This window comes from Cnephaeus nilssonii, assembly GCF_951640355.1.
Source record: "Cnephaeus nilssonii genome assembly, chromosome: 16".
In the NCBI taxonomy this organism is placed as follows: domain Eukaryota; kingdom Metazoa; phylum Chordata; class Mammalia; order Chiroptera; family Vespertilionidae; genus Cnephaeus; species Cnephaeus nilssonii.
The window spans coordinates 48,071,501-48,215,679 of NC_137087.1; positions in this window are offsets into that span (position 1 = coordinate 48,071,501).

A 144,179-nucleotide genomic window follows, 5' to 3' on the forward strand; every position below is an offset into this window, starting at 1 on the left:
CTCCATGCCAAAAAGATAATTTATTATGCAAATTAAGGCCCCATGGTATCTGCATGCTAGGTTACTCTTGCAAAAATGTGTCTTCTCTAACAGAGAAGATTAAAAAAAAATAGGAGAGAAGTGCAAATCCTCTTTTCTACTTGGTCTCTTAGACGGAGTTTATATTTGAAGGACAGGAGTTACTTGGATGCTTTCATGAAAGGCTTTGTAAGCTCTGGGCCTCAGCTCACCTGCCCTGGAGAGAGAGCAGAGGACCATCCTTCCCCCTGCACTTGGATCCTAGCTCTGCTCCAACACTCAGGATTAGTACTTATGGTGAATAATACATTGTTCTCTTTTATATTTAATGGGATTTTTTATGGCATATAGCAATGCTACTATGATTTTTACATTTATTTGTATCTGGGTGTCATAGTGTATTTATTTCTTCTTAGAGCATCTAGTAGGTAGGGACCGAAAATAATCATTTCCGTTTGTCATCTTTTCAGTAGTTAACCCATGCAACTCTCCTTGCCTCATCATGTTGGTTTCAAGATGCATTTTAGCTAATTGTAAAGGAAGCAGTGTTGGGATTACTGAATATTGAGGGGAATGATGGCTTTGGGTTCAGAAATACTAGAGGCAGAATAACAGCTATGTAAATACAGCAGCAACAGTTTAAGTGCTATAAATTATGCTAGGCTAGGTTGCAGGTGACAGAGAAAAATATTAGAGGTCAGAGATATTTTACACAGATAATTAACTATATTTGATTATATAAATATAAAACAAATAAAATACATAGGCATCAGACCAGAAGCATGTGATCGAACTCAGAGGTTCCAAAATCTGACAAGTCATTGAATTCAATTCTGAAACTTTTTCAGAACAGATTTCTGGGACTTACTAATTCAGATTTCATAACTTCTTAAAATAGATTCTAGGATTCTGTATATAAAAGTCCCTGGATAATTTGAATGCTAATCCAAACATAGGAAGCACTGTTCAAAAGAACAATGACTAAAAAAATTTGCCTTGGTTTAATAGTTACTAAAATGTTTTTATAAGTGAACAATTTAGTGGAAGAAAATTCATTTAAGATCCAAGTTGAAACATTGCTTCGAAGAGTTTATTTTGAGAGAAATTAGCAGATATTTTAATATTCTTCTGTGCTATACTATCTGGCATTGTAGCTGCAGCTAGAACATCTTACAGGAATTTATATCTCTGTTTTATTAATTGTTAATGCAGCTTTACAAATGCTGTTTAATTTGCAGTTCAGAGCCTGGAAATTACTAGCCAAAGTGTACTAGCATTTATACATAAGCACGTACTATGCTGAGCACTTTGCATGCACCGCCACATTCAATTCTTACAACTCAATAAACAGGTGTAATCAAGGTCCCCATTTCAGACCTATAGATTCTATCCCCGAGGCTTACAGAGACCAACAAATTGCCCAAGTTGACAAAATTAACAAGTGGTGGAGACTAGATGCACACTCATAGAATCTTTAACAAACCCAGGCTGTGACCATTACACCAGCTATATATCCATGCTCTTCAACTGGAGACACACCCAATGTGTCCCTTGTGCTGCAGTGTGAGGCCATTGGGAGCAGTAAGTAAAGCAATGCAAGTACGATTCCTATTCTTTCATTTCCTTACTATCCACTTGCTAGCTAATCCCATCGACGTAAAGTTACAGAAAACCAATGTGCTTCTCATACTTCCACATTGTCAAATATTTACTTTTCCCTCCACCCAAAATCTGCTCTTGCCATGTGAATATGATGAAACTCGAATCCTGCTTCAGACTTTCTCAAAGCAGGGCATGGGGTTCAGTGCTTTGCAGACAGGATGATGACAATCTGGGTGCATAATAAGCAGCTCTCTCCAAGAGAGTGAAGAGCCTGCAATTGCCCTAGTAGGACCCCATTTCAAGGCCAAGGGAGTGAGGCTGACAGTGAATATAAGGGACATGTTTGGTAAGTGCTCCTTGTGGGAGACTAGATGGCAGCACTACCCATGGGTTTGAGGCCTCAACTGTCTATAATATGTGGATAAGCTTTCTGGCATTATGGAGAGAAATACTCACAGGCCTCCTAGCCCCAGCCCTTCTTCTGAAATGTTTGGATTTGTCTCAGCCAAGCCTATTCCAGATCACAGAGAAACGGAGAAGCCTTTGGATTATTATCTATCTGTTACTAAGATCTATCTGAGCTCTAGTGCCACCTCTTGTTAGTGGGTGGTCCTTGTGATTTTTTTCTGATTTTCACATACCCATTTGGACAAAGAGTTCTGCCTTCCCATAAATGACTTAAAAAGCAGGAAAAACAGGGTGTCACTTAGTCACCAAAAATATATTAGTGAGGTTACTGAGCTATAGTACTAAATAACACGTACGGGGTACTCTCTCTCTCTTTGCCAGGCACTCTGTCTTATAAGCTTTCTGCTTGTACTATGTCATTTAAGTCTCACTGCAACCCTGTGAGATTAACACTCCTTGTGTTCTCATTGCACAAATAGAGGAAAAGGTCCAGAGTTAGTAGACAGCACTGGATCCAATCTCCTTAACCATTCCTCTATGCTCTCATACACCGCAAACTGTAGGCTGTGTTTCAACGCACTTTACCAGGCAGCCAGCATCAGAGGTGTAAATATATTGAGCCTTTGAAGGGGACTGCACTCTGCCAAGTGCTGTCTAGAGAAGTTTCCAGGCTTCTCTAAAGCAAAATGGATTAATACAGGTAAGGACATGAAGAGTATATAATCAATCTCTATCAACTTTACATATGAATCCTAAATGAGGTTTCTTCCTAGAACATCCCTGCTCTTTGTACACCTTCAAAATGCCCATTTATTATTAATGGTCCGATCTGCCTCCATTTGCTTCCCCAATCCCATCTAATCCTAATCACCACTGTTAAAAGGACACAGAGGCAGATCAATAAAAGCACTAGAACAAAATCACCATTCCCAAATGCTATAGAAGAGGACTTCATATTCGATTTTATTGGAAGCAATTATCAAATAACAAGTCTTCTTTAATGTACTAAAAGTCGGCCTGTGTATGTATGTGCAATTCCCAACTGTGTCTGGCTTTGCTTCTTAACACAAGTAGGTGATGAGAAATCAAGGCCAGTCTGACATATACCTAATAACTGCTTTTTCTATCATCTCCACCTTTATGAAGACAGGAAGTTCCATGTGGGACAGGACACAGACAAATGAACATTCTTTTTAAAATAAAATATGGTTTTAACTATTTCTAAAGATTTTTGAAGATAAAATATATGGTGTGCTACTATAAGCATAGAATTATATTTTAATTTTCTTCCCTAGATTGAGAAATCTTCATGGGTTATGACCTAAATTTATTTGTTTGTATATTATCAGTGCAAAGGCTCATAGTAGGCAGTCAACACATTTTTTAAAGGAACTTAATATACTTTAGTGTCCAGGTACCCTCCTACAGTATCATCTGTTAGATACATTGAACACTTACTGTTTGTTGGGAATTAATGTCAGACATGTTTATTGTTGAAGCTCCCTATGTATCCACATAAGAGCTAATGACATAACTTCCAAAAACTCAGTGAGATGTGGGTCTAAAACCAGGCAATTTTCATTAAGCCTATTGTGGCAGCACAAAGAAGCAAGAAGGATGTCTTGGAGCTCAAGAAATGTACAGAGAGACTGGGGTTCAAGGAAAACATCTCAAAATCAGAGGTTCATGGTGTTCAGTATCCAAGGAAGCAGTAACCTAAGTGGAAAGCACAGGCTGCAAGATCAGGAGATGGCAGAGTCAGCACTGAGCCAGCCTTTGCCTTCATTCTAGCTGTGGTAGCCTCTGCCTGCATCCTAGCTGTGGTACCCTGCATAACATCCAGTCTCCTTCAGCCTCATTCTTCTTACCCGAAAGTGGAGATGATAACACCTTCTCACAGAGTTGCTGGGAAAACTAAGTGAGCAAAGGAATGGAAATGTTAATACTTTTTGAGCTTTTTCTAGTAGCTCCTATTAGTACAAAACTGTTTATTTCCAAATTGGGTTCAAAAGACCTCTTCTGTCTAGAATCTGGCATTCCTTTCTAATATAGAAGTAATGATTATGATATTGATGAGGGTTATACAGAAGCATCATTCTGAGCAATTCTTTATGTTACTACCAAACACTTTTGTTTGTGTTTTGGTCCTAAATCTATGATACCATGTTCAGAATGTGTTTGCCCCCTGTGATACCACCCAGAGAAGGAAGACTCCAGGATCAAATTGTTTGCAAGTCTAGGAGTAGATATGGGAGGCAATGTGGTACAAGATCTGAATTCAGATCTTGGCTCTATAATCTACTAGCTCTGTGTACTTGGGTTAGTCTTCCAGCTGTCATGAGCTTCAGCTTCCTCATCAATATAATATGTAAAAGCACATGTCACAGTGCTTCTCATGTGGACCTTGACCCTTCAGTCAGTATGATGATGGTACCTTAGGGCTGCCATAGATACTCTGGTCCTCTCTCAGTCTGGGCACACAAAGCATTGCAGTTGACTCCTTTTAGTACATGAAATATAAACAGAAGAGCCCCATCACTTTTGAGTGGAAGCTTCAAGGGCCAGAGTGAGCTGAACTCTGTTCTCTTTCTTCCTTTGCCACAATAATCAGCACATTATTAGAAGATGGAGACACCTAGAACCCAACATGAGAATGACTTGGAGCAGCACTCCCAGCTGACTCTCAAAACATGGGCCTTCCCTGTTTCATCCCATAGATATTTTCTTTCTTATTTTTATTGACTTCAGAGATGAAGGGAGAGGGAGAGAAAGAAACATCAATGATGATTTAGAACCATTGAATCATTTATCAGCTGCCTTCTGTATGCCTCCCTTCTGGGGATTGAGATCAGAACCAGGGCATGTGCCCTTACTGGGAATTGAGCCATGACCTCATGATTCATAGGTTGACACTCAACCACTGAACCACTCTGGCCAGGAATACCATGGAGTTTTAAGCTTTGTTTGTTACTGCTGCCTAACTAACTAACTAACACTTTCTGATATTAATAACTAGAGGCCCAGTGCACAAATTAGTGCATGGATGGGGTTCCTCGGCCTGGCCAGTGATGAAGGCCTATTGGGGGGGCCGGCTGGCACGGGGGAGGGGCTGTGGGAGGTTGGCCAGCAGTGGGAGGTTGGGTGTAGGAGTGCACTGACCACCAGGGGGAAGCTCCTGCATTGAGCATTTGCTCTCTGGTGGTCAGTGCATGTCATAGTGACCAGTTGTTCTGGTCGTTCTGCCATAAAGGTCACTGGGCTTTTATATATTAGATAGTAAGTTCTTTTGAATGTTATCCTATATAATAAAAGCCTAATATGCTAAGTGTCCAACTGTTCAACTGTTCAACTAGTTGCTATGACACGCACTGACCACCAAGGATAGATGCTCCAACTGGTAGATTAGCTTGCTGCTGGGGTCCAGCCAATTGGGACTGGGCGAGATGGGCTGGACACACCCTGGAGCCCTCCCAGGTCCCTCCCTGGCCCCAATTGACCCCGATCGGGACTGGGCAAGATGGCTCTGATTGGCCCAATCTGCCCCGATCGGCCTGATTGGGACTGGGCAAGATGAGCTGGACATGCCCTGGAGCCCTCCTGTGGTCCCTCCCCAGCCCCAATCGTGCACAGGGGGTAGGGGTGTCCCTCGGCCTGGCCTCCACCCTCTCACAATCCAGGACCCCTCAGGAGATGTCAGGGAGCCTGTTTCAGCCTGATCCCTGCAGACCAGGCCAAGGGACTCCACCGGTGCACGAATCTGTGCACCGAGCCTCTAGTTATAAGATTTGATTGTCACAATGGTCGTATAAAATGAGTAACTACTGTACCGTTTTGCACTTGAGGAAACTAAGATTGAGACTTTGAGTTTGAATCTTGACAATCCTACCTAATGATTTACCTGTGTGATCTAGTCCAAGTTACTTAAAATTTCTGGCCTGATACACAGAATTTCTTCTTTGGCCTGATACAAAGAATTTCTTCTTTGGGCTTATGATAGAATCCAGCATTATGGCATGGCTTGAATATGAGGTCAAAGAAAATAAGGAAACATACAACTATTTAGAAATTTATATTTAGTTTGTTCTTTGTTGTTCATAAAGTTTAAACCAACTCATTTGCTTTTAACTACTGTTTTGCTCTTATTTACTTTTGTGCTTTTATTTTGTTTGATTTGATTTGGTTTGAAGAGTTCCTTCTTTGTCGGGGACAGCAAATAAATCTTGCTTTTGGCCTGTACTGTCTAAAGTGGAGCAAGGTGCTTACAAGTGGAAGATGGTTCATATTGATTTTTCTATTATCTGCCTCTTCCTATCTATGCTTCTTTGATTTTGGACCTTTTTCTACCCAAAAGGTGGTAATTTAGAAGAAATAATGGCAGAACTTTCTTCTATCTTACCTACCTCACCAGGAATATTAAAAACAAAAAAGTGTCATTGTCATTTTCTAGACAGACTCTGCTATCCTCAACTTTCTACTTACAAAGATGTACATTCCTACAAGCCTAGATCATGGTCTGCCTTTGATCTGGGCTGAGTGAGGCTCAGTGCTACTCAAAGGGATGAGAGAACATCCATGTCCCTAGTGGATGGGTGGGGGAGGTTACAGGGAGGAAAACCTGTCATGGTGAACTGGAGACTTCTCCAATTCCAGAACTAAAACCAGACCATGCAAGGTGAGGCACATTAGATGAATAGTTTAATTTGCTCAAGTTTAATATGTTCATGAGAGACATTTCTAGGAAACAGCAGTGTATCATCCTTGTCATTATAGATAGCCTTCAGCCCCTCTTTAGTCACCCTCACCAAGACCATATGTCCTCCCCCTTCTACAGCTTCAATTTTACCCCTGAAACTTCTTTCCCAAGTCTTTAAACTAGACTAGACTCTCCCACCTTAAAATAATGACATATTTAGTTGATGGTGAAGGAAAGTGTAAAGGAATGAGATGGGCCTGAATAACACATATAGGGCTTGAATGAAGAATTTAATAATATCTGTTGTTAAAAAAAGAAAGAAAGAAAGAAACCCAATTATGTATAGACTAGAGGCCTGGTGCACGAAATTTGTGCACAGGTACGGTCCCTAGGCCTGGCTGGTTATTGAAGTGCGAGCGTCTGGTGTGGAAGGGCAGGTTCCAACTGACCTCTGGGCCCTGGGCAGCACCTGGGCCCCTGGGCCCCCGCACCTCCCTCCACCTGAGTCATAGGGCCCACACCCGGCTTCCTCAGCTCCTGGGAGCCGGTTGGCGGCCCCACCCCCTGCTGCCACCACTAGTTGCCATCGGCAGGATGATCAGGCCCCCACTCCCACCAGCCTTGGCCTGGAGCTGCCCACTCACCTGCTCCACCATCCCGTCATGGTCCTGCTCTCGTTGGGGCCCATCAGGGCCGGCAGAGCCTCCACTGCTGCCCTCTGCCAGCACTGTGTCGCCAACACCCTCCATGTTCTGCACCGCCCCCTGGTGGTCAGCGCACGTCATAGTGAGCGGTCAAACTCCCGGTCGAACTCCCGGTTGAGGGGGAAATTTGCATATTAATTAGGCTTTTATTATATAGGATGTCCTAAACCACTGCTCTCCTAAAGATATAAAAATATGCCCTAGCTGGTTTGGCTCAGTGGATAGAGCGTTGGCCTTCGGATTGAAGGGTTCCGGGTTTGATTCCAGTCAAGGGCACATGTCGGGGTTACAAACTACTCCCAGCCTGGGCCCTGGTCAGGGCTCCTTCAGGAGGCAACCAATCGATGTGTTTCTTTCACATCAATATTTCTCTCTGTCTTTCTCTTTTCTACTCTCCATAAAAATCAATGGAAGAATATCCTCAGATGAGGATTAAGAACAACAACAAAAAGATATAAAAATACATCTATTTAAATTTGAGCAACTTTAAAAATTCTGAAATGAAAAATTGCTCCTATGTTTTGAGGGAGTCAGAACATACACACACACAGGACACTCCACCCCCTGATTTTTCTAAGAATGTCAACCACAGGCAGACACCTCAAACACAACCTCATAGGAACATTTGAAATCTCCCTGAGACAAATGAGGCAGCTATGATCTTGACACATCCTTTTCCTTTCCTCCCTGAGGACAGTTGTCTTCCACCTGCAGAAAGGCAGGGTTGTTTTCCGAATGGTTACTTTCTAAAAGCTAAGCTCAAAAAGGGGAGCTCAGAACAGTATGGAGTTTCCTCAAAAAACTGAAAATGGAACTCCCATTTGACCCAGTAATCCCACTCCTGGGAATATATCCGAAGAAACTAGAAACACCAATTAGAAAGGATATATGCACCCCTATGTTCATTGCAGCACAATTCACCATAGCTAAGATTTGGAAAGAGCCTAGGTGCCCGTCAGCAGATGACTGGATCAGAAAACTGTGGTACATCTACACAATGGAATACTATGCTGCCATAAAAAAGAAGGAATTCTCATCATTTGCAGCAACCTGGGAGGAATTGGAGAACATTATGTTAAGTGAAATAAGTCAGTCAATGAAAGAAAAATACCACATGATCTCACTCATTTATGGATGATAAAGAACATTATAAACTTGAACAAAAAGATAGATACAGAGACAGTAAAGCATCAAACAGACTGTCAAATTACAGGGGGAAGGTTAGGGAGAGGTGGGGGAGATAAGAAATCAATCAAAGGACTTGTATGCATGCATATAAGCATAACCAATGGATGCAAAACTCTGGGGGGTGGGGGCATATATGGGAGTGGGGTGTGGGGAGGGCAATGGTAAGATATGTACACATATAATACCTTAATAAAAAAAATTGGAAAAAAAAAAAAGGGGAGCTCAGCAAAGCCCCACAGATTGTGCCCTTGCCCCCCTTTTATGGGCTGTAACCTTGATCTTCCTCAGCCATGAACCTTCTTCTGTGGGACAAGCAAGAGTATAAAGCCATGGAAACCCAAGAGGGGGATGTCAGGAGCTGGTCAATACGTGGCTCATGGGGACTCTGTAATGATCACTTTGTCCTTCTCTGTTTTTCCCTTATAATAGAATTAACAGATCTATCACGCTACGTGCACCAGAGAGAGAATATTCTCTGGATGCAAACTTTATGCACAATGCTATTACAGTAATTTCAGTGAGTGAGGTTGTACAGAAAATTAAATGCCTTTCCATCCTCAAATTTCTGAATAAGCAAAATAGCAGAGGTTTTTGAAATAATTTGAGCTTTAAGAACTCTCTAGGCATTTTTACTGCATGACTGCATTTAGGAACAAGTGATTTAATCCACATTTCTAGCATAACCTTGGATTTCCTCCATCATTTCCTTAAAAGTGGTCACCTCAGTGCTGTTTAAATTTCCTATGACAGAGAATGCAATAAAATCTGACCTGGTGCATTTTATTTTTGGATGGATGCACTTGACAAAAGGTTCTCATATACATGACTGGGTAGTACTGCTGAAGTGGCAGCTCTTGAAGGAAGCATTAGAGTTAACTGAATGAGTTGTCAGATGCAAGAAAGACAACCCAGAAGTTCCACAGCTTTGGGATAGCTTCAGAGACATCCAGATGTTTTTGTGCCCTAAGGAAGGGTTCAAAGATGAGCTGAGAGCAGATAAATCCAAAATGGATATCCCATAGATGAAAAGCTACCTGGCTCATAAAACTGAGCCCCAGGTGGAGATTTGGACATTCTGTTGGACATACCCATTAAGTGACCAAAGACTAGTACAGACAAGTTACATCTCAGCAGATACCTGCCCAAAGCAGAGGAAAGGCCACAGAACAGATGTCTTCCCCTAAAACCAGGACTTTACACAAGCCAGGTAAAACCTAGCTGTGGGCATACGAAAAAGAGGAGAGTGAGGAAAAATTCTGACTTCACTAAACTTTAAACCTGAAATAACTGAGAAAACACTGAAGCACCAGAGTTTACTCAGAAATGACTAAGATTATAGGTTCTGACATCAGGTAAAATGGAAGTTCAATAGAGAGGTTAGGTTCAGTTTCAGAAAGATAAGATAAAGGTAGTTACTTTTTTCCCCCTTTTTGCACATCAGAGACTACGTCTTGAAAAATGTTATACCTGCTATATATTGAATTGAAATTGACCTGTCTTAAATTTCTCTTTATTGTACCTTCTGGAGTCATTAAAAATATCCCTTTTCATATGATAGCTCTACAGAAATTGAGAGATAACTCTGATGTTTTTCCTAAGTCACATCTTTTTCAGGATAGGCATGGTCAGAATAATCCAGGTGATAATTCAGTTTCTTGATTCTCAAAATTTTCAGCCTCTTCTCTTTTGCTTATATACTGGTTTTATACAACCCTCTTAGAGAAGTGGATGACAAACATTTCTAGAGGAATTTTAATAACTGAACCAAGGCTTGGCCCCCATCTCCAAGATTTTTTTAATTCAGTTGGTCTGAGACAAAGCTAAGACTTCAGTGCTTTCTAAAACTTTATGACAGTAATTAACAAATGGCTTGAGAGATTATAACCCAGACTTGAACACAATAAACACGATGTGAGTGGTTTAGGCCTACCCTAGATATTAATTCTTCATTATGGATGCCCAATATAGTATTTTTTCCTGGCAATCAACTAGCTAATTGTACCAACCAGTCAGTCACCTAGTCTCTCTCCCTTCCACTGCCACCTCCTCCCAATTTTTTTCCTGATAAAGTTACTGGTTCAATTGAAACAATACCTATTAAGAGTACTCTTTGTAGTTTCCAAACTCTAGCACATTTTGTCACTGTTAGTATCCTACACAAAAATGATATAGGTATAAGCTATATCATGGAGTAATTTGTGATCTGGTAGGAGAGATTGATAAACAGGTAACTTCAGTCAGTGAGCTAAGTGCTATGACAGATAAAACTTTCCCAGTGATTCTGGAGGAACACAAAGAAAGGGGCATTTACCATATCAGGGCCAGAAGATAATGTAGGGATATTAAAGAAATAGCATGAGTCAAAGAAGAAGAGTAGGCTACATATCTGAAGCTGGGAAAATTCTGGCCTGGAGTCTGAAAAACATAAGCTAGGCACTGACCATCCCTAGAAAAAGTGAACACCAAAGTAGCATCCTTTCAGAACAAGAGAAGAAAACATGGTCTCATGATAATTCAACTGAGTGTAGCAATATAAAACTCCTAGCCTATTTCACTAACACTCTCACTAATGACTAACAATTAGTATAGTAATCATCTGGAGATCTTGGTGAAGTATAGATCCTGATTCCATAGGTCTGGGACTCTCCATGTATAACAGTCTCCTTCATGATACTAACATCGCTGAATAGAATTGAATAGCGAAGTACTATGGAAACACCATGTGAGAAGGAAAGGCTCTGTGTTCTGAATCTGGGGAACAAAAAAGGCAACTCATTCTAGGAAGATAAGTCAACAGAGCACAGTGTTAGACGCCTCATCGGCACAGTAAGAATGAAAATTTTCACTAATTGATTCTAATTTGCCACCAAATCATCATCAACACAAATTATTAGAGGGACTCATTGCATAAAAGGCTGCTCATTGGTGTGGTAATGGAGCCTGTGTGGGTTTCTGTATTACCCATCCATTAACCCCCTTCTCTCATCATCCTTTCTAAGGTACAGTTTACTAATAGGCCCCCATTTATCCCATTTCACACTCGAGTCCATATCTATGAGGAAAGCAACAAATAGGTAGTGTAAATATGGATCTGGTATGTGATTCTAAAAGACTGCCTGCCAGTCCTGCTCACTCAGCTCCTATTCTCTCCGGCTAATTTATCCTACGTGGGGATTCATGGGCATGTCAGGGAATATTGGAACAGATTGAAACAAAGCCTTTCATCCAATTTTACTACAGATTTCAAGTTGCCGTATAAGATGGCTCGAGAAAAACACTCCCACAAGTCTGCATCCATTCACATTGTGAAAACTACTCAATTTCAGATTTAGCCAATGTTTCACAACATGTCACCGTGTGAAACAGAAAGACTGCTTCTGGGGTTTCACAGGCTCCTTCTGGTACTCAACTCCCTTTTGGAAGTTAAATGTTTTCCTATCGTCCTGCTTTTCAGCCAGACATGCCCTATGCCAGGCGGTAGGATTTTGCTCAAATGTCTTTATGTGACCTAGGTTCTGAGTATCATAAGGTTGGTTTAATGAGCAATCTCTTGTGGGTAGTGAGCCCCAGAAACACTGATGGGATGATTGGAAGCATAAAACTTTGGTCCTCATCCTGAAAATGCTGCATCAGAATCTCTTGTCAATTAAATAATAAAACAATTAAAAAACCTTCACAGGCCCTACCCTGTTTGGCTCAGTGGATAAAGCATCGGCCTGTGGACTGAAGGGTCCTGGGTTTGATTCTGGTCAAGGGCACGTACCTTTGTTGCTGGTGCCCTGGCCCTGGTCAGGGTGCATGCAGGAGGCAAACACTCAATGTGTCTCTCTCACATGGATGTTTCTCTCTGTCTCTCCCTCTCCCTTCCACTCTCTCTAAAAATCAATGGAAAAATATCCTCGGGTAAGTGTAAAAAACAACAACAACGAACCAATAGAGACCCTTGGGTGAGAATCCTTGGATGAGATAAAATACAAATTTCTTAGGAGTTGGGTTGTTGGATACTGAAATAGAGGGCGGGATTTTCTTTTCTCAAGAACTATATGCTCTCATCAGATCTGGACAGGGATTTATATGCAAGTCTAGGGCTGAGAGTATAAGATCAGGATTTTCGATTGGCAACTGACAGATATTTTACCCTGATTTCTAGAAAACGTTCAAGCCAAAAGTGATGCAATTGCAAAACACATTAATAAAGAGACGCTACCCAGTCTTTTACCTGCAGGAAAGTGCAAAGGGCAATAAGCAAATAAAGACCATTACTGGTTGACTAAATTAAACCTCCTTTACAATGGCCTTCTAGTGGTTTTGTGCCAATTAAATGAGTGATGTGGGTGAAAATTCCTTGCACAGAGCAAAGCATGTAGCAATAGCATAAATGCTATTTTCCTTCGGGGCATGTAAAGCTAAAACATAAAAGGTAAGTAAAACTGAAACTAGGTTCAGAATTTTCAACTGCAGCAACCTGACCAACCAGGAGTGAAGTACACAGCATGTTGTTTTATGTTTAAGACCAAAGTGAGCACAGAGACTAAGGCTCTGACCCCAATCAAGTTTTGCTTCATCTCCGTTGCCTTGTGCAGAAATGGCTGATCAAATTAGGTTGCAGTATTTTGACAGAAAAATAATGACTTCTTTGCAAAGATTACTAAGATGTGCAGGCAAATGGAAATCCCGCAGTGGAAGTCTGGTGGAACTCGGAGCGCGTTTCATCTCCTTGGCTGTGGTTCATCACACATAATACGTGCTCCAAAAGAGTAAAAAGCTTGGGTAAAAGGGAGTTGATTCTGAAGTAACCCCATTAAAGGTTTCCTTTCTCCTCCTCCTTTCTCTTTATGAACTTTATTCTCACTTCTAATATTGGACTGTTTTGCTTCTGTTTAATGCCTAAACAATACTTAGGCATCATGACCATTCTTGAGTTATTGAGAATTTCAGTTACTCAAGAATTTACATATATACATATATACATATACATATATAGTGTCCCAAAAATGTACACACACTTTGAATAATTATTAATTCTAGTGGGTTAAATCTGAAAAAAAACAACAACACATCAATTAAACTATCAGCTGTTAAAGTGTGTATACATTTTTTGGGGACACCCTATATTTCTTCTAATTAATGTCCTCTATTTAGAATATTAGGTCAGCATTTTCTAATGTGCTGGGATTTGGTCTCAAGATATTCCATGAAACCCTGGCTCCTTTGTCTTTTATATATAGGATTGGTTTCCCCTTTGGGGCTTCACAAAGCAGGAATAGTTAGCTTGCCTTTATTTCACCCATCATATTCCAAATTATTTGACCACATCATCTTTTCTTTGCAAAGTATCTACTGATGTATTATGATGTGCTTTGCAGAGCATGCTTTTGGAAATGCTTGTTTAGGTATCAGATAAAGATGGATTAGATAAGCAATTCTTCTGTAGGTTATGAGATCTGCATGAATAAGGATATTCACCATAATATTTTTACAACCTCCAAATAGAGAAGAGCATAACAAAAGTTAAAAGATATTATTCTATTTTCATTAAACTTTCAGTATTGATCTGGAACGCCCAATGGAATTTCCCCGTATTATAAACTTTGCTCACTGCGCTTTACTCTGGGTATTTTTAAATTTATTTTGTTGAGTATTCACTTGGTGGAACTGTTTTTAAAATAAAATTTTAATTTCTTACAAGTTTTAGACTTATAGAATGATTATAAACCATACAGAAAGTTCTTGTACATTCTACAGCTAGTTTTCCCTACTATTGGCATAATATATTAGTATGCTACTTTTGTCACAATTAAAGAATCAATATGGAAACATTATTATTACTAACGTTCATACTTTATTCAGATGACCCAAGTTTTCCACAAATGTCCTTTTGCTGATCCAGGATCCCATCTAGAATTCCACATTACATTTAGGAATCATAACTCCCTAGAATTCTCTCAGGTGTGACAATTTCTTACACTTTTCTTTTTTGTGTGTGACCTTGAAAGTGATGAGGAACACTGAAAAAAATCTTTCATAGGATGACCTATTTTTTGGAGCTTGCCTGTTGTTTTTCTTATGGTTAGACTGAGGTCTTATTTTTTAAAGACTACAGAGGTAAATTACTATTTCCATAATGTCATATCATCATATTATATCATATGTCATATCATATCATATCATCATATCATATCATATCATATCATATCGATTTATACTATGAGCCTGACTCATCATTGTTGATGTTAATCTTGATCATCTAGCTTGATTTTAGTGTTTAAAAGGTTTCTCCACTGTAAAATCACTCTATTTTTTCTCCTTTTCCATACTGTACTCTTTGGAATAAAGGCACTATGCTCAGCCCACACTTAAGGACTGGGAAGTTATGCTCTACCTCCTTAAGGGTGAGTCCCTACATACATTAATATTATTAATTCTTCTGCATGGAAGATTTGTCCATTCTCCCACATTTATTTACTCAATATTTATAGATAGATATGAATTCATAGATGTTTATTTTATATTTTGGGTTATAACACAACATTCTTTTTTGTTCTTCAAGATGTTTGACCATTGGGAGCTATTTCAGGTGGTTCTTGCATCCCTTTTACACACCCTCATCATTGTGTGTATGTGTGTGTGTGTGTGTGTGTGTGTGTGTGTGTGCATATGTGATATGGCCTGACCTTCTGGCATTGCATGAGGCCACAGGCTCATCTATAATACCGTATTTTCCAGTGTATAAGATGACTGGGCGTATAAGATTTTCCTGGGTTAAAAAGTTGTCTTATACGCCAGAAAATATGGTAATAAATGTGTAATATGCTAATTAGACCTGACAGCTGAAGAACCTTTTGGACATCCCCCAAGGGGTCCCGGATTGTGAGAGGGTGCAGGCCGGGCTGAGGGACCCCCTCCACCTCCCATGCACAAATTTCGTGCACTGGGCCTCTAGTCTTATATATTTCCGGCCCAAGTCCTAGGATCATCTTTGTCTAAGGATTCTTGGTTCCTTTTATTCATACTGAATTCCTTAACTTAGCAATATGCATTTAAGATTCATCCACATCTCTTCATGGATGACAGCTCATCTGTATTTTTTTTAATTACTGAAAAAAAAGTGCTTCATTGTATGAATGTGTGACATTTTGTGTATCTATTTGCCTCTTAAGGACATCATGGTTGCTTCTGTTTTGAGCCATTATGAATAAAGCTGCAATAAACATTCACAAGAAGGTTTTTATGTGGACATACATCTTCAAATCATCTGGGTAAACCTAGGCACAGAATTGTGGATCATATGGTAAGACTATGTTTAATTTTGTAAGAAAGTGACAAACTGTCTAAGTGACTATACCATCTGCATTTTTACAAAAAATGAACAAGAGTTTCTGTTGTTACAAGTCTTGCCAGCATTTGGTGGTGTTAGTGTTTTGGATTTTTTATATTCTAATAGATGTTTGGTGGTATCTCATTATTGTTTTAATTTGCCATTCCCTGATGACAAATGATGCTGAGCAATTTTTCTTGTTTATTTGGCATATGTAAATCTTCTGTGAGGCGACTTTTCAGCTCTCGTGCTCATTTTTCCATTGGCTTATGTATTTCATTATTGTTCAGTTATAACATTTTTATATATTTTGGATATAAATTCTTCATTAGATATATATTTTGCAAATATTTCTAGAAGTCAGTGATTTGCCTTTTCATTCTATTAATTGTGTCTTTCACAGAACAGAAGTTTTTAATTTTAGTAAAATTCCATTTGTAAGATTTTCTTTCATGGATTGTGCTGTTGGTATTATGTTTAAAATCTCATTACCAAACCCAAGGTCATAGGAATTCTCTCCTATTTTACATTAGGTCTATTTTTAGTTAATTTTTGTAAGATGTAAGTTCTATGTTTAGGTTTTTGTTTTGTTTTGTTTTTCAAAACCTAGCACTTTAATTAAAAAGGCTATCTTTTCTCCATTGAATTGACATTGCTTTGATGTCAGAGAACAGTTGACTGTATTTCTGTGAGTCTATTTCTGGACTCTACACTGTTCCATATCCATAGATATGTAGATTGAGATGATAGATGAAAGATAGATGATAGATAGATAGATTATAGATAGATTCACCAGAACCACACAGTCTTGATTACTGCATTATAATAAATATTGAAATTAGGTAGTGTGAGTCCTTCAACTTTATTCTTCTTCCGTATTGTGTTAGCTTTAATATAGATTTTCCCTTCTCTATATGAACTTTAGAATCATTTTGTCTATATCTGTGAAATAGTTTGCTGGGTACATTGTATTTAATATTTAGATCAAGTTAGGAAAAATTGACATCATAAAATATTGAGTCTTACTATCTATTAACAAAGAACAGTTCTCCATTTACTTAGATCTTCTTTAATTTTATTAGAGTTTCATAGTTTTTTACGTATAGATTTTGTTATACTTAAGCCTATATTTTACCCATTTAATACATCTAAATATATCATAGTTTTGGTGCCATTATAAATGTAATTGTGTTTTTTGTTGTTGTTTTTTTTAATATTAAAGATTCTGTCTTTTTTTTTAAGTAAATCTTTATTGTTCAGATTATCACAGGTGTTCCTCTTCCCCCTGCCCCCGCATAGCTCCCCTCCACCTGATTCCCCACCCCACCCCATGCCCTTACCCCCCGCCACTGTCTTCATCCATAGGTGTAAGATTTTTGTCCAATCTCTTCCCACACCCCTCAGACCCCCTTCCCCCTGATAATTGTCCATCCCCTCCCTTTCTATGTCCCTGATTCTATTATATTCACCAGTCCATTCTGTTCTTCAGATTTTTTATTCACTTGATTTTTAGATTCACTTGTTGGTAGGTATGTATTTGATGTCTTTTTGTTGTTCATAATTTTTTACCTTTACCTTTTTTTTCTTCTTTCTCTTCTTAAAGAATACCCTTTAGCATTTCATGTAATCCTGGTTTGGTGGTGATGAACTCCTTTAGCTTTTTCTTGTCTCTGAAGCTCTTCGTCTGACCTTCAATTCTGAATGATAGCTTTGCTGGGTAGAGTAATCTTGGTTGTAGGTTCTTGCTGTTCATCACTTTGAATATTTCTTGCCACTCCCGTCTGGCCTGCATAGTTTCTGTTGAGAAATCAGCTGACAGTCGTATGGGTACTCCCTTGTAGGTAACTAACTGTTTTTCTCTTGCTGCTTTCAAGATTCTCTCTTTGTCTTTTGCCCTTGGCATTTTAATTATGATGTGTCTTGGTGTGGTCCTCTTTGGATTCCTGTTGTTTGGGGTTCTGTGTGCTTCTTGAACTTGTAAGTCTATTTCTTTCACCAGGTGGGGGAAGTTTTCTGTCATTATTTCTTCAAATAGGTTTTCAGTATCTTGCTCTCTCTCTTCTGGCACCCCAGAAATTCGGATGTTGGTACGCTTGAAGCCGTCCCAGAGGCTCCTTACGCTATCTTCACACTTTTGGATTCTTCTTTCTTTCTGCCTCTCTGGTTGGGTGTTTTTTGGTTCCTCATATTCCAGATCTTTGGTTTGACTCTTTGTTTTTAAATTTAAAATTCCCACAATACATTACTAGTAATTTTAAAAAGCAACCTGCTTTTGTATATTAATCTCATATTCTGTGATCTTGTTATATTTACTTTTTAATTTCTTGGGTAGTTTTTGTCAATTCTTTGGAGTATTTTACATCTGAAAAGAGAGATTGTTTTCTCTTTTTCTTTCCAATATTGGTACACTTTATTTCATTTTCTTGTCTTATCACAATACGTAGAACTTCCAGTATAATATTGACTAAAAGAGATGAGAGAGGATATCATTTCCTTGTTCTAAATCTTAGGCAGATAGTGTCCATTGTCTTACCATGAAGTAAGAGGTAAGATGTAGGTTTTATGTAGATATTCATAGTCGAGTAGAAGTCCCTCTATCTTCCTACTTTGAATTTTTATTATAAGAGTTTTATTATAAGAGTTTTTATTATAAATGTGTATTTTTTTCTGCATCCATTGATATAATCATGTAATTTTTATTCTTTAATCTGTTGATGTGGAGGATTGCATTGATTAATTTTCTAATATTGAACCATTCTGTGTATATAGAAAAAAATCAGTTGGTTGTAGTGTATAATTCTTATTCTTCATTGTTGGATTAAATTTGCTAATATTTTGTTCAGGATATTTTTGTTTATGTTCATCAGATATGTTACTTTGTGTTTATTTTTTTCCTTGTGGTTTTGGTCTTAGAGAAAGGTTAACCTCATAGAATAAGTCAGAAAAATGTATCTTTTGCTTCTATTTTCTGGAAGAGATTGTGGATCATTGGTATTATTTCTTCCTTAAATGTTTGTAGATTTCAACAAACATTCCTTAAATATTTGACCTTGTGTTTTCTCTTTTGGGAGGTTCATCATTATTGATTCAATTTTAATATATAAAGGGTTATTCAGACTATTTGTTTCTCCTTGTGTGATTTTTAGTAGTTTGTCTTTTAAGGAATTAGTCCAGTTTATATAAATTATCAAATTCGCTGTTGTTTGCAGTATTTATTATCATTTTAATATTTAAAGAATTAGTAGTAATGACTCCTTTTTTCTTTCTAAAACTGAAAAGTTGTCCATTTATTATATTTTTCATTAGTCTGTAACAGGTTTACTAGTTTTATTGACAATAAAAGACCTAGCTTTTGTTTTAGTTTATTTCCTCAACAGTTTTATTCTTTTTGATATCACTAATCTTTGCTCTGATTTTCATTAGTTCTCTTCTGCTTGCCATAGGTAACCTAGCCAATGAAAGGTGGCCTTAATATTTAAATGCAGGCAGTTATACATTAAAGCATGTAGGAAAAATAAAAGGAAAAAGATTAGGAGAATGGATGCGAATCATGGAAAACCTCCTGAACATTAAGCCCCAGATGACAGATTTTTGAGGTAAAAGTGGAATGTCTTATTGAGTCCAGTTTTGTGTAGATCTCTGAAGAGACATCATAAAACCATCAACAGTGACACCAGAGTTTTCACTTAGAAATGAATGAGTTGAAAAACTAAGAATCTATATAGCTGGACATTCATGACTTCAAGAAAAATATGTATAACTTCAAGATAATATTACAATAATTTGAGAGGAGTTATCTAGCTAAAGAAGTTATTGTCTCCCCTTCATAGAAATTTTTTATTTTAACTAAGAATTTAAGAGTCACAAGAATTCTAAAATTATAGAATCTGTTCTTCTTTGTCTGGCCATTCCTGGAAAGGTGTGATTCTGCAGCACAGATGTTTTCTTCATTGATAGAATGACTTGAGAACAAAATACAAGTTTCTTGGCTTTGTTTTTCTGTGTTAGATTTTTATTTATTTATTTATTTATTTATTTTAGGTAGAATTGAGCAACGAGAGTATTGCTGCCAGATTTCCTCCCGATGAGCATTTTATCTGGTAATAAAAGAAATCTTAGTCCCTGATGTGCTTTGTGACATTAAACTTGGCATTTCCATTTCTAGAGGCTTTTATTACAGAGATTCAAACTTAAACATTTTGTTAAGATTTCAAGCATGCAAGGAAGAAAGAAACAAAATCAACCTGCTCTGAAATAAATTTGTATGAATAACAAATTAGTAATACAGTATAAAATTAGACGACAAAAGATATCCCCAGTATCCCAACACAAAATGTCTAAACCAGGTGAAAGAGGATTATAAAATCCATAGGCTGTGTAGGATTATGTTGGAGAACAAAACTACACCCAGGGTTCAGCCCTCAGGATATTTCACTCTTCATCCAAATTCTTGGTATACAACATGGGTACAGTGGCTCATGCCCAAATTCATGAATTTTTTGACACCTCTTTTTCACATATCCACATTAATTCATTGGTATATCCTGTTGGCTCTAACTAAAAATATATTCAGTCTTTGAGCACTTCTTACCAGCTCCATTCCCCTCTTGCATCAAATCCCATCACTGCTCTATTCACAACCCTTCAATGACTGTGCCTCAGCCTAACAGCAGAAGTTCTCATGACCTGCAGGGTCCTATGTGATTTACCCCTTGGCTCTCTCTCTGACCTCATCTCTTACTTTCTCCCTACCTCACTACTCTCCAGTTATTTTGATTCAAATCTTTGCTTTTCCTAAATACTCCAAGTGTGGTCCTTCTCCTAGGGCCTTTGTACTTGCTGTTTCCTCTGCTCACTCATTTAACTAATCTCGGCTCAGATTTTCTGATTTGAGGAAGCCCTTCCAGATAAGCCACTAAAACTATCACAAACACAGCCTTGGCTCCTCTTTCTCTCCCTGTATGTGATTTTACATTTCTCCATGGTACTCATTGCTACTCAACATATAGTCATGTCATTATTTTTATACCCCACCTACTGGAATACAGACATCCCAAAATGGGGCTTATTTGTCCACTGCTCTAGTTTAAGACTTTGGGAGTGCACATAAAACAGCTGTTGAAGAAAGGAAAGATAGGAAAATGAAGGGGAGGGGGAAATGAACAGGACTTCGAAATTTCTATTTTGACAGAAGAAAGAACATTTATCAGTTCCCAGTGATAAATTTATCAACTGCTTTTCTCCAGTCTTAAAAATGATATTTATGCTTTTTGCATAGGAATATTTGGCTTCAAATCTTGCTTTCTATCTATTAGTTACACAGTCACAATTAAATAATTTTATTTTACTAAGGCATATTTGCCATTTTGTAAAAAGATTAATAACATTTTATAAGACACCCTTTGGATTTTAGGGATTAGAGTATGTGAGGGTGCTTAGAAAAGTGCAGGCATTCTAAAGGTTATTAATACCATCTTTTTAAAATGTGACACTTGTCTTCCCATTTTAAATAATATGGGAAGTGGTCACCTGTTTCTCAAACTTTCAGGTTTACTTGGCAAGACTAAAAACACTGTATTTACAAAGGCAGGAACTAGAATAAAGAAAACAAAAGGTAAAGAAAAAGTAATCTCTATCTTCCCTTCCACTTTTAATAAAGCCGGTCTTTATCAAATAAATGGATCAAATTTCTTGAGGACCTTTCTGATTTCTATCCCCACTTGCATGATCTGCTACTGCCATCATAGGACAATCGCTTGGGTATTCTTCTTCTATGCAATACTTACCTTCCAACAGAAGACTCTTGAACTTAGCAATGAATATGTTTCCAAACTCCAAAAGGAAGGGCCTAAAATGTTTCAGCATTGTGTTGTCTTATGCTATTTGGGTCACCATCAGGCATTGTCTGGGAGCAGAACATCTATCCTTCAATTTCTATCATAGAGATGCTTACCCAGAAAAAAAATCAATTTTTTCCTCTATAAGACAAATATTTCATTTTTGTTTGTGCCCTTGAATGAGCATCTGTTTTCATTATAATAAGCAGTTCACCCTGGAATGATGAGGGGGCAGGCAGATTTGTAGCATTGGTGTCACATGATCAGAAAGGAGACACATTGTCAGGAGGTTTTTTTTGTCTTTGCTTTTGTTTTTCCCATATCTGGTCACCAATTGGGGTGGCTCTACTTGCCTTCCCTAGCTGTCGTTGCTCTGGGGCATCTGAAGCCATGTCAGCTACACACATGTGCCCCTAAATGTAAATCTCACACATGCTAAACTAAGTCTTTCAGAGATTCTCTCCTGTTCTTTGTTTCATGTTTGACTATTTCATAGAGAATGAGGCTTGGAACATCTGAGAGATGTGCCATAAATAATTAAAGTTCCCCAAACCTCCTTTCCCCTCCTTGGTGTTTGTGTGTGTGTGTGTGTGTGTGTGTGTGTGTGTGTGTGTGTGTGTGTGTGTGTGTATTTCTTGTTCCTAAAACGTGTAGGATCTAACTTGCCACCGAATGCCTTCAAACTTAATGGTGTTTTTTTCCTTGCCATTGGATGATTTCCTTATAATTATTACTTTGGAAAGTAGGTAATCTTCCTTTGTAAGAAAAGAAAGAAAGGAAGCCAAATCAAATCAAACATAAACCTCTGGGCTCTATTATGGCATTAGGCTTTATGTCCCAGAGCAGGTCAGAGCATACCTTTGATATATGAAAATTTGTCAATCCCGAGTACATTTCATTTACTGAAATGCTGTTTGAGAGCAACTTTATTAAAAATGCAAGACCTTGGTACAATGCCACTTTATTTTGTGTCACTGCTTTCATATAAAATCCTTTCTCCAAACACTTTGGAGAATTAAATAATACAAGACAGGAGAAAGTGTTCCGTCTAAATTATACAACACTATGCCATAAGGAATAATTTAAAGAATCAGAAAGCCAATAGCTAAGGCTCAGAGAAATTGAAAAGAAATAGGAGATATTTTTCAGAGTTTTTTTTTTTCTAAAGGAGAGTTTTTGTTATGGAGCGTGGGTGAAGTAGTGAGGCAAAAGGAAATTTATGATGGAATATGGGGTCAGTATTTTATGATTCAAAAAGGCAACCTTCTTACTGCTTCTCTTCTATGTCACTTTCTAAGTTGTCCCCTGTCATTTTATTTTGTGAAGAATCTATGACTAATACTAATAGGTATTACTTACCTATTTTAATTTAATATTTTTGAAAATGCTAAAGTTCAAGGTTATGATCACATGTAAAGGTGAGACTCACAGAGGTCTAAAATGACCTGTACACATGGCCATACAGCTGCCAAATAGTAAATCTTTGAGTCAAACCCAGGTCTAATTGGATTCAAGCCCTGATGCTTGCTACCACCCCAGTGAATTTAGCAAGAACTGAAATTAATGAGCCATATCTCTCACTGAACATATTCCTAGTTTTCTCATAATGCTTTGCAGCCAACCACTCTCAATCTTTGTTCTAATATGAATCAAGAGCCGTGATTCATAGAAAACAAAAGTAGCAAGAATGGCATGAACCTCTAGGAAAGGGTCCTATAAACAATTTTCATTGTCCTAAAGAGTTTTCTGTTTCCATGTTCTTATATCAACAGTTGTGGAGATTTTGGCAATACACCATTCATCTGGTATACTGAGGTGACATCATCTTTTATCTTACGACCTAAAGTAAATGGAAAGAGATAGTGTGACAAATATTATACTTATTCTCTTCTTCCTTGCTAGCAAAAACTCTGATTTTTCCTCTGGGAGAGAATATGCTTAAGTTCAAGAGATGGATTGGTCTAAGCCAATCATGAAAACCTTGCTCACAGTTTCCCAGCATCCTTAGCCCTGAGGAATGGACATAAGTCATAATCGTGACCAGTGAGACTGAAGGGAACTCTGCTGTTCTCCTCTATCCCTCCCTTCTTCATCCTCTAAATGGGGCTGTGGTGACTGGAGCTGCAGATTCCATTTTACAACCACGGTGCATCAAGGATAACATGAAGGAGAACATGATTAGAACTGAGGAGAGAAATGACCTAGATTTCAAAAACATCATCAAGTAGCTGCCAACCTCCAAATAGTTGATCTGTTGGGTAAAAAGTCCTCTTATTGGATTAAGCCGCTCTCATTTTATTGGTGGTTGTTATTTCCAATTGGACTTAATCCTAACAGGTAAATATATGCAGTCTCAGAAGATGCATAGATTAATTGGGGAGGGAGATTAGGGTTGAGTCATAGAGAGATAAATGCAAGGCAAAAGAGCAACAGGATAATTTCATTTAGGATCATAATTTTGGACAAGGTTACACTTCTCCATGACATTTAAATTGTAGATGTGACTACCAAGGTTATGCAAGATTTCAAAGGCCAAATAACTAATCAGCCATATACATATTATTCATCTAGCACATGTAATTACTGCCATATTTCCTTGACCACATGTGATGGGACACACGTGCTGATAAGCATGTTTACATGCAACTTTATATTGTTGGCTAAGAACTAGGCTACAAGTAAGTGTTTGGATTCTGCCTCTGGAATTTCACTTAGATGAACATATCAATCAGTATAGGCTAGAGTGTACTTGTACTTCAATTAAAAACCAATACACAATAAAATAAATAATTCTTGAGTTTAAGTGGCTTAGAAGCATAAAAGGCTTATTATTTTCTGACTCCCCTTTGTCCATCACAGGCCAGCTACAAGGCTTTGTTCTATGTTGTTCTCACTCCGGGTCTTAACCAGAGAGAAGCTCATCTCCCTGCTTCCATATTGTCCCTGATGGGAAAGTTGAGAAGTCAATTTACACATGACTCTTAAAGCTTCTAACAGAAAGTCGCACGGGTTACTTTGCTCAATTTTCACTATACAAAACAAGTTACACAACCATACCCATTATCCTGAAAGCAGAGAAATAGAATCCCAACATGAAGCCTTGAGAAGAACAGACAACATATTGCAAAGGTGCTAAACACTTCCTCACACAGTGCCGATGTCATTTCCCATCTCCAGACTTATTTCCTTCACCCTTAGCAAAAAATGTATTTCAAATCTTTCCTTGACTGCTCTAAACATCCAAAACCCTGAAAGTGGATTTGTTTGAATTTTTCATTCCTTATTCACTAAGCTTGGGTTAAATTAAGCAGCTGTCTGCCATCAGGGAGGCAAAACCTGAGTTATCCTCTTCACTCTCAGGTCTCAGTAATGTCAAAGAGCTTGGGCAGTTTGGGCAGCAACCAGAAGTTCATGAGAGATGAACACCTGTGTCCTCTCTGCCTCAACAAAGTGGTGAAATGCAATATTTCTGATTTAACTCAGTGTCTATGGTTTCCAATTATGTGAAGGCAAAAAAAGCAATGATTTCTTTGGGTTCATAGTGCACCCTATGCACAACAGTAGTTGGCAAATTGGGCTCTTTAACCATCCTGGGTAAATAGCATGGTGGGATTGACATGAGCAAGGAAGAGTGCCAGTGCTCGAAATTCAGTGAGAGGGCCAGATTTGTCCTGGAGGTACAGACTTCATGGGTAAATGTCCTATGATGCTCAGTAAGAATTCTCTTTCCTAATGACCACCTGTAACTGCCATCATCTTTGCTAAACTCCTTCATTTAGTAAGGAGATAAAGGCCATGTCCCATGTGGAACTAGCTTATCACCATCACATAACCTAAGAATAATTTCTATGTTTTTCAATACTTGTGGCTGGTTCTTCAAAAGCTTCTATGGACTTCTCAACTGCTCTTCCAGCTCAAATGCTACTTGCCTAAAATGAGTGTACAAGTCACTTTATTGCTAAAGTTTGCGTTGAGGAGACATGTCACAGATTTTAGACCAACTTTTCTTTTAATTTTTTGAGTTTGCATTAGTTAATCTGATTTAATAAGTGACTGATTTACAAATGTTTACAAAATACTTTTAAGAATATGTACTAAATAGAAATAGGCACAAACTATTTTGCCTTAAGGATTTTTCTTTTTCTTTTTTACTTCTTTATTGTTTAAAGTATTACATATGTCTCCTTTTTCCCCCATTTACCTTTCCCCAGCCACTTCCACCCCCAAAAAACTGTGGTACATCTACACAATGGAATACTATGCTACTATAAAAAGGAAATAACGCTTACCATTCTCAACAGCATGGATGGACATGGAGAGCATTATGCTAAGTGAAATAAGCCAATTGGAGAAAGACAAATATCACATGATCTCACTCATTTGTGGAATATAATGAACAGCATAAACTGATGAACAAAAATAGATCCAGAGACAGAGAAGCATCGAAAAGACCATCAAACCTCAGAGGGAAGACAGAGGAGGATGGGGCTTGGGAGTGTAAGAGATCAACCAAAGGACTTGTATGCATGCATATAAGCATAACCAATGGACACAGACACTAGGGGAGTAAGGGCATGGGCTAGACCAACTTTTCAATTGCCAATATTGAGGCAAGAGTTCTGAAGCTGCAACTTTATAAGCAGTATGACCGGCTATATTCTATTTTTTGCCTCAGGGAAAATAAAATCATTATCCTTACAGGGCATGAGATAACAACTTGGCCTTGACAATTTTTAAGTCACAATTATTCAATTGCTCTGTTTTATTTTATTTGAGAGGTTAAGCAAAGCCCAGAATGATTCTACCTTCACACCTTTATTTTTAAGAGTTCATCCTTGCCTTTTCTCCTCATTTAAACATAAGGGATGATTCTAAGTTTGAGTGACAAAGCTGCCAAAATAGTGATGAATTTTCCTTTCAAAGCTGATAAAACAATCTCTCCATATCATCATTCAACGAATCACTGAGCACTTTGAGTGTAATTTGTATTATGTAGAATTTTATTTGTTTCAATTTACAATGAATTGAGTCTTTCGGGTGGAAAAATAAAAGCAAGAATTGATTTATTCTGAGAGCACCATGTCGGGAATGAGAAGGAAAACAGTCTCACCTAATCTTTGGCCTTTGCTGTGTGCTCCTTGGAGAATGACAGTTCTTTCTTCACTTGTTAATAAGCAGATCAGTGTTATAGATTAAGAATGGAAGGGATGAACTTTGATGAGTAAGATCCCAGGAGAGAGATGTAGATAAAGGAGGACAAACTTATAAGCTAATGTAAGCAAACAATGTCTGTTACTGTGCTCTTTGTGTTATTTCCCATTGAATAGTTCTCCTTTATTTTTCCCTTGTTCATCACATAGCATTCTTGTTCATAGGGTTCTGTTTTAAGCCTCCTTATTTGCCATGTGATATGCTATTCCTGGATGAAATTATGTTCCCTTCTATTTTGAGATTCCTAAGGGGTATATACATAAAGAATTCAACTTTAATATGTTCAAAAATGAATGGACCTTATTTTGTCTGTCCCTACTCTAGTTCCTGTTTCAGAGAATATTACAATCATCTTTTCAAAAGTTCAAGCCATAAACCCAAGGAAATATATGTGATTAAATATAGAGTGAGGAAAAATGTAGACTCAGACTATCAATCTCTATATGCTTTATCCTTAAACTCTTTTTTTATCTCTCTCTTCCCATCTTCTTATTCGCACTTCACAGACCTTAGTTCAATCCATTTATTTACTCTCCTATTAAGAAAAGTAACTATGAGATGGTTTCATTCTATTTTACTAGAATAATCTCCCAACTCTTCTTACCTCCAGTCATCACCATTAAAAATCCATGGTCCACTGGTCCACATAATAGCATGCATGAACACTTGGAAACACAAATCTGTTCAAATCACTTCCCTACACTTCCCTACAAGTGTTTTTTATCTACCCAATACATTCAGGATCAAGTTTTAAATTTATTAGCTTATTGTTTAAGAGGAATTTATAATATATAAAAACAGAACCCATTCCTTCATGGGGAGTAAGAGGAAAAATCGTCTAATAAATCAACTGATACATCCCAGTGTGATGAATATGCTGATAAAGACACGCATTCATGCTATGGGAGCATAGCAAAGGAACTGCTAAAGCAGACTGCAGGTTAGGAAGGGACACTAGAGGAGGGAATGCTTGAGTTTAGTTTCATAAAATAAGTAGGAACTACCTAGAATAGGCAAAAGGCATTCAGTACTTGGCATATGGTAAATATTTGCCAAAAAACAATAATAAAATTTAAAAAAACTATTTAGGCTAAAATGTGTTTGTATTATGTATGAATGAATAATTTCACACCGTATTATGGGCATTTATCTGGGTAGATTAGGTCATTTTCCAAACACTTACGAGACATCTTTAAAAGGCAAGAGTTAGGTTCAATTATCATTCTGTCATTGAAATGTTGAAATCCAAAAAGAGTAAATATTAATAAGGACAAGGCATTTATATGCAGGTAGAGATGGGCAAAGTACACATGAATAATGGAAACAATTAGTAAGGATTCTAATAATGTAATTGTTCCCTCATAAGCAATGGAAGTCTGGAATCATATTTGTTCCAAGCCATATATCAACTCCCTGTCATTCTGTAGGAAGTAAGTTCAGAGTTCTCCAGCCTGTGTCTCATTATTTATCAAACATAGTCCAATGTGACAACCTCCTCTTTCGCTGTCTTAGAATATATGCCATTGTTCTTCTATTACATGTGTGTTACCCATGGCATTCTGAATATTTGATTTCTCAACCAGAATATTCAGTGTTTATGAGCAGAGTGTGAAGAATATAAGAGGCCAAGAATTTATATGGATTTCACATAAGTAAAAGTGGATTTTGTATAAAATATTAAATACACAGACCTGATAATGTTTTATTAATCTCACCACATCTGCCACCTAGGGCCTTTATGTGAGGTAAAGGTAGATGTTGTTGGTTTACTCTTTATTTGTTTGTTTGTTTATGTGTTTTTTTTTTGTAAGAGACTGAAATGAGAGGAAACAGAAATGTTGAACAGGGAGAAGAGATTTCTTGTGAGCGCTATAAATATTGGACAAAAGCAAGCCCCTGTGAGACTATTTTATGTCTCCTAGGTAGCTGATTATACTGTATAAATTACCCTAGGACTCTTATAGGCCAGGCTACTCAAACGGGAGCCAGTAATATAAGATTTCACTTGTTCTGTTATAAGGATATTTTGCTTTTTTATTAATATATCTGCCTCCTTTTAGGGGTCCTATAGAACTAATTGGCAGGCAATAGTTTATTCAGCCTGGTCTTCCCTGGTGCAGGTGAACTCCCCCAGATTTCCCAAATTGGTTATTTCTTCCAAATGCATATGGAATGATCACATGACTTGTGAAGTGTGCTCCATACCAGTGGTCGGTAAACTACAGCTTGTGAGCCAAATGCAGATCTTTGGCCCCTTGAGTGTGGCTCTTCCACAAAATACCACGGCCGGGGCGAGTCTATTTTGGAGAAGTGGCATTAGGAGAAGTTTAAGTTTAAAAAATTTGGCTCTAAAAAAAAATGTTTCAATCGTTGTACTGTTGATATTTGGCTCTGTTGACGAATGAGTTTGCCGACCACTGCTCCATACTGAAGCAAACCCTAGGAAACAGATTTCAATTATCTGCATTTCCTCTTCTCTTTTGCCTGGTGACTGGTGACATTGTCTTGGTTTCTCACTCTACTTGTCAATTCCCAGAACCACTCTCTCTAGACAATAAGGTTTACTAGCTAGCATTTGTAAAGGCATTAAAGAAAAAAAAGAAGAAAACTTACTATTCTAAATTTTGGTGAAGAAGAATAGGCACAAAGAGAAAATTCATTCTATATCTATTCACTATTAAAGATATTGACTGCCATAAATAACCAAATGTTGAGTAATATTTCCCAGTCATATACCTCTTTCCTCCCAAAAGAAACCAAAGGACTTCAAAAGTATACCAAAATGAAATATTGCATATATGGGAGAGAAGGTGAAAAAAAATAAAAAAAAAAAGAACCCTAGTGATATTGACTGGCTTTATCTTTTTTGTTTTCCTTTTATAATCCAGGAAAATGTCATTTTTCATTAAAATGCTGTTTTTCATTTTGTTAGACATAATGTGAACTAAATCCTTCTAGTATAATTTTTTTTTATGAAAACAAATAAGAATTTAAGATTTAATGCCAACTTGCTTTGATTTTTCAATCATTCAAGATATATCCTTAATGTTATTTACTTTACCACAGTTAGAAATACAGCTCTATGCTTCCCTTAGAAAGATGGAACTAGCTAAGAAAACACATCACCCTTTCTATTGAAGTCTTGAAGTGGATTTCAAATCAATTCCACATGTTTCTTTTCTTTTCTATTTAATATTCCTTGCCATTGATAGAACTAGCAGATTCATAAAGCAAAAGGCCATGCGATGTACATCATTATCCTCTGTAACTGAACTAATGTTGTTTGTTGATAAAAGAGAGTCTGTGTCCTATACAGGCACAGGCCCTCTCAGGGCATTATGATCTGACACAAATGTGATGAGTAGCCATCTGCCACGTGCTACCCTCCTCACTCAGTGAAAAGCCCAAATTCTGTCACCTTCAAAGGGGTACATACCGTGTGTGGCCCCCTTTTATTTGTCTTATCTTTTCTTCCACTACTCTCCCTTTTTTGTGGCATGAAAAGTAAAAGGGTGATGTTTATTCTATTGTTAAAAGTTCAAGTAACAGGCATAGTACATGAAAAACACAGTTAGGAAAATGTGAGAGTTTCTGAATCTCTGAAAATAAGGAGCACAAATAAATGCTAGAACCAAAAGGCTACTTTCTCTGGCACCAACTCCACTTTTCCCTGCATCTCTGGTTTCTGTTCTTTTAATACTGTTTGTCAACAAGTCACTTTTGATCTTGCTTACCATGTGAATGTTGCAATGGGTCTGTGGAGTGAATTTTCCATGGACATATTAGAGTGAACTTAATTGAAGTGTCTCTATAAAGAAAAATGATGTAAGCACCATACTCAGTAATCCTTCGCCTATTTCTCTCATATCACTTATCAAGAGTCATCGGAAATTTTTTACATGTGATAATGGACCATTTATACTGCCAACCTCATGGGGTTTCTATGAGGATTACATGATATATTAAATGTAAAAATGCACAAAGTAATGCTGGGTGTGTTATACAATAGATGTTAGTTATCAATATTCTTACTAGTATTAATGTGATCACTGATGTAATTGGCCTAACTCCATTAGATTCTGAACTCCTAGAGAGCAGAATGCATGTTCATTGCTTGGCACACCAAAAGCACTTTATGATTCTACTGAACAAATGGTTGCTTTTTAAATTCAGTGAGATACAAATTCATTCATCAGGGTTTTGTTTTACTTTTTACATTTGTACAAAAGAAAGGATAGTGCTCTTTGATTCTTAAGAGGTGGCATGCTGTACAGACAAGATTTAGAATTATCCATTTGACAACTCATTAACTATAAAGCCCTCTTCAAAGACAGCTTAGAGAACATTCATGGTACCTATGAGTGGGAGCCCATTTGTTCTTTGAAGAGGGTATATGGTACACAAGTCATCCTCGGGGTTACCAATGCATCCATGGCTGTATCTGAGCATATAAATGATAGCAATAACAACAATAATAATATATATCTTCTCCTTGTATTTATATAATCCTATGTAATAAAAGGCTAATATGCAAATTATCTCCCGGGGGGGGGGGGTTTTTGACCTACCGGGAGTTTGACCACTCGCTATGATGTGTGCTGACCACCAGGGGGTGGTGCAGAATGAAGGAAGTCTCTGGCCAGCAGCTGGCAGCAGGCAGCTGGGGGAAGGAAGGCCCCAGCTGGCAGCCCAAAGGCCCCGATCGGCCCTGATCGCTGGCCAGGCCTAGGGACCCTACCCATGCATGAATTTCGTGCACCAGACCTCTAGTACTTTATAACATCAAATGTTATTTACATTATTAATCTTATAAGTTTGAGGGGAGATTTTTTTAAAATATATTTTTATTTATTTCAGAGAGGAAGAGAGCGGGAGAGAGAGATAGAAACATCAATGGTGAGAGAGAATCATTGATTGGCTGCCTCCTGCACACCCAACACTGGGGATTGAGCCCTCAATCGGGCATGTGCCCTAACTAGAATTGAACCGTTCCTCCTGGTTCATAGGTCAATGCTCAACCACTGAGCTATGCCAGCTGGTGGGAAGATTTAATTTAACAATTAAATATTTCTTAGAGAACCTGTTCTATGTTAACACAACATATCACTTTTGTTTTTCTTATTTGAACCTCATTAAAACTATAGGAAGGATAAAGTGTCAAATGTAGGTACTGTTTTCTCCCTCACCTCCACTGATACCACCCTAGTCCCAGCCAGCATCACAGCTCCCCTGGACCATATAGTTGCTTCCTGTTTTATCTTTCTGCTTCCTTTTTGGCCACCCTAAAAGGCAGTAGTCTATTAAACACAAATAAAGATGAGATGTTTTTGCCTGGAACCAGTTAATGCCTACCCATCGAACTTAGAAAAGAAGCTAAGTCCTTTGCAATGCCTTCCAAGGCCCGACATGATGCTCTTGACTTCTCAGGTCTCTTCTCATAATCCGTCTCCCTACTGCTTAGTCTGCTCTAGTTTCTTTTGGCTTCTTTCTGACCCTTGACACAGTAAATCCAATCCAACCTTATGGTCTTTCCAGTTGCTTAACCCCTCTGCCTAGAAGGCTCTTCACCCAGATTGTTACTTGCCTACATCTTTTGCAACATACCAGTTGCAGCTGAAATGTCACATCCTCAGGGAACCTTAACCACATCATTTAAAATAGCCCACTGCACTCCATTGCTATCAAAGCACCATGTTTACATGGTGAACTCTCAGTAAATATTTGATTTTTTCTTTTGTACACATAAGAAAAAAAATTGTCCAGAGAGATTGAATTGCTTAGCCAAGCTTCTCAGGGTGTGTTGTATAGAAGGCAGGTCTCAAGAGCCCTGGTAAGGAGTTCTTTTCTACACTCATGTCATAATATATTATCTTTCCTGCTAATACACTTTCAAGTGACTAATATATCTGAAAAAAAATTCAGTGCAACTATCCAATGATGCACATTTTTATTTTATTGTTCAGGGACTTCCTTTAAAATTGATATAAGAATAACAGTGGCCACAACTCTGGCCAGTGAGGAATCCCCATCAGAATTGGTACAAGCACAACCAAAAGATAACCTGACTTACTTTGTATTAGAAAGATTTTTTAAAGTTTGGAAAAGTTAAAAGAAAATATACAGAATCAAACAGTGTTCATTATGGCACAATCTGTGAATAGACTACAAAGCACTGAATTATATCCTTTAAAGAAATGATTTTTTTTTGGTATGTGTGTTAGATCTCAAAAAAGCTGTTATTGAAAGTAATCATGAAAGGTGTTATCCTTCTAATCCTATCCTTTAAATTAAATTAGATAATATATTTAATTTATCAGGGATACTGAAAAACCATTAAGGTGCATCTCCTTTATAAATTTGACTCTATTAATTAGATCTCATGGCTGGGAAAACTTCCCCTCATGGCTGTGTTTGTTTGTTGGATAGTTCTTACTGGATTTTCTCATTATAATCCACTATAGCACACATTCTACCCTTTGGGGAAACTTTACATAGTTTGTATATGTATTGTCTATTGCTATGTTGCTTTGTTAGGCAGCTGCAAAAATAGAATTGAATTTTCAGATCCCCAAAGGGAGAAGAAGATACTTATTTACCAAGCAACAGTGATAAGCTTGGGGCTATTTGAGGACAAGAACTCATTAATAGTCTTAAACAAGCAGCTTATTCTCACCTGCGGGGTGCCGTCCTGGGTAGCATTCAGAATGCCAGATTCTGGGTTGTAGTGGTGACTCTGTGGTCAAGTCCAGATCCTTATCCCTTCTTGTCTCTGAGGTCCATGCATCTCCCCTGTTTTGTGTGCCAGTCTTTGTCTGCCAAGGAAGAAACTGAGACCTTCCTGAGTACTAAGCTTGGTCTGAGAAATCCACAATGACCTGGGTGTCTTTTTTAAATAGCCATGACTCAAATGAGAGCTCTACAGAGCCACTGGACCTTCACTTCCTGCAAGACCATTGCTCTGGCTCCTCAACATCTGTTTAGCTATAAACACTTTATTCCCTTCCTTACTTATCAGCTAGGAGATGGAATCATCACATCGTTGGCCAAGAGACTGAAACACTTCCTTTCTAAAAAGATCAGATTGACTCTGGTTTATTAATCACTTTCAAAAACAACAGCTACAGTAACTAGAAATCAAGTCCTAATTTTAAAGGAGGCTTTGGTTGCCAAAGAGAAAGCTAAACTATAATGGTACAGCCGTCTCCCTATACTTAATGACATTCTCAGTACTAAGCAAACCCTCCAACATCACCCACAAACACAGAACAGGGCATACTTTACCACAGGCTATAACTTTTGTATCTTACGTCTGGATTGTGATTCCATACCTCGGCCAACCAGAATCCCTGTTGTCTTCTAGATGCACGTTTCAGAATGTAAAACATACCACACCATCACTTTTTATGTGTGGGTGTGATGGCAAGAATATGGAAACTGCCTTTGAACATGCCATTGCTTAGCATTATGTCCTTTGGAAAGTCACTCACTGTCTTTAACTTCATAGTTTACATTAGTCTCTTAGGTGAGGGCTCTTCCTCCCAAGAACTGCATGGTTCAGTTATTACCAGTTACCAATTAGTCTCCAATGATGACCCCAGTTCTGTAACACCAGAGCCATCTTATATTCAAATCAGCGCCCCATAAAACTGATTCCCAAAGTTTTGGATTTTAGATGGAAACCTTCAGAAATAGAAGGTTACTTGAATATTCAAGTAACATCAAATAGGGAAAGAAATCCATTCATGTTGTAAGTTTTGCAGTAAATATCATTTTACTCAAAATGAAATTATTTTGTTAAGCATTTAGTTAAGATGAAATGTCTGTTGGGAAGGGAATGAATCAACTGCTGACCTTTCTGAAACAAAAAGCAATGACTCATCTGCCTGGGCCATAGGCAGTCCAGGAGCTGGGTTTCTTCTCAATAAGACAGGACTGGTACCTTTGCTTTTCCCATGCTATCTTTTGCAGTCTCTCAGTTCACCTACCAATAAATTTCTCTCATCTCATTCATCGATGTAATCACTTGCAAAATCAACGTTTTCTATTTAAGTGTCCCCTTCCTGCTCTTCTACCCTGTTCTTAGCTGCAGCCCACCTGGGGTTTCAAAAATAACATGCACCATATTAACCCTTCTCTGCTCAGATTTTAATAAAAGACACCTGTGCAGTCTAAGTAGCTCTTGACGTATTCTTTCAGACTGCGTTAATCATTGTGGCCAATTTTTTTTTCCTCCAGAAGTGAATTTAAAGTGCCTCCAGGACGAATTTCAGTGAAAACTGGGAAGCAGATTAAGATGCTCCCTGTCCTTCACTCTCCAACACTATTTGCCATCTTTCAAGTGCAGCGCAGAGCAGGTCCATCAATCGGAGAGCTGCTGGGTGCCCAGGGAGGAAAGCGAAAGGGGCAAGCTGTACCACACACACCTTAAAGTGCAACCTCACCCAACTGCTCCTGTCCATAAACATTCTGCTACTTAATCAGCAACCACTGCCACATGCAAATATAACTGTCAATTTACTCAAGTATTCAAATTGGTCCCCAAAGTAGGTGTCAAAAAATAACAAGGCAGCACCAATAATCCACGCTGCCATTTTCATCCTGTAGAGACAAATTTTAATCAACATTTGTGGCCTTACCAATGTTTATCTTTCTTTGTGTTAATACTGAAAATAGCTAGTCAATCTGAGAGGCCTTGAAGCTGTCATTAAAATAAGTTACTCTCTGTATTTTTGAAATTTCTGTGATGCAGCCCACCCCTAACCACTAGGTTTGGTTCTCCATTACACATTTTTTTTAAGGGTATTTTTTATTGTTCGGAAGTAGCTTTGCATTGTTCTATCCACTTGAGAACAGAGTTCCTTTTGTGGGGTAGCTCACAGCCAGACCTTCTATAGGGTCTAAAAGCTCATAAGGGAAGAAATAAAGAAACAGCTGGGTACTTAAATCAAGACTATTCTTTTTTGGTTGTGCTGTTCAACCAGCTTCAAGAACTGCTTTCCTCCTCCATTTATCTATTTACTAATATGTATCTCCTCTCACCTTCCCATAAAACACACACGTGTGCGCGCACACACACACACACACGCATGATCCCCTACATATTAAAACACTGTACAGAGTGATATGGACTGAAAACTAAGCCAAATAATACTGTTAGTCACTGGAGGAGTCAGTTACTAGTATAACAGCGATAATAATAGATTAAAAAGAGAATGGATTGCTTTCTTTTTTTTAAGGTCTTTACCCCTTTTAGTGCAGCAGGGTTCCATTTAGCAAAGGAAACAAAGGAAAAACAATGTCCAGGGCCTAGAAGGATAAAGTATGTCTTTCACTCAAGAAATGCTAAGAATTCAGTTTGCCTTGGGGCTGTACGTACAAGAAAAATGGATGTTTGGCCTTAAATCTTTACTGCCATCTTTATGGCCATGACAGCATAGTGGTTTTTATAATTTGCTCTTCCATTCTCACCCTGGGCAAGAAGGGTTCTGAGCTCCAGAAGATAACCCTCTGCTCTCACTTATAGCTGCTCAGTTCAGAAAAGGATCTTCATTAATGTAACTATCGCATGTTGCATTGCCCAGGTTTTCTGCAGAGCTGACTATTGAAAGAATGCCCTAGCTCCGTGGTCGGCAAACTGTGGCTCGCGAGCCACATGTGGCTCTTCGAGTGTGGCTCTTCCACAAAATACCACGGCCTGGGTGAGTCTATTTTGAAGAAGTGGCGTTAGAAGAAGTTTAAGTTTAAACAATTTAGTTCTCAAAAGAAATTTCAATCGTTATACTGTTGACTAGAAGCCCAGTGCATGATTTAATCATGCACTGGGCTTCTAGTGTAAGCTGTCTGTCCGCTGGTCTGCAGCTCCGAAGTCCCTGGGCCCCTAGGGCGAGGCGGGGCGGGGGCGTGGTCCTCCTGCGGCCAGAGCCCAGGCCTGGGTCTTGCCTTTGCCTCCCGCCCAGGAAGGCTGGGGCCGCCGCCAAGTGCTCCTGCGGCCCAACTGCCGCCAGACTCCTCCCCAGGGAGCCGCGCCGCCCGCCCCCCCCTCCCAAACCTCCAAACCTCCAAAACGCCGGCTGGCTGCCCCAGAGGCCTGTCTGTGCAGCAGCACAGCCATGGCACAGACGCTGAGCTCCTCGCTGGCAAAGCGAGCTCAGCGTCCTGCCGGACCAATCACCACCCAGCCACCCCGAGTCCCGCCCCCTGTGTCTCCCGCTGGCCCAATCGTGGGCGTAGCGGAGTGATGGTAATTTAAATATTACCTTTTTATTATGTAAGATATTTGGCTCTATTGACTAATGAGTTTGCCGACCACTGCCCTAGCTGGTTTGGCTCATTGGATAGAGTGTTGGCCTGCAGACTGAAGGGTCCCAGCTTCGATTCCAGTCAATGGCACATGCCAGGTTGTGGGCTCGATCCCCATTAGTGGGTGTGCAGGAGGCAGCTTATCAATGATTCGTTCTCATCATTGATGTTTCTATCTCTCTCCTCCCTTTCTCTCTGAAATCAATAAAAATATATTTTTAAAAAAGAAAGAAAATAGTTTCCCCATGAATAAGAAGCATCCTCTGATAAAGACTATCACCTGCATTCATGCATATAAACATAACCAATGGACGCAAAACTCTGGGGGGTGAGGGCATATATGGTAGTGGGGTGGGGGGGCAATGGTAAGATATGTACACATATAATACCTTAATAAAAAAAATTGAAAAAAAAAGACTATCACCTGCATTTATGAAAACTGCTTGAAAAGAATTCTTAAGGTGATGAGGGTCAAATTGATTTCATGACAAACTGTTTAATGGTACTAAGGGCAGAATTGAGTATAGGATTAGTATTAGTTGAGTTTTTAAAATACCTTTGTCCTGTTAAAACACTTGTACTCAGCCCTTTTGGAAACTTGGGCCATACCTCCTGGACCATAGTCATCTCTTAGGAATGACTTGAAAGAACAGCCTCCCCACCGGGCCCCTTTAATGCAGCCTTAACCCTCTCCAATCCCATCTGCATACTGCAGGCAGGGAAATACTGTCATGACACTCAGCTGATCATGTCAATCTTGGGATAAATTCCACCAAAGATTCACAAAGAGCTGAGGTTACCATTCAAATTCTGCATCCTATTACACCAGTGGCTTCCCAACCTATTTTCTATTTCACCCTTTACTAGGGACCACCTTATTCCTAACACCCAACCAGACTGAATTTTGAGAAAGAATAAAAAAGACCAAATGTTGAAGTATTCAATGGACTGATACATCATCCCCTATATGTTTGATCTGGTGGTTATCCATTCATCCTGCAGGCCTCATTTTAACAATCAGAACTTACAGGAGGGTTGTCCTGATGCTCTTACATCTGACTGGGTTTGTCTTAGAGATGTGCCCCAGCCCATTATACACCTATGATTGTTTCTTTGGCATTTAGCCTTATTGTTTATTTTTATTTGTTTGCCTTCTTCCCTGACTATAAGTTCCCTTGGGGCAAGGATTGTATCTGTTTTGTTTAATGATTATATTGTACCAGTATTGTTTTGTATTTCCTCAATGCCTGGAACAGATGATAACTGAACAAATGAATGAATGAATAAGTGAACCTAGTGGTGAAAAAAAATGAGAAAAAGTAGATGAAGATACACCGGATAGTTCCAACCTGGAAGGGTTGAGTTAGCAGAAAGATTAATATCTCCCTAGATGGAGTAAGTTCAGGCATCACAGATGGCATCTTATCCAAAAATGTCCTTATTTTCCGCCTTTGAGTGACTTTTCTATAAGATTTCTGACATCTAAAGTCCTACAATTAGAGATTCATTGTAGGATGTAAGGTTCTGTCTTCTGTGAAATGTCCTTAGGAATGAACACTCCATATAGTCTAAATATAATCAGGCATTCCTGGGAGCAGTTTCCAGAAATCAGGGAGAATTATTTTAATTCATCTGTGAGGATAGCAGGAAGACTGAGAGGGTCCTGTTTTAGTTGACGACAAGAGAAAATTAGCCCAAACTCTTGAAAAATGTTTATTTCTCTGCATGCCTTGGGCTTCATAAAGCTCTAAAAAGAGCCGACATTTCCTAATCTTTTTCTGACTTCCTCTTTCATTACATCTTTAACTATTCCAAGATTCATATCCCATTCAAAGAGACTTCAGGAAGTTTTACTATCAATCACTCAATTTCACCAATATTCTATGATATGAAAAGTCTAGCACCCTTGCTTAGATGCTCAATTCATCCCTTCAACAAATACTTAGTGAAGAACTGCTATGTGTCTGAAACTCTTCTAGTCTGGGAATTGAAGGGTAAGATTTTTTGCTTCTCCTAGCTCATGGTGCTTACATTCTACCAGAATACTTCCTGGATATAAAGTAGAAACTAGTCGAAAGCTTATTGAATAAATGCCTTACAATATGATTGAACAAATAAGCTGCTATTATTAAGGATTATAAAATGGAATCTACTTCTTTTTTGCTCCTGGATTTTTATAAAAAAATAATGTATAGGATCATGGTTAAGCATTTGGTCCTGGAGTCAGAGATAAACCTGGATTTCAATTCTAGTTCTATCATTAACTATTGGGTGGACTTGGGCAAGTTACTTTTTTTCTCTTAGACCTCAGTTTTGCCACTGTAACATGGGGTGATTTTAAAAAACTTTGACCTTATCCAATTGTGGTGGGAATTAAAGGAGAAGGAATAAGAAATGAGCTGGTAAATGGAATGTCAGCACAATATCTGGCAATCAGAAGATAATTCAACAATGTAACTAGCATTTCTTCTCTAAGTATCTGACCTGTGTAAGTAAGAGGAACATTGATTATTATTGGTGCCTTTTGATTTTTAGAAAAAGAAATTTACATAGTAGTAAGGAGTGCAATTTTCTTGTTCCCAATTGTTAAATCTGATTCTCAAGGCAAAGCACACTAACTCCTCCTGCCTTCCTGTCGACAGCCATTCTGTTAAACAAAAAAAGTTCACTTTAGGGAATATGGGACAAATCATCCCAATTTCTGAAGGATGCCACTTTCCCAGCATGCCTGGCTGGGAGGCAGAATGCTCTAGAAATAGCAATCAATGCATAAATACCCTTGGAAAATGACTGCATACACAGCAGTACCATGCATTAAGTGAGAATTACCCCTGTACCAGGAAAGCAGAAAGGCATGTCTGAAACAAACATCTAATTAAGTGTGAATTCATATTAAACCATATTTACCCCTTCTTTAAAATGTTATTTGTTTTTATTTATTAATTTTATACCTGGGAAACTCACCCATGCACACACAAATACACACGTATATAAACATTTTTCCCCTTAAAAAAATGGTCTCGAAAGAGAGAAAAACTTTATTCCTCAGAACAAGTGATGCATGAAATTTGAATTTAGAATAGCTCTATGATCCTGACCAAGACTTTTCATAAATTTCCTTCTTCCTAGAATCACTTGTCTTTCTCAAAAAATGCAAAGGCCAGTGGAAAAATCTCCTCTTTTATGTGTGATTTACTTGTGGTTCCTATTGGACTTTTATATTCATTTTATTGATTCTAATTAAAATAGCTTGTTGAGAGAGACGGAGAGAGAGAGAGAGAGAGAGAGAGAGAGAGAGAGAGAGAGAGAAGAGGAGAATAGAGAGAATGTTACTGAATGCAACAACCCAAAGTTCTGTACTGCTTTCAGCCAAGAGCCAAGAATTTTTCCTGGAAAAGTTGTATAAAACTCTGCAGTTATAATTTAATCTTTTAAGGAAGAGGCACAAAGACCACTTTTCCTTAGCAGATGAGATGAAAGATGAGATGGGAGATATAAGTAAATTTCTTTGATGCATTGATTTTAATAAAATAAATGAGTAGTGAGTCCATGATTGTTCTTTCTCTAATCCTGCCTCATGGAAAGTTGGGTATTTTATGGAATTTAACTTGTTGGTAGAACAAGTTAAATACTATTTCAGTTCTAATTCTCCAACATTTTAGCAGAATGCTTCTTACCAAAGCTTATTTTCCAATGGGTTTATATAGGGATCTCTCTTCATGAGGACATCCTAGAATTTCTCTATTTTGCCCTACCAGGCAAGCCAACTCATTCCCAATTTGTCCTACATGAGCAGAAAGTGATGGATGGTCAACTTTTAAGTTTGCTTCCAGCTATTAAAATCCAACAGCTTAAAAGTTTCCTCCTGAGGCTTCCTGGATATTATTCTATAGTTTTTCATTTGTTCACAGAGAAACATTAACATTAATCATATTCATTTTTTCCTCTCCACAAAATAAGCATAAATGAAAGAAATGATACTTGGCAAAGAGGGTACTATTAAGAGATTTATAATTAACTCTGTTGTATTCTTAAGACCATTCCAAAATACTCAAGGGTAATAAGATAAACCCAGGAGTCTGAGTAGGTTAGAAATACTACCAGGAGTGATTAAAAGGCAAAAATAAAACTAAACATTACACTCAGAATTTTGTTTTGCATAGAAAGATTCTTACATATTTTATTTGTACTAAATTCTAAAACATGTAACCAAGCTTTTGAACCAGAATTGGGATGAAATAGAATTGATTTACTAGTATATTAATAAGTATGATCATTTTATAGCTCAATTTATTGGGCTGAATCCCAGGAAGATAAAGATTTATATCTTTTCTAGTACATTATCTCTAGTACTTGCAGGACTTTGCTTTTTTCTGTCTTCCAAACTAGTATTGTACAGAATACTCTTTTGAATGATGTTAATGAAGCCACCCAGAGAAAAATATTTTTAAATGCTCCAAGGTCAAATATATTTTAGAAACATGGTGCACTCTACTTCCCTTGGAGACATAATTCCTATTAACATAGTAAATGCCCTGAGTAGCCCTGAAGTAAGGAAACTTGCTCAGAATGTTGAATCTTGTGTTTTATAAATTATTTGATCCCTAAACATGCTTTCCCTTGCCATACTTATGAATTTACTGGAATAATTTAAAAAACAGTTGAGTATACCAGAGGAAGATATGGCTAAGAATGTTCATAATTTTTACATGGGAATAGTCTTTCTTAACATGGCACATAAAATGACAAACTACCTAATTTTTACTTCATGTAAAGAAATCAAGTTGGGAGACACATGATGAATTTGAAAAGACATCTGCAATGCTGTGGCAGATAAAAAGTTAATATCACTAAACCACAAAGAAGTCTAATGAGTCAATTAAAAATTAAACAATGAACACATTCATAGACCCCATAGCCAAACATATAAAAGAAAATAGAAAAATTATAACAACCAGTGACCATATGAAAAAGGTGTCTACTCTCACAAATAAGGCTATACAATATCTAATATTAACATGACAGAGCTTGCTGTTGCTGAGGATGATGTGAATGGGCACATTTATTCACTTTGGTGACTATATAAATTGTTAAAACATTTCTGTTGAATGACAGAATATTTATTTTACAATGTGCATATACACTGATCCAGCAACTTAAGCTAAGAAAATTGCAAAAAAAAGTGTACAAAAATATGTCCTGGCCCTAATATCTATAATAATAAAAAACCTGGAAGCAACTGAAGTGTCCATCAATAGGAGACTCCAACAAATTAATTATAACACATACATAATAGAACATTATGTGCTGCTTAAAGTTACAGATATTTTTCTATTCAAATGGATGAGTAAGACATCCATTTTGAGTGAACAAATACAAATATATCCTAGAAAAACATGGTCTAATGCATTTATTAATACAAGATTGGAAATTTACTAGGATTTTGACTGTGGTATTCTATGAATGGTGGTATAAGGATCTTAGCAGGTTCTGCCAATGATACTACCATACTCCCTAGCTTTCATGTTCCCTGTGTAAGTGTGACAGTGTCCTGCAAATTTCTGGAACTCTGCCTTTGGCCATTCACTAACCCTATCTATGGAGCCATCTGGAAGTAAGGAAAACCGAAGGCTTGGAGGGGAGCCCTCAGACAATGATAAATGTTACTTAGAAAATGAATGCTTTGTCCTCTTCCGCCTAGGGTAGAGGGGTTACAAGTCTGAGGCATGTTCTCACTCTCTCCCAGAGGTGTCCAGCAAGTGGAGGTCTAATTGTTCTCAGCAGTAACCTACTCACCAAGGCTCCCTCACTGGATTATCTTCCATGTGTCAATTCTAAACTCCACTAATTGTCCTTCTGGGATCACTTTCCACATATACCATTTGCACTCAAATCCTTGCTATAGCTGCTGCGTGGATAAGCCTATGAAATGAGCTATTTTAACTTTTATTCTTCATATTTCTACTTTTAATATACTTTTCTTTAGGTGTGTTTACTTATACAGATATAAATATTTTATGGTCCTCAAAATGAGTTGCTCTCATAGGCCTACAATAGACATTCTTGACTGCTATTTATGAATGAACTGTTGATACCACACTACCCTGAAATTCTTCTGGGCCCTCAACTACTGCTTCCTAGGAACCGCCTCTTCTCTCCACTGATGGGCTGAAAACATATCTGGCAGCTGTGAACACATCTCCTTTCCCAAGACTGTAATCAGCCTTAGCACAGTGCATGGCACATAGACAGTCCTAAATAGTATTTTATAAGTATATGGATGGAAGGAAGGAAGGAAGGAAGGAAGGAAGGAAGGAAGGAAGGAAGGAAGGAAGGAAGGAAGGAAGGAAGGAAGATGCCAAAGCTAGATACCACCACCTCTTATCATCTGCTGGAATCTCCTGAATCCTGGGAGTAATGGAATTATACTATGGGTAATATATCTTTCATCAAGATATCGCTCATCACATATCTACCTGAGCAGATGGTTGGTTGTTATATGTTGATTGGTGTGTGACCTGGGAATGCTAATTTAAACTCTACAAGACTCAGTTTCTTCTCCTTTACAATGACGTAGTATTGACATGAGGATTAAAGGAGATCATTTATGTAAAGTACTTACAGTGCATAGTGAGAGTTTGAACAGTGGTAGCTGGAGGAGAGAGATTTATAAATAGGTCCAATTCTCCAGAAGCTTTTCAGGACATGTTCATCCTTTGAAAATTGTCCAGCTCTACATTGTACTGTGGTGTAGTCCTGCATTGGGGAAGTCTGCTGACAAGACAGTAGGTTGGAATTTATAATCATTGATAATCTGAGGGCTGCCTCTTTATTCTTGGTCCTAACCTACAAATATAAAGACTCTAGTTCTCTGTTAATGCTACAAAGTGAATTCCCCATATTTACAGGTTCGAAACTCTCTATTTTATTTCTGTGGGCTTCTTATTGTCCTGACCCTTGGTTTTAAAAAGCTAAGTTTTTAAGGGATGTTGGAAAGTCTTCTTTGCATCAGACCACAAGAAATCAAACTTTTAATTATTTTGCATCATAAGATCCTCTTAAGGAGCTATAAATATATATAGGTATTATATATAAGCATATATATAATAAATATGCCATATAATTTCAAGAAGCTTCTGATACCATGATTATCCACATTAGAAATGGCAGAAGCATCTTTCTTCAAATATATAAAAAGACCATTAAATAAGTTCTTAATTGCTGCCTTTCTCCCTATAGTGTATGTAAATTGCCAGATATGTTCTTTATGAACAATATGTGATGAACAACTAGCTTATCTGGAGACTTACATTATGTAAGAAACCCCACTGTTAGAAAGAGGTCCAGGTACATAAAGAGAAGTCCCAGCTTTTCACCTTTCTCTTTGGAAATGAAAACATCACCTTTGTCACTAACAGATGTGTGACCTTTAGAGTTAGTGTACTTGTTTTTGTTTTGTTTTGTTTGCACGCCACTCTAACGGCATATCCAAGATCCTTCTTCATTGTCTCAATTTCTTTTGAGTACGCACATATGTATGCATACCTGAAAATGTCATATTCATTTCAGGGAATATTGATTAAACATAGACTTGAGGATTCTTCAAAGCAGAGCAAAAAAGTAAAATCATGTGGAAGAGAAAAAGCTAGCATACACCTTATTTATAAAGCACAATCACACAGGTCTATGTGCTGATGAAAGACTTTTTATTTTAGGCTTGCAAAATATTTCCCTACTTCATAATCTATTCTGTATCAGTGTCCCAGCAATATGGAGGGACACAACAGGTTTGGAAAGCATTCAGAGGAGATTATTAAGATGAGCTGAATTTGCAGAAAAGAAACCAGATGGCTAATCTAATATTGGCAGTGGGTATATAGAGCGTGGCGAGTGAGGGGGAACAGGGTCACCTCACATCCACTCTCCCTTTTCACACAATGAAGACATTTTTAGGAAATGAGGGGAAACGACCAAAGTTATTATATTGGTAATTCAAAATCCTCAAATCCCTTCGTTTTAGAATTGTAAAGTTTATTTTATTAGCAGGGTAGTATATTTAGGCTTGCTGAAAGGCAGAGGGGTGGTTAGTTCACACCTTAGCAAGTATATCAGGTTTTTAATTTGCAGCTGCTTTATTAAAGCCCTGAGACAGTAGAAATATAAGTAAACTGGTGGGAAATATACAGGAAAGCCACAAGGCCTGAGATATGTTATCTTTTGCATTTTTTGGTGAGTAAATAAATATTTTCTCTTTATCTTCTCTGTTTAATCCAACTTACAAAAAGATACAATTAATGAATATAATGCTATTTCATGAGCCTTAAATGCAAAAGAAATGTCTGTGTGCATGTCACCAAGCTAAAGACAGGCTCATATGATCTGAAAGTTATATTCAAAACTCACCTGGGATGATTTTGCCTCTATCTGTAATGGAGACAAATTAAACAGCAGTTGTATAAGACAGTCTTTTGTCTTCATGAAGAACTCAGACATCCTTTATACATAAACTGATGTTTCATTATCTTGTGTTCTTGCACTTTAATTTAATGGCCTAGCTAATTATGGTTCAGTTCAAGTCAAACATTCTATATAATTGCTAGTGAGTGGTATCCATATTAACACCAAAGAGTTCATCAGGATTTGTGTTCTTAGAGTAAATACCAAGAAAATTAACTATGATTGGACCATTATCTTAAAGTATCTAATTCAACATTTTTCTCTTCTACACAGTTGTGTTTTTTAAGAATTAGGTAATTTGGCCATATTAGATAGGATCTTGCAATCATGAATTAATAAAGTAAAGAAAGGACATGAAGATTTCCAAGTTGGAATATAACCCAAGATATGTGTTTTAAGAATAGTTGAGATGTGAAGAACATTAGACCACTTTAGTTGAAATGCTCATGGATTAAAAACATTCTTGAATGGAATTCTGTCTTACCCTATTGGTATTAGTGTTGGTTGTGGCAAAGACAATGGGCATGTGGAAGAGAATTTAAAACACATGGTGGGGGTGGATGGTAAGAAATCAACCAAAGAACTTGTATGCATTCATATAAGCATAACCAATAGACACAGACCCTAGGGGGGTGAGGGCTTGTGCTGAGGGGTGGGGGTGGCCAGTGGGGAAAAAAAGGAGACATGTGTAATACTATATGTAATACTTCAAACAATAAAGAATTAAAAAATAAATAAAACACAGTGTGATTGTTACAAGTCCCCCAGGACTACTTGGAATCAGGTCGCTAATCTTGGACTTTTCTCCATAGAAGACATGGAGGTACCACCCTTTACTGTAGTTTGAGAAGAAGTTAAGCACTGATGCCTTCGGTGATATTATTAGGGAGACTGCTTGGGAGCACCCATCGGTCAGGTGGGCATTCGGAGTTCAGTTTATATGCATAAGCAACACTAGGGATATGTGAATTCAGCTTTCAGTCATGAGGGTCATTTCTCAATGCCCTTTACCACTACACACTTTCCTTATACTCTTCCCCCTGTGGAAAACAGACACTACAAGGCATGGCCACACTGGGAGAGGAGGTGAGAAGGAAGCCAAGGTCGTAAGGCTCTGGGCCTCATTCCCCACTGTAAACAGAACAGTACAGAGCATAGAACAATACTTATCTATTTGATGCTCCACCATTCTGTATAAAATTGCATTTAGAAAAAAAAATTCCACTGTCAAATATAATGGTATTTCATGTATAATGTATAGTATCATTATGTTAGCAATAATAATAATGTAATATATTCTAAATATAAGACATATTGATATATTTTAAATAAAATATAGCATTACATCCTATCATATAAAATACATTACATATAACTATATATTATTTGATCATTTCAAGTTAAATATATTTTTATTGAGATGCATGTTGTCAGACTTAGCACGTATGGTTTCATTTCCCCAATTCACTCTACTTAAGGTAGCAGAAAGAAATTGTTTTTTGTTTGTTTGCTCTTTGCTAATCCTTACCCAAGGATATTTTTCCATTTTTAGGGACAGTGGGAGAGAGGGGGAAAGACAGAGAGAAACATCAATGTGAGAGGAACACATCAATTGTTTGCCTCCTGCATGAGCTCAGACTAGGCCCAGGCGGGGGAGGAACCTGCAACCAAGGTATGGGCCCTTGATTGGAATAGAACCCGGAACTCTTTGGTCCACAGGCTGATGCTCTATCTACTGAGCCAAACCGGCTGGGTCTAGAAAGAAATTATTTAGAAATAATTCAGACATAACACCATGGTTGGGAGGGGCATCAGCCTAGCATCAGCAGAACAGAAAGTATGAGCAATTTTTATAAGACAGAAGGCAAATCAGTAAATTTATCCTACCAATATTTTATTTAAATTCTTACTACTCTAATGCATTTTTGTCTTTTGTTTTTTTTTGTTTGTTTTTGGCTCAACTAATTAAAAATACATATTTTTTTACTGCTAGTTAATGTGAACATTTTTTTCTAATAGCTTCTCATTTGAATTTCATCATGATAAATGTCTATTAATTCCTGTGTTCCTTTTAAAAATCAAAATCTTTGGATTTCTTTTATGAATGCAGCATAAGAGTCTGAATTATTTGTCCATCGGTGATATTTGACTTTTGATCTTTGTGTTTCTTGTTTGTTTATATGTATGGCTTTTGGTATTTTTTTGCAGCTATTCCCACGTTTTCAGTTTCTTTTTAAATTTATTTATGGAATTTGTTTTCAATCCGTAAAATGGGAGAAAAAGTTTGGACATATAATCTACCTATTGCTTGTGATTTTTAAAACACCTAAAAAGATAAAGGTAGTAAAAAGCATTCAGAACTTCATGGTGGGAAGGTCCATTCTAAGTTCATAGTGTACATAGATATTATATTAATAACTTAAGTGAATTTCAAGAATACTTATTATGATTGATTTCTAAATTGTATAGAAAGATTAGATTGATCATCCTCTCAACAGTTTTAATAACATGTTATTATTCAAATTTTGAATATCTCATATGTTATGAAAAAAGTAGATTTATCACTTTAGATTTTCCAACACTTGAATTTGACAGTATCTTTTATTTTTTTAATGAATGTAATTATCTTTGGCTATGAAGTGTGATAATTCACTCATACTGTACTTTAAAATTAAAGACATTTTAAGATAGTTGTGGGAAGCTCATTGGTTAAAAGAGGGATGTTGATCTGAGAAGTAACTTAATTTAATCACTATTGTTTGAATTACTGCACATAGATAGTATTATTTTTTTCTGTGATTGAGTTGTAAAATGCTTTCAGTTTTTAAGGAAGTTCTGAGTCAACTGTGAAAAGCACATTTTTATGTTAAGAGACACTTTCTACATTTTTAGAAATGGTATATAGTCTTACTGAGCTTTTCAGTTATGGCCCAAATTAATGACCAATAATTTGGATTGCATCTATGCTAGAATCCACCCTACATCTATCATCATCATCATAATCATCATCATTTGCAGATTTTGAAGAACTGCAAATAAGTGAGTGCTATTCTTGACCATAATATTAGCTATTATGAGCCTTTCGATAAATCAATTAAGCACATGTTACTTCAAATCTTTATTTTTAAGTGAGATTGGATAATGCCATGCATGTTTTATATTTTATAAGATTCTAATTTAATTGGAAATTATTTTTTCTTTACATCTATCTTTTTTCTTTAACGATATTAGTTGAATTAGGTGTTTTCTACTTGTAGCTAAAATAACCTGGGCTACCTTACACTGAAAATGGATTAATTGGTTTACAAGTTACATTCAGATTCTCATTCAATATCATCACATGGTGGTCTTTTTCTGTTGCTTCACTGTGTTCTTCTGTGTGTTCTGGCTCTCTTCTCAGACAAGCAAGGTGGCTAAAATAGCTCCAGACTTCTAGCTAACCTTCTAAGCAACCCAGTGGAAAGAGAGCACCTGTCTGTCCTTTTGAGAAAACATCAGAGTGGCGGCTTTGAGCCACATGCTGTCCATAGAACAGTCACTGTGGCTAAGAAGATGTGGTGCCTTGGCCAAACCTATGTCTTTGTCCATTCCTGAAACTAAGGAATGACTTTACATTAAGAGACAGGGAGTTCACTTAAGGAAAATCGAGGTGCTGATATCAGAAGGGTAATAGATACTGAGCGGGCAAAAGCATCAAATATTCTCAGTAATTAATCAGGAGACTCCTGCCAGGTTCCACAGGATCGGCCTTGACTACATAAAATAAATAAAAACTCTAACTAAATAAATTTACTATATATTCATTTATATGTAGATGATAGATGACAGATATAGATATAGCAAAGAGTTATACTTTACACCACAGCTTTTTAATATAGATATTTTATAGGTGATATTCTTTTCATTGGATAATGTTAAAGTTCTATTAATGTACAATTTTAAAGGCTTCAAGAAAATATTTTAAATCTTAATGTTTCTAGTTAGCAATATCATACTTATTAAAGCTGTCCACTGTAATAAAATTCAATCAGAAAGACAGCTAAGTCAGAAGGAATCATTCTAGTGTGATGGTTTATAATATTCACTATATGCTCATGAAGAAAATAAAAAACAACTTGCCCACCTCCTTCTGAATTCTATGCCTGAGAACCACTGCAGCAAGACACTCCTGAAGGCCTCTCTCCATCAGGGTCTGGCTTCCAAATGAATGACTAAAATTTTCTGGAACAAGACAGTGCTGATGGTTACACAACATTATGAATGTACTTAATGGCACTGAGTTGTACACTTTAAAATGGTTAAGATGTGCCGAAACCTGTTTGGCTCAGTGGATAGAGCGTCGGTCTGTGGACTAAAGGGTCCCAGGTTTGAGTCCGATCAAGGGCATGTACATTGGTTGCGGGCACATCCCCGGTGGGGGGTGTGCAGGAGGCAGCTGGTCGATGTTTCTCTCTCACCGATGTTTCTAGCTCTCTATCCCTCTCCCTTCCTCTCTGTAAAAAATCAATAAAATATATTTTTAAAAAATAAAAAATAAATAAAATGGTTAAGATGGTAAATTTTATGTTGTATATATTTTATCACAACTTTAACAAATGGGCCCTCGCTGGTTTGGCTCAGTGAATAGAGCATTGGCATGTGGACTGAAAGGTCCCGGGTTTGATTCCAGTCAAGGGCACATGCCTGGGTTGTGGGCTTGATCCCCAGTAATGGGCGTGTAGGAGGCAGCCAATCAATGATTCTCTTTCATCATTGATGTTTCTATCACTCTCTCCCTCTCCTTTCCTCTCTGAAATCAATACAAATATATAGAAAAAGTAAAAAATAAAGAATGGTATCAATAGGAGGTCATTTGCTTTCTGGGTTCCACAAAAGCCACAGAAGAAACGGAGAGGTTCGGGTAGCCTGGAAGTCACTGTAAAGAGGTTTCCTACTCTGACGAAGAGGTGGCTTAGATGGTTTCTCAGGGTCTCTGTTTCTATGATAGTCCAACTCATGTTGACTTAGAGTCACATTTTTGTTTTTAATGAGAGAAAATTTCTTTTAATTCTACTTAACTAATTTTTGCAAAAGAACTGTTAAAACATGGACTTAGTTCTCAAAAAGGCCATGGTCTTTTAGGACTGAGAATGTATTTTCTTATTATGAGTAAAGTTTAAGTAAAAAAAAAAACACAAAAAACAAAAACAAAAACAAAAAAACAGAGCCCATGAGGAGTGAGGCATTTGCTCAGCCAAGACTTGAGGGAGTTATCTTTAAACTGGCTTCTGACTGGGGATAAAGGAGTTTCCATACTGGGTCTCAAACTCCTGACAGCCTAATCAGAAGTCACCACACGTTGCTGAAAGACTCTTTATTCAGATGTTCAAAACACTTGGAATATTTCTCTACAGCCAGTTAAGGAGGACACTTTTTTTTTCTCCTCACACTTTAATCATCTGCTTTCTTCTGCTCTCTCTTGCCAGGATGTATTACAGGCCACCCAATTCTCAACCTGTAATCAGCTTTCTCTGGAATAAAAGAAAAAATCTTGCCATAAGGTATGGAATTCAACATGTGCTCTTATATTTAATTTCCCTCATTGATAGGATTTCTTCCTTTAATGATGTAAAGCCCTTGGGGCAACTCCTCTGTGGCATGTTGGAAATGTTTAATTTTTTAGTTGTGTAGCCATCTGTGCCCTGCTCCTATGGTGAGGTCTGTTCACGTGCACAGCAGGACTCACTCCTGGAGTGCTCTCTCCATCAGGGTCAAGAGAATGGCTCCTGGTTCTTAGTCTCACCTGTGACTTTAACTGTGGGAAATGGGCCAGGATGAATTAGACAGAAGCCGATTGGTTTAACTGTATTTATTTTGCAATCTGTTTAACCCACAGGCTTTCCTTTAACACTTCTCATAGAAAAGTATTGCTATTTTGCATATTGTGTGTTTAGAGTACAATATCAACCTAATGGTGCATAATATTAGAAATCGTTGCAATCCCCAATAAGGAAAGCCAATTTGTTAGTTTATTAGAAAAGAGCCAAAGAGCATACCTATAAGGGAAAATATTCAAATCCATCCTTGGTATCTCAACCACGTGTGCCAATCAATGTTTATTTCTTAGAATGCATGGGTGTTGAGGTACTCAGCAACAGATGGAGTCTCCCCATGAACTTCAGGTTGCTGGCTAGGTTTCCAATAGCACTCCCAGTTCAACTGACACTCTCAACCTGGTTAAGGCAAACATTGGGATCTCCTTATGCAATGGCGCAATCGGAATTCAGCCCTAGGCCCAGAGCCTCATTAGCCATGTGAAACTGCCTTTCTTCTTCCCACACATTTAGTTACAGCCTTTCCACTTGATTACATCACAGGAGAGAAGAGGAGTGAGTGGATAATAAATCCTGATAAACTTACTGATGAACTAACCAACCTGAGCAAAATAGGAATAGAAAGATTTGAAGTGGAAAGATGATAGACACACCTAATGTAAGGCTGGTGATTGTGTTCGGAGCCACATCACAGTATCATATACTGGCTAGCATTTATTCTGATTTGATAGTATCTTTGCCATAGGATTGGCTAAGTCATTTTTCTAATTATTTAATTCCCCATTTTTTTTCAGTTTTATTGAGATATAATTGACCTTTTGATCACACTTATCCACTTATCTACCCCAACTCATCCTCTTGCCTCTGGTAACCACAAATATATTTCTGTTATCTTCTATGAGTTTGATTTTTGTTTCTTTTGTTGTTGTTTTTAGATTCTGCAGGTAAGTGAGATTACACAGCCTTGGTCTTTCTCCATCTGACTTACTTCACTTATAGTGCCCTCAAGGTTAATCCACATTGTTGCAAATAGCAGAATTTCCTTGGTTATTTTTAATGGGTTAATGATATTCCAGTGTTTGTGTGTGTGTGTGTGTGTGTGCGCGCGCGCGCGCGTGTGCAGTGATTTCATTTCCTTCAGATATACATATTGCCACATATAAGGTTTACATAGGTTTATTCAGTGTGTTTGAGAAAATAAGGTTTTATACATCTGAATATAATAAGACACTTGTTCATTTGCAAGGTGCTTTCATTACTTGTCTCTTCCTCTTGGGAAGAATTATCCATTAGTTCTTATAAACTGGTTATGTTGATTAGCAGGGATAAGTTAAATACATTTCTGATTTATGGTTTATTAATATTTCTTCCCTGATTAATTTGAGCAGATTTTAAAACTCTTATTTTTAAGAGCAAGGGAAAAACAGGAGAAGGAATGCTGACTGTGTGTAAGCAGGCAGTAGGAGCAGGTAGAAAGGAGGATGAGATTGAATCTATAATGAACAGATACTCCTCTTCACTGAACATTAACCAGACAGCTTTATTGTTTCATAGAATAAGTTGCCCATGTTCATCTTTCTCTTCTGGTATTTAATAACTGAACTGTTCACTGCTTCAGTGGTAAACTGTATTAAAAAAATGGATGTCCCAACATGTCAAGAGCCCATGATTGAAAGGGTTGGTATAATTCAAAATAGGGACCCATGTTCTAGCCCATGTCTCAGCAGTGATCTCTCCTTAGTCAATATAATGAGCACCATCAGGGGAATGTTGGACCAGAAGAGAAGAAAAAACAAACAAAAATTTGGTGTTCAACACCTAGAAATTTATGGTTGGGAAAGAGAGACAGACAGACAAGCTGACAGACTATCTAATGGTCAAAAATAAATTAAAATAATAGCAATACACCCTGGATTCTATAGAAGGCCATTTTTTTTATTTTGTTGTGGTAAGAACAATTTAATAGGAAATATAACTTCTTCACAAATTTTAAAATATATTATTTTTTACTGAAGTTACAATGTTGTATAGTAAACCTCTAAGGTTGTTCATCTTTTTTAACCCAAACACTATGCCTATTGACTAGTAACTCCTTTTTCCCTTCCCCAACTCCCAGCAATCAGCATCCCATTCTTTGTGTTTATAAATTTGACTATTTGAGATACCTCATATAAGTGGAATCATACAGTATTTGTCTTCCTGTGCCTGACTTATTTCACTTAGCATATTGCCCTCAAGGGTCATCTATGTTGTTGCATATTACAGAATTCACTTTGCTTTTAAGACTGAATAATATTCCATTGTGTCTGTATACCAAATTTTCCTTTTACATTCATCTTGATAGACAATTGTGTTGTCTACAAAACTTGCCGATTGTGAATAGTGCAGCAATAAATATAGGAGTGCTAATATCACTTCAGGATTCTTAATTGTGGCTGAATACCCAGAACTGAGATGGCCAGATGATGTGATAGCACTCTATGTTTTTTGAGGAACTTTCATACTGTTTTCTATTGCAACTATAATATTTTGCATTTCTACCAGCAGTGTGCAAGGGTTCCGATTTCTCCACATCATTGCCAACACTTCTTGTCGTTTGTGTGTGGTGTTTTCTAGTCATTTGGATTTTCATTTTCCTGATAATTAGTGATATTTTTCATATACTTGTTGACCATTTGTATGTCTTCTCTGGATAAATGACTTTTCAAGTTCTTAGACTATTTTAAAATGTTTAATTGTGTTATCAGTTATTTTTACTTAAGTGTAGTAATTCCTTATATACTTTAGAAATTAATTCATCAGATATATGGTTTTCAAATATTTTCTCTGACTCTGTGGGTTGCCTTTTCATTCTGTTGGCTGTATTGTTTATGGGTGTACAAGCTGTTTAATTTGATATAGTTCCATTTGTTTATTTTTGTTTGTCTGTGCTTTTGTCATATCCATGAAATCACTGCCAACCCCAATATCATGAAGATTTTCCCTTTGTTTTCTTCTAGGACTTTTATGATTTCAGGCCTTACATTTAAATCTTTAATCAATGTTGAGTTGATAATTATATATAGTATAATATAGGCATTCAGTTTCGTTTTTTGTATGTTCATAATTGGTTTTCCAAGCATCATTTTGTAAAGAGACTATCCTTTCCTTGTTGTGTGTTATTGACATCCTTGTGAAAGATCAACTTATAAGTTTATTTCTATTTTTTATTAATCTTCATGTCTGTTTTTATGCCATTCTGTTTTGATTCTATAGCTTTGTGATATTAATAGAAGTGACATTAGTGAAGACCAATTACAGAAGTTCCATCTTGTCAAATTAGCTGGTAGTCATTAATCAAAGAGTATAAATTTATCTGATAGTCTAGAACTACCATTCTATAGGGGAATTCCAAGCCACAAGTTATAAATAAGGATGCTTGTTCTGGGTTCTAAGAGGAGTGGAAAAATTGTGGGAAATGAACAAACTGGGCAACCAGGGTGGGTATTGGAAATCAAAAGGAAAGTATTGAATATTATATAATAAATGGAAGCAAAACATATATATTTCTGGAGTCAGATAGGCTTGTTTGTGAATCCTGAGTCAGATTCTTAGATGTTATCTTAATTGACATAATCTTATAAAGCAACTCTTTCTTATGAAGTGTTAAAGGAGCATAATTGTCCTGCCTAAGTTGTAGTTTGTTGTGAGAACTAAATAACACACAGTATTTAAAGTTTAGCACAGTGCATGGTACAAAGTGAAAATAAATGTTTATTGGCTATTGGAAGTATTACTAAGCAAGGTAATTGACTTGGGCAAGTAATGTCAGTGATGATGATAATAAGTAATAGAGCACCTCATCAAGAACTATTAGCCTAACCTTGGTCCTCAAGGAATTACCTTCTATATCATCTAGTGCTTAAAATGTCTGTCTAGACTTACTGATAAAAGTTCAGTCAAATTCTGTACTTGAAACACAGAAGAAAGGTAATGGTACATTGTTTTAGTTGTGAAAAGATGTTTTAATAATTTGCCTTTTAGACAATCATTTTTAGCTCCTATGTTACCCTTTTTGTTTCTTTCCCCCTTTAGAAAAGTGTTAAAACTTTTTTTTTTTTTTAAATATTTTTTTACTGACTTCAGAAAGGAAGGAAGAGGGAAAGAGAGATAGAAACAAAATTGATCCACTGCCTCAGGCACACCCCCTACTGGGGATCGAGCTGAGGGCATGAGCCCTGACTGGGAATCCGACCTTGACCTGCTGGTTCATAGGTCAACTCTCAACCACTTCACCACAGTGGGTGGGCCCAAACCCTTTTCTGTTAATGCCCAGACAATAAATAAGGGCATTCTTTCTGCAGTACCAGGCTGAAGTTTGTTGACATTGAGCTGAATTTGGATAACCATTTATTATTTATAGACCTGCTCACATAATGGAAGATGTCTCTTTTTCTTTACTTTTTTCTTTTTTTTTTCAAACAAGCCACACAATAAAAGTGTTTAATTAATGGCATGTGCAAGTCTTAAGCAAAGATTTACTTGTTTTATGGGTTTAGCAAATTCTTTCAGCCATTTCCTCCCAGATGCTGACAAGCCTGTTTGTTTATATTTATTGGCTTTTCTAAAAACCAGTCAAGTATTAGGAGTATGTATTAAGTAGCTCTGGTAATCTCTGAAGGTAGGGGACGGGCATCTTCACCTTGCCCACCACACTTAGAGTACCGCCAGCTCCTGGGAGGAGGGGTGAGCGAATGAGCCCAGTTTGCTGGAAGAGAGAGAGCGATTCTCCATTCGATCGAAACAACTTATCCTCACTACTTACTTATAGACACATCAGAAATGTGTTGTAAAAAATATTCCATGGTGTCCTTATTTTTAATAAATCCATCAGTCTTAATCAAAAGCAAGAGCTTCATTAATTTTAAATATATTCATTTATATACTTAATGTTTTATACCTACCAAATGATTCTCATGGTATCAAAAACTAGAGACCTATACTTCTGTAGGTGAGCAAACTAAAGCTGGTTACTTATCCAAACATGATCACCAAATTTTTGCATTGGGGAAGGAAGTGAAATGGCACCATCAGGGAGACAAGGTCCTGGAGATCTGGAGATAATTTGTTTAGAGGTGGGCCTCAAAAAAGAAATAAAAAATCCTGCTATAGCTCACTGTTGCTGTTTTTTGTTGTTGTTTTTTTCTGAATTTAGGTGAATATGTTCTCATAATCTATTTTTGTGTGTGCATTGACATCTTTTGAAATCTATATCTTCCCTGCTCAACATTTTAGCAACCAGGTTAACTTCTTTGCTTAACCGTGTACCAAATACATTTAAAAACCAGAACAGATACTTTTAAAAACATTTCCTTCTTCCATACAACAACAGTTTTTAGTAATAATCATGAAATGAAAAGATGTCAGAAATAAGAGCTGGGAGTGGGGAGGAAATGCAAGCTTACAATATATTTTATTGATGTCTATATAGGTAATAATGCTAGATAACAAAAATACATTTAAAATGGAAAAAGTAGTCCTGGCTGGTGTGACTCAGTTAGTTGGTAAGTCATGCCATGCACTGAAAGGTTGGGGGTTCTATCACTGGTCCAGGCTTGTAAGCATGTAAGGGAGGCAACTGATCAAAGTCTCTCTCTCTCTCTCTCTCTCTCTCTCTCTCTCTCTCTCTCTCTCTCTCTCTCTCTCTCTCTCCCCTGAACCTTTCTCTCTACATATATTCAATAAAACCATATCCTCGGCTAAAGATTAAGAAAAAAAATGGAAAAAGTAATAATTAACAATTTGGTACATTAGTTTATGGCTATAGAAAAAGGATGAATTGTATACTTACATATTGAACATAGTAATAAATAACGTGACACTGTTTTTACGCCTTCTGCAAATTAGAAAATGACCTCACTGAAAGTTGATCTTTTTCACATATTCTTGTTTAGCAGACAGCGCAGCCAGATATGTTCATCTAAATCTGTCTTCTCTGATAGCTAACAAACACATTTTATTTATTTTAAATTCAAAAGTCTCTGTCAAATAAAGCAATAGACATTCAAATTATTAAGAAAAGTCTTAAACTCCAGGATAAGCTTGCTGGACTCATAAAAATTTTATTTTCATAATACATTTCAGAAATAGCCATAATGTATGTCTTTTTCTTTTAAATCGATTCTGTCAGTTTTTAAATGCTTCTTCAGCAGAAAAAAAATTAAATACAAATAAAAATTCCAAGAATGACAAAAGTAAATTAACTCAAGTTCTCTATCTCTGTCTTTATAATCACTGTTGTGATTATTTTGAATCTACTTTTTAAATGTAGAAATTTTTAGTGACAGAAGGCTTAAAAATGAACTGTGCCTGAAGCAAGTTTAAACAATTCTGAACATTAAAAACACAGAACTAATGTGTTTAGGTTAGATTATCTTCCATGTAGAACACATTGTTTAGTAAAAATACTATATATTTTTAAGTGCTAGCATAATGGGAACAATTGTTTAGAACTTAGACCAATAAAATATTTTTATGGGGAGGAGTATTTTGTCACAGATATTATTTAGAATTATTGACTCAGAGTGATAGTAAAAAGGTAGATTGAGAGATACCACTACATGCCCATTTGAATGGCCAGTGTCTAGAACATTAATGCTACCAAAAGCTGGTGAGGATGTGAAGTAAAAGGAACTCTCTTTAATTGCTGTGGGAATGCAAAATGCTGCACTTTGGAAGAAAATTTGACAGTTTCTTACAAAACAACATATTCTTATCATAGAATCCAGCAATCATGCTTCTTGGTATTTACGCAAAGGAGGTAAAAACTTATGTTCACATAAAAACTTGCACATGAATATTTATAACAGCTTTAGTTATAATTGCTCAAACTTGGAAGCAACCAAGATGCCCTTCAGTAGGTGAATGGATAAACTATGGCTGACAATGGAATATGATTCAGTGCTAAAACTGAAAGAGTTATTAAGTCATGAAAAGACATGGTGGAACATTAAAATGATATTGTTAAATGAAAGAAGCCATTCTAAAAAGGCTACATACTACATTATTCCAATTATATAATATGTTGGAAAACACTAAACTATGGACACAGTAAAAAAAGATCAGCGATTGCCAGGACAGGGACATGAGGAGAATTAAATAGGCACAACACAGAGAATGTTTAGGGCAGTAAAAATATCCATCCTATGATACCATAAGGATGGATACATGTCATTAAACTAAAAACACAAGTGTAAAACTATACAATGTACAACACTAAAAGTGAATTCTAAAATAAACTAAGGACTATTTTTTTTCATTATTATTTATTTGTTATTGTTGTTAACCCTCACCCAAGGATATTTTTCCACTGATTTTTAGAGAGAGTAGAAGGGAGGAAGGGGAGAGACAGAGTAAAACATCAATGTGAGAGAGACACATCAATTGGTTGCTTCCTATACACACCAGGAAAGGGGCCAGGGATCGAGCCTGTAACCAAGGTACATGCCCTTGACTGGAATCCAACCTGAGAACCTTCAGTCCAAGGCCAATATTCTACCCACTGAGCCAAACTGGCTAGGGTGAAACCATTGACTCTTGGTGATCATTATGTGTCAGGGTAGTTTCATTGACTGTACAAATGTACCACTCTGGTGGGAATGCAAAGAATGGGGGATGTCTTGAGTGTGAGAGGGCCACCCCCTCAATTTAACTCTCAACCTAAAACTGCTGTAAATTTTTAACTTTTAATTTAAAAACCAGTAGGCTGATATTACTTGGTTTTATTATTGTTTTTAAAACCCAAAGTCAACATCCTCCACCCCCATTTTTACCTACACTTGGACAGACCAGCCCCAATCCCTGCCTTAGGGACCCAGACACTGTTCTGCTTCCCTCTGGGGCTTCACCTTTCACTATCTCATCACAATTCAGCATAAACCTGGTGGTCTTATCTCACAAATATACCAGGGCTAATATGATCTCTTCCTAGCCATTCTCTACATTTTCAGATAAATTTGTCAAACCAAGAAACCATGGAGAAGGACTGTGGGCAACTTTAATTATTTTAAGGGAATGAAAGAAAAAAGTATGCCTGAAAGCAATGGAAAGTTGGATGAGACTCAATAATAAATCAGAGAGACTGAACTGGTCCAGCTCATGTTATCAGAAAGGAGTAAACAACGCAGAGGTTTGATCCAAATTTTTAGCTTTAATGCATTAGGAGAAAGAAACAGAAGAGAGAAAATGACTAAGCAATATGTGTGAATTTCACACTTCACACTCGGTCACTTAGCATAGATTCTGCCTGGCTCCTGTTACCCTCCACTGATACAACATCCAATAATAGAGAGAGGCAGGAATAAGGGGATTAATAATGGGAGAAATTAATTCAGTGAGACATAAATAGGTACACTCTTCTAAAAGAGAGATTCAAAAGCAAAATATGTTTAAAAAACAAACAAACAAAACTTAGCAGGGAGGGGCAGCAAAAAGGCAAACCCTGGGAGGGCAAAAGAGAAATTGAGCCCATGAACTCTATTTCTGAGGATTATGTCCAAGGCACATAAATTGCAAAAACTATTCCTATTGAATGGCATCTCTTTTCACACAGGAATATGTTGTAATAAATTAGGAGGTTAAGAGAAATAGTTTTATTTGTATAGATCTAAGGTTGGAGAATATCCCCTAATGCTTCCAGACAAAATAAACACAAAAGCATCACTGATGATAGTTTTGTGGTTGATTATCAAGATACTAGTGTCCTGGTGCATGGATCCGTGCACATTGAGAGGAAACTAATTAGAAGAAACATTTTAATATCGCTATTTGCATCTTGCTAATGAAAAGAAAATAGGATTCTACCGAGTCTCCTATCTACCTACTCCAGGACTTCTGTGAGGATCAAATGAGATGAGGCACAGGAAAACACTTCACAGACATTTGGTTAAACTGTAAAATGCTTGCACCTGGCTGTAAAGCAAGTCGGGTTCCTGGGCTGAAGAAACTCCAAGGAGGCTAGTTGCTAGGGAGAGGAAGCTGGGCATTGCTACATGACATTATTACCTGGCGCCCACAGCCACTGTTTCTGGGCTGGGTTGTGGACCGCATTTTGTGCATTGGGATCTTTGCAGCGTTGGCTGCGATTTGGTGGGGTGTCTTTCTGGGGTGGTGGCAGGTCCTGTGTCCCACTTGGGGGAAGCCAAGTGTTGGTATGTCGGTGCCAGGTCCGTAGTGCCATTTAATTTTAAATGACCTGTGCGCATCATGGCAGCTCCTACGTTGAGCGTCTGCCCTCCTGGTGGTCAGTGCATATCATAGCTACTGGTTGGACTGATGGACACTTAGCCTTTAATATGTATATAGATATTTGGGAAACAACTTTAAGTACTGAATCATGTCCAACCAGCTGACAGTGCTGGTTAATGAGTCACCTAATGAAAATCACTTGCCCTCTTTTCTCAAAAATAGTTGTTTGAGAAGCAAACTGGTTTCATGCAACTTTTTTTTTCTGCAGAAAGCTTTTCAATGATCCCAACCCCACTCAAAAAAGATTTGCCATTGGCTAAAGTTTAGTTCAATTCCTAAAAGTGTGTAAGAAAATTAAAACCCTATAAAGAATGTTAGAAAGTAAGACCAATCTATTTGTTTAAATAATAATAAAAGTGAAAACAGAACGAACTGGTCACATACCTAACATGAATGCCTCAAGCAGCAGGGACAGAAGTTTTGGACTTAGATTGAGTTACAGGTCATTTGGGTAGCCTATGCTGGAAGGATAGATAGATAAATATTACCACACTTTCAGCATCTAGAAACCACCACCCTATTTTACACATAAGCCTATTTGCTTATGCACATATCCCCTCCCCAATTGGATTTAAAGTTATCTCAAATGCCACCAAGCATGTGAAGTCCTTTTCAAATCCCAGCTCCCTGAACACACAGTTCTGGTGCGACCCTTGCATCCTCCATCACTGTCTTTCCAGGATTCCAGATCATCCCAAATGTAAGGGGACACAAGTTATCTCCTAACATCTACATTTAGATTTGCACATTTTCAGCCTCATGAGCAAGCAATTGAATAAAAGTTTTGTTTCTGAGAGAAAAAAAGTCTGTAGGTTGCCTTTCAAGGAAGGGGATAGAGAAGATGTCCAGTAAAGGAGGGTAAAAGCACTGAAGAGATTTGGCATCACCAGGAAGGAAGCATAGCATGACCAACGTGTTCAGTGCATAAACGCAGCTCAGGTACCGGGGCTAAGGGACTAGATTTGAGTCTAATAGGCTGCAGTCAGAAGAGGTTGACTAAGAGATTAGGGTGCCTATGTGAATCAAAGTTGGGGTTCATGGAGACTAATTTTAAGGCAGAAGCTATACAGTCTTCTATCTTTGTATCTTGGGCCTACCTGGCTCTCCCGGTAATCATGGAATGCACTCCATTCTATTTCTAAGAGTTTGATAAGCTATGTTGACATATGCCTAACATCAGTTCCTCTCTGACCTGTGCGATCCATTCCAATCCTAACTCCTTGTGCAGATGTTTCTAAACTATCCCATTTTTCTTAATTACATAGTCTCAAAGGGTTACACTGATGAAGGAAAGCCATCCACAAATCTATAGCAGTTAAAGAGAACTACCTATCTCAGGGGTCCCCAAATGTTAGGAAATGTAACTTATTCCTTGAACAGGCAGGATTTCTCCCCCCTCAAGTCATGACCTGGTTATAACAGATAAATTCAAATCTTCTGGGAAAGCACCTTAAGGCCATATCTTTTTTATTCTCAGGAGTTCTTAGCGGCTCACCTTCAAACTGCAAGCTGGCAGCCTTCATCTTTTAAAAGCTTAATAACCTGAAAACCCACGGGGCACCTAGAACACCTGTAATTTTCAGCCCTAGAGCTTGAGGGTGGATGGAACAGAAATCGAATGCACTTGGCCTTCTTACCTCCTGCTCATAGCTCTCGCCTCCTATTACACCCACTGAAATCCTCACTGAGGCCAGAAGTACAGAGGACACTTTCAGACAGATATCTCTAGAATATGCACTGTTGATCTCACAGGCAGCTGGCCCTCTAGGCCGGAGGTGTTCAAAGTGTAATCCCTATACCTACACTAGGAACATCAGCATCACCGTCACTTGGGAACTGGTTAGAAATGGAATTCTCCGGCCCTAGTCTAAACCTTTTAATCGAAACTTCTGGGGTTGACCTCTAGCAATCTTGTGCTTTAACAAGCCCTCCAGGTGATGCTGATACATGCTAAAGTGTGAGGGCCACTCACTGCTCGGGGTAATTGAACCAATAGCATTTAGCTGTGAGCCATGGAGATGTTTATAATGCCTAAGGAGCCACCACTAACCTGGGTCCCAGGAATTGTGGGAGTTAGTGAGATCGTGCGGGGGTGGGGGACATCCAGCCCGTGGACTGTATTGGCCCTGCGAAGGCATTAAGGGTGAGTTAATTACATCTTTGACCAAATATAGCAGGCTAACTTTTAAGTTGATAATTTTGTATGGCCTGCAAATGATGTTGTAAATATCCAAATGGCCCTTCGCAGGAAAAAAAGGTTCCCCACCCGTTTCAAAGGAACAGTACGCGACTTTGAAGGTGCTTGGACAGCTGGCTGTGTGCATTGAGACATACACAAGGTTCTCCTCCCATGTGGTCCAAGGAAGCCGAAAAATACAGAGGATTCTAAACGTGAGTTGATAAAACCTGGGGCTGGCAAAGGAGGGCCTGGGTATTACAGAAATGCCTTTATCCTTTTATATTTGACTGTCCGTATTCAACATTCACTTTTTTACTTTCATTTTATCACCTAGATTTTGCTTTTTCAGTGTTTCTTTCATTAGAGTGATTCAGAAAAAGAATTTGTGAGGTTCTATTGTGTTTGAGGAGCACAATAAAAATTGGTATCTCAAAAAAGGGGGGAGAAACAAGAGCCTAATTTTAAGAAACTCAAACAAATAGTTCCCTACCAGATGGCAGTATATTTCAGGGAAAGCTTCTTTGGAATTCACGCGCCTGAACTTGGTGCCCTGTCTTTACTGCACAGGGCACAGTACCAGCAGAGTTACTTTTCCAGAATGTGGGATGTTTACTTGCAACACTGTCCATCCAATTTAGTTTTCTTTTAATCTAAGCTTTTAAGCTCAGCAGACACAATCATTCACTAAAGAAAATGTCCAGAGAGTCTGTTTGAAATGCATTTAATGGTGTATGTTTTATTTCATTTTTAGCAAATCTAATCTTTCATATAACCAAGTTTGCATAAAGTAGGATTCAATTGAGTTAACATTTAATAGGAAAGTCAGAGCAGGTGGACACATGGTTTAGGGTTTATAGAAACCTTTTCTGGGAGGCTATAGTTTGAGAAGGCAGACCAGAATTCAATAACCCTTCTCTCTCTCCCTCTCCCTCCCTCCCTCCCTCTTTCTCTCTATCTCCCTCCCTCTCTCCCTTTTCCCCTCTCCCTCTCTCTCTTTCTCTCCTCTTTATCTCTCTCTCTCATCCCCTCTTCTCTCCTTCCCCTCCTGTCTCCCTCCGTGCCTCTGTCTCATATAGTATATGGGTATGTAATTATAACTAAAAATATAGGATTTCCCCAAACATGTATACATACTCATTTCTGTAGATTCTCTTAAATTTTGAAAATGAACTGTATGTTAATTACTGACTTGATCATCTCAAAGTGTGTATATATTTTACTTTTGCTCTAAGATTTTCTTCACTGACATGATTTAATGCCAACTTAATGGGTTACTAGGATGACCTGACAAACTACTTGATCACTAAAGCATCGTGCTGATGTACAGAATTACTAGAACTGGAAGAAACTTTCAGGTGTCCTTAAATCACTGACACTTGGCATTTTCCTTTGTTACCCATTACCGGCTATTTCCCTCACCCCACATCACTTCTCTGCCTGCTTGGTTCCAACCTCTGCCCTCTCCCTCAGGTTGAGCTAGTTTTAAGGGGAGGAGGCACAGTTGCCAGCAGCTGAAAGGGTGGCTATGGGATTCAGGACCCAGCAACATTTCTTTTATTTTTTTACCTTTATTTTTTCATTGAGGTATAATTGACATATAACATTATATTAGCTTCAGATGTACAACAAAATGATTCCATACTTGTAGAGATTGTGAAATGATCCCCACAATAACATCTGTGGTCATATATAGTTACAATGTCTCTTTTCTGATAAATTTTTGAGATCTACTCTCTTAGCAACTTTTAAATATGCAGGACAGTAATATTAAATATAGTAATGTTATATAGTACATCACTGTGCCATATATTTTATAACTAGAAGTTTGTACCTTTTGACCCCTTTATACATTTTTTTCTAGCCCCTCTTCCCCTCACCAATCTTTTCTCACTATTTTTGAATTCAGACTTTCCTTCTTTCCTGCTTTCTTTCTCTCCTTTTTTTTTAAGATTCTACATATAAGTGAGATCATGTGGTATTAGTATTTCTCTGTCTGATTTATTTATTTCACTTACCTTAATGCCCTCAAGGTCCATCTATGTTGTTACAAATGTTCTTATGTTTTGTGGCTAAATAGTTTTCCATTATTTTATATATGTATGTATGTGTGTGTGTGTGTGTATATATATATATATATATATATATATATATATATATATATATAATAAAAGTATATGTATATAATATCTAAATGATATTTCATTGTTTCTGTATATTAAAAAACATATACATATATATTTATATATAATGTTTGAATAGTATTCCTTGTTTATATTGGGATATTGTTTGTGTGTGTGTGTGTGTGTGTGTGTGTGCGTGCGCGCATAGTATCCCAAAAAAAATGAATACACACTTTAACAGCTGATAGCTCAATTTTGAAAATAAAATGCATTTTAATAAACAATGCATTTATAATTATTCAAAGAGTATGTATACATTTTTGGGACACTCTATATATAAAATACATCTTTATTCATTGATTGATGAACACTTAGGTTGTTTCCAAAGTATGGATATTGTAAATAATGCTTCAATGAACATAGGGCTATTTTCATTTACTTTGCATAAATACCCAGAAGTGGAGTTGCTTGAATCTAAGGTAGCTCTATTTTTAATTTTTTTGAGAACCCTCATACTGTTTTTCATAGTGGCTGCAGCAATTTACATTCCCACCAGTATTGTACGAGGGTTCCCTTTTCTCCACATCCTTGCCAACACTTGTTGATCACTTGTCTTTTTATGACATCCATTCTAATATCTCATTGTGGTTTTGATTTGCATTTTCTTGATGATTAGTGATGTTGAGCACCTTTTCATGTATGTTGGTGCTCAGTGTGTCATCTTTGGAAAAATATCTATTTAAAAATCAGATTGTCTTTTTCTTATTTGCTATTGACTTGTGAGAAACATACATATGTGTTATATATAATATGTACATATATATTTGGATATTAACTCCTCAGCTATGTGGCTTGCAAATATTTCTCCCATTCCATAGATTATTGATTTTTAGAGAGAGAGAGAGGAAGGAAGAGGGAGAGAGATATAGAAACATCAATGATGAGAAAGAATCATTGATTGGCTGCCTCCTGCACGGCCCCCACTGGGGATCGAGCCCACAACCTGGGCATGTGCCCTGACTGGGAATCAAACCATGACCTTCTGGTTCATAGGTCGATGCTCAACTGCTGAGCCACACCAGCCGGGCATTCTTTTGTGTGTCATTTCAATTTCAGCATATATGTTGCTGAAGACAGAACTACAAACTTTCTTTTGGCATCTCCATGTCTGTGTGTACTTGTTTATATATGTATATGGGGGACACTAGGAATTAGTTAAACTGAGATGCAAACAAACCCCCAGGATGTACTGCTAACTAAGACATAGCATACCCTGTTGGAATAAACAGCTGTTAACTAGGAAAATGTTGGAATCCACGAAGTACTGAGTTATGTTCACAATACCATCAATGGGCTTCCTGTACTTCTCCCACAAGGATACTTCCCCCAAAGGGACATTTAAATTGACCTTATTTATCCTCTGCTGGTCAAACTTGAAGAACATTGAAAGTTGGAATCTCTTAGTTTCCTCTTTCTAACCTCAGGACTGAAGCTTGAAATCTTTTTTTTCCAAGAGAATATTTCTCTCAAGCACACTTGGTAGCATTCTCTGCAGTAGAATGTGTGGGACATTGTACTTGAGAATATTGGGGATCAGCTGGCAGTCAAAGCGCTACTGATGGGGTTGGCCTCTGTACCTGGCATTTCAAGGGTTCCCACCCCTCCCTCCTGGTCCAAGCCCAGAGAAGAAACTGCTTCACACACTTACTGGGAGACCACAGTGACATTGAGAATCTGGCCCCACTGTCACAGTACACGACCCCAGCTGTTTTCTGCTCTCAATTGGGTTCTGAGCAGAGCAAGGGAAACATAGGCCGAGGCTCAATTATACATTCAAATTGCCTGTATTTAAAACACCCTAAAAACTGTAATGGCTTAATTAAGCTGGTAACTTTATGGCATCCTTCTCCTCACAGCCTGATTCGCAGGCTTTTCTCTTTAACTGAGAAGTCAGTGACAATTTTGCCTTTCTGAGCTGGCTGGCTGCCAGAAGGAGGAGGGGCTCTGGGACGGGAAAATAGAGCAAGTGGTTCTCCGTGGAAGCTAAATTCCCCTGGTGGCAGATGGCCCACAAATCTTCAGCCCTTTGGAGTACATAAAACGGAGCTCTGGGGAGAGAGGAGCATTCATTTAGGTTTCAGAAGGAGCAGGGCAAGTTCCCACATGGTGAAGTCGCCTCTGGAATCCATCAACTAAAACTGTTCCAGAGAAGAGAAAAATGAAGGTTATGGCTTTCGTGGTACCTGAAGGGAAAAGGCCCTCTGAATAGAAAGCAGTGTAGCCCTACCCTCTCCTGGGCCTTACTTTCTCATGGGCCCACCCCTGCATGGCCCCCACTTCCTTGTGGTGGCCCCCTCCCCTGATAGCCTCATCCCCTGATAGCCTCATCCCCTGATAGCCTCACCCCCTAATAGCCTCACCCCCTTATAGCCTCACCCCCTTATAGCCTCACCCCCTTATAGACTCACCCCCTTTATAGCCCCACCCCTTATGGCACATCCCCTGTCACTATCTAAATGGCATTATTCTTACTTTCCATCCCCCCATGATTTATGACCTTGGAGGAGCATTTTAATGTCATTGAGTGGACTCTCAACCTTTATCTAGGGGTGGTTGACTCCTGAGAGAAGGACAGCTCGGAGTCACCTCCAATCACTTTATAGGAAGGGCTGCCAAAGTTTCACTATCAAAACGTTGAGGTCTCCTAACATTGTTTGAGAAATCTTTTATTTAAGGAAAGGTTGAAACATTCCTCCCATGCAAGAATTCACTTAAGGAAATTAATTGCTGATCACCTTTATTTTTTAAACTGCAGTTAAAGATGTGGCTAAAGAATCAGACTGTTTTTTTCTCTAATACCACCTCTCTCAGGCACTAGTAATGGAGACTTAAGTCGGCAAGTTCATTTTCTTTAATCTTTAAAATGGGCTATTACTAGCTCCTTCCTCACCAGTTTGTTAGGACTTAATGAAATAATACATATGAGATACTTAGCACAGTGCCTGGTTCTTAATCACTCAATGTTAGCTGATATTATTATTATTATTAGTGTTACTAATTTCACCAGCTGCCATTCTGAAGGATTTTTACTTAAGGCAACACCCAACAATTATATATTTATCATGGCTCAGGTAATAAGTGAAAGAGACATATCTGTCACGCTGGCTCCTCAGGGTGACAGAGGCCATTGGCAAATCAGTTTCACTGAGTTCTACTGACTTGCTCTTCCGGCGTCTGTCTTTTTATTTCTCCTTTAACAGCTGCTTGCATTAGCCTTTTGGGAACTGAGCAAAAGTTTTTGTTCATTTTTAGGAAGCCATGTGATCTCTATCTTTAAATCAAAGGTGAAATATAGCATGCCGTGGCAGTCATCCAAAGTGCTGAGGCCACATGTTCCCTCTGCTTTAAACTCATTTTCTATGAAGTCAAAACTCATCTCTCCCTTGGAAAGCACTGAAAGTGATGAGCGAACAGCAGTGAACAAACATGAGAAGAGGGCCCCTGGTGGCCAAAATAGGGCTTCTCCCTCTCAGCTTTGTAATGGAATGCAAAGGGCATTAATCCACACCTTTACTTCCTATTAGCCAAATAGAAATGTCTTGAGATAATGTGAAAACCTTACAGCCTTAGTGACTTTCTGATGTGTCTTATTAGAACTACACATATGTGTAAATTTAGGCATCCTTGGGGCTTGACAGCTAGGAATGGTACTTCTTAAAAACTGACTCTGGGGAGCAGCTCGCAGAAAGGTAGCCAAATACCACTGGGGACACTTCCAGGGGACATGGCAGCTCTAGGCTATTCTCAAGCACAGTGCCTTTCTGTCATGTCGTATGCAGGTGACATCTTTGTCTGGCAGCTTTACCCAAGGATGAAGTCAGATTTCCCAAATGCCTGTCAAGAACCATTAGGAAAAATCATGCCGTCACAAATGGAGGCTGGGCCATTCCTGCACACAGCAGAGAGGAACTTCATCTTTGAAGGGTGTTCATTATGCTTTAGAGAACGATGCCCCAGGTTTCACAAGCACCTTTTTGAAAAGGAAGTTTGTAGACAATCTAGGCTGCTTTGCTGAATTTAATGTCAAAAAGGCCATAGTGTTGGAGAAATTCCAAAATAAAATGCTCCCCCCCCCCCCCCGCCCGCCAATTCACTCAAACAAAACACATCCCTCTGAAATGTCTTTGTTGAGAAGAGATTGTTTTGTTTGAAGAAAGTGGCTCTCCCAAGGAAGTGCAAGGAAGAATCGGGACTTTATATTGCCCAACCCCAATCTTTGTATCTTCCTACTCCTCTTGCCCTGCTTGAAACCCCAAGGGCTATATCATATTATTCCTTTCACTAAGCCTCTTACTATTGTGCTCAGATTTACTTGAAATGAAAAGTCATTTTCTTCATTTCCCAAGGGACTCTGCTGGAGGCCCACAGGGTCTCTCATTGACATTGTTTCCCTTATCTTAAGTTTCTCCTTATGGGACTGCCTCCCAGTGAAATTGTATTTGCTAATCTGAGCAGACACCATTTCCTTTGAAAATGGGTTCACTCATTCCATCAAGACTCACTGGCCTCTACTGTAAAGATCTGCATACTTCCATCATAAAGAAAAACTTTCTACATTCAGATTTTTCTTGTAGGTGTGTGTTTGTTTGTTTTTGGTGGTGTTTTTTTTTTTTTTTTTTTGGGGGGGGGGAGCATCTGAGTTTTATGATACAAGCTTGTTTTCCTAAAATGTAGGATTTTTTGATTTTTAAAATACTAGCCATTTATCTTGCTACATACCAGTAAATCAATTTTTTCCACTCTTCTCCTCATCAATACTGTTGCTTTTCAATTCCTCTAAAGTATTTCAGGTAAATGGTTAAATCAGTGTGGCTACAGTTAAAGACACATTAGATTTCTCCTGCCGAGGCAGAGAAGATGAACACAGTTAATGGGTAAATGATAGGCTAATGTTGAGGTCAATATTTACCCCACACCACAGTCAATATTTAACTGGATATCAAAACAAGTTGTCAATAATCAGAATGGTGTGCTACATCCTTCCAGAAGAGTTTCATTAGAAAGGTATGGAAATTCTGGGAATAACAATTAGAATAATTTTGTGCTTATGCTTCTGCACCAAAAAGGAAATCATCCTTTAAATCAAAGTAAAGATTTAGAATCACATTGATTTTTAAACTTTTATGTGCACTAGAGTAAATTAGGGTGCTTTTAGATAGAGATTTCTAGATTTCACCCAGATCCTGATTAGGTAGAGATGGTCTTGTGCCCAGCTAATGTTCCAGAAAAAAAACAAAAACAAAACTAGGTAAATCTGATACAGACAAGTGAGGGAACATACTTGGAGAAACGCCGACTTAAACTCCCCTGCTATTCATTGTGCCTGGGAGATAAGTAATGACTTAAGTAATCAACCCATCAAGTAAGCAACATTTATTTAGCAATAAATGTGTTCAAAAGAAAATGGTGCATAGTAGCTTGTAGTTGTTCTCTGTTTTGCTCTACCAAATAAAATGGTAATTTTTAATTCTTACATAAGATACTCGATACAGTAAGAACAAGGCTTATTGGCATACTTCATCAATGAAGATTGCTAAAAGAATCTCTTAAAAAAGCAATTTGCTCATACATGGAGACGCAGCCTTCTCTGAAATATATGTAAATGCAAAAAGAATCTAGTATATCATTAGTCCATAAACTTAATCAAGTAGCTAAGTATTGGCAAACCTTTTGGGGAAGACTGAGAAAAAATATGTTATTAAATTGGTAAATATATAATTATGTGGTAAGTGTATCCTTATCAGCAAAGTATCTTTGAATATGAACCTCTCAATAATGTACATTTATTATAGACTATGCATAAAATTTTACTAATACTATTTACACTATCCGTTAAGAACAATAATATAAATTTAAAACATGATAAAATAAGTAACTAGAGTTTCAACATTTTCTTTCTGTATACCAATACATTGTGTTACAGTCTCAACTATTCTAGTAGCTTGCTTTTTTTTTTTTTTTTTTTAGCCTGGCTTTATATATTTTGATTGATTCTCACTTCCATGTAACTTATAGTACTTAGTTTGCACAAATTTAAAAAAATAATTTCCAAAACATGAGACAACTTTCATTTTCAACCCTGAGATAAGCTAGTGTATCTCAAATGATGATTTTGGTTGTTAATTTCCAAGTACTATGAAATAGTTTTTAGATTACTTTCCTTCTAAATGATAGGGGACAATGCATTAATGGATAAGACCATCCTCAATTTCAACTTTGTCATCTAGAATTTCTATTTAAACCATTGGTCCATTGCTCATCTTTCTGATTGTCTCCAAGGTGCCAGTCCACCTCAGGATCCTTCTTGGGTTTTGCTATTGAGGTTATTGCTTGATTCTTTACAACACATGTTGAAATTCCTTAGTGCAGTGGTCGGCAAACTCATAAGTCAACAGAGCCAAATATCAACAGTACAACGATTGAAGTTTCTTTTGAGAGCCAAATTTTTTAAACATCTTCTAACGCAACTGCTTCAAAATAGACTCGCCCAGGCTGTGATATTTTGTGGAAGAGCCACATTCAAGGGGCCAAAGAGCTGCATGTGGCTCACGAGCCGCAGTTTGCCGACCACAGCCTTAGTGCATCTAGGATCTTCTAAGCTTCTTTAACCTCCCTGGCTTCATCCAGCATTCCCTCCAATGAATAATCTTGACAAGAATTTGAAAGTACTTTCACACTGTATGTGCAAAGGGATCACTTAGGGATTTTTTTTTTTAATATATTTTATTGATTTTTTTACAGAGAGGAAGGGAGAGGGATAGAGAGTCAGAAACATCGATCAGCTGTCTCCTGCACACCTCCCACCGGGGATGTGCCCGCAACCAAGGTACATGCCCTTGACCGGAATCGAACCCGGGACCCTCCAGTCCGCAGGCCGATGCTCCATCCACTGAGCCAAACCAGTTAGGGCCACTTAGGGATCTTGATAAAAGCAGATTCTTACTGAGGAATCTGAAGCAGGGCCTGTGTTTCTGTATTTCTAATAAGCTCCAAGGCATAGGCCTCATGCTGCCAATCTGGGAACCAAAAGGTCTACACTCTACACTGTACCTTAAGCTCTTGGCAAGCTGCTGCAGTCTTATTGATCACATTTCCAGACATGTATCCCATACGCTCAACTGTGTATATGAATGGGCAGTCTCCTCGGTAACATCTTATTGATGATGATAACCTTCTTGATATCAACTCTGTAGTCACCAAAGTACTTTTTATCTCTAAAATCTGCTCCCAAAGAAGTATCTTGTAATCATGAATTGATCTTGGAAGAGTGTCAGAACAGTAAGTATGCCAAAGTTCTGTCATTCTTCAAAGACTTTTACAGACTAAGACTTTATTGTCATTGTCATTTACTTCTGAAAGCATTCAATAGCATGGGCTGGGGAAGAGCATGAGGTACAAGATACCGAGATGAAATCCATCACGCGTTGAAACTGAATATTTCTGGGAGGTGCTATAACAGCAACTTTTAAATCTATGTTCCTCTAAATGTTTATAATTCATATGTATTTTAATACTAATATAGCCAATATTAACTTCAAAAATCCAGAACAACTTATATCTGTCTTTTTTTAACCTCATAGGAAATACCCACAATTTCATTGTTTGCCATGATTCCTTATTCCTGTTTCCTTCTGACTTGTCACATTTTGCATGTTTCTCTGCAGCACTCACTGGAGAGACATTTTTATCACTCCACATTTGTTAGCACTCTGTTAGGGACATGAAGGTACTCAGGATCTACCTGTTGATTGATTGTCAGTTTTCTGGCTTTATTGAATTTTCAGACAGATTGTGTACAAGAAAGTTTAGCACACCACATACTTATTTGCAAAAAATCATCAACATGTCTGATGTTCTCACACAGATTTCTAGCAATACTTACATTAACATCCCAAGTAAAAGCGCGGTTCTATGGCTTAGCACATGCCAAGAAAAAGTGCTTGGAATGACATCAATGGAAGCACAAAGAGAAAAATTTAGTGGCTATTACTCACAACTTCTCATCTCTTAACTCACCTGTCTGGGGACATAAAAACAACCATAACTCTGACTGGTCCAGGGTATTTTGGGGCTGGCACTGAGCAAGTTCTGGGATGACAAGTTAAATGGTGCTCCCACTGTGGAGAAGACACCCGAGAAAGATGGAAATTACTTACAGTAGCTGCAAATCACACTAAATATCACTTCTATTGTTTCTGCCAAAATTTTGCCAATATGTTCAGCCTGATTTAAAGGGCATATGATGAAAATGAGGAATAGTTTCTAATCACAGCTATTAATTACAAAAGACTAAATTCCAAGAGATTTCCTAATTAAAATTTCAAAGTGAAACCTGAATGATGAGGCAACACAGGAAATGTCTCTATAACAGTCTAGAAGGCCACAAGAAGAGAGGAGGATGCCCAAGTTTACAGAAAAGTGGCTCCTTTTAAAAAATGTTCTCAGAGAATCTCTATCCGCTGGAAAAAGCCATTCTTATTCTACTTGTATATCCAATCAAGTCAAACTTGTACTTGCTATGAATGTTCCAAGAGACTCTTGTGCTGCACAGAAATACAGACAGAAAGATAGAACATGATGAGGCCCATGGGATCCAAGAATAACCAATAGGGTTGCATAGCCAATAAGCTGCAATGGCTTATTAATTCAGCAACCATTTACTAGCTTCCTATGGCATTTCTGGTGCACTTCTAGGGACTAGGCACACATAAGTAAATAAAATGGACAAAGATCCCTGCCTTTGTGGAGTTTATATGGGAGCAGGCAGAGAAAGACAGTAAATGATACCAAATAAATAAGTGCATTCTAGTGTTTGTATGTGAGAAGATGAGAGGTGCTATAGATAATAGTAGAAAGGCAGGATGGAGACTGCTGGTTATAAGGTGGGATGGGAGTGAGGTGCATTGCAATTTGGCATAAAGCTATTAGAGTAAGCTTCATTAAAAAAGGGGGCATGTATGGGAGTGGGATGGGGGGCAATGGGAAGATATGTACACATGTAATGCCTTAATAAAAAAATTGGGAAAAAATAAATATCATTCAGTGGAGAGAAAAAAAGGTATTTGAACAAAGGTTCAGAAAAGATGAGGGGGTGAGCCATGCAGCTGTTTGGGGGAAGGTGTTCCTCTTCTCTAGGGCAAAGTCCAGATGCTCCTGTGTGATTGTCCCATTGGAGGGACTGCATGGAAGTCTGTGTACCTAGCATGGAGTAGGCAGGTGGGTAAAGTCATAGGTTATGGGTTTATCAGTGTAAAAGAGGCTCAGATCAGGTGAGTCGCTGTAGGCTCATTTCAATAGCAATTGTAGCCTCCAACGCCTCAATACTTTCTTTTATCCTTTCTTTGAACATGACTTAAAAACTTCCAGTCCTATTCCTGCTCTGTTCTTTCTTACTACCTGTAGACCTGCAGTAAGCTACCTGATTTATATCCTTGCTTATTCCAAGTCATACTGAAGCTGTGGGCACATTTGTTTTTCTAAGGTACAGGGAGTTTTTCCTTATAAAAACATCATCTTGGCTTGCCTTTGCTTTTAGAATTAAGTCAAAACTTGTCTTGACCTTGCAAGATCTGACTCCTTCTACTCTTCAATTTAATAGCTTCCTGTGCACTACCGAATTGCTCTCTCTAGTGTTTCCATCCCTTTGCTTGAGCTATTCTCTAAACATGAATTGTTTCCCATTTTCTCTTGTCAACATCTTTTTCTTTCTCCATATCTCTCCAAATTCCATAGCCATCTTTGTCATCTCCCCTAAGCTCAGCAAAGAGTGGTTTCTCATTTTCACAAAAATCCCCAGCACTTTATTTTTACTTCTCCTCCTACAGGTCCATGTTCTCAAATGATAATTGTAAGTGGACTCAAAACATATTGGGAGTCAAATCTGTGTCTCATCCATGTTTACATTCCCATAGAACTTACAAATACCACTGCACTGATAGAGTAAATTTCAGCACTCAATCTGTAAGCATAGGGAAGGAGCATTAACATTATTGACACAGACTCATTCTGGACATAATGGTCAGTCTTCCACCATGACCCACGGGCATTTAACTTTCTGATTACAGATACCTCTGTACTCCTTACGACTGCTCATGTTTCAAGTCCAAGACAAGGAATATGGGATTAATTTAGGAATCCATCATATTTTTAAAGCCATGACAACTAGCTGTATCATAAATATAGCTGATCACCCAGCAGCATAAATAATGGAAACACCGCCTAGGGGGCAATAAAAGTGATTGATGCTCTGAGTTGCTGTTAACCCTGGTTATCCATGTTCCAAGGGGATCTTTGTAGCCTTCCTTTGTGCCTGAGATTGGCACTTCTAAGAAGAATCTGTGACAAAAGTAGATGTCAGGCAACTATTGTACTTTGCTAGTCAGAATTTGCAAATGAGAGGCAAGATATCTGATCCAGAATAAACTAGGTCCACACATTCAGAAGTGTCCTTATCTTATCCAAAACTTAAGGTGTTGGATAAGGAAAATTAGGCTGCCTTGTGGTTATATTTATTTATTTACTTTTTATTTAACCATTTAAATTCATTTTTATTAAAGTACTAGAGGCCCGGTGCATGAATTCATGCACTGGTGGTGTCCAGCCAGCCTACCCTGATGGGGGCCATCAGGGGCAGGCCAGGTGGGGTGGGGCCGATTGGGGGCAGGGCTGGCTGGGGCAAGGGGCCATGGGCAGTTTGCCAGCCAGCCCAGCCCCCAATTAGGTGGGGTGTCACTGTGGGGTGGGGCCGAGCAGGGTGAGAGGCCATAGGCATTCTGCTGTTTGGTCTATTTGCATATTACCCTTTTATCATATAGGATAGTTGACATACACTATTATATTAGTTCCAGGTATAAAACATAGTGATTTGGCATTTATATACCTTACTAGAGGCCCAATGCCCGAAATTCATGCAAGGGGCTCAGCCCCCGCTGCCAGGGCAGCTGCATCTGCCTCGGCCCCTGCCCACCACAGCTTCATCCGGAAGGTCATCCAGAAGGATGTTCAGTCTAATTAGCATATTACACTTATATTATTATAGATAATACGATCACCATGATCCATGATAAGTCTAGTAACCATTTGTTGCCATACAAAGTTATTATGATACTACTGATTATATACTCTGGGCTATATATTACATTGCCATAACTTAACTTCTTATCCCCCTTAACCTTTTTTACCCTTTCCCTGTCCCTACTCCAGGTAACCATCAGTTTGTTCTCTGTACCTATGAGTGTTTCTGTCTTGTTTGTTCACTAGTTTGTTTTGTTTTTAGATTCCATATATAACAGAAATTATACAGTATTTGTCTTTCTCTGTCTGACATTTCAAATAGCTTAATATCCCCTCGGTCAATCCACGTAGTTGGAAATGGCAAGATTTTACTCTTTTTTTTTTTAAATTTCTGAGTAAATATGTCATTGTTTGCATGTGTGTGTGTGTGTATATGTATGTATATATATTTGTGTGTATATATGTATGTGTATATATTTGTATAAATATGTGTGTGTATGTATAAATAGATATAGATAGATATATATAGATATATCACATCTTCTTCATTCATCTGTTGGTGGACACCTAGATTGCTTCAATATTTTAGCTATCCTATCTAATAAAGTGGGAATATGTTAATTGACCATCATGCCCTCACAAAGATGGCAGCGCCCACAGCCAATAAGAAGGCAATATGCTAATTGACTGCTACACCCTCAAAGATGGTGGCGCCCACAGCCACAAGATCGTGGTGCCCTGCCCCCTCAGCCCTGCTGGGGCGGCAGGCATGTGGCATGGCTGGGCCCACCCTGCATGCCTGCCTCCGAAGTCCCCCAGTCCCCTCAGACCCCAGCCACCCAGGGCCAGCCTGAGGCGCAGGCAAGCCTAGAATGGTGGCTTCCCAGCAGCACAGAGCCAGCCCAAGGTGCAGGCAAGCCTTGGATGGTTGGCTGCCCAGCCACCCAGGGCTACCCGAGGCTCAGGTAACAAGGGCCAGGCTGAGGCTTGCACTGCCAGCAGTGGCAGCAGCAGAGGTGTGATGGGGGCATCGCCTTCCCCTGATCACCGGGTTGCCTCCTGCCCTTAAGGATTCCCGGACTGTGAGATGGGGCAGGCTGGGCTGAGAGACCCTCCCTCCAGTGCATGAATTTCATGCATCGGGCCTCTAGTTGTAAATAATGCTGCAATTAATATAGGGGTACATATGTCTTTCTGAATTACTGTTTTCACTTTCTTCAGATAAATACCCAGAAGTGAAATTGCTGAGTCATATGGCAGTTTATTTATTTATTTTTAATTTTTGAGGAACCTACATACTGTTTTCCTTATTTTCTGCACCAAATTACAACCCCACCAACAGTGCAAAAGAGTTCATTTTTCTTCACATTCTCACCATCATGCATTATTTGTTGCCATTTTGATAATAGCCTTTCTGATGGTTGTGAGGTAATATCTCATTTTGATTTTGACTTGTGTTTAGCTGCTGATTAGTGATGTTGAATATCTCTTCATATGTCTGTTGGACATATGTATGCCCTCTTTAGAGAAATGTGTGTTCAAATTTTCAGCCCATAAAATCAGACTTTTTTATGTTTAATTGTATAAGTTCTTTATGTATTTTGGGTATTAAATAATAATAATAAAATAAAAAACTTCTGAAGAACTTGCCCCTTATTCAGATGTAATAGGTAAGGATGCCTTTGTCCTAATCCTCTACAGACATGTGTAGAATGAACTTCATTTGGATTCTGACATGCTAAAAAGAAAAAATTTGTCCAGAGAATCATCATGTTGAAAAGGAAGAGAATGCCATTTAAGGACTAGAAAATCTGATGATCATTCTATTTCTGTTACTAATTAGCTTCATTAGTTGGCATGAGATGTTCACCTTGTTCACCATGTCTCTTGACCGTTTACATATATAATGATGGGCAGAAAGAGGACATGCTTACTGTAAATGTTTCCCAACTTTTCTGCTACTAATCTTTTTAGTGATTTGTTATTATATCCATGTATAGGCAAAAATAGTGGAGTTCAGAGAGGCTATGTAATTTCCCCAAGTTAATGTGAAATAAAGTCAAATCTGAATACTGGCCAATCTGTACACAAAGTTATGATAAATGTATAGACAAAAGGTTTAAAGAACTGATGATATCTTACAGCTTCTTCTGGTTCTGATATTCTTTGAATATATCACCCTAAAGTACTGAGGAGTTTCCATACAATGGCAAATGCTAGGACTAGGCAATGGTTTTGCTAACGCCTGAGCCTATTCTGTCTCTGACACCTTTGTGAGACAGGACAAGTCTGCTTTCAACATATTCTCCAAATCAAGTAGTCTAGAAAACCACTTTCATTATGAGTTAGAAACAACAACACAAACAAAAACAAAGGAGCCCAATCAGAGTGCCTTAGTTGGTTGAGCATCATCCTGTGCACTGAAAGATTGCTGAGTTTGCGTGGCATACCATAAGCACAGAAGGACCCTTCTTCATGATTCATGACCCTTGCCTCTACCCTCCCCAGGGATGCTCAGAGGGACAGTTTGCAGGAAGGAAAACAGACTTATAGGAGTAGCAAGTGGCTGTTTGAATAGATGTTTGTGGGGCTAAAAAAGGTGGGTGAGTTATTTGGGCTTAAACTCCTGTCCTTCAGCCATCCTCTTGGGTCACAGGGGAGTTTTGAAAACTCTTTATAGAGACAAAACCAGGAACATGTCCTTGCTTATACTTACAACAAGGAGAAGTTGTACTATAGGAAAAGACTGCCAGTCCTGCAGTCATGGGTGACTCCAAAAGACCTATGCTGGACTAGTCAGGGCAGGATTCTAAAGTGTCTTTACAGTTTCTCTCTCTCTCTCTCTCTCTCTCTCTCTCTCTCTCTCTCTCTCTCTCTCTCTCTAAAATGTTCTCATTCTGGAGGTTAACACAGAACGAGGCCATGATCCCCAAGGTTAAACTTGTCTGCTAGTCCAGATTTTCTGTCTCTCCCAATTTGTAAGGTCTAATTAGAAGCAATAACCTTCTTCTCCAGAGGGATTTTCTCTACATGCCAGAGACTAAGTTGGAACAACTTGCTTGACTAGCTTTGTAACTTTACAAGAGTCTGGGGAGTTAAATCTGAGCAAAACATGCGGTGCTATTGTGTGATTAAAGTGTTTCCAGACTTGCTCCCACTCAGAGCCAGTAACTGGCTTCCACTGCCCTCTCTGGCCTTGAGCAGGGATCCACTTACATCGTTAGACCATGGAGGAAAATTCAACATTACTTGATAAGGAGGATTTAAAGGATATCCCTGCAACACAAATACATTGAATTGCACAGAAGCATTGTCTTATTTAAGATTACATATGAGCAGCTCAAATTCATCATCAAAAGGACGTATTCTATAAGAGAAAAGGAAAACATTAATTAATGAGAAACAGAGCTATACATCCAAAGGTTAGGAGCGAAGTTGTTGTATAAGCTGCTGTTGTGGAAGAGGGACAAGTGAAGCAGATGCATTCCTTCCCCTTTTTAGTAGGGAGGGATCTCTGTTGGGCAGGAAGCCTTTTGGAGATGAAGCACATCAAATAGGTTCCCTGGAGAACAGGCGGTTGCAAAGGTCTTCTTTTGTCTTCATTTGCACTTGTTGGGTGTGACTCTTGGTATATTTGGAGAATCTGGCTGCTTGCTGATGCATTCCATAACCCAGCCCTTGCTCTGTGACCTTGAGCATTTATTTAATGTCTTGGAGCATCTATTTCTCATTATGAAATAATATGATAGACCAAAGTGACCATGAGATTTCCTTACACCAGTGTTACTTAAAATGATGTCATTGTTAAACTATCTTATAGCTATGTATGACATGTACTATGCTCACCTAATATTTATTACTATTTAAACTTCACATTAAATAACATCTATGCAAATATGAGTTTACTTAGCTGGTTTAACTTTAAGGAAAAATACACACTAAAATAAATACTTTAAAAATGTACTTATTCCTCAAATTATCTCATGTGTCATATAAGTCTGCCTCACAGCAATTAAAAATGAAAACAACTAAATCTTATAATCAGAATGTTAATTCTGCAGAAGAGGACTTTTGATATTTCTCCTCATGTTTTTAAAGCAAAAATGCAAACATTCTTATTATAACATAGAGAGTGAAAAGAAATGATTTAGCACTACTAGCAAGTTGCTTTATTCCAGTGGACCAATAAGCCAATGTAGCCATAGGTCTTGGTTTTCCATGTAAAGGTAGAATCTCTGCACTTGAGAAGATAACATTTGACAATAGTGAATCACGGGAACTTAACCATCCTTTCCACTGCTCTTCCTCAGGAGCTTTTGAAAGGAGAATCCTCAACTTTCAGCTCCAGCTTTAAAACAAAACAAAACATGAAGTTTCAGATTAAAAATAAAACAATTAAGAAAGAAGGAAAAATAACACATACTCCGATAACAAGGGGCATATAATGAAATTGCTCCCTCAACCATAGCTTTAGCTGAGCTCTGGAGATACTATAATAAATCCTTTATCTGGAAGGGTACACCCATAATTATCTACAGTAACAAGAACATTGACTGTAATAATTAAAGCCAATTACCTTTTCTTCAGGATCAAAAACAAATATCATCTACTGTGCTAACATACTCTGATTTCCATAAATCTGGCATTCTAACATTGCCATCCTAATCACTGGGCTCCTGGCTGCACCACACACAACTGAAGGAAATTAAATTATGCTATAACTGAATGGTAGGTGGCTGCCTCCCTCAAAGTCACTAGAACTTATTTCACAGTGGGCTGGAAAGTCTACCTCCATGAGGTGGATAAGAATAATTGGATCTTCCCTCTTTGTTATTAATTTACACTTGTTCAGAGAGAAAATACATAGAACTCTGAGGAAAGAGAGAAATAGAGCTATTGGTGACAATGTTTTTTTAACTCAGAAACTATAAACTTTGGTTTGAACTTAATAACCTGGCATGTTGAGTTTAATCTGCCTATCTGAGCGATAAACAATGTTGAGAAATCCATACCTGGTTTTAGCACGGTTGGTGAATGTCTAAAATCCATGTCCAAAAGGTAGTTTATGGTGAATGCATGGCTCCATTTTCTATATCAAAGCAAAATATTAGTTTATTTGAGCTTTGAAAGGTGTAATTTTTGTAAGAGGATGGACAGAACAGCATGCATAGAACTGTATACCAGGGAAAAAAAGACAGAAGGTTGCTAGAGAAATCTAAGTTATACCTCACACTTGTTTTAAAAGGTGATGTGTGAGGATGATGTTTTTTCAGGGTAGGAGCTCCAACTCATCTAAAAAGGAAGTGATATTTTGCTGAAAATGAATTTGTAATTATTTAATAAATAGGTAAGGAAGGATGTTATAGACAGTGGGGCGATTTCCAATGGTCAGAACTAGGACCTTTCATTAGCTAGGAACACAGTTATCCTATTAATAAAAGGCTAATATGCAAATCGACCAAACTGAGGAATGACTGGTCGCTATGACGTGCACTGGCCACCAGGGGGTAGACGCTCAACACAGGAGCTTCCCCCTGGTGGTCAGTGCGCTCCCACAGGGGCAGCACCGCTCAGCCAAAGGCTGGCTCATGGCTGGTGAGCGCAGCAGCAGTGCCAAGCCCGCCTCCGAGGCAGTGCTAAGGACCCCTTGGGGGACAGGTGGCAGGCGGGCATACCCTGAGGGGTCCCGGACTGCAAGAGGGTGCAGGCCGGGCTGAGGGGACCCCCTACCCCCAGTGAACAAATGTCATGCACCAGGCCTCTAGTGATGATTATAAGTGTTTATTGTGGAAGGCACTTCAGGCATCATTTAATCCTCACAACTTCTTTGTGAAGATGAGAAAACGAAAGCCTAAAGAGGTGTGGTGTATTGCCTGAGTCTCTTGGCTGAAACATGAGCCAGAGTTTGAGCCCAGACCTCTGACATGTTAGAATTCAGTGCTCCTCCTACACTCTGATTTCACCGTGGTGTACAGAACCAGAAAACACAAGCTAACCATCAGACTCATAACCATAGTTGACAGGGGAGGGGTGGGGGGAGTTTGGAGCTTTTTTAGTGCGTGGTTGAATCCTAAGACTTAAGAGAAAAACAACTGTTGACTTTCCTAGAATGTGCTTAGGAAAGGATAGTCACTTCCACTGATTAGAAGAAATGTTTTGGCTGTGATCTGTTTATCACAAACAACATAGATATGGTGAGGCAGGCTTGTGTGCTTATTGGTCACCCGGAGAGAAAGAACATTCCTGATAGGTGAGCACCTTTGTTTTTAGGGTAAAGAATTCCCTTCATTCCTCTTTCAGTCTTTCAGGCAAATTTCATGATCCAGTGGTCAGTTCAATGAAAACAGTTAACTGACAGCATCACATTAGAAATTCACAATGTGACTCTCTTGTTTTAAAAATATGTGCATGTATGTTTGTTAATGTGTTTTCATGCGGTGTTACATATTCCAGAACTAGCTCATTTATAAAATAGTAAATCTTTAAAATAAGTATGTTTGAGCTAGCAAAGCAAGGTGCATGCCTGTGTTGCTAACCCTTTTCCATGATAAATAAAGCTCTGAAGGGGGAAAAAAATTTTTTTTGAAACATGTTCCCTTTGGTCTCTGGTTCAACTTGTGTTCATCTATAAGCATGTCTCACATAAGTTGTTTGAAGCTTCCCCTCCCCCCCCCCCCCCCCCCCCCCCGCCATCTTAGCAATGAAAACTGCCCCATTGTTTTCTTTTCCACATGCAAGTTTATTTACGGTGATGACTCCATCAGAATAAAAAGAGGACTCCAGATAAATCTCACATTATCTGTGGTTTGGAACTTGCACTCCACCATCAAGACCTGAAGTGACAAGTACACATTGGAAGAATGAAGCTATCAGCAAAATGCCCTCGAGGATAATAAAACTCCGGGCGAGAGGATAGTGTGTATATGAGATGATGGATCTGTGATCTGCAAAGCAGACTCCATAAATTTGGGCCATCAATGCCACAGGAGGAACAGTTCACCTTCCCTAATGAGCTTGGTGCCCTCTTAGGAAACAGCTGGCCCTGCAGCCCATTAAGGAGCATTGAGGCCCAGGAACATGTAGTTCACACAAGGGAAGGAACTCAGCCGTGGGCCTGATAGATCTGCCGGGAAATGACAGAAGCACACATTTTTGAACTACAATCTCAAAGACCATAAAGGGAAGAGGTAGCTATGGTGATGGGGCACAGAGGAGGGACTTGGACTCCTTAAATTAAAGAATTGCTTTGTATCACTTGAAACATAATGAACTGAGTTGATATTTGATCATTTTTTAATAGGAGTGGCAATTCTAACTCCAATTATTAATATACTAGATGTACCTTTATCTTTCAACCAGCTTTTATTTGATCTTACATGGAATGATCTATAATTAAATAAATAAACCCAAAAGAAGGCTTTAAAAATAAATAACCTTTAGAGTTCCTTGAAAGGGATCAATGAGTTAGACATCCTCAATTGCTACTTCATATTACCTATATATTTTAAATACTACTTGGAAATTAAGATTTGCAACATATAATTGCATTAATAATAATAAAACCCTATCCCCACACACAGTTCATGAAAATGAACATCACCAAATTGTCTACCATGTGTTTTTCTCTGATTTTGTTTCAGTTCCCACATGATTTTTGTGTTTATTCCCTATTTGAGTAATTGTTATATGTATTCAATATCAAATATACATTTTATTATATTTTATTCTCATATATATGTAAAATATTTTTATATAGAAGTAAAAGAGTCTTTGATTTTCCATTTTTTAATTTAGATGAAATCATCTTATTTTATAACTTTCTTACTCAGCATTATAGAAGTGAGTTATACTTGTACTGATATGTGTTGTAGTTCCTCTAATGTCATTATCTGAATAGAATTTTGTATGAATTTGCCATAGTGTATTCATCTGTTTACCTTTCCCCTCATGATTAATACCTAGTTTGTTCCCAGGATTTTTGTTTTGCTTTGTGGTTGAGTGTCTATTATAAACACAACTACTGTAAAATTTCTTATGTTTCTAGAAATACATGGCAATAATTTTTCTAGCATATATACCAAGAGGTATACCTGCTCAAATGTATATCCTCAACTTCAGTAGATAATGCCAAATTTTCTTCCCAAACATTGAGAAAATTTTCATACAAACCAGCAATGTATAAGAATTTCCATTGTTCTTTATCTTTGCCAATGATTAACTTTTTATGTGTTTTTTGCCAAATTGATACATGTAAATTACTACATTATTTTCATTTTTAATTCATTTTTTTTCTAATGCTAATGATTTTGAGCAACTTTATATTGTGTTTTTACTCTTCTTTGATTTGTTAATTCTGTAAAATTCCTATTCATGTATGTAGTTGGCTAATTCCTTGCTTCAGTACTCCCCTGTAATAGTCTTCTGTATCTACATCATTGTTAGGTGCATACAACTAGTTGTGCTTAGCTTCCTCTTGACTGTGAGCTTGGTCATTGGATTTTGGTCAATGTGACATGAATGAGAGTAATGAAATAATTACTTGTGTTCATGAAGCACTTCAGCATTCAACCATGCCAAGAGTAAAAACCACAGGTAGCCCTTGTTCACGACTTTCTTACATGGGCCCTAGAAAGAGACCCATAGAACAGCACTGCCCCAGCCAAACCATAGGCTTGTGAGAAATAAACACTCATTCCTGTATGTCATTGAGATTTGAAAGTTATTTGTTTTACAGTACTTTTGAATCAATGACTGATATATATTTTACTTTTTTTCTATTGAATTAGATGTCCTTTTTAATGGATTTGTAGGCATTCATTAGTTTCTGAATTCCACATAATTATGCTCCCAATTTCTTGCTTTTTTCACTCAATTTATTATTTCTTGATGTACAGAATTCTTTTTTTCTAGTTTTATTGAGATATATTGTCATTCATCACTATGTAAGTTTAATGTGTACAACATAATCATGAAATGATTACCACAATTATTTTTGTTAACACCTTCGTTGAATATAGATACAAAAAATAATTGTTTCTTATGATAAGAACCATTATGCTTTCCTCTTAAAAACTTTCATTTATACCGTACAGCAGTGCTAACTATAGTCATCTTGTTGTACATGTACCGCTAGTCCTTATTTATGTTATAACTAAAAGTTTTGAGCTTTTGACCAACTTCATTTAATTATATCCCCCACACCCTTTGCCTTTGGTAACTACAAATCCAATCTTTGTTTATATTTCACATATAAGTAGGATGAAACAGTATTTGTCTTTCTCTGTTTGACTTATTTCACTTAGCATAATGCCCCCAAGCTCTATCCATGTAGTGCAAATGGGCAGGATTTCCTCCTTTTTTATGGGTGAATAATATCCCATTTTGTATGTGTGTGTGAATATGAAAATTACATACACACGTTACAACTTCATTATGCATTCAATCATTGATGAACACGCTTTTTCACAGATCTTGCTATTGTAAGTGATGCTGCTGAAACGTGGGGGTGCAGATAGCCCTTTCACACAGTGTTTTTGTTTTCTTTGGATATATTGCCAGAGGTGAAATTTCTGGATCATATGGCAGTTTTATTTTTAATTTTTTGAGGAACCTCCCTACTGGTTTCCATGGTGGCTGTATCAGTTTACAATCCCACATACAATGCTCAAGGGTTTGTTTTCTTTATGTCCTCACTAGCAGTTTTTATCTCTTGTCTTTTTGATGCTAGCTGTTCTAACAGGTATCAAGTGATATATCTCATTGTTTTGATTATCATTTCCCTAATGATTAGTGATGTTGACCATCATTTTATGTACTTGTTGGTCGTCTGTATATTTTTTCTTTGAAAAAAATGTCTATTTAGGTTCTTTGTTCATGTTTAAACTGGATTATTAATATTTTTTGCTATTGAGTTGTATGAATTATTTTTATATTTTGGATATTAACCTCTTATCAGATATATGGTTTGCAAATATTATTTTTCCATTCTGTAGGTTCTATTTTCATTTTATTGATCATTTCTTTTGCTATGCAGAGCTTTTTAGATTGATGTAGTCTCACTTGTTTATTTTTCTTTTTTTTTCTAGTGCTTTAGGTATCATCCAAATTTATTGCCAAGATTCATGTCAAGGATACTTTTATATGTGTATTCTTCTAGGAGTTTTGAGTTTCAGGTTTTACATTTAAGTCTTAAATCCATTTGGAGTTAATTCTAGTGATTGGTATAAGATGGGTCTGGCTTCAGTACTTTAGAGTGAATATCCAATTTTCCCAGCACCATTTATGGAATAGACTGTCTTTTCTCCTTTGAGTATTCTTGGCTCCCTTAGCAAATATTAGTTGACTGTATATGCATGCATTTATTTGTGGACTTGCAGTTCTGTTCCACTGGTCTATGTGTCTGTTTTTATGTCTGTTTCATACTATTTTGATTTCTATGTCATTATAATATAGCTTGAAATCAGGAAGTGTGATGCTTCTGAATTGTTCACTGGTATCAGGATTACTTTGGCTATTTTGGGTCTTTTGAGGTTCCATATAATTTTATAATTTTTATCAACTTCTGTAAAAAATGCCATTGTATCTTGGTAGGAATTGCTTTGTCATATATGGCCTTTATTATGTTGTTACATCCCTTCTATACCTGATATGTAATGAGTTACTTTTTTATCATGAATAGATATTGAATTTTGCCAAATTGGTTTTGTGCATTTATCAAGGTGATGACATAGTTTTTTTTATTCTATAAATGTAATGTATCACATTAATTAATTTGTATGTTGAACCATTCTTGCATTCCTGTGATCAACCCCATTTGATCATGTAATTTGGAGCTAGTTTGCTACTATTACTAAATTTTTTGCTTCTGTGTTTATTAGTGATCTTGCAGTTTTGTTTCTTAGTAGTTTCCTTCTGTGGCTTTGGTATTAGAGTAATGCTTGCCCTGTAAGATTGGTTTGGAAGTATTTTTTCTTTTTGATATTTTGGAAGGCTTTCACAGGAACTGGCATTAATATTTCTTTAAATGTTTGGCAAGATACACCTGTGAAGCCATCTTGTCTTTGGCTTTTCTTTGATGGTAGATTTTTTTTTTTATTACTGGTTCAATCTCCTTACTAGTAATTTGTTTAGATTCTCTCTTTCATCCTGATTCAGTCTTGTTATGTTGTGTTTCTAAAAGTTTTCTCACTTCTTCTATATTGTCAAGTTTTTTGGCTTATAGTTGTTTATTGTGACCTCTTATGATTCTTTGTGTTTCTGAGCTATCAGTGGTAATGTCTCCTTTTCATTTATGATTTTGTGAATTTGGGTCCTCTCTCTTTTTTCCTTGGTTATTTAACAAAAGGTTAGTCAATTTTAATTTTTAAAGGAACATATCTTGATTTTGTTAATCTTTATTAATATTTTACTGTTCTCTATTTTATTTATTTTTAATCTTTATTATTTCATTCTTTAGGCTATATTTGGGCTCAGTTTGTACTTTTTTTCTATTGCCTTAAGGAATAGAATTAGGTTTTTGAGATCTTCCCTGTTCCTTAATGTAGGCATTTGCTTCCATAAAATTTTCTCTTAAAACTGTTTTTTCTACATTAATAGGTTTTGGTATATTGTGTTTTCAGTTTTGTTTGTCTAAAGACTATTTTATTTCCGTTTTCTACTTTAATTCATTGGTTATTCAATAGAGTCTCTAATTTCCTTGTGTTCATGAATTTTACAGTTTTCCTTCTCTTATAAATCATTATAGATGGAGAAGATACTGAGTAAAATTTCAATCTTTTTGAATTTGCTAGAACTTGTTATGTAGCCTACTATATGGTCTATCCTAGGAAATACTTCATCTGTGCTTAGAAAACAGTGTATTCTATTGTTGTCAGAATATTTTTTATGTTTCCTTTAGGTGCATTTTACCTATAATGTTGTTCAAATACAGTGTTTCCTTATTAACACTGAATGATCTATGCATTGTGAGAATGGGGTATTCAAGTCCCTAATTAGTACTGTAATGTTCTTTATTTATTTTTTAGTTCTATTAGTTTTTGCATTATGTATTTGGGTACTTGTATGTTAGGTGCATAAATATTTATAATTGTTATATTTTATTGATAGGTTGGCCCCTTATATAATTTTTAAAGTCAATTTTGTGCAATGTAAGCAAATTATGCACCACAGTTACCCTATTATAGAAATCTAACTTTTCCTATATATTGACCATTACCAGTAAGTTTTATATTTTCTTATGTTTTTATGATGTTAGTTAGTGCTCTTTCACTTTCACTTAAATAACTCCTTTTAGTATTTCTTGTGAGATAGGTCTAATGGTGATAAACTCCCTCAATTTTTGTGTATTCAGGAAAGTGTTTATCTCTCCTTCATTTTTGAAGGATAGCATTACAGGTATAGAATTCTTGATTGATAGCATTTCCCCCCATAATTAAATATGTTATTCTCTTCTCTCCTGGCCTGAAATGCTTCTGTTGAAAAGTTCACCAACTGCATTATGGGGTCCTTTGTATATAATATTTCATTTTTCTCTTGCTGCTTTAAGAATTATCTGTGTTTCAATTTTGATGATTTAATTATAATGTGTCTTGGTATGGCCATATTTGAATTCAAGCAAGTTGGGATCATTTTGACCTCATGCATCTAGGTGTCTATTTCTATACCCAGGTTTGGGATATTTTTAGCCATTATTGTTTTAAATATACTTTGTGCCTTTCTTTTTCTTTCTGACATTCCCATAACATAAATATTGTTTCTTATTATTGTGTCCTGAGTCCTATAGGCTTTCTTCATTTTATTTTACTCTTTTTTGTTGTTGTTATTATTCTACTCCTCTGACTGAATCACTTCAAACATCTTAATTTCTAGGTCACTGGTGCTTTCTCCTGCATGGTAGAGTCTCTTTTGAAGCTTTCTAATGAGTTCTTCCATTCACTCATTGTATTATTTTTTTCTATGCTAGGATTACTGGTTTTTTATGACTTTTATTCATTTGTCAAACTTTTTATTTTGTTCATTTATTGTTTTCCTAATTTCATTTAGATGTCTGTGTGTTCCTGTAATTCAGTACCATTCTTTAAGAGGAGAGTTATTTTGAATTCTTTATTTGTCAGTTCACAAATCTCCATTTCTTTATGGTCAGTTAATAGAGCTTTATTAGTTTCCTTAGCTTATGTTTACCTCAATGTAGTGATACTGATTTCTTACATTGTGATGTGCACATTTGATTAAGCAGTGTCCTCTTCCATACTTGCCAGGTTTCCTTCGACAGAAACAGTTCTTCATCAGTCAGGTAAGTTTGGCTTTCTGAACCTGTCTGCTGGAAACATCTTGGGAAGGTAGGTCTTGCTATCAGGGTATATTTTGGTACAGGCCATGGCCTGAGCTCTGAGCTTGATGTGAAGAGATCAAATGACTGAGAACAGCTGAAAAGGATTTCTGGCTTTGTTTGCTGCATAAGTGAGAATGTAGGAAGGACTCTGTGGTTGCCTGTACTCTCTCAGAAATTAGTATGTTATAATGTATTGATCTTTCCTTTTTTTGGTTTGTCGCACACATATGTGTGCTTATGTATACCTTAAATGAGGAATCATTCCCTACTCCAGGTATGTGGATACATTATCTCTCCTTTTGTTCTAAAAGTTTTAGGGTTTCCCTTTTATATTTAAGTCTTTAGTGTATTTGCTAATAAATTTAATGCATGCTATAAGGTAGAGACCCATTTCTTCATATTTGGATAAACCATTGTTCTAACATCAGTTATCAAATAGATAATTTCTTCCTCACTTATCTGTGTTTACATTCTAAAATAGGTCTAGTTTTTATGTATATGTGCTCTATCTGGTTATTTCTATAATGACACAGAGTCTTGAAAGTATAAATTTGTGCATGTTGTTAGTTAATAGAACAAACTGTTCTACCTTATTTTTATTCATCAGGATTATCTTCATTATTTTTGGTCATTTTATTTTCTAATATAAATTTTGATTATAATTCACCCATATCCCTCTATTGTTCTACTTGGATAAAATACTATTTTAATTTGCAGTCTGCTAGACTATAAATATGCTACAAGTAATTTAAACAAATCAGGATAGTTCTCACTCAAGGTGGCTACATAATATAACTTAAAGGCTGTCATAGGATATATCCTTACCAATAGAAGTGTTAAAGAATTATGGTCTCTGTCGGTTACATAATTACATTCTTTAAAATGATTCATTTACATTTTGCCTATTTTTTTTTCCTTGAGCCATTTTTTTTCCAGATATCATGCTAGGTCTAAAGATTGCTAACCAAGTAATCATTTTGTATTACCTAAAGAAGCTCACAGTGTTGATGAGCCAATAATGATGTCATAGTGAGAGCCCCTGAAAGATATGGAGCTTGATGTTGTTTTTATTTATTTCTGTGGCAAGACTGTTACTGCAAATTTGCCTTGATTATTTGAGAAACACAATATAACCTCAAGCTTTGTCAGTGGTTTTTAACTCGAGAAACAAGCATTATCACTGAGTGGTGGTTTTGATGTTATAAGGATGTTGGAAAGCAATGAGACTATTTGTTCATAGGCATGTAGGCAGATGACTATTATCCAGAAAATAAAGTCTAACCATCTCTTTCACTTTGATATTTAAGAAAAGGAAACATTGAGATTGAAGATATAAAGCAACTGCCCTTAGTATATAAAAGTCCAAAGAGTAAAGATTCCAGGACCCCAGGAAAAGTGGAGCAAAGGGCAGGTGGTTTGGGTTCTAATGCCACATAGACATACTCAGACCTCAATTCTGAATTCTATTCCCAGTGCTGCAATAGTTGTCTTGTGAAGGGAAGATGAACTGCTTTAATTAGGTACTGAACCAGTATATCAGCATAGGAGTAGGACTAGATGACCCAAGATGACCTTCCTATATGTAGCTTGGGTCAGCTGTTATATTTGTCAATAAGAATTCCTCTAGTCACAGCTAGTCATTAGGCATTACATGAGATTATGTCTTCTGTATAGGTCTTTGGAGATATCTTGCCTTAGCCAACTGTGACTCAGTCAACAGCATTCCCTAAAACTTGTCTATTAGGACAAACCACTCATTCATTGGTGCTCCTAGATTCCATGTGTACTGAGCACACATGGTGACTCCTGGAGAGATAGCAGCTAATACTCCCTGGGAAGAATCAGAGAAAGATTTATGGAAAAAAGTAAACTTTGGGCTAAGAAGTCAAAAAAGAGGAGGCATTTTTGAGGTGGTCAGAGAGGAGGCAGCCTATGAGAAGTTTAGTGGTAGAAGAGAATAAAAGTGGAAGCAAAAGTGGTTTAGTAAGAATAGTGGTTTAGTAAGAATATGAAAATGACCAAGTAGACAAAAGCCAAATTTTGAAGTACCTTATATGTCATGCATGTAAGAGTGAGCTACTGAAGATTTTTTGCATATGAACATCAATGTTTTATATGCATTTGAGATAGTCTACTCTCATGACAGTTTGTATAATAAATGAGAATGAGTGATAGTGTGATAGGCAGAATCATTGTCCTACCCCCGCCCCCAAATGACCACATCCTAATATCCTGAACATGTGAATGTGTTACCATACAAGGCAAAAGGAACTCTGCAGTTGTTATGGAGCTTGAAATGGGGAAATTATCTTGGATTATCCAGGTGAGCAGAAGAGGATATCAGTGATGCAGTGAGAAGAATTCAACCCACTGCTGCTCAATTTTAAGATGGAGCCAGAGAGTCATGAGCCACAGAATGCATATGGCCCTAAAGCAAGGAAATGAGTTTTCCTCTATAGAGTCTTCCAGAAAAGCAGCAGCCCTGCTGAAAGCTTGATTTTAGCCCAGTGAACTTGAGAGCCCTGATGAACTTTTAATCTAAACAAACAAACAAACTAATTAACTAATAAAATGTGTTGTTTGAAGCACTTAGTTTGAGGTAATTTGTTATAGCAGCTATCAACATCTAATACAGATGGTAATACTAGCAGAGGGATAAATGAGGAAGCTACTATAATTTTTATCAAAGAAAATATTTTATGAAGAGTGGTCATTCATTTTGACAAATGTAAGGTTTCCCTAGAAAGGGTGAATACAGGAAGAATTTGGCCTAATGATCAATTTTTCCAAAAGGGCAGGAAACATAATTTATTTTGAGCAAAGTTGAATTATCCATTTGTGGTCAATATCCTTCAATGAAAAGCAATACGTCTTTAGATCTAGAATGAATGGGACAGCAGTGGGGGGGGGGGGAATGACAACTTGTCTAGACCTTTGATAATATAAGGAAATGCATTTCAATGAAATTAGTGGTCAATTTACCTGATCTTTTAAGAATATATATATCTTAATTAGCAATTAAGTAATGACATGTTATTATTAGTTAATAGTCCCTAAAGGATATTGCTTTCCCCTGGCTTGACTTTAATGGAGTTTCCATACATTGTCTGGTGTCCTGGACCTTGAGTCATGGGCCACCAATTTAGTTCTTCCAAAGACTTTTATTGATTCAATTTATAAAATTTAAGAAAATAAATATAATAAAGTTTAAGAACTCTTACAACCTGAACTCAAGTCCTGGCTTTATTAAGTAGGAGTTGTGTGGCCTTGGGTGAGTAGCTGAATCCTCCCAGGCTATTTTCTTATCTGTAAATTAAGAATAATGATTAACACCAATTTTGTGTACTTGCTGTGAGGATTAAATGAGATGTTGATTTTAAGTATTGGGTATGATGTCTAGTACATGCAATAAGCATTCAGCAACATTTATTTATTATCACCATAATGTTTAGTACATGCACACAGTACAAGGTAGGGGAACTACAAAGTGGATAGGAGATGTAACACCTATGACACTCAGAGTGTTGTTTTATAGTTATTATGTGGTATGGCTGTCCTCTCCTTATAAATTTCATGTTTCTTAATAACAGAGACTCTGTGGCACCACATAGCTTGCTAGATAGCCCAGAAAGTTAGAAGTTCATGGTATATTGGTACAAATGTGAAGTAGCAGAAGAAATACTTCTAAAAGGGTTTGAAGTATAGTTTAAAAGACAGTAAAGTTTCCAGAGACTGAAGAGTCTTTCAGATAAAGACAATAATTTGGGGGCAGAGTTATAGTATTGTTAAATGTAAGGATAGGGTTTAGTATGATTAAAATGTAGAAAGTTTTTATGAGGGGAAGTGATGGAATATCAAATTGCTACATTTCAGATGGCACTAAATGCTTTTCAAAATTTTAGGACTTATCTTCCAACTGGAAGTGTATAACTTTTGATTACCTTCACCCACTTCGCTAGACCTTCAGCCCCCACCTCTGGAAATCACAATGTTTTCTTTGTATCTATGAATACTTTTTAATATTAATTCCATAGTGAGATTATAAATTATATGTCTTTCTCTGCCTGACTTACTTCTCATAGTATAACACCCTCAAAGTTCCTCCATGTTGTAGAAAGGCATGATTTTCTTCTTTTTTATTATGGCTGAAAGTTACTCCATTGTGTATATATAGCACCTTTATCCATTCATCCATCAGTGAACACTTAGGTTGTTTCCATGTCATGGCTATTGTAAATAATGGTGAAATTAAAATGGGAGTGCTGATATCTTTTGAGCTAGTGTTTTTTGTTTTGTTTTGTTTTCTTCAGATATAGATCTAGGAATTGGATTGTTAGATCACATGGTGGTTTTATTTTAAAATTTGAGGAAACCTTCATACTGTTTTCCATAGTGGCTGCATCAGTTTATATTCCCACCATCAGTGCACAGGAGTCCCCTTTTTCCACATCATCACCAATATTTGTTATCTCATCTTTTTGACATAAATCATTCTAATGGGTTTAAGGCATTCTCAATATAGTTCTTTGATTTGCAATTTATTGATGGCAATTGATGTTGAACACCTTTTCATATACCAGTTTGCCATTTGTATGTCTTCTCTGGAAAAAGAATTTAGGTAGTTCCTCTTCCAAATTTTTAATCAGCTTTTTTCCCGTATGAATTGTGTGAGTTCATACTAGAAGTAAGTCTATACTAAAGGTGTGCACTTCACTTAGTGGAAAAGGAGAAGTCATTGATTGGCCTGGCACTCTAATATGATCATCTTGATAGCCATGTGCAGGTAGGATGAAAGATAAGATGTCAGAGGTCAGTAGACCAGTGGGAAATTTGCAGTACCTACACATTTGAGATCATTTCTTCTTGAACTAAGGCTAGCTTGAACTAGGGGTTAAGTTTGGGGAACTCATTATAGAGGCATTAAAACCTGGAAAAGAAAGTCTATCAGTAAGGAAGTTGGAAAATATATATATATTTATTCTCACAGGAAGAAACACTAATCAGAATTCCATTTATATTTACTGATGTAAATAAATTAATCATTTATTATTAAGATAAGAAAAGCAAGATGTAAAATATTACATATCATATGCTATCATTAGATAAAGACAATTATATGAACATTTTAACAAAGATGATTTACAGGAATTAGAGATAAAGTAAGAGCTGTTATTCAGGCATGGACTTGTTATACCAATGTAAACCCTCGTCCCTCACAGGTAATAATGCAGACATTCTGCAACCCAGGTGCTTTTTTGCTTTTCAGACATCCATGTTATAACAGCATTAGTAATAACAACAATTGTAATTCTTCCAGTACATTTCACTTTATTGAATACCGATATCTCTGAAGCGACAGCCATACTAATAAATTATGCAATCATTATAGATGCAGTTTTATGGTTTCTGTTTTCTTACAGAGCTGTGCATGTGAGGTCAGACATTCTCTACCTCCACATAAATTAAGTTCTAAAATCACCCTCCTGACACCAAGGCTCAGGTAACATACATCATGTCTATTGTCAAGAGCACTTCAGCTATGTTCCAGATTAATTCTCTGACTACTAGCCACCACATTTCCTAAAAGTCAGTTTTTGTCAAGATACAGCAGGATAGCTATTCCTAGACCTTAATCAGACAACCTCCTTAAAACGTCTGGAGGGCATTTCTACTGTAGCAAAAACCACATTTAAAAAACTTAAAAAGAGCACCAGAATAAATCCATCAAAGAAATGTAAAAGAAAACCATTTTCCACACAAGAATTAAAAAAAAAAATCCATGAAAAAGAAATCAGAAGCAGCCAGCTAAAGTAAATGCAGTGTTTTCCCCACCTGCCCCCTGCAGGAAAACATGAAATGGCTTATTGCAGAAAGCCGATTGGTTTCTTATCTGCTGTAATACATACAAGCAGTGGTGAGTTACTACAGTCCATTCATTGGTCAGCAAGCACAGCATGAGTCTCTAAGAGTGGACCCTGTACTCAAAGTTCACGGTCATGTGGGCCTGGAGAGCCATTGACACACACAAAACACAGCATTATCTCTGGGAACGCTTTAAAAATTTAAGAGAGAAGGCTCTTTATCCTCCTCATTCTCATCATCATTGTTGTAATACTTTTACTTATCATCCTCATCTTCCCCATTCCTGTTATTGTTATCTTTATCGTCATTGTCATTGTTTTTCTTTTATTCCTCCTCCTCTTATTCTTTATTATCAAAACCACCAACCCAGTCATGACACCCAGTTGTGTTCAGGTCTTTAAAGACATGATCTTTGAAATCTGAGCAAGGTAGTTATGATTAGTACCATTTTAAACTTCAGATAATGAAACTGCACCAGAAACAGTTTCAGTAACTTGCTAAAGTCCACACAGAACATTAAATAACAGAGCCCAGGTGGCATCGCTCAGTGGTTGAGTATTGACCCAGGAACCAGAGGTCAATAGTTCAATTCCCGGACAGCAGGAGGCAGGCAATCCATGTTTCCCTGTCATCCATGTTTCCATCTCTCCCTCTTCCTTCCTCACTCTCTAAAATCAATAGAAATATCATTTTTTTAAAAGAAATTTAAATAATAGTGCCAGGCCTTCTAACAACACATCCTTTGAAGAGCTCCTGATTGGAGTGAGCCTTTCAGAACCAGAAAGACTACAGAAGCCCCTGTATCTCTTCAGACAGAAGGAGCCACCTTGACAAAGAGCTTCTTCGTGTGTGTCTTGTTCTTCCGTCTGATCTGCTGCCCACCTCCACAACTTTTAAGTGGAAATCAAATCCCCATTCATACCTTGTGGCACAGCTTGCAGTTTTATTGGTCCTATCTACCCAGCAACCAGCTGCAGCACAGGGATCCTTACTTGGGAGTTTCTAACCAGAACTGCTTAGGTTGTGCAAGAAAAATACAGAATTCTTGGGGTCATAGCCCACCTCTGCCATCAAATCTGTGACTCAGGGAATATGTCCTTTTTGGGGGCTTTATATTATCTGTCTGTAATTGATACATATGGGACCATTGGGCCACTATGATCATTTTAAATATCTTTCTGGATAAGATTCTACATATTAAAAGTAAACGTGCTTACTTTGCTTCACAAGTGAATTAATTCTTTAAAGAAATACTTAAGTTCTAGCCCTCCACATACATACCCGTATAATAATTATAATATCACTGAAATGGAAAGACATCACCCATAGTATCATCTCCCAAAAGAAATTGCTAAGGTTTTAAAAATCCTCTTTCTAGCTTTTTTTTTCTTTTATGCACATATTTTTGATAGAGATGAATATGCTGCATATACAAATTTGTACCTTTTTTTACTCAGAACAGTAAACAATTACTGTGATTTTACAAAATCTGTGGCAATACAAGTTCCTGGCAGCATAATAATAATTTCATGTAAATTAATGTACTGTTTTTTTATATAAGTGATCCCTAGCTACAGTTATTTAGGCCCTTTCCAATTTTTCATTGAAATGCTATAGTAAACATCTTAATATATAGGTGCTGCTATAATATATCATAATCAAAAGTATAGAAACTGCCCTAAGGATTTCCAAAGCACATTTGCATTTCATTGGATGTTTTAAGTAAGTGAGTTGTCAAGAGGTGATTATTGTTGACTCTGTCTGTGAAAAATATGAGGCAAATATTCTATATAATTAAACCCTAATATGCAAATTGACCAAATGGCAGAACGACCAGTCGCTATGATGCGCACTGACCACCAGGGGGCAGATGCTCAACACAGGAGCTGCCCCTGGTGGTCAGTGTGCTCTCACAGGGGGAGCGCTGCTCAGCCAGAAGTTGGGCTCTCAACTGGCAAGCACAGTGGCGCGGCAGTGGCGGGAGCCTCTCCTGCCTCTGTGGCAGCACTAAGGACCTCTTGGGGGATGTTGACTCCCAGCTTAGGCCTGCTCCCCATGGTCCCGGACTATGAGAAGGTGCAGGCCAAGCCGAGGAAACCCTCTCCCCCTTCCAGTGCATGAATGAATGTCATGCCCTGAACCTCTAGTATATATATTAACATGAGGCCAAGTCCATAGAACTAGTTAATAGCAGAGCCTAGCTCTCAAGCCTATGCTTTCTGATCTAGGTCATCCTGATATGGTTATTTTCTCTCCCTTTATCCCTGGGAATCCTATTCCCTAGGCCCCTGTAAATCAATGACACTGAATTTGGTGACTCTAGGTCCCAGCCTTCTCCAAGTTCCACCTCCTAATTTCTATTTGCCTGGCATATATTTATTTCTGTAGATAGTCCTATAGAATTTCAAATAAAATATTTCTGCAAGTGCACTATCTTTCATCCATTTCTCCTCTGGTTTAACTGTGTCTTTATTCCTAGCCTTAAGTAGGTCTCTCTCTTTCCACCTTTCTCACAAGAAGTCAGAGTTTAAGCCCAGCAGGTTAATTTCCTGAATATTCTCTTTAAAAAGGGGTTCTCCTCCTCCTCCTCATTACTTACATGCACAACTCTTCCTAACAAATTCCTAAACTGACATCCCAGCTTAATCAATCATATTGAATTACTGATGGAGACCCTCAAGTTCTGTGAAATATTCAAATCTCCAGGCTTTTTAAAAGTTGGTTTACAAGCTCTATTGTCCTTTTTTTTCCTCAGTGAAACTTCCACTTCTCTTTTAATATCGGCGATCCTTTCCTGATGAGATATTGCCTTTTTCCATGAGGAGTTGTTATGACTCTATATATGCTCATATTAGTTTGTACACCTGTATATTCAACCACAATTCACACTCCCTTTTGCCTATTTCTTTACTCTGTCTCTTTCTCTGGACTCTACTTTTTTAATAACAGGGCATATTTCATTCATCCATATGACCACAGCAGGTGGCATTTTCCCTATAACATGGGAATTAATAACTATATCTATGGCTTGTCTATGCTACCACATTATCTATAATACAAAAATCAATCTATCATAAAGTAGATTTCCTGGAATATGGAAGAAATTGTGTTGCCCACAATGATATATTATACAAACATTTTGTCAGAGAGAGCTAAGCATGGCTCCAAAGCAGAGAGTTAAAGGTGAAGTAGTTTTAGCAAGTGACCCAAACCTTATTCTTAAGTCTTCCTTGTATTCAGGGGATTCAAGCCATAGATTAACCCTGGTAATTAAGCTATTTCTGATATGAGCAGTAGGCATGATTTGAGCTATAAAGAAAATGAGAACATGTCCTAATGCCTATTAAATCATTTACTTAGTAGCTTTATGTATGTTTTTATAACATTGTCTTGATCATTTCTCTCTGAGATGGTGTCAAATATATTGTGTAGGGTTGTTCTTTTCATATTCTTTTCCTTATACTCAATATATATAAAAGAAGTTTTGTAAGCAGCACCTAATTTAAAGTAAGGATACACTAGGGAATTTGTAGATAGTATAAATTTTTAAAAATCTATTCTCTAATTTCTAGATTTTGATATCTCTCTTCATTTAAAGACTGGAAGGAGAAAGTAAGTGTGGATTAATTTTATATTGACACCAGAGGCCCAGTGCACAAAATTCGTGCACTGGTAGGGTCCCTAGTGGCTGCAGGCCGGGTACTCCCTCCCTTCACTCAGCCTCCTGCCACTTCCGGGGCCTCCCTTCCTTCTCCCAGCCGGCCCTGTCCCCTGGTCAAACTCACAGATGAACTCCTGGTTGAGGAGACAACTTGCATACTATGCTTTTATTATATAGGATGGGGTTTCTTAATTGGATTCTAGATAAAATCTGAGTAAAGCTACTAACTAAATATATCCATGACAGTTGTGATTAGCTTCCAAGATGTAAAACTATTTGGGATAGTTTTTGGTTTTTTTTTTTTTATGTTTCTATTACCATTTCAAAGGTTAGAAGAATTTTAGAAGTTACTTATCTAGTATTTATCTTCCTAAACCAACCTTTGATGAGAAAATAATTAGACTTCCAATGAGCATCATGCATTCTTACATATATATACTTGAAAAAAAGTTCTCTAAGATCATGAATTACTTTCCTATAGGGAAAAAAACAACAACAAACTGGCTGAATGCTGGGGTTCTTGTTCTGGCATTAAGAAGGGTTCAGCGATCTGGAGAAAGGCTGTATGTAACTTAAGTAAGAGTCCAGAGACAAAAGATAATTTTGAAAGGCATTCGGGGTCAGAGGAGCCTGGCTAAAGAAACCAAGTACTCTTTGTCTCAGGACCCCTTGCTTTTTATTAACACAAATTGTCTTAAGGCCAGGTGGAGTTATACACTTCAAAGGGTAGGGTTTCATACAGAAGCATTGTCAGAGTGGGGAATAGCCTAAGGCTGTTCAGGTGTTTGGCCAGTAGGAGGCAATAACATGTAGATTAAGATGCCATGAGCTGTCTGGCAGCAAACAATCAATTTAATGCATCCTTTCCAGGTTTGGGGAAATGCTTTTAGCCATTTCAGCAGGCGATAACATAGGTGACTCAGCCCTTGTTGAGTCCCCAAGTTTCATCAACCTTTTGATGAAACTTGCAATTATGACATGCTGGAATTGGCTTCTGGCAGCTGAAAGTTACAAATGCCATCTTCATCCTTAAAATCTACAAGCATAAACAAATCATAAAGCACATATGCAAATCACATTTTACTTTAGAATAAAGACCATCACAAAATTTTTAATTTCATTTCATAATAGTTGAATAAAAATGCAACCTAAGTTCTGGGAAATCAGTAAGGATCACTGAAATTTGAGCAAACTACTTAAATACAAACTAACAAAATTAGTAATCAGATCAAAATATGGTAAATAAATCACAACATATGACTTTTCAGTTTTTGCTAAAATCTATGAAATATCCAGAAAGATTAAAATTTTAATTTTAAGAATCAAATGATAAAATCTAATAAAACAGATGATGGTATATTTATCAAAGTCAATAGAGAAATAAAAATATTTGGGAAAAAAAGAAAACCCAAAGATGAAGATTGACTGATTCTAATATATAACATTACAAAACCTCCTTAATTGAAAATCATCAAACTACAGGAAAACAAAGACAATGACAATTTAAGAATAGTATTTCCACTAAACATGAAAAATAATATGTACAACCTACAAAGATATGTCCAAATTGAATAGGAGGATATCAAGATAGAAATGAATTAATGGTTCATTGTTATAGTCAAATTAGATGAGGGAGATATAGATAGTAAATGCACACCTAAAATGAGGTATTGCTACACTGTGTCATGTTCACCTATGTAGTGTGGATGCTAAAACATGGTCTACAAAGATCTGCACCAAAGTTATGATAGTGGTTACATCTGGGGATGAAGGTGAGAATTAAACTGGGGGAAAATAAAAAGAGGAGATTTTACATTTATCTTAACTAATATCATTATAGTCATTAAAGCTACTATATGTTACATACTACTAGGCTCAATTCTAAGTACTTGTCCATACTATCTCATTTAATTCTCACAACAACCCTTTTAAGTAATTATTGAAACTATCTTCATACTACACATGGAAGAACTGAGGGGCAGAAAAGTTACTTGCCCAGAGCCATATCAATATTCAAGCCATAATTAAAACTTTATATTTACTAATATTTCTTTAACAAGATTAAACTCAACACTGGAATTTTTTTGTGAAATTTCTACACATTTTCAGTATCAATGATCTTGAAAATTAATACAAATTGTTTAGAAAAAGAATGTATCAATACCTAGCAAAAAGCCATTAGGATGCACATACACATTGATCCAGCATTTTCCCATCTATGAAAACAATCTAACAGAGCTAATACATATTTACTATAGTATTTATTGAGGTAGCAACTATAAAATACTTTCTAATTAATCTAAATTTCAATATACTAAGATTCATCAACATTAAAATTAGAGTATGACAGATTCTTGAAGCAGGAGGACATATTATAATATTGTTAGAATAAAAACACATTTACATACAAAAATAAAAATAGTTTTAAAATTGTGAATTTGGGTTATTTAAAACTCTTATATATGTTACATATTTATTAAAATACATCTAATGTACCCATTTTAAAAATATATAAATATGTTCTAATTTTAAAATAAAATACAGAAAAGTTGCCAGGATAGTACCAAGAGTTCCTGACTACCCAGTATCCACTTTCCTCCATTAACATCTTACATTAATATGGCACATTTGTTACAATCAAGAAACCAATATTGATCAACTGTTACTTAAATAAACTCTATAATTTATTCAGATTTAATTGGTTTTCCACCAATACCATTTTCTGTTTCATGATCCCTTTTAGGATGTTCTATTTGTCTCTGGGCTGTGATAGCCTCTTAGAACTATCCATAGTTTTGATGATCTTGCTAGTTTTGAGAGCAATGGTAAAGTATTAGAATTCCCTTCCACTTGGGTTTGTCTGATAATTTTCTTATGGGTAGACTAGAATTATCAGTTGGCTTTCAGGAGAAAAAAGCCATGAAGTTAAGTGCCGTTCTAATCTCATCGTATCAGAAGTGCATGCCCTTAACATGACACATCCCTGATGATCCTTGGCTAAGGTGGTGTTTGGCAATAGGTTTTTTCACTGTGACATCATTTTCCACCTTTCCCTCCTTTCATACTGTACTATTTGGAAGCAAATTACTAAACGTAGCCCACCCTGAAAAGATGAATACTTGTGCTCCTTGTGGGGAGAATATCCACATAAATTATTTGAAATTCTTCTGTATTATTTGTCTCTTGTCTCCCATTTTCAAATGTATTCAATTCGGTGTGTTTTTTTTACATCAGCATAGACACATAGATATGTACTTTATAGTGAGCGTGCTTATAACACATTACAACTTTTTCTATTTAGTTGCTCAGATTGTCCCAACTTCAGCAATTGAGAGATCTTTCAATTGGTGCTTTTGTCCCTTTGCCCTACCCCCATCATTTTGGTTTGGTTTTTTTGATTTTTTTTTTTAACACTTCCTTACTCTCTGGTACTACAAGAGCCTTCAAGCTCATCTTGTATAGTCCCTCACCCAAGAATCAGCCCTGGTTCCTTTTACTAGAAAATAGTAATAGAAACCAATTGAGCACTGGACACTGGGTGTAGCCACTTTTTAAACAAATGATTTGATCAAAAGCTAACAGTCAATGCCAGAATAAGGATCATAAATCAGATCTCTTTAACCTCCACTCTCGTGTATTGTGTCAATACGGCCACCTTCTGTTCATCCACGTGGTCAGAGAAACTGGTTTATAGAGACATGGATTTATACCCTCTGGAGAACTTTCAAATCAGTCTATTCTACCACTTCTAAATTATGCCTTAAATCAAATGCCTTTATGCTTTAAAATCATATGTAATGACTAAAATGATTTTTGGTCATTATGTCTGCCTTTTCTCAGGTTTATAGTTGCACAATTACCCTATCACTAACTCTTAAAGAGCAAACACTTCTTTCTCCTTTAAATTTTCTTGGCCATCAAATTACAATGTTCCCCTTCTTGTGCATGAATAATCCATGAATGAACTTCACATGAGGCCTGACTCCTGACCCTCTCTATATTCAATGCTCATTCTGAAAGAAATGCTTGGCCAATGTTCTCCACTATTAATTTTATGGTCTCACATTTTTGCATAGAAAATATTCTGGCCAATTTTAACATTTCAAGTAGAAGAAGTTGGCTCTGATTTTATCCTTGATTAAAGACTGGAAAGAGTAATTTGATAATAGGAGTGGTAAAAACTAGTGGGTTTTCTTTTTTTACTAAAACAAGATATTTCTGTTTGCTTTAAGAAAATTTTGAACCCCACCTCAGGGGAATAAACAACATAAACAACAAAAAAAAATGTGTGTTTTTTTCCCTTTTAATTTTTAAAAATTGGGATAAATAAAATTATAGAGAAAATAAGGTAAAATGCTCTCAGCAGTTCTACTGTAATACTGAATTATCTCTACCTATTGCTGTTCTTAGACCAGCTCATCACTTCCTATCAAAGGTTGAGAAGTAATTTTTTGGTCACTAAATAAAGTGATAAGGAACACAAGTATGAGAGAAAGAAACAAGATTGTAAAGTCTAAATCTTATGTTATTTCTAAAGGTTAGGAAAGAATGCATATTTTCTGGCTAAATGTCAATTTAACCTGAATGGCAGTGAACCTCGAATAACATTTGAATTTAATGCAGAACTTTTGAAAATGAAGCAATTGCCTAGCTAACTGCCTGTTTTGCTTTTGGGTGAACTTCATGTTTGGCTTTCAAGTGATGGATAGCTGAAGTATCATTTTCATTTGGAAGTATAAACATAATAGTTGACTGTTATTAGAAGGGGGGAAAAAGCTTTATTTGTTGGCCAGTGATCAATCTGAGATTTCTGAGGCTTAAAGGGCTGGATAATGAGTGGAGCTATATAGTTCATCCGCCTGCATGCCTAATTAGGATTTGAAGGGATCAGCATTGAACATTATTCTGGTTACTGAAATGCAGTTCTGTGGTCTCCAAACAGAAATTTTTTTTTCAAATTTCACAGAGGAACTAAGTATATTGCATAGTTCTTCATAGGCCATATGTAAATATGAAGGTTTGGGGAAGGCTGGGAACACAGTTGTCTAGTAAACTTGAACTTACTATTAATCCTAGGGATGAGTTCAATAATTTTGTTTCAACTCTTTGAACTTGACAAATTTAAAGGATCTGGGTCCAGTATTACTGGAATATGGCTCTGGAAAGAGTCAGTGGTCAGAAACTTTGGAGGTGTTTAAAGCCATAGCTGAGAGATGAAACCAAATAGGCATTATCCCAGATACTACAGAGGGTGATGCCGGGCAGGCTTTGATAGTCCCTTAATTCCATATTTCCATATTTTCCCCTATCACCCACCAAAAGGAGAAAAATATCCTGGGGCTCAGTCTGGTTTTCTCTTTGGGACACTTAGGTTTTCCTAGTACGCTTGCCAGAGGAAGAGATCTGTGGATTCAGATCAGAATGACAGCCAAGCATATGTTAGCTTCTCACATTGAACATCAATTTCTTGTCTGTTTGCACACCTCTGCTTGTCATGGTTAGTTTTTTTCTGATGGCAAGAAGTTGTTGGCTATCTCCTCTAAGTAAAGAAACTTAGACTCAGAATAAAGATTAGGATCAGAATGGGTCTGCATTCTCTGAATCTTCTTGTTCCATGGTATTCAAATCTACTAAGTACTCAAGAGTTTTACTTGAACTACTGCTGGCAGAAAGCCATCTATGATTTGTTTCTCCTCTCTAGACTCAGCCAGTCTATGTATGACACTCCCAAAATTGTTGGTTAGCTATAGTACAGTAGAATTCTTTTTTTTATTACTTTATTGATTAAGGTATCACATATTTGTCCTCAACCCCCCCCCCCATTCCCATCCCAAACCCCTCCACACGCATGCCCCCACCCCCCTGTTGTCCGTGATCACTGGTTAGGCTCATATGCAAGCACACAAGTCCTTTGGTTGATCTATCTCCCTTATCCCCACCCTCCCCTACCTTCCCTCTAAGGTCTGACAGTCTGATCCATGCTGTTCTTGTTCAGTCTATGTTGTTCTTAAAAATAATTTGTAGCACATCATCCAAGTCTTGCTTGATCTAGAATGCAACTCTGTTTTAATTATTGTCCAGCTATCTAAGTTTTCATGGTCTTTAGCAGTCTGATGAGCTAGAATGTCACAGGTTTTTTCCTTGGTGAGTATAATCCCAATGACACAGATATTTTTCTTGGGGATGTAGCTCTGACTGAATTGATACACCAGTCTCTTAAGATTAACGATCCATTTTAAACCCATCAACCTCTAAATGTAATTGACATTTTTTCTTAACTTTGTGCCAATCTACTGTCCATATTACAAGGTACTGTATGAGAAAGAAACTCATGCAATGGGGAAAGTGGTTTCAATTAAAATATAAAACATTAGTCCTCTTAAGGCCATCGAGGTAGATTGATGCAGAGGAAAAACCCTACACTGACAATTTCAGGAGATCTGAATTATAAGCCAATTCTACCTCATAAAAGTTCTTCACAAAAGGAACTAAAGAGCCAGAGAATTAACCCTTTCCCTAAAATCAGATAGTAAGTATTTTGGTAATACTAAGGATTAACATGGAAAGAGCACCATTAAACCTAATGACAAGTGTCAGCCCATGCTTTATTGGGTCTGTGTGCCTTCAGAACAGAAGCAAATCCTCCCCACTCTTGCTGCCTTGGACATCATCTTAAGCAGTGACTTTGGCTTCTGACAAGCCTGTAGTTCAGTCTTCCAGTCAGTAACTTGGGTGTAACATTGCCTCCTTCATCTGTCCCTTCAGCCTGGGAGCCACAATAGCTTCCTGATAACTGCTCATCTCTCGGCTGCCTCACTGTCCCCTTGCTGTTTCTTTGCCACCCATGTGCCCCATTCTATGTGTTAAATGATCTCAGTGTCTGTTTACCTAGTGGAACCATGCCTGATACACTAACTGTTATGGCTCAGTATTTATTTCCTCACTTTATAAAAGGAAGTATTAATAGTTGCCTATGGAGATACTCTGAAGATGACAGATAACTTTCTCTGGTATATAATTGGAACTTAATAATTCATACCTGTTAGATGACTGGTTTGATAGTATAGTTTTTGTTCATTAAATATTCTGTTGTTATTACTGCAATGCAAACTAAGTCTCTAAGTGATGTCTCCCCCAACCCTCTGACACATCATAGTTGGGTTCAAAGAAGAAAAACTATTTTCCCAATCATTTTATCATTTAAAAGCTCAGTTAAAATGATGCAAACAGACATGTTAGGTTTTTTTTGTTGATTTTTGTTTGTTTGTTTGTTTGTTTTACCAATCAGATCATCTGTGAACCTTAAATATTTGAGAATATTGTTTGTAGATAATTTAGAACACCAGAGACAATTGAATTCATGTCTATGCTATGCATAGAAAAGCCTAATATAAATCTATTACCTTGGGAAGGAATGTGGAATTTTGTAAGAAGGCATAAAATTTCTTTTCACTCTATTTCAATTCTGGTTATATTTCTACAAAATAGTATTATATTATATATTATAACATTTTTTGAAATGAATTTTTCCCAGTCTGCTCTGTTTACTGCCTTAAAGCACGAACTCATCATTTTCCCCTGAAGGATTTTAAGTTTTTAAATGTCTGTATCTCAGGTGAATGAGAAAGCCAGGTCACACAGTGTCAAATACTTATTTCCTGTTTCTAAGAGTCTACGATAGTGAAACCCCACACAACTCAGCCGTGGGAAGGAAACTCCTCTGAAACTGAGAACTAAAAACATTTCCATTTTCCCAGTTAATGTGAGTAGGCAGGCAAACTTTATACCAGCATCACTGAGTGAGAAGATGAAAGATGCTGAAGCCAGGATAGCTTAGTTTCCAAAGTGTGTTAAGCCACTTCCTTGCTGTGTGACTTTGAGCAGTTCATCTATCTCTGTAGGGACCACTCTCCTCATTTCTAAAAAGGGACGGATATTAGCTATTTGTAGGAAGCACATGGTGGCAGTGATGGCAATGTCCTCAAGAATACAGAAGTTAAAATAAACTTTCCCTCTGAGAGCTAAGTAACAAAATCAACTCATGAGCATCTAAATCTTAAGTACCCAAGCTCTGAAGACACATAGAGCTTGTTCTTTATTTTATTGTGTGTTTGTGTGTGTGTTTTCCATCTGGACATCATGCATTGTGTGCTTGATGAGGTTATTTAAATTCTTTAGGACTCAGTTTCCAAAATTTGTACAACAAGGCTAAAAAAAAAAAGAATATATTTCAAGGTTGTTGTGAAAATTACATTTAAAAATACTTGATATAGTTTATAACTGAAGTAAATATCAACCCACTTTTACTGTAATTATTTACAATAGAGATGGTCAAAATTGACTGTCTTAAGGAGACTTCTTGCCAGCAAACTGTGAGGGTGATCTGACTGAAGATATGAACATACCAAGACAAAAACTGTCGATCAGAAGGAGAATAGATAATCAATGAAGGAATATATATATATATAATGTGAGTGATGATGTATTTGAATGCTAAATGCATTTTCGAACTGGCTAAAAGATGTTCTGTCATACTGAAGTTAATATCTGGGCTGTCTGGCAAGCTCATCAGAACCCAATATTATTAATTATACAGCCTACATTGTAACTTCTATTTTCCTTTTATCTGATTCTGATCACCAAGTGCACTTATGAGACTTTGACTTCTATGTAATTATACTTCAGTGAAATAATCCTGATTGGACTCAAAGTACTGTTGATTGATCCGGCATTTTACATGTCTCACGGAAAATTAGCAGACTGTCATTCTGGTTTTACACATTGATTTATTTTTGTCTTGTTAGCATGAGCCAGCAACTCCGGGACTCTGATGAGGCTATCAATGGAGACAGCTGGGTTTAAGGACTAGAGGCATGGGCCACCTGGGCTCTGACACCTGTTAACTATTGAATCTTTGTCAGATTAATAGAATTCTGATCACAGGTGTTGTAAAAATTAAGTGCTTTAAAGCACATAGTAAAATCCTTGGCACTAAATGCATGCTGTGATAAAAACTTGACCTTTACAAAATAGAAGCACTCTGAATTGTATAAGGAAGATGAAGGTGGACAGTTTTTGATATCTATCTTTCCTATTTTCTTAAATTAAAAAGAAAAATTTATCTACAGATAAGCAATATTTAGGATCCCTGCCAAAAGATAATATAGTTTAAGCTTTTCTTTTGCAAGTGGAAATGCAACTGCTATGACCCTGTCATACTTCCTCTTAGAATCAACTAATCACGAATAACCCAAATTCATTCTTTTATTTATGAGTTCAGTCAATCCAGAATCAAATATGTAAATTAATCATTTATCACACAATGAATCCATATTGGATTAGAATTACTATCTTAGGACACTGAGACCATAAAAATAATTTAATTCCATTCCTCCAATAGTCAACATAGTAGGATAGAAATATAGAATAATATTTTTATTAAATACAAATATGAACAGAAAATTACAATATAGTAGGATAGATTCTGTAATAGAGGAATACATTTCCTATTATGAAAAAATAAAAGGCAGGAACACAAAGTAACATTTGAACTGAGTATTCAGGCTGACTGGTGGGCAGGAGTAGAATAGATGTTCTAGAAAAAGGAAGGAGCAAAGGAAGTGGCATACACTGGGTACAGAGTTCTGTAAAGGCACCAGATGTTTGGGATGAATCATAAATTCAGCATTTTCAGCCAAAAACATTAGTTGAGGGTAATGAGATGGGTCAGGGTACGATTTACATGGGCTTTTTCTATGCTGTGCATGTTAAGAAGTTGAACCTTTATCCACAGAAAATTCGAAAATTACACCAGAAAAATTGTTTAATACTATCTGTAATACTTTATTTCCTATTTTGCTTATACAGGATAACAAGAAATAAAGTGTTAAAGGTAGTATACAGGATAGTATAAAGTATGTCCCATAATATATACACACTTGGAATAATTATTAAGGCGGGGTTTATTAAAATACATTTCATTTTTCATTTTCAAAATGTGATAGAAATCAGCTATTAAAGTGTGTATACATTTTTGGGGGACAGCCTATATATTATAGCAAGCTATGCAGAGGCATATACCAGACAGGAAACACATTTTGTTTTGGTTATATTTCTCTTTATATTACCTAAAAGGAAAAAATATTAATGAGTTTAACCTTACTATCACAATTCTTTGAACAAACCATGCTAGCCAAAATTGGGGCAGCGAGTATGTTAACATGCTCATTATTTCTGACTATCTTACCATTTAATGTCAGCTAAATTTTTATTCCAAACAAGATGGAGCAAATTGCAGTGAAATATTATGAAAGTAGCCAGGAAAAGTCAATTGCATTTGTTATAGTCAATGCAATGCTGTCAGAATAAAACCATATTAAATATAAATTAGTGAACCGTTGAACTGATAGGAAAATAACACTCGACATGATCTGTCTAGATAATTTATGTAATATTAACATTTATGCCCTAATTAGAAAGTTAAGTAGTCAAAATATTTCTGCTTTTATACCCGTCTGTTTGAAAACTTTGGATAACACAGGGAAGATTTTCCAAGGATATCTTGTCACCATCTTCTGCAGAAGCTACACGCCCATGTTGCCATCATTAATCTTGACTTTCAACCCTTCCACACAAGAGATAAATAGACTCTATGAATTGAGAAGCCATGATTGATTAAATCAGCACCCTTGACAGGAAGACCTTGAATTGTGGTTGTGTATGGATCCTTTTTTCTCATATGTAATTTCTAAATTTTCCACATGCATTGTTCTGCCTGATTGACTTCTTTTGCCAAACAAAGAACAAGGCATTCACCTGTGTGACTTGGAAAACCTCAGACCAATCCAGGGAATTGCCTGTGGCAGTGGCTGCTCTTGTAATTAACCACTCTCGGGCAGACCTGGGTTCAGAGAAGCAGAGCAGTCATCCAACTAAAATTTAAGAATGATGTCCAGACTCATGAGCAGTTGTTTCAGGGGAATTATAAAGGTAGAAATAGGAGAAAATTGCAAAGAAAGTGTTTACTATCAACCATTAATATAAAAAGAGAAATATCTGTTTGGTCAGAATGGTTTGGATTTTAATATTTCTAAAGTTTCACTCAATGTACTTTCCAAAGGACTTAATGTGGAGAGCGGCTACAGTGTTTGGACAGGTTCAATCCTCGGACTGATGAGAGGACACAGTCCTCTCATGGCCACGTGCAAGTCCCAGCTTGGAGGGCAGAGCCCTCCCAGCACAATTATAGCCAACAGCTATAGTTGTGAGCTTGAACCTATGGTCCGAACACGTGGCCCCATGTGTCTGAGTGATGTGGGCTTGATAGAGTTCAGGTGCATGTAATTGAGTAGGATCAAAACTCACGAGAATGTTGTAAACATCTTGATCACGCCCTTACTTTGTCTTGTGGCATCTGGCTATAAAATAAAGACACGGCTTGTGGCTTGTGGGCGCTGTCACTAGCTCTCCATCAGAGAGGCTCTCCATCAGAGAGGACAGCGTCCTACCCAGACCCAGCTTTCTTCTCTTGTCTGTCTTTTCTCAATCCTTCATCGCCCCCGCCCCCCTCAAGTTCACCCTTGGCCTTGCTGGCGTGGCACAACTTAAAAATAAAAAGAACCGAATAAAGAGTTTTCTGAATAAAAAAAAAAAATGTGTGCTATGACATTGCCATTAGTAAATTCTTACTTCGTTAAAAAATATGTTTTTGCTCTTAGAGAGAGAGAGAGAGAGAGAGAGAGAGAGAGAGAGAGAAGCATAACATCGGCTGCTGCCTCCTGCACACCCTCTACCAAGGATCAAGCCAGCAACCCAGGCATGTGCCTTGACAGGGAATCGAACCAGCAACCTTTCCTTGAGGGGACAATGCCCAACTACCTGAGCCACATCAGCCAGGGCAGTAAATTCTTACTTCTTTAAGTTGCATGAGTTCCCCATATATTTTGGTTATTAAACTTTTGTCAGCTATATGGCTTACAAATATTTTGTACCATTTCATAGGTTGCCTTTTAATTTTGTTGTTCCTTTTGTTGTACAGAAACTTTGGTTTGACATAATCCCACTTTTCTTTTTTTTACTTTTCTATTATTTATTTATTTATTTATTTATTTATTTAGGTGTCATAGCCAATAAATTGTTGCCAAGACCACTGTCAAGAAATTTTTACTTAGGTTACTTTGAAGAATTTTACAAGTCATAGCCTTATATTTAAGTGTTTATTTTTTTCTCGATATTACTTGGTTTGCATCTGGATATCTAGTTTTATAATATATTTTTATTGAAGAGACAATCCTTTCCCCATGTATAGTGTCGATGCCCTTTTTGAAGAATAGTTGACCATAGATATGTTGGTTTATTTCTGGGCTCTCTATTCTGTTCCATTGGTCTGTGTATCTAGTTTTTTGCCAGTATCATACTATTTGATAACTGTAGTTTTTCAACATAATTTTAAATCAGGAAGTGTGACACCTACAGCTTTCTTTGTCTTGCTCAATATTATTTTGACTGATTGGAGTCTTTTGTGAACTCAAATTAATTTTAGGATTGTTCTTTTCTATTTCTGTAAAAATGCCATTAGAATTTTGATTGTGATTGCTTAAATATGTATATTGCTTTCAGTAGTTTGAACATTTTAACCATATTAATTTTTCCAGTCTGTGAGCAAGGGATCCTGTACATTTATTTGTGTCATCAATTTCTTTCATCAGTGTATTAAAGTCATCATTGTATTGATCTTTCACATTCTCAGTTATATTTATTTCTAAGTATTTTATTTCTGGTGCTATTTTCAACAGGATTGTTTTTCTTAATATCTATGTGTGTGTTTTTTGGATAGTTCATTGTTTGTGTATAGAAACACAACTGATTTTTGTGTATTAATTTCATACCCTGCAATTTAACTGAACTTGTTTATCAGTTTTAAGTGGAGACTTTGAGGTTTTCTATAGGTAAGATTGTCATTTGCAAACACAGATAATTTACTTTTTCCTTTCTGATTATAATGTTTTATTTCCTAATTGCTCTGGCTAGAACTTCCAGTACTTTATTGGAGAGAGGTGGTAAGAGTTGTTGACTTGTTGCTTATCTTAGAGGAAAAACTTTCATCTTTGTATGTGTGTGTGTGTGTGTGTGTGTGTGTGTGTGATCTTCGCTGTCAGCTTTTCATATATGGCCTTTATTATGTTGCGGTACATTCCTTTTATACCTAATTTGTTGAGAGATTTTATTATGAAAATATGTTGAATTTTCAAAATGTTTCTGCATCTTTGAGATAATCATATTCTTATCCTTCATTTTGTTACTCTGGCATGTCACACTTATTAATTTGCATATATTAAAACATCCTTCCATCCCAGGGATAAATCCCACTTGATCATGGTGTATGATCCTTTTAATGTGCTGTTGAATTCAGTTGGCTAGTATATTGTTGAGGATTTTGCATCTGTGTTCATTAGAGAGATTAACTTGTAATTTTATTTTCTTGTACTATTCTTTCCTATCTTTGCATCAGGGTAATGCTGACCTCATAAAATGAGTTTGTGTTTTCTCCTCTTCAACTAAAGGGAAAATAGACAGCAATACAATAACAGTAGAAGACTTCAATACTCCACTTTCATTATTGGATGGATCATCCCGACAGAAAATCAATAAGAAAACACCAATCCTGAACAACACTATAGGCAAAATGGACCTGACAAATATATACAGGATATTCCATCCTACAGCATCAGAATACACATTCTTCACTACTGCACATGGAACATTTTCCAGAATAGAACATATATTAGGCCACACAAAAATCTTAACAAATTTAAGACTGAAATCATTTTAAGTTTCTTTTCTGACCATAATGGTATGAAACTAGAATTCAATAGCAGGGTAATTGGAAAACTTACAAATATGTGATAATTAAACAATGCACATGGACTAATGCATTAGACTAACTCAATGGTTGGCAAACTGCGGCTCGCGAGCCACCTGAGGCTCGCGAGCCACCGTTTGCCGCTCTGTTGACTAATGAGTTTGCCGACCACTGACCTAGACTCTCGATTCCAATAATTACAGGCTGTTGTTGTTCCTTGTGATTAAGCCCCTATCCCAGTGGTCGGCAAACTCATTAGTCAACAGAGCGGCAAACCGCGGCTCGCGAGCCGGATGTGGCTAGTGAGCCGCAGTTTGCCGACCACTGGACTAACTGAAAGAAGTTGGATTTAAAGGTATATATACTCTATGGTTCCATGTATCTGACATTTGGAAACACAAAACTATAGGTACATAAAACAGGTTAATCATTATTAATGCTAGAGCTGGAGGTGGCAGACTAAGTATATAGGAAAATGCAGAAATTTCAGGGGTAATGGGAATGCTTTATGTTTTAATGATGGTCATGATTGTAAGGCTATGCATTTGTTGAAATTAATAGAATTATATATTTAAAAACATTAATTTTATTCTGTAATTTTTATCTCAATAAATCTTATTTAAACATACACATGATTACAGAATCATTGGGCACGGTACCTGGGATTTCTGATTTAGTAAATCTTAGATAGAGCCCCAATTTTTTATTTACTGTAAGTTCCTTGATGATACTGATGCTCTTGGTTTGGGGCTACACTTTGAGAACCATGGACTTAGACTAGTGCTTCTTAGATTTAAATGTGCATTGAATCACCAAAGGTGGTGTTAAACTATGTTGTTTGTTTTAGGATTGGATGGGAACCTGAAATTCTGTGTGTCCAACAATCTCTACTGCTGTTGGTCTAAGGACCACATGTTGTACATAAGATCTTACACATTTTGTATCACCCACAGATAGACACTGGGGTTCATAGAATGTGAAGTAACAACCACTGAGTGAGAAAGCAAGGAATGAAGTTTTAAGTTTCTGACTCCTAGTGTGTGATGTATTTGGCTGATAAAAGAATAAATATAAATGAAAAATAAGAGGTTCAGTTCTCTCTGTTGAAGATAAGGGAAGAGACTTCACCCCCTTCTTAGAGAACTTACTTTAGAAAAATATGTAATTGCTAATGTTTTCTCTCTTTGAAATATATGTAAATCTTTTAAAAGCTAAATAAGTCTCTCACCAGTTTTAGGCCCCAGGAATGTCTTTCTCAAGAACCTGGGAACCATATACTTTAAATGTAATCATCAAGGAAGAGAGCACCCCTACCTCCTGGTTTCTGGGGATGGCAGTAGCCAACCTATAGTGGGGCTGGCAATTGCTGCAAAACTACTTCCTGTCATAAACACATGCGAAGTAAGCCAGTTAGCTAGCACAGATGGCTACCCCAATTACCAAGTGGATGATCTACATTAAACTATGTGTGACAAATGATATTGTCAAGTTCCCCTTCCTGGGATTAGTTCTTGTTTATCTTGAGGACATGTATGAAATGGGTTGTATCTGCTCGGCTATATAAAAGAGTGAGATTTTTCCTATCTTTGCAATCCCCTTGGTGGATTGCCTATAATGAGCATCTGGCCTAATGCTTATTCAATAATAAAGTTGTTTTCTTTCTTTTGGAAACCTCTTTGTGGAGAGGCTTTCTGGATTGGAAGGAGATGTTATTTTTAAATTATATTTTTATAGTGCTGATTACAGTTCTCATGTTTGTCTGAAACCATGCCGATGGATATCCCCCCTTGGAAGGGCAGACTGAATGCCAAAGTAGAAAAGAGGAGAGAGGAAAAGAGGGAGAGGAGATCAGAAAATATACCTGTTATCTTTACTAAATAAATAAATACATAAAAACACAACCAAACAAATGGACAGATAAATACATACGTACATATAAGAGAAAAGAAAATAGGCCTCATAGAGCACAGTCAACAAAATAGGTCTCTTTGAAGTATTCTTTCTTTAAGAACTTTCTTATAGTTTTACTCCCTACAAGGGATAGGGGATGGGAAGAATGATTCACAGAGTTGTTGTAAATGTCATCTAATGCTTCCCAAAATGGCAGCCAAAATATAGGACAATAAATACACACTTATTTCAAACACTCTCCATTTGGAAAAGCAGGTGTTTCCTCTTTAGTAGGGATCTCTAAAGATAATTGATTTTCTTTTTTTCTTCATTGTCCTACCTCAGGAACTGTGTAAAGAGAACCTCAGTAATGCACTTTATTCATCATTGAAAAATATAGACTTTGACTAGTGTATACTAAAATGTGAATTGAACTGCACAGTTCTGGAGAAAAATACAGGATCAGTCAACCCAGACTGCAAAGGAATGCAGCTCATAGAGAAATGTGGACAAGTAAGATTATACCTAAATGCAAATGCTCTTTTGTGATTTCAAGGACAGAAATGAAAAATGACTTCTCCAAAATACTAACTCACTAAGATGAATATTATTATCAGTAGTATCACAGAATTTTATCAACTTCAAATTAAAAGAGCCAAGATCTATAACAAAGCTGCAATTGTACAGAAACTTAATAAAGTTAATGCACAAAGGAACAGTTCATTAGAGAAAGAATACCAAATTATAGAAACATTCAAACATAAAAAAAAATTAATTAGAAGATTCACCTAAGTCTACACTGTACCACAGTTTGCCCAACATCAGATAATTACATTCAGATCACTGCCCTACACAATCATCGACAGTGAAGTCCAGCTTTCTTGGGCTGTCCACAAGTCCCTGAACAACATGGCCTAGATCTCTCCATTTTCCCCCGATCTCCCCATTTGGACTGATCTCCTAAACCTTTGTGCTCTAGACCAGCAGTTCCCAAACTTTAGCAGGCATCAGAATCCCCTGGAGGGTTGGTTAAAACACAGATTCCTGCGACCCACTGACAGAATTTCTGATTCAGCAGAAATTATGAGTGGGGCCAATAATTTACATTTCTAACAAGTGATGATGATGCTGATCCGTGGACCATGCTTCTATAACTATCTCACAGTATAATTGGTCTGATAATCACCGGGTATGGCTTTTTGTCTCAGTGCTTTGTCACTAGCTGTACCTCTTTTATACTTATTCTAGAGAAAATATATACCTTACCTCCAATCCAGCTTTCTCTCAATTCTTTATAATTATTCAGCAGATACTCTTAAGATCTCACTCTGTGCAAATTAGTGTTTTCCTGTTCTAGCGGCTTCTGTCCCAATATGAAGCACATGCTGAACACCCTACTTAAGTACTTTAGATGTCCTGGAGTAAAACCAGCAGATTGTTTTTTCTTACCTGGATTGTCAGTGTGATAATCTTTAGTCCCTTTTATTTGAGATTTTATCTTTCTCTTTACTTGATGTGAAATATCTGTCCTACTTTAATATTTTTCATTTTATTCTCTTTTTGGAAGAGGACATTAGTAATATCCTTGTAGTCAAGATATTGACTAAAGCTCAAATCCTTAAGTTTTAGGAAAATGTTGAATGTCACAGTATTTCAAGAATTTTCAACAAATACAAGAGACACCTGAATAGTGAACCAAGTTCTCAACAGCTGAGTGTCTATATATTCTAATCTGATAACACCTTTTATTATCCCAGTGGTGGGGTGGTAAATTTTAGTCTGAAGCTTCAGTGACTGGTTGGAAATATTTTAAATCCTTCAACAAATTCAACTGGTATTACTAAGCTCCTAGAATGTGTCAGGCTTTGTTCCAGGTTCTGGAGATACACCGGTAAACAAACAAACAAAAAATAGTTCTGTGCTATCATGAAACTTTTATAGTTTTTAAGCTTTGGTCAAAAAATATATATCTTAATTTTTTTGGACTGGAGAGAAACCCTTCTCATTCTGGTTCCTTATGGTTCTGCATGCATCATGCTTACATTACCTCCCAAATGGTCACAATTTCTGAAAAGTGGGTGCTGATAACAGGTCGAATTTGGCATAGTTGATAGATTTATAAATGCATAACACCTATACTGCCATTCTTTCATTCCACCCTATTTCCTTTGGAGAGGCCTTATCCCTCTTAAGTGGAGCACAATGCAGGATAATAGATCAAGGGAGCAGAGGGAAGATCATAAGCATATCCTTGTCCTGGAGTTTCCTCCCTTGATTTGTTGGCAATCAATTGAACAAAGTGTATTCATAAACTCCTGATGTAATTACGTTGACTTCATCTAGTCAGTGGGTGATATTAAAGGTCTTTAGTCCCTCTAATCTCCTGAGCTCACAAGCTCAATAAAATCACTTTGACTTATGATATAAGACCTTGTAACTGCAGTCTCATCCCATTTTACAATGATCTCCCCCAGCTCACCAAGAAGATATAACTACTTCAGTATTTCTCAAAACTTTATGCATGTGAATCTTATGACAATTTCTTAAAATACAAATTCTGACTCAATAATTCCTAGGTTAGAACCCAAGATTCTAAATTTCTAACTTCTAAGTGATGCCTATGTTGCTGGTTGGCACAGTGTTTTGAGTAGCAAGTTCTATAGTGTGTTATTTCTCCCCAATTTTAGTTTTATTTTATGTTCTTGTTTATATCTCCTTATAGCATAATTAACATGAGGAAGGGGTTCCCATAACCAAGACCTGGGAAATTATATCTGGGTCTCAGGTGAACATTCTACTCCACTTGTTATAATTCGATTTATGCTCAACTCTTTTCTTTTGCAGTCACGTAGTGTGAATCCTACACATTCTACCTATTCTTATCTGATCAGTGGCTATATACAGTCATGCATCACATAACCATGTTTCTGTCAATGACAAACACATGTAAAATTGTGGTCCCTTAAGATTACAATGGAGCTGAAGGGTTCGTATGACCTAGCGACAGTGCAGCCATCATAATGCCATAGCACAAGGCATTACTCATGTGTTTGTGGTAATGCTAGTGTCAACAATCCTTTGCTCCAGCCACATAAAAGTACAGCACATACAATGATTTACACTAAACAATACTTAATGATAACAAATAACAGTCCCTGGTTTATATATTTACTATACTTTTTATCATTATTTTAGAGTGCATTCTACTTATAAAATGATTGTTGTAGAGCAGTATGCCATGTTACCCCTGCACAGCCACATACATCTCCTGATTATCTCCTCCCTTGATTTCATTATTTTCTCTTGAGCTTGACTTAATCTCATGTTGTTTTGTACAGTAATATACTGTATAGGCTTGTAGCCCAGGAGCAATAGGCTATACCATATAGCTCAGGTGTGTAGTAGGCTACACTAGATTTGTGTAAGTGCACCCTGTGATGTTTCTACAAGGACACAATCACCTAATGACATATTTCTTAGAAAGTATCCCTGTCGTTCAGCAGTGCACAGCTATAAATCTATCCTGAAGTCAGTGGCCAAAATTGCCCTATTTTAAATAACTATATCTTACACCTTACCTTTTTCAGCATAAAAGATTTATTGTCTAATCAGTTCTACCTAGCATTCCTATAAAAAGAAAAGTACTTACCTGAATTTTCCTTTATCTTTATTTTTTTTCCCCTGAGAAGTTCCCGCAATCAATGTGAAGGATGTCTTCCATTTGTCCCTCCAGATTCATTCTCCCATCTTCTTCATATTGCTCTGTGCCCCAAGAGTTTGCCTATATGGACTTCTTCAATGCACTTCTTTGTCCTCAAACTTTAATTAAAGGTGGAGTAAAACAGGACAATTAAAGAGTAGGGCTAGAGGAAATTAAATTTGGGGTATCTATTCCCCAGCTCTTTCTCTGCCCAGTTGTTGTTAAACAACCTTTTCCATACAGCTAAACAGACAGAGATAGTCTTTCTCCTTTTACCCGTCCTGTCAGGTGTAGGGGTGCTAATCTTTCACAGTTGATACCAGCACTAGGACACTGCACTATCCTTATTAGCATCCTCAAACTCTCTTCATGACTTTATAATTAGTCTATTAAACTCTTCTCAGATTATCCCCATTTGAAATTGTCATTAGTGTTGTGATGGAATCCTGACCATTATAATCAATTGTAGGCCTGCCTGATGGATGAAATTTGTGCAAGAGTAGGCCTTCCTTCCCCTGGCTGCCAGCACCTGCTTCCCCCCAGCATCCATCCGGGACCAGGGATGGCCTCCCTCTGGTCTAATTAGCATATTACCCTTTTATTATTATAGATAACATGTTTTCCTTGCATTTTTAGATAATATAGTATAGGCAAAACTTACCAAGCGCTATGGAGTAAGCAGGCAGTCTTCATAGTATGTCTTATATCACTGGGAAAGCTCTAATCTCTAACATGGTTAAGGAAGAACCTTACCTATCACCTGCTGCCAGATAAGATTCCAGCATACAGGTAATAATTAATGTGATTATCATGGAATCAATAGAGTCCCTGAAGTCTCTGCATTTGACATAATAGGGTTGAGAGTGGAAATACTGATCTTTGGAATGAACATATCTTGTAAACACAATAAAACCTGCTGGGGACATAAGATATAAGGATTTAAGTTTCCAGTTAGCACTTATTTAGGGTAGAAGTTCCTATTAGTTGTAGGTTCAGACAAACCTAACCTCTCACCTCTGTGGGGAGGAGGGGTGGGGGCTTTCCAGTGCTAATTCCCTCCATTTCTGCTGATCAAGCTTTCAAACAAGCTTGTAATTTATTACTCAGTTATGAAGGTATCTCTAATTCCTATCCTATTTCATGCTTCTTAAGACTCAATTCCTACTCCACAAAATGGAAAAAGAAGGAATCCTATAAATGTGATCTTGAGAATAGACAAGAGTTAAGTTCAGCATTAAGTATGAATGGAATAGAGAAGAAATAAAAGGATGAGGAAAACTTTGTGCAGATGGAGCATTTTATGATGATAATATGCTTTAAAAGCAGAGCTGAGATTCAATCCCAGTCCAATCATTTTTTAAGTCTGAGATTTGCTGTGAGACTCGAACTGTTTTATGTACAAGCCTAGCACTTGGTTTCATACTTTGCAGGATCTCAACATTCCTATATTTACTATACTTTGTGACAGCATGTATTAACCTAGAGCCGTGGTCGGCAAATTGCGGCTCGCGCTCTTCCACAAAATACCATGGCCTGGGCGAGTCTATTTTGAAGAAGTGGCGTTAGAAGAAGTTTAAGTTTAAAAATTTAAACAGAATGCTCTTGCTTTGCTGCTCTTGTCAAATAAATGGGTAAATGCATTCAATACAGTTTTAATTCATTAGTAATATAAATGATTACCTTTATAAGTAGAATGCACTCAACAACCCTTCAGCTCCATTGTAATCTTAAGGGACCACAATTTTACATTCCTCTCTCCTTAAGTGAATGCAATCTTAGAAGAATTGTAGAAAGACAAAAATGATTAGGTCATACATTACACAGAAGCTGACAGGATTACATATTATTTAGTCTGATTTCTAATAATTAAGAAATGCCAAGATCAAGATAAATAAAGCATCTATTGCATCACATAGTTTTTTTTTTGTGTGTGTGTGTTTTGGGTTTTTTTTTGGAGTGAGTAGAGAGAAAACTTAAACTTTCAAGTGTTTTACACCTTATCGTTAGCTATAATTACTATGCTGTACATTAGATCCTTAGAAGTTGTTGTTCTTATAATTGCATGTTTGTACCCTTTGAACTGCATGTCCCCATTCCCCTCTCCCCCCAGGCCCCGAGAACCACCATTCTATTATCCATTTCTATGAATTTGACTTTTTTTCAGGTTTTACATATGTGACACCATACAGCATTTGCTTTTGACTTAACTCACTTAGCATGAAGTCCTCTAGGTCAGTGGTCGGCAAACTCATTAGTCAACAGAGCCAAATATCAACAGTACAACGATTGCAATTTCTTCTGAGAGCCAAAATTTTTAAACTTAAACTTCTTCTAACGCCACTTCTTCAAAATAGACTCGCCCAGGCCATGGTATTTTGTGGAAGAGCGCGAGCCGCAATTTGCCGACCACGGCTCTAGGTTAATACATGCTGTCACAAATGGCAGGATTTCCTTCTTGTTATGGCTAGTTAACATTCAATTGTATATAAACTACAACATTTTCTTTATCCATTCATTTGTCAAAGGACAAATAGGTTGTTTTCATATCTTGGCCACTGTGAATACTGCTGCAGTGAACATAGGAACACAAATACGATTTCATTTCCTTTGGATATATATCCAGTAGATGAATTGCTGGATCATATGGTAGTTAGTTCTATTTTAATTTTTTTTTTATTTTTTTTTTTAGGAATCTCTATACCATGCTCTATAATGGCTCTACCAATTTACATTCCCACCAACAGTGTGTAATGGTTTCCTTTTCTCATGAACATTTGTCATTAGCTATTTAATGATGCATGAAAAACAACCACTATATATTAGTAACAAAATTATAGGCATTTGTTTCTTAATATAGTATGTGTGACTCTGCTGAGTTTCAACTGATCTAGGCTAGGCTCAGCTCAGCTTGGCCTCAGATTCTGGGTTGGCTCCAGGTCTCAACCATATGTCTTCATCATGTTTGAATGGGCAAATAATCAATGGGCATGTTCTTATTATTGTGGGAAGGCAAGGGCAAAAGAGATGAGTAAAAGAAATGTTATATATTTTAAGGCCCCAGCTAAAATCTGTAAGCTATCATTTTAATCTACATTTGATTGCTCCAAACCAGTCATATGGTGAATTTAAGTTTGAGATGGGAAAGCATACTCCTCCTTTCATGGTTGAAGGGAAGAGTGAATTTTTGTTCATTAATAACCTATTCTCTCACAGTCTCTAAATGACTAGTTTCAGAACTGCTCTGTCAGCTTGCCACCACTCAAATTTTGATAAAACAGAATGCTCTTGCTTTGCTGCTCTTGTCAAATAAATGGGTAAATGCATTCAATACAGTTTTAATTCATTAGTAATATAAATGATTACCTTTTTCTTTCCATTTGCTAAGTACCAGTATATATGTGACCATCAAAGTGTCAGTTATTAGTGACCCCAGAAAGCAAAGGGAGTCATTTAAATAGTAAACTAGATAATATTTTAGAATTACAAAATATTAAATATTTTAAAATTAAGAGATTATACTCAATGAATACTAGAGAGGAAGAAACAAGAACAGAGTTTAAGTTATTCAATTTCCCCAGCTAACTAATACCATATCCAATTTATTATCATTTCCCCTTTATTATATTTCCATGGTTTCTATGAACTTAGACTTTTTAGTTTTATAACATGTGCATGCTCACATATATGCACACATATTAGGAAGTACAGACAATTATTTTTTTATTGATTAAGGTATTGCGTATGTGCCCTTACCCCTCCTTGCCCCCCCCAACCCCCCGCTCATTTCCTCACCCCCCTGGTGTCTGTGACCATTGGTTATGCTTATATGCATGCATACAAGTCCTTTGGTTGATCTCTTCCCCCTTATCCCCACCCTCCCCTACCTTCCCTCTGAAGTTTGAGCATCTGATCGATGCTTCTCTGTCTCTGGATCTGTTTTTGTTCATTAGTTTATGTTGTGCATTATATTCCACAAATGAATGAGATCATGTGATATTTATCTTTATCTGACTGGCTTATTTCGCTTAGCATAATGCTCTCCAGTTCCATCCATGCTGTTGCAAATGGTAGGAATTCCTTCTTTTTTACCGCGGCATAGTATTCCATTGTGTAGATGTACCACAGTTTTTTAATCCACTCATCTGCTGATGGATACTTAGGCTGTTTCCAAATCTTAGCTATTGTAAATTGTGCTGCTATGAATATAGGGGTGCATATATCCTTTCTGATTGGTGTTTCTAGTTTCTTGGGATATATTCCTACAAGTGGGTTCACTGGGTCAAATGGGAGTTCCATTTTGAGTTTTTTGAGGGAATTCCATACTGTTCTCCGCAGTGGCTGCACCAAGTCTGCATTCCCACCAGCAGTGCACGAGGGTTCCTTTTTCTCTGCATCCTCCTCAGCACTTGTCATTTGTTGATTTGTTGATGATAGCCATTCTGATAGGTGTGAGATGGTACCTCATTGTCATTTTGATTTGCATCTCTCAGATGATTAGTGACTTTGTGCATGTTTTCAAATGTCTCTTGACCTTCTGTATGTTGTCTTTCAAAAAGTATCTATTTATGTCCGTTGCCCATTTTTTAATTGGGTTGTTTATCTCCCTTTTTTTAAAGTTGTATGAGTTCCCTGTAAATGTTGGAGATTAAACCCTTATCCGAAATAGCATTGGCAAATATGTTCTCCCATGCAGTGGGCTTTCTTGTTGTTTTGTTGATGGTTTCTTTTGCTGTGCAGAAGCTTTTTTTTTTTTTTTTTGATGTAGACAATTACTTTTGAGTGATAATGATATTTAATAGGATTCTATGTTTTCTATGAATAACCACTGGATTCTGCATTAGTTTAGATTAAATGGGAACTTATATGGAAGAGTCTGGAAAAAAAAAGTTGAAATATCATCTCTATGACAGATAATGGTGCTTGGGAAATGTGGATTACGTCTGAGAGATAAACCCATTTTATGAAGCTTTCTCATTCCCTAACTCAGATAATTAGCCTCAGTCATTCCCGAGTCTAGCTCTGGGACAGCCCACCTGAGGAAAGATGTCAGTTCTGTAGAGCAGGTTCTAAATCAAATCATTCTCCTTCAATGGTTCAGGGAAGAAGGAAGAAAAAAGATTAATCTTCAGTGTTCACTGCTTTGTAAGAAATTAGTTCTTCCCAGCTGAGAAAAGTATCTCCACATTCACTCACAATGGGTAGTTATATGTGGGGGAATGAGATAGAAGTGTAGTGCTAGGCCATCTGGGGTGCCCTTGGGAAGTTCCTGCACATGAAAACATAAGAATAAGAACACCCACCCAACATCAGTTGAGAATTATTCGTGATACCAGCCCCAACCTTTGAAACATTTCAATAGAACATATGTGGCTGTCAATGTTGAGACTACAATAAAACCACTTGCTATCACTTAGGTCATTGTAGCACTATGATTCTCTTGCCATTTTGATTAGTAACGCATATTGATCTCCGGGACTAGGCTGAAGCGGGATCTCATGACATATGCACAATAGCACATGATGTACTCATTTAGCAACAAATAGCCTTTGCAAACTCCCTTTATGTTTATTCTCATCATTCTGGTTCCATTTGATGTTCCCTTTCTTTGCCTGTCTTTTCATCATTGTAGGCAACAAAGCCCCAAGGGAGAGTTCCAAAGAGCTTTGTAAGGAAAGCAAAGTTTTCTCAGAGTAAGGAAATTGGAGCTATACATCAGAAACCGGGGGATCACTAAATAACCTGCCACTAAATGGAGGTTTTTCATTTTTCACCAATGTGCACTTAATGCAGATACAACATGCAAGGGGAAACAGAATCACTTGGCAGAGCTCATGTATTTGCTTACTAATTCCATCTTCATTTTTTTCTCTCGCCTACTCCTTCTGGGGCAAATCTGCTTACAAGAACTAGAGTTAAGTCCAGGGCACAAACATGGAAGTGCTGGAATATTTTTACTTCCATTTATTTTTATTTACAGAAGTATATAAAATGATTGATGGCAGTGTTTGCTGCTGTAAGGCAACTATTTTCCTCCACAGGACAGGGCCAATTAGTTGTTTCCCTAATGCCAAACATGGTATTGGCCAAAGGGGAAGTTTAGTACTTAAAAGTCTATTTCTGCCCCAGTGACAATTTTCTCTTGGAACCAAAAAATGAAATCCAGAGATTGTGTGGTTTATTCCTGAGTTTTGGGGAGTCTGAGGGCTGTGATAAAAAGAAAAAGAAAAAAAGGCTCTTTCGGTTGTATGAGGAAAGAATCTAATTTTAGCAGCACAGTTAGCAGGTAAGGTTTATTTTTAACATTTTCTGGCATCTCATAAATGCCAAATTTCTTGATATGGAATTCAGTTCTTTTTATAATTAGGTTTATTCCTTCCTTTTTATCATCACTCATTTCGTCCTATTCATTCTTAGTGGATACTCTAGCCATTCTCCAAACACAGAAGTTCATTTGACCACCCAGTGTACTTATGCCTGTGCTATTTTATCTCAGAAAAATCTGAATCCCCTCTTCGGTCTGTCAAGTCCATCTGGCCAACTCTTACATAATCTTCATGCCCAGATCATGTTATCTTCTATTTTTATTCTTGTATGAAATATCTCATTCTTTCTCATCTTTGCGCAAACTTGATTTTTAAGTTAGTTAGATTTCCTGGAACTTATTTATCTCTATCAGAAATTTGCTTCTATGACAGGAATTCGCGCACCTCTGATTCTTTTATTAGATTGTGAGCTTTTCATAGGCCGCAAGAGTTTCAGGTACCATGTTTTCTTCATCTCTTATCCCTAGTGCAAAGTGTAGTTTCTGATGCACAGAATGCATTCAACATAGGTTTGTTGAATTAAATCAAACACAAAAGCAAAATGTCATATAAAAGGACGCATGGACGGATGAACAATCACTGTTGAGGTGCATGGATTTTTAAGTCACAAGAGGGTCAGTCACTTCATGGAGGCTACTTGGCAAAGTACTATATGAATCAAGGGCCTATTTTCACTTAGATAGTGACAAGTTTACTCTGGCTCTAAGGATATGAAATATGTTATATGTATAATTTATTGTGTTTCATAAAAACTGAAGCCCAAATTTCCTGACAACAAAAGATGCATTCACAAAGCATCAAATGGAATAATATGAAGGATGCTTACTATGAAATATTATTAATGCAGATGTTATTGGGAAGCTTTGTTGGTTGAAAAATTCCAAAACTAACATAAATATACTTTTAAAGTTGTTCAAACTTTTAGAAGAGTGAAGTTGTTTTGCAATTTAGGTAGGACAGAGAGTAAAAATTGTGCTGTCCACTAAAGAAATAAAACTCCAAGTTTTCCTATGGGACACTCAATATATCAAAATTCCCACATTTTCTATAAGGTAAAATTACTATGTGATTTTTTTTTCTCAAAGAGATAAAGTGAGGGAATTCATTTATAAAGAATCTCCATGATTTTCCATCTTCCCAATGTTAACATCTTCTGTCCCTTCCTCCTGGTCCATGGTATCAACCCTTCTCCTGTCCCCCTTACACCACCAAGTAGGAAAAGAAAATACTTGCATGCATAACTTTGCCTCAGGCTTCACTTTAGAACCCAAGTCAAGACACATCTATGCAACAGCTGATATTAAAAATACATCCATTTCTTCTTTTAAACTTCTATTTTACATCTTGTCAGATGCTTCACTTGAATCTATTCAAATAGGTTTTCTTTCTTTCTCTTCCATTCTTTCTCCCTGCCCCCCACCACACACCTCTTTCTTCTTTTCTATCTTTTTTTAAAATATATTTTATTGATTTTTAACAGAGAGGAAGGGAGAGGGAAAGAGAGTTAGAAACATCGGTGAGAGAGAAACATCGATCAGCTGCCTCTTGCACACTCCCTACTGGGGATGTGCCCGCAACCAAGGTACATGCCCTTGACCGGAATCGAACCTGGGACCCCTCAGTCCGCAGGCTGACGCTCTATCCACTGAGCCAAATCAGTTAGGGCCTTCCTTTCTATCTTAAGTCAGAAATGCAACAAAGGTCTTACACAGTCATATACTTCTTTGTGACTATGTTGGACACTGAGATAACATGACTGTCCTTTCTTTCACCAAATTGGACCCTATTCAGATTGCCAGAGGGTGCTGAGGTACTCTTGTGCTGAGATTAGATTCTGTTGCAGGATAAGTTATAGGAAATTGAGATTTAAATTGGAAATTGTTATCTTCAGCAAGGTCTTTCTAGTTAGGCATCAGAGAGTGTTTTATATTGATGATCCTTAACAGTGTAATATAGTCATGGACTGCTAAATGATGGGGATTCCTTCTGAAAAATGTATCATTAGGCAATTTCATCATTGTCCAAACATCACAAAATGTACTTAAACCTAGATTGTATAGTCTACTACTATAATTGTATGTGCTATAATTTGATACAAGTGGAAGTACAGTGGGCTTATTTACACAGCGTCACCACAAAGAGTAATGTGTTACACTATGACATTATGACAGTGATGGCCACCCTCATGTCATCACAAGATGGCTGCCACAAGATGGCCAGCAGGGGAGGGAGGTTGGGGGCAATCAGTCTGGCAGGAGAGGGCAGTTCGGGGTGATCAGGCCAGCAGGGGAGCAGTTAGGCATCAATCAGGCTGGCAGGGGAGCGGTTAGGGGGCGATCAGGCTGGCAGGCAGAAGCGATTAGGGGCTATTAGGCAGGCAAGTAGGCAAGTGGTTAGGAGCCAGTGGTCCCAGATTATGAGAGGGATGTCCCAGATTGGAAAGGGTGCAGGACAGGCTTAGGGACACCCCCCCCCCATGCACAAATTTTGTGCACAGGGCCTCTACTACTAAATAAAGCTGGATTAAATTTTTTAATCAAAAGGCACAGAGTAGCAGGCCAGATTAAAAAAACAAAACTGCTTTGAGAACTATTACAATAGACTCAAAGTAAAGGGATGAGTACAGATATTCTGTATAAGTGAAAACCAAAAGATAACTAGGGTGGCTATGCTCATATCAGATAAATAGACTTTAAGCCAAAAATGGTAACAAGAGACAAAAAGATCATTATATAACCATAAAAGCATGAACTCATTAAGACATAGCAATAAAGGTCAAAGCAGAAATATATAAAATAAATGTAACCTAATCAAATGCATTGGGATTTCTGTCAATTTGGGGAAGAAAGGCTAGACATCTCCTTCACATTTTAGACTGTATTTAGACCTCTCTTCTAAGCTATAGCGCATTTTGTAAGATTCAAAAACGTGATATTTGTTTCAAGTGGAATGCCAACTACTTGATCCAGTTAGCCAGGTAGTGCTGTTAGTTGCAGCCAATAGATTTTCAGACCTTAACGCTCCTCCCATCTCCTGGGTAGCAGTATCTTTCATTCTAATCACAAATTTCTCGAACTAGGTTTAATATGAGAAACAAAGGAAATGAGGCTCAATGGTAAATTTCTGTGGCATAATATTACACACTAGAGGCCCAATGCACAAAATTCATGCAAGGGGCTCGGCCCTTGCAGCCCTGCCCACTGGTTGTTCCAGAAGGTTCTTCTGGAAGATTGTTCTGCCATCCGGTCTAATTAGCATATTAGCTCTTTGTTATATAGGATTAGCTCATGCATACCCACAGTTCCAATGGGCTCCTTTCTCATCTTAAAAGAGAACTTGTCTTGTAAAATACTGGGTTCCATCTATATTGGAGTCAATTTTCACAATGCTTTTGAATCCATATAAGAAAATATAATCAAGCTCTCAGATTTCTGTGCTAGTCTGTGTTCATAGGTACATTGAAACTTCCATGAATACTCAATTTATTCCTGACAGGAGATTTATTAAGTGTCATCAACTAAAACTGAACATATTTTGCCAGCCATACCCAATTACATCAGTACTACTCCACTCCATGCACTGAACAAATTTATTTTCTGATTTTGCAGAAAAGCATATGTCACTTAGAGACAAAAATTCATAAAACATTCAACTTTCTGATTCCAATTCGGTGTCTGTCTAAATTGCATTTGGGGCAGTCTATGGGAAATGCATATGTAGAAAAACCAAATTTGAAAGTAGGCAGACATTTTTATGGGCCCTTTCTATTGTAATGTTCTCTCTGTAATTATTTTCTTGGTACTTTTTTCCATTTCTAAGCCCCACATAAAGTGTCACATTTTGGAATTTTACTTGAATATATGTTTCTAGTTGGCTACTCTCAGAAGTGTAGTCTGTAAAAGTAGACAAGTCATAGATTGTTAGAGCTAGATGAGGCCTTGGAGACTAATTGGCCAATCCCTGCCACTTCTGAGATGAGAAACAGAGATCTGGAGATTTAGGGAGACTCATCTAACCGGTATTGCAAAGAGAAAAGTAGAGCTGATATAAAAATTAGAGCAGCATCCAACTAAAACTAATGATGTTACAGATCATAATATTTGCCAGGGACTGGTAAATGCATAATTATTAAGTACTGTAGTATAATTTTATTATTACTATTGTTATTTCATTTTAAACCTCACAATAATCATGAAAAAAGATACTATAAATATGCCAAATATATAGATGGAAAATAAAATCCTGAAATTTAAAAGGGTTATGGGATGTGCCCAAACGAAATGAGTAGAAGCAGGCAATAAAGCTCAGGATTTATTCCTCCAAAACTAAGCTCGTAATCACTCCACCAGTTTTCTTCTTCTCAGCTCTAATTTTTCTTCCATGTGTTTCCCCATCCAAACCCTAGAAATTCATTCCTGAGCAGTACCAAAGCCAAGACCGGTTTCCCTTCCTATCTCAATTCCCTCTCCCACTTAGCTTTCTACTTGGGTTAAGTGAATTTTCAAGATACAGTGCATTTGCTGAATGAAATGCTTGTTTAACACTATCTGTGGGGTGCAGGAATCTATCGCCTTTCCCACGATATTCCTTATGAGCTAATACAGACTTGGTTCCAGGATCCTCAGAAATCCCTGAAAGCTCAGATCAGGATGTCACAGTAAACATTTGGGGATGAACTAAGAAATAGAGCTTGATGGCATTATGTCAAACTTTCCCTCATGCCTGGAGCATAATCAATATCCTGGATGGAGTTACTGTGGAGAATAAATTTTCCTGATGGGAATTGAGCTCAACTTCATATTTCATAGCCTATTCACTTCCCCATTTCAGCTAACTCATAGTCCCTGGGGATATATGGGGAACTGAGATGCTGAGATGAATGCATGTTCCAGGAATTTGCTTGAGTGGGATTTCTTCTGGTTTACATATTGAGATAGTTGGCAGTGTGGAAGGTAGTTTTAAAGAGAAACTATTGAATGGACATATTTTATGAATAAAACCTGAATTGGTTGAATTTTCTATACCTTAGAAAGGCTCATCTCTGTATCTATCCATATCTATCTATCTATCTATCTATCTACCTACCTACCTACCTACCTACCTACCTACCTATCTACATCTATAGATGATTCACACTGACAGGGAGGAGATTATCCCCTGTAATTTGAAAGGGGGAAGGGAGAAATGGATATTTGTATATAGTCAGGAGAAAAATTCTTTAAAACATGCATATCAAATGTGATAACTTTGTTTTAGGATTTTTCTCCTGATTATATACAAATATCCTTTCCCCCTGCCCCCTTTCAAATTACAGGGGATAATCTCCTCCCTGTCAGTGTGAATCATGCAAAAGCTCTTTGCTGTTCTCTTAGAGGTAATTAATCTTTGACGTTCAATTTTCAAAATTCACAATATTTCAGATTTATGGTTCCTCGTGGGTCTCTACAGTAGGTTACAGGAAAAAAACACCTATTTTTATGTTTGACACCAAAAATTCATCTGCCCAACAAATGTTAACTTCTATATTATTACACTGTTGCTGAATGTGCTAATTTCTGTTCCTGTGAGACTTTCAACCCCAGCACACTGAATCAAATAGATCACATTAGCTTCTGATAAAATATTCAAACTTGTTCCAACCTCCCCAAATTCCCAACTTCTGCCTATCAGTAGCTGTAAAGTACCCATCACTTCTGATGAGTTGAGTTCATTTAAAGGCTAAATGCATTTGTCATCTTGCACACTTCACCAATAAAGTCAGAGGGGAGTTTTACTTCAATGTGTGTGAAGGCACTATGTTTTCAATAATCATTATGTGAACTATGAAAGAAATAAAATATGCAGGACCCACAGACATGGTGTATTAATATTCTCTGGTTTTTTATTCATGTTAAGTGTTTCCTTGGGGGATTTTAGTTTTCTCTGCCTAATGTAGGAGATCAATCAGCTTCATCATAAGTCGTTTAAAAGTACTGTGAAAAACTTTATTTTTATGTCTCTTTTAATGGAGCTTGATTTGAATGCTAATACTCAAAGTCATTTTGATACTTACAAATGTCTTACCAGCTAAAAGCTACCTCTACTTTCATGTAGGTAATCTGGACTGTAAAAGAAATGTGATTCTGCCACTATTGTCCTAATTGTGACTGAATTCAGTCTTTCAGTTTCTATAATGGTTCTTCATCCTCTTAAAAGTAAACAGAAAAAGCCCTGAAACAAGTTATGAATGTGTAATAACCATTGCTTGATATAAAATAGCTCTTCTTTACCTCTCCCTACCAAAAGAGAACTTAAAATGAAAAAAAAAAATCATAATTTAAATATGAATCTATAAGAGAAAGAATGGAGATAAACTACTTGAGTGTTTTGTTTTTGTTTTTTATTAAGGTATTACATATGTGTCCTTATCCTCCCATTGCCCGCCCCCCCCCCCACCTTCCCTTATGCCCTCACCCCCCTGGTGTCTGTGTCCGTTGGTTAGGCTTATATGCATGCATACAAGTCATTTGGTTGATCTCTCCCCCTTACCTCCCCCCACCTACCCTCTGAGGTTTGACTGTCTGATTGATGCTTCTCTGTCTCTGAATGTTTTTAATATCTTATCTTCTCAAAGCCAGTCAGAAGCAATGTGCTTTTGCTCTCTTGAATTTCTAGAGGTGCTCAGTGTCTCCTCTACCTTTCTCAGGGCCTATGAATACCTCTGTCTCAGCCATCAGCAGGACACATTGTGCTAGATCAAGAACTTGGCTGTCATCCTTGGAGATGAGAGTTTATTCAACTCTAGATCTTCAGAGCCCACGGTAATATTTGGTGTAGAATTGGTAGCTATTAGATGAAAGAAAGGAAGAAAAGGGGAGGAACAATTGGGGAAAATAGAAAGAGCTAGAGGAATAGAAAAAATTGACAATGTACCTAGAAAATAGAATTCTAATTTTACCACTCTTTTGTTGTTGTTGTTAGTCCCCATCTGAGATGTTTTTACATTGATTTTTTAGGGAGAGTGGAAGAAAGAGAGAAAGATTGAGAGAAACGCATTGATTGGTTGCCTCCTGCAGAAGCCCTGACCAGGGCCCAGGGAGGAGCCTGCAAGGAAATTGCCCTTGACTGGAATAGAACCCAGGACCCTTTGGTCTGCAGGCTGACGATCTATCCACTGAGCAAAACCTATTAGGGCTACCACATTTTTAGTAGTGCCAAGGATGCAGGATTTATTTTAAGAAGAAAATAAAAATATACTAAAACACTGCTCTAATAAACTGGTTTGAAAAGGACAATTATTTAATATGTAAACACATATTTTCATGACTATAAAATAAAGATTTCAGGCCAATTTTAACACTTTCTAATATCCAATGTGTACTGTCAGATTTTCAGACTTTAGATTCAATTATTAACTTTTAATGGTGAATGAGATCACTGGATGAATATAAATTAGCAATAATAATAAAATTCTTAATTTTCTTTTAGTTACTCTTAAATTAAGGAGAAAATATTACAACTGTGAACTGACATGACAGCATTGTTTTCATTAACACTTCTTTATTTTCCCCAGCTCATTCTATATTTACTTTTCAAATGACACAATACTACATGATCAATGTAAGAAAACATAGAAAATGTGATGAACCAATAGAAAAATAAACCAAAATATTCACAAGCTCACCAGCGTAGCACAACTACTCAGTATTTCCAGATTTTTATTTTTTATGTATATACAGATATATTTTTTCAGGAATTTTAAGTCATTATATACTGAACACACTTTTGAAACATGTTTTATATTAATATGCTATTAAGAAATATGTCTCGGATTTCTGCTAAGAGTGAAATAGAATCAGAAAAGACAGAAAAATATTTAGTCTTGCAAAAAAAATGCACAGCACTCTACTTGAATGCAGAAACTGCAGTGGAGACTACCTGTCTTAGTCTGCTCAGGCTGTCATTACAGTATACCATAGATGAGCTGGAATGGCTACAGTAGAAATATAACATGAGACAGGCATAGGATAGACATTCCCACTCCAACAAGGAGAAATAAGAAAGTAGGGGTGACAGATCCCAAATCTAAAACTTGGCAAAGCAAATTCTGTTAGATCTTAAGGCTTAAGAATAATCCTCTTTGGTCCAATGCTCTGCCCTATAGGCCTCCGGGGTGGGAATGTCAACCCTCAGGCCTGGCAGGGCAGACCTGCCCTTTGGCTTCATCAGTTGCCACCCTCATGGCACTCTGCACAAGTGACTCTGCCTCCTTTAGTCCCAGCTGACAGTGTTTCTGTATGGAAATGGTTAGACCCAGGGCCACCTTTTATGTAGACTTTTACAAAAACCTGAGTTTAATTTTCTGATAGACAAATTAATTGTAGATACATAAACTGTTAAAACGGAATTCTTGACAACCCAATAAATTTGCTTTTAATAAATAATAGACAGGTTCTGTCACCCTACCTGACTTTTATTATTGCTGACATCTGCAAGAACCTAAGATAGTCATTCTGTATTCCATCTCATTCATCTTAGTAAAATCCGGGCTTGAGGGGTGTGTGTGTGTGTGTGTGTGATAAACATGCATCACATCAGTCAATTGCTCTCACAGGTTTTTGATGTTGACAGGATTGATCCATATTATTTGGGTATAAGGCTCCTAGTATTGCTCTTCTCCTCCCCACATAAAGTTATGTCAAATACTGTAATTCATAAAACAATAATAGTGGTAAAACTTAGTGAAGATATACTCCCTTTTACTATGTTTTGCTCAAGCCACTAATGTCCTTAAAAGTTGAAGATAGATAAATTTGGGGTTCACAACCTGTCCTGAAACCTGAAAATATGCCCTCTCTCCCTCTCTTTCCCCCTCCTTAACTTGCTAGCACAGATTAAAGTAAGTTATTTATTGCAATTTATTGTAGTTTTATTACACAGACATGAAATGCAAGACAATTTACCTTTCCACAAATCTAGACACTAATCGTCTCCCATTCCTTTACTCTTAAGTTTAAGGTAAGATTGAGTTTACTTCACCAGTGACTTTATTCTTTCTCCAAAGACTAGATTTACTACGATACAACTATAACTGGAAACCATTACTTTGATTTCAGCAAATCCTACAAAAGAGTAGTTAATCCTATCATGCAAGTACCCTTTTGACACAACCTTAAGCACACCGTTATGAGATACATGATAATAACCCTCCCAAAGAGGATTCTTTCAGGGAGAAGATTCAGAATGGGGAGAGGAATGAAGAGGCCTGAAATAAAAGAGCAAAGCTTTGAATCAAAGAGAACGGAGTAAACAATTTGGGGCAATGTATACTAAAAGCAATTTAAAACAAGAACTTTAACTAAATTTCACAGAAGCAAATTGAATAAAGTAGTTAGAAAAATGGATATGGCATTCAGGGGAAAAATGTACATTGGCTCAGATAAATTAGGCTTGTCACATGTGGTTTTAATTTTTGATCTCTTACTTAAATAGATGAGCTGCAACTTTTTCTTTCATCCCATAGCTTACTGCTGGAGTACAAGGCCAGTGCCTTGATTTTATTTGCCTAAAGAGTGTGGGCATTAAAGGAAGTGGGCTTCTTTGAAATCCATCTGCATTATGACATTAGAAGGGATTTAAAATGTTGGAAAAGAATCTTCAGCATAGTATATGACCTCAAAACTTTAGCCCCAGTAGAGATTTTCTTTGAGGGCCCTTCCCAATAAGCAGTGACCAGAGCTTGTATTTTAATGGTGAGTTAAGGCAACAAGAGGTTGATTTTTGACCTTGACTGGGATTGGAATGTGGGATTCATAGATGTCTTCTCAAGTGACCAAAAAACTGCACCCATCAAACGTGTTCATTTTATGGATATTGTATTCCTTTAAATTTTAAAATGTTTGTGCTTAGGAGTTAGGTATAATCAGGTCTTATAAAGCTATTTAACACGCATGCAATTTTCTTTATGGGAGAGCGATTTTTAATAGTGTGTGAGATATTTTCTACTCTTTTACCCAGTGAGTGTATGAGTTGGAGTATTGAGTGCTAACTGTGGTGTGCCGACCTGCATCAGCATTCACATAGGATGTGTTAGAAATGCAATTCTCAGGGATCCCCCCACCAACCTTGCACCCACTGAATTAGAAACTCTGGAAGTGGGGCTTGAGATACAGGTTATAAAACACTCTCCAGAATTTGAAAAATACCGACTTGGAGTACATATGGCATTGAGGATGTAAAGCCACCATTGCCTCGATCCCGGTTGCCTCGATCTCTATATTCTGCATTTGAAGGTCAGGTTTATATTTGTCATGCAGCATGGCTCTTCCACACAAGCCAACTCTTGTGAATAGTACTTAAACAAAGTAAGAACAATGCGTTAAATGTTGGAGAAGAAAACAACTGTAAATACTTCCTGAGAAAAATATATAAATATGGTGTTCAGTACTCCATGCAAACTTAAAATGATTTCCAAGGGAACTCCTGATTATCTGCAATGTTTTGCCTTTGAAACACATGATGGAAAGGTAATTAATTTCATGTACCTACTCCCTATGCTGATCTTTAAAAATTCTTAACAGGCTAGGAAGATGGAGAAAATGGAAACCAATGCAAAGATTTTTGGTATTTTTATTCATGGGATACTCAATAGAGTCATGATTTCACTTAGTAGAACTCACTTATTTCTCCCAACAAGTGTAAAAAGTTGTTACAGAAGGGACCACTGAATTTTCAGAGAACTTAAATACAGGATGTAAATATTTATTTATTGTGCTGAAAATCACATAATATAAAATTTGCCATCTTAACCATTTTAAATGTATAGTTCAACAATGTTAAATATATTCACAATGTTGTGAAAAAGAATCTTTGATTTTATAAACCTGAAACTCTACACCCATTAAACAACAACTCCTTTATCCTACCTCCACTCTTCCCCTGGTAACCATTCAACTTTTATGAATTTGACTACTTGCTAAATAGAGATTAACCAGGATATGAATCTGAATCTTTTTGGTTCCAAAATCTGTATACATTTTCCTTCACAACATATTTGTCTAAGTCAGTGGTTCTCTCAACATGGGGCACACGCCCCACATGAGGGCAATTTGATTTTTAAGCGGGGGCAATTCAAGAATGAGTTGGTAACAGTGAAATTTTGCATTTCTTATGGTTCTAGGGGCCTCATATACAGTATATATACACCAAGTGGCCAGATTAATGATTTATAGTATCTTTGATATCAAATAAATGAGTTATTCAAGAGAAGTACACTGAGTGGCCAGATTTTATGCATTCAGAGATCATAATAATCTGGCCACTCAGTGTATATTGTGACACATTTATGCATTTCAGTTCTCTATTATGCATTTCAGTTCTCTATTATACATTTTGAAACTCCATTTGCTATTTTTTTCATATCACTTCATCTTTTTTTTTTTAACAATCTTAGTGATTTCTTCCTCAGCACTTCAACTGTCCTTTTGTTCTTATTTATCTTTTTCATGGCTGCCATGTTCTTTGGAAGCTTGTTTAGACTAAGTTAATGACCTTTTATGCTTCCTCCACATGAATAGGAGTTCACTTTTTAAATAAGAAGAATTATATGTCATAGGGGGAGCATTAGTATTTTAGAGATGCTTAGGTGGGGCATGGCCATAAAAAGGTTGGGAACTACTCTCTAAGTTAAAACAATATTCTTGGCACTTAAGTCTTATTTGCTTTCTTACAAATATGAATATGCGCCTATATTTAACTTTCTCAGGGCTGTTTTTTTTGATAATTTCTTATATGCACAGGCTATATATTTCTATATTTCTCTTGGTGGTCCTTAGGATGCCTGCTCTATTTCTTTTTATCTATGAAAAGTCTAACTTCCATTTAAATTTTAGCCCTCCCAATCTCAGCAGTGGTTTCTCATTTCTTTGTTCTGAATTTCCTGTAGAAATTACTACTTCACTACACATGTTGTCAATAAGAATGGCCTCCCTGTGTTTGTAAGGACCTTAAATTCCAACTAAGTCAACAATTAATCTGGTGCTTAAATCCCCTCAACAATGGATCATAGGCTTTTCCACTCCTAGAACTGTCTGGAGCCATTCTATTTTTTTGCACATCTCTATTCCAAATATCTTCCTTATTTTGAGTTAAATGTTGTGTCATCGTAGTTTCTACCCACTCTTTTGGTTCTCTCCCTTGGTACCACATGGGGTGAACCTAATGCCTTTTCCATATAATATCCCATAAAATATTAACATTATCATGAATATTTTCTTCTCCGAGTTCAATATTTTTCATTTTTAATAATATTTAAAGGTCTTCTGTACTCTGGGTACTAGCTTAAAATATGACCAATTGATTTCTCTCTTTAAAAAAATGCAAACTAAAACAGTTCGGTATGTTTTACCTAGTAGAGTTGAAAAAAGACAAAACATTACTTTCCTCATACTTGTATTTAATAAAGGCTAGGGTATTGTTATTGTTGGCAGTCACTCTTCTCTGATGACATCTGTCATTTCACCATTCCTGTAAACTCATTGTTAGTAGAACCTCTTAAATATGGGTCAAATATGCCATTAAGACAGATGAGGCCAATCATGATTCTAGACCCCTTTGTTCAGTTTTCAATTCATTTTACCTATATCCTCTATGTGTGCTTGTTCTCAATGAAATAAATGTGGTCTTGCCTTGTATAGATGTGTTGAGCATGCTTAGTAAGAATGTGTGGAGGAAACTATGCAGAGATGTTATTGCTTCCAGTTGCCCTAACTCCACCACCAAGTTCCCAACTTTTTATCAAAACATGCCTAATTTGGGAAGTTTCTACCTAGCTAAGAAACCAGGTGGGTTTTAAAAATTATACTAATTAACAGTTCCAGGAACTATGTCATTAAATGTATTTAGAAGCAGAAAGCTCTTTCTCATTATGTGAATCAAGGTGGGACGAGATAAAGTCTTGGTGTCTATTTCTGGCTCTGTCACTGACTCACCCTTTATTTCAGTGAAAAGCCAATTAACCTCCGCCAGTTTCCTCATTTATGAAATAAAAAAATAAATCACTAGAAGGCTGAAAAAAATGGAGGTTATGGAAATTTTCAGTATTGTAGATAAGTAGTGCTGTATGAATATAAAATCTAATTTTTAAATGATGGCAGTAGACTAAATTTGAGCAGGAGCTATTGATAAACATCTAGGCCATTTTTAGCACTTAATATTTGTTTGTACTTCTGTTGAACATTTATACTGAAAATCTACAAACATTTTGTATTTTATGTAGCCATTCTTGTAACTCGTGAAATTGGGTAAAATGTATTACTTTAAATGCCTAGTAGATGCTTTAATACTATAATACCTGAAACCTGGAGAAATTCAGGTTGAGGAATGACTAGTAAAGCAGTCCCATCTCCTGAATATAGAACCTTGAAAGTTCTGACAATGAACTTGCAATTCAACTCTAAATGAGAAGATTATTATGATCAAAATGTCATTAGGAGATAATGGACAGAGCTGTTTGTACTACAGAATTGATCAAATATCTGGCTTTTATTTTGTTTTTACTAAATAGTTATTTTCAAGTTGCCTGAGCAGTCTTGGGCCAATTCATGTGGGTTCTTAAATAACACTCCATTTCATTATTTTAGGTATTTTAAAGATCTATATGATTTAATATTTAGATTTAACATATTAACTGATCATGGATCCTTATCAAGATTATCCTCCTTCTGAATATTCATCATCTTTTCCAAAATAAGCTAAAGTCTTTAATTCCTGTATCTCAGGTTAGAGTAATTCTGCCTATAAATGTGTCCTTTAAAAATATAACTTTAAAACACCAAACAGCCAGTTAAAATGTTGTTGTTTTTTACCTTTAAGTTGTAAAAATAGAAAATGAAAAGTGATAAAAACAAGAAGACTTGTTTAAGAACATCAGTATGGTGATGTTTGAAAAGATTGAGTCATTTAAGTTCTAGGGTATTTGTACAGCATCACATAAAATTCTAGTAAGTTGAATTATATTAGATTATCCAATGCCTAGAGGAAAACTACTGGAAAATTAGAAGAGCTCTATTATTGAAAGAAAATAAACACAACAAATAGCATATGATTAAATAAATTCCTCTTGGCTCAGCATATCTCTCTCTCATAGCACCAAATGGAAAGGTCTGACAAAATCACAACACACTTGAAATCCAAGGAATAACTAATTATAAATACACACTACTTTGTCTTGAGTAACCTGAATCAAAATAGTTTAAGAATATAGATCCAAATGTTCTAGAAAAATTTCCAATTCAGGAAATCCTACTTCAGCCATGTTTCTTTGAAAGTTAATATAATATTATACCAATTCCAGGAACATTCTCTTCATTTATAGTTTGAATTGAATTCACATCATATTGATTTATCAGTACCATGATAGCTAAACACTGTAAGACAACTTATTTGAACACCAAGAAGTCATTATTACTAAATGCTTATATGTTTTTATTTATATATGCCTTTCAGGAGAAGTCTAGAATGGTGTTTTATACATTATAGAAACATACATGTTTCTTGTCATAATTGGTGTAAACTTTATATTTCATTGTTGTAAGAGTCCTGGAAATTTTACTCTTACCCTAGATAAGCAATGCACAGGTAACTGCAGTTAGGGGTTAGCCAAATGCATGACAGTATGTACCATTTTGTTGGAGGGGGTGAGCAGGAATGATTGGAGGATAAAGTGGAAAGGGCATTGAAAGGAAAACAAAGGTGAATTGATGAATTATTCAAGGTCTATGTTGAGTATGGAATTATGTGAAGCTACAATTGAGAGATTAGAATGATACATGGGGGAAAAAGAAAAGCTAGGAGAAGGATGGTCTAGATTAAAGTAAAATAAAAATGAGGGAATAAGGAGTTGAAGGCTAGGAGAGAGTTACAGACTCAACCTCCTTCTCCAGGCAGCCTCTACCAGTTGATACAAGTGTACATTGGAGATAAAAAATGATTTGGTTTTTATTTTTGGATCTAGACACTTATGTGGCTTTGTCTTCTGCCTAACTTGAATGAATAATTTCTAAGCAACAGATGTCAAGTAATGGCATATGAGAACTTGACTGATTACATTTGTATCAACTGCCTTGCATTAGAGAAAACAATACCTCTATGGGATCAGTGAAAATCAAGACTGTGGCATGTAGGGAACAGCAGGAGCGTACTACTTTGTGACAACATTTCATTTCACCAAGAAGAACATGCTCTTGGTTGTTTGTCTTAGGCACTGCAACACCAGCCTCTCTGGAATTCTGAAAAAAATATCATTGAGGCTGATGATTTACGGTGACACCTACATAATTGTATCCTATCTCAGTTGTATCCACTAAAATGACATGATTTGCTAGAACACAGCATGGGTCCCCATCAACCCTACCGACTACAAGAATGTGCCAAGGTTAATTAGAAACATGTGCTGTTGCCATAGTAGGCTGAACCTCTCATTTGTAGGGGCTGCCAGGCATTCTCTCATTCCGGGCCACCCCTCATAGTGCTCATCCAAAATGATAGTCTTTAGAGTGACAGGATATGTGCTGGGGCAAGATCTAGCTGCCTTTGTTCAATAAATACTTCTTTTTAATATGTTACTTTGTTTTTCAAATTTTATTTTTCAGTTTTAGTTTGCATGCCATATAATTTTGTATTAGTTTCAGGTTTGTAGCATAGTGGTTAAACAGCCATGTACTTTCAAAGGCCCTCCCCCTGATATTTCAAGTGTTTTCTAGAAATACTGCAGATTCAGGCAGAGAGTAGGTTGTAAGAGGGGAAAAAAGTAGGAGGAATGTTTAAGGATAAGAGAGGATTTGGATTCAAAAGAACTATCAGAATGAAGAAACTGGAGTTTAAGAGAGAGGTAGGGACCAAAGATATAAAGTCATTATTATAGAAGCTGTTGTGTAAAAAAAATATGCATGAAAATGCATGAAATAACATAGAAGACAGGGAAGGGAAGGGTAGATTCCAGGAGAGCAGTGACATTTGAGAACATGACAAAGAAACATGTGGAGAAATGAATGCAATGTGTTACTCCAGAAAGTAAGATAATAAAGAAAGAAAACATTAGTTATTATCAACAGGTTGGTAATGTCTAGGTAAGTGAGGACTCTAGATTTTTTGTTTGTTTAATTGGCAGTTCATCGGTATCCTTAGAAGACCATTTTTAATGGATTGTTGGATCAGACCCATGATCTCAGGTTTAGGAGATAAAAAAAGGTTAGTGCTTCTTTATTGAATGTGATTATTGAGGGGAAATGGTGGCCAGAATGGAAAAGAAGAATGTTGTTTCCTTAGAGTAGAGTGATTTTGGTGTGTTATATTTATTTAGGGAGAATAGAGCAAGTGTTCACATTTTAACGCTGATGTAAATTAGTCATAAGAGAGGATGAGGTGAAGGCATAAGGAAGAGAAAGATCTCCAGAATGTCAAAATCACTGACCTCAATGACAGGGCCAATAGAATTATCTGGTGGGACTTACTTTCATCTGTACTTATTTCCTTGCTCCTTATCCACAGAAAGAAATAATAATAATAATAATTCAGATAACAGTTTTCATCTAAGCTCTCAATTTCTTTTTGAGAAACAAGCAAGGTTGTCTGCTGGGTGGTGGGATGAGGCTTTAGGAAACAAAGTTTTGGAATAACTTTGTCATCTACCATGTATTGTAGTGAAATATGTTCAGAGCATGAATACCTCAATAAGTTAAGGAAAAAAAGGTAATCTCCTTACCCTGATACTGTTTATTTGTTGTGTAATATTGGGCAAGTTACTCCAAAAATGCAAGCAATCTCTTCTGTGAAACGGATAATACTAATAATACTGTTATAGGGTAGACATGAGAATCAAATAAGAGCTAACATTTATTGAGTGGTGCCAATATCTTAAAATGTATTTCCATTTCAGTTTTTATATTTTAATACCCTTACCTGATTTTAAACATACATAAAAGTAGATACTGTACCTTATATTTCTTTGCGTGCTTTGCTGTACTTGGCTTGGAGAATTGCACAGAATGAGAGCTTTAGAAATATTTTAATTCGTAAGAATGTTTACATATCCTTGGGTCAGATTTGTGGCTTCTGAACCACTGGGTTTTCTTCGTGGATAGTAATACCAAGGACTTTGAATTAATGTATTTTTAGAGTAATGTCAAAATTACCAGTTTCCCTTTGTTGTCTATTATAGGTGTATCATATGATTATGAACAGTTCAGATTTACATCACCTCTGTAATAATTTTCAAGGTTAAAGGCATTATTTCTACACTTCAACTGTGTTCTTTCTATTAGCTCTTTTTCTAATTTTATAGATTCTAATCTTATCCACTCTTGGAGAGAGATATATATATCCTTTGGCATCTTAACCATTTTAATCTATCCTTTGTGGGATCTACTCAATTTCTTTGGATATCTATCAACTCTCTTCTACCTATGCAAATTAAACTTATATTGCAGCAGCAAGGGGATTAGTTGTCTAACCTCAGAAACCATTCATAACAGCAAGTTTCTAAAATCAAGTGGGAACTCATATCCAAATGGTGTATGATACAGTTCTATTGTTTACTAGGGTGTTTTTATATCAAATAAAATTAGAATAGGATAGGCTTTATATTTGATGAGAGCACTTTAGTTTCAATTATCTTCTAATTTATATTTACACACAGCTTATTAAGCATATTATAAATGGAAAAGATCTAAGAGCATTTTTTCCCAGAGTTTTTAAAAACACTTTTTATAGCAAATGAAACATTCATGGGAGCTCAACAAATAAACCAAAGCAATTACATTTTCATCTGTTATTAGGGTGGATTAACTCTTTTCCAGTTTTTCCCTTAATCATATTCCCATGGAGAACACTAGATATTTCCGCAGAATTCCACAACTAAAGAATATACTTTGAAATCTACTAATCTTTCTCATTTCAAATGGATTAATAGGCTGAGTGAGGACTAATTTTAATATGTTACTTACTGAAATAGTTGGAACCAGAATCGAGGAATCTTGGCTTTATCATACCACACTGAGTCATTGCCTGCATCATCCCTAGAAACGTCTTGTGGCCTTTTGAACCAATCCAGGGTTCCGTTAGGAAGAAAAAAGTAGAAATTAGGGATGGCTTTTGGGTACACACTTAATAGTCTCCATATTAAAAACTCAGAACACAGAGATGGATCACACCTATCTTCTCTATATAAAAAAGGCTAATATGCAAAGTGTCCCCTGGGGAGTTAAATCGCTTGCTATGATGTGCTGACCACCAGGGGGTGGCGCAGAATGAAGGAAGGCCCTGATCACCAGCCAGGCCCAGGGACCCTACCCATGCACAAATTTCATGCACCGGGCCTCTAGTTTTTTATATTTTCAGATTTAAAACATGAACAATTGTCCAATCACAGTCAATGTTAACTAAGCTAAATTTGACAGAGATTTCTGAGAAAACTTCTGTTTCCTGATTAAAGAGTATAGATGCAGGGAGCACTGCTCTTTTCCCCTATGCTCCTACCTTAAACATGAGAGCTAGCACCAGAGTGGACATGAGGCATCATACCATCTCTTCAAGCATAGCAGAGTAGAAAAATATGTCTTGATCTTTGAGGCTACTGACTGATAAGTAATCCTCCTATTTGTTTAAAATTTGGTAGTTAAGCTTTGGTTGTTATTGGTAAACCTAATATATTTCAGAGAAGTAACATAAAGTCTACCAAGTTTTCATTTGTTCCAAAGGAAACGATGCTCTGAGAGGATGTTTTATGAAAGCCTCCAATACTAGTGAGTTCTCCACAAGAAAAAGGAAAAAGTTATAGATGGTGTATAGCATCTCCTTTTTTTTTGTATCATAACTTAGTGTATCATGTTCATGAACTCATTCAATTTTAATGATAACCTTTGGTATTTGCATATATAGCATCTCCTTTTTTTTGTATCATAACTTAGTGTATCATGTTCATGAACTCATTCAATTTTAATGATAACCTTTGGTATTTGCATATATAATGTTCAATCTAATATTTTATAGTTCTGTTTATGATCTGTCATATATTCTGGGTATTATTGTAGTCAAGGGGGTACAGTCCATTGAGGAATAATAAGATATATTTATATTTGAAGAAAATAACTTCACTGATAATTTTTCAAAAAATATACTTTTAAACCTAGATACTAAATATAGGTATGCAAAATAATTAGTACACCAGTGTTTTAACTGTTAGATTAGTACTACCAAATATTTTCCACTTCATTGTCTTTGCCCATACCTGGATATTCCTACTTGCATCTACATTAAATATATAATTAAAAATTTCCATATATTTTATTTCACTGGTTAAATAGACTTTTT